Source organism: Mytilus trossulus, chromosome 2, assembly GCF_036588685.1.
Source record: "Mytilus trossulus isolate FHL-02 chromosome 2, PNRI_Mtr1.1.1.hap1, whole genome shotgun sequence".
Classification (NCBI taxonomy): domain Eukaryota; kingdom Metazoa; phylum Mollusca; class Bivalvia; order Mytilida; family Mytilidae; genus Mytilus; species Mytilus trossulus.
Genome location: NC_086374.1, coordinates 9,021,220 through 9,165,398, shown reverse-complemented (window position 1 = coordinate 9,165,398; position 144,179 = coordinate 9,021,220). Strand labels below are relative to the sequence as shown.

The 144,179-nt window shown below is 31.4% G+C and overlaps 4 protein-coding genes across 27 annotated transcripts in view; 2 read left to right on the top strand and 2 right to left on the bottom strand.

The window, feature by feature from the left end:
* Window positions 1-63: 63 nt before the first annotated feature.
* Window positions 64-17,620, bottom strand: LOC134706441 (polyribonucleotide 5'-hydroxyl-kinase Clp1-like). The gene is made up of 13 exons (XM_063565379.1): window positions 17,487-17,620; window positions 12,014-12,085; window positions 10,597-10,710; window positions 9,783-9,908; window positions 8,951-9,064; window positions 8,221-8,248; window positions 6,949-7,119; window positions 6,119-6,208; window positions 3,713-3,813; window positions 2,759-2,909; window positions 2,107-2,187; window positions 1,355-1,448; window positions 64-1,044 (listed from the first exon to the last, which is right to left on the bottom strand). Exons 1-13 carry the CDS (start codon window positions 17,505-17,507, stop codon window positions 930-932), a joined length of 1,278 nt encoding a protein of 425 aa, XP_063421449.1. The 5' UTR covers window positions 17,508-17,620; the 3' UTR covers window positions 64-929.
* Window positions 17,621-17,751: 131 nt separating this feature from the next.
* Window positions 17,752-46,130, top strand: LOC134706442 (dnaJ homolog subfamily B member 6-like). 12 transcript variants are annotated; one of them, XR_010105618.1, is made up of 9 exons: window positions 17,753-17,892; window positions 32,572-32,689; window positions 34,644-34,753; window positions 35,484-35,657; window positions 36,542-36,635; window positions 38,654-38,833; window positions 42,457-42,570; window positions 43,604-44,905; window positions 44,966-46,130. XR_010105618.1 is itself a non-coding variant. In XM_063565387.1 (8 exons), the coding sequence occupies exons 2-8, from the start codon at window positions 32,625-32,627 to the stop codon at window positions 43,698-43,700; spliced, it is 795 nt and encodes a 264-aa protein (XP_063421457.1). In that variant the 5' UTR covers window positions 17,752-17,892; window positions 32,572-32,624; the 3' UTR covers window positions 43,701-46,130. The 12 variants fall into 12 exon arrangements, 9 of the variants coding, with proteins under 9 accessions (XP_063421457.1, XP_063421450.1, XP_063421459.1 ...); XR_010105617.1 differs by having other exon boundaries at window positions 44,936-46,130; XR_010105616.1 differs by having other exon boundaries at window positions 43,604-44,965; window positions 44,996-46,130.
* Window positions 46,131-58,300: 12,170 nt separating this feature from the next.
* LOC134706440 (ATP-dependent translocase ABCB1-like) lies at window positions 58,301-108,525 on the top strand. 11 transcript variants are annotated; one of them, XM_063565367.1, is made up of 31 exons: window positions 58,301-58,605; window positions 59,532-59,603; window positions 62,814-62,861; window positions 64,024-64,065; window positions 65,189-65,212; window positions 67,386-67,549; window positions 67,908-68,131; window positions 69,601-69,713; window positions 70,323-70,494; window positions 71,416-71,587; window positions 71,989-72,113; window positions 75,592-75,769; window positions 76,525-76,638; window positions 77,029-77,139; window positions 77,557-77,682; window positions 78,566-78,769; window positions 79,699-79,869; window positions 80,467-80,628; window positions 81,474-81,495; window positions 83,697-83,708; window positions 86,892-87,046; window positions 87,864-88,025; window positions 89,485-89,589; window positions 90,826-90,903; window positions 100,368-100,451; window positions 101,165-101,610; window positions 102,030-102,192; window positions 102,673-102,870; window positions 103,396-103,602; window positions 104,272-104,418; window positions 105,567-108,525. In XM_063565367.1, exons 2-31 carry the CDS (start codon window positions 59,558-59,560, stop codon window positions 105,765-105,767), a joined length of 4,176 nt encoding a protein of 1,391 aa, XP_063421437.1. In that variant the 5' UTR covers window positions 58,301-58,605; window positions 59,532-59,557; the 3' UTR covers window positions 105,768-108,525. The 11 variants fall into 11 exon arrangements, with proteins under 11 accessions (XP_063421437.1, XP_063421436.1, XP_063421443.1 ...); XM_063565366.1 differs by lacking the exons at window positions 100,368-100,451; window positions 101,165-101,610; window positions 102,030-102,192; ... (2 more) ...; window positions 104,272-104,418; window positions 105,567-108,525 and adding exons at window positions 92,483-92,566; window positions 92,983-93,428; window positions 93,822-93,984; ... (2 more) ...; window positions 95,703-95,849; window positions 96,048-99,312 and having other exon boundaries at window positions 58,303-58,605; XM_063565368.1 differs by lacking the exons at window positions 58,301-58,605; window positions 100,368-100,451; window positions 101,165-101,610; ... (3 more) ...; window positions 104,272-104,418; window positions 105,567-108,525 and adding exons at window positions 58,740-58,754; window positions 92,483-92,566; window positions 92,983-93,428; ... (3 more) ...; window positions 95,703-95,849; window positions 96,048-99,312.
* A 30,728-nt stretch (window positions 108,526-139,253) lies between these two features.
* LOC134706438 (solute carrier family 28 member 3-like) overlaps window positions 139,254-144,179 on the bottom strand; it is a 61,442-nt gene continuing 56,516 nt past the window's right edge. For all 3 annotated transcript variants that reach the window (XM_063565365.1, XM_063565363.1, XM_063565364.1), the window contains 2 exons: window positions 140,190-140,370; window positions 139,254-139,774 (listed from right to left, as the gene is read on the bottom strand). In XM_063565365.1, the coding sequence (XP_063421435.1) occupies window positions 139,752-139,774; window positions 140,190-140,370 (204 nt within the window). In that variant the 3' untranslated portion in view covers window positions 139,254-139,751. The remainder of the gene's footprint in view (window positions 139,775-140,189; window positions 140,371-144,179) is intronic.

Below are 144,179 nucleotides of genomic sequence, written 5' to 3'. Positions count from 1 at the left end.
AGTACCTTGTGTTATATTAAGGTATATAGGATTTTTTTTTTTGAGACAAGTGCCTGTGCCTTGAAGGAGGATATGAGAGCACTTGCACCAAAATTTGCCAATTAATTCATATTTCAAAGGGACATAACTCCAGTAAAAATAGTAGAAACAGGATTGGGAGGATACAATACAATTTTCAACAAAAAAAACAAAACAAGGGCATAACTCCATAAATTATTTTATCAGCACTGAATTTTGTTATACTCCAAGATATCAACATTGTCCATGCATTTCATAAAATTCTTTAAAAAGCAAGTGCTCACATGGACAGACTGATGCATGTCAGAACAAATGCCAAGTATTTTTATGTCCACAATAAAAAAGCATAATTTAAATGATTTTTAGACCTCAAACTAACTTTGCATGGAAAGCAGGTATGAGGTGGGATTTAAATCCCTTTTCATGTACAACTTATCCCAGAATAGCCCTAATCATGAAAATGTATTATTTACTCAGATGCCACTCAGACCCATTTATACATGTAACAACTTTGTTTTCACTTATGTAAATCAGACAGAAATATGATATTACACAATTATAACACATATATACAAAATGAATGGATGATAATTATGAAAATATTAAAAAAACTAACAATAACATTAATAATTAAGTTACTCTTATCTCTTTTATCCAGTCCTTATTTTCTGGGCTTGGTGGCAATATAAGCTAGCTGTCCACACCAGTTGGTTCAGTGGCCAGATCATAATCCACTGAGGAGGACAAAACAAAAGGTCAATCCATTAACAACATATTGCTGTTAATGTTTTAATCACAGACCAGATATCTGTACATAGAATCTCTCCCACTAGGTGCTAATTGTTGGAACACAGTAATATTAGATATTCCTGTCCATAAACTATTCTGCATGTCTTTTTTGTAAGTTGATATTAGATATCTATATCCATAAACTGCATGTCCATTAGAAGTAAAATAGATGACGGAAGTTTCTCTGGTGAAGGTGATAACACTGTTGCAGTCTGTTTATCTGGATCTATCCCTGATCTGTTGACAAAAATAAATACATAGTTATATCAGATTTCTAAGAGATACCTTTTTTAAAACACAAAAATTACTCAGTTTATGTACTTTTAATTCATTGCTTTATTGTGAAGTATCCAAAGGTTACTTTAAACAAAATTTAAAAAATATCTTAATAGATTTAATATGTCTTCCTATTTCTAAGTTAACTGAAGTCTTAATTTTGTAAATAAACAGCTGCGCCATGAGCTGATTTTGCAAAAATTGAGTGAAAAGGGACAGGTATTGTATTCACATATCCATAGACTGTGTAGTTTTATATCACACTACTTACATAACAACATGGCCGTAGACATTACACTCTAACACAGCATCTTCTATTGATTTAGCAGTACTGACACTAAATACATGATGTAAAATATTGGTTCCTGAAAATATATAATAAAGCTTTATCTGATACATATATTGTTTAACACACAGGTAAGACTGACTTAGTATGTTTGTAAATTTTAAAATGCTGACCACTTTGATTCATGTGCAAGATACCAGTTTTGAAAATACATATTTAATAGTAAATTCAGGCTTTTTGGGTATACTGTTATGTTGTTTGTATTACAAAGTTCCTTTCTAGGGGGTGGTTTAACATCACAAACATTTTATAACCCAGCCACATTCTATGTCTGACTGTCCCAAGTCAGAAGCCTTTGATTCAGAGGTTGTCGTTGGTCACTATCTTAGCAGTTTAATTCTATGTCTGACTGTCCGAAGTCAGAAACCTTTGATTTAGAGGTTGTCATTGGTCACTATTTAACATATTTGTTTTAATCTTATTTTTTGGACAGAAATCAGGCCATTGTTTTTTTCTGGTTAAAACTGTTTTACATTTTATAATTTCAGAGACTTTTATGGGTAACTTTAGGGTATGGCTTTTGTTTATTGTTGAAGGCCCTATGATTTCTTAGAGATACTTCAATCTACTTTATTTGGTCTCTGGTGAATAACTGTCTCATTGTCAATCATACCATATCTGTTCTAATTTCATATAAATGAGGTTGGCTAAGAATGAGCTATTATAAGAATATTTACCTGGTTGTAAAGGCACTAGCTTGGTCTTATTATCTTCTTTCTTCATTCCTAGAGGTAACATGGAGTCCGGCAAGGCTGGTGCTGAAATATTGTCACAAAAGATTTAAACTGCTCTTTTAAAGAACATTTTACATTCACTGTTTGAAGGGGATGGATGGATTATTAACTCCTTAAAAGAACAAAATTAATAAATCTTATATTTTTTAAAAATTTTAGGTAAATTAACCAGGTACTCCTATAAATTAAAAGAAACCTCCAGTACTCTGGTGTAAGACTTAAACCGCTGTGATATTTATGATTTCTATGTGTTTTAATGAATTGTTCAATAGAATCTTTAGAATTGCATTTGTGCATTTTATGCATAAGCAAATTTGAAATAATACTTTCTTTTTTCCATGGCACAAATTTGTCAATAAAAAAAAATGCTCCTGTGGAAATCTAAGTTTAATCTGATTTTTTTACCTGCACTTATAACACTGATTACAAGTCTGGTGTTCTCATAAAGCAGTTAAGTAAAAACATCTGACCAGTTGTATAGTTTGAATTAATAAAACAAATTACAGATTTTTAGAGGGAAATACTAAAAGTCAATCAGCAGTAATTGTATGGAATCGTAAAAGGATTTTATCTTGCAGACAAAGTAACATATTACCTCCTATTTTGTATAATTTAATATCATTATAGCTGACTTCTGTTGGATGAGGAAAGAAAGAATCATCCCCATTTTTCTTTGGTCCATAAAAATATTCCCGTACTTTTTGATCTCTGAAATCACTTCTTTGGTGCTGATTTCTTTCCACAACCTATAAAAAGTGTACAAATAATGATAGCGTTTTTAAAACACAAAACAAATGATGATAGATATTTTAAAACACAAAACAAATGATGATAGCGTTTTTAAAAGGAAAACAAATGATGATAGCGTTATTAAAACAGAAAACAATGCGTTCAAATTCTTCTGCAATTTGCAAAATATACTTTATTCAAAATGTGCCTTATTGTCTTATTATTTCTTTGTAATGACATTCTACTATCTATATAATCTGTTTATTTTGTTCAAGCTTTTGGTTTTTACTGTTTTATGTAAAAGATTCAAACCATACATCTATTACTGTATTTATTATCAGATGATATCGGATGTGTTCCTTATGTTTTAACTACAATCCACTTCCCTTTCATGAATTTGACCTACCGAAATAGACTATTTACCGGATTCGTTATAACATGAGCAACGCGATGGGTGCCAAATGTGGATAGGATCTGCTAACCCTTTCAGAGCACCCCCAGTTTTTGGTGGGGTTCCTGGTGCTTATTCTTTAGTTTTATTATATGTTGTGTCATGTGTACTATTGTTTGTCTGTTTGTATTTTTCATTTTTAGCCATGGCGTAGTCAGTTTATTTTTGATATATGAGTTTGACTGTCCCTCTGGTATCTTTCGTCCCTCTTTTACTTATTACTGTTGTGAAAAAGAAAGCAAATGCTGCAAACTTCATCTTAATGCAACTAGTGCAAAACTGAACATGTAAATATAATATTTGATTTTTTTATTAAATTATTGCACATAATAGAATATTTACAACACTTTTATCTTTTTAATAACTTACACCACCAGATTTGGGTAAAAGAATAACATTAACAAAATCAGGCATATCTCTTTTCAGTTCACTATATAACCTCTCTTGTCCCAACACCAGTATGACATCCACTGTAAAGAGAATAATATCAATTAAATGGTGTGTAAAATTAAAAGATTTAGATGTGTGTTGATAATACTGAAGAAAGTTAAAAATGTCATATGTATACCAGTACCACATTGTTAAACAACAAAACTAATCATGGGGTCTAAAGGAGTATGTTTGGTAAGGTCCTAAAATGGCCGCCTTTTTTTTGCGAAATTTGAAATTCTGATTTATTGACCAATATCACAATAAATTAAAGCTAATACAGTGACTAGATAGGAAATAAGCCATTTTGTTGAAAATTTTACGTTTCTGTGTTTTTTGACTTCATAAGTTGTACTCATACTCATTTTTCATGAAAAAATCAATGAAAATTGGTAAATTTCCATAGATTATTGTACAGGAAACATAGAGCGCATAAGTCGACAACAAAGATCTTTTAAAATAATGTTTGTTAAGATGTTTCACATGTCTCGTTTGAATATTAAGTTTGTCCAGGCCTGTGCTCTGTGTTTCCTGGTCCTTAATTTGGTTGAAATCAAGCTGAGTTTGTCAAAGAAGTAGGTTCAGTAAGACCCCTTTTTGGCCCAAAAATAAAGCAGTTTTACAAAATTGTGAAAATGTAATCTTTTAGCCATTAAAATCCGATTTTGGCCTCAAATTTAAGGTTCATCTAATGAAAGTTTTTGGACACTTTTTTAACATTTATGTGTCTATTTCAATTGATTCAATTAGTGTATGTGAAAGATTTTAACTGATTTAGTCCTTAAAAAGGCTCTGATTCTAGCTTAAATATGAAAAATCTATCAAATATGCCAAAAAACATCTCTTTTCAGATTGTTTTTGTCAAAAATGAAAGTGGCCGCATCTGTGTTCATCCTCAACCTTTATATATGTTTTGTATTTCCATCAAATAAAACTTAGATTTCAATATTATGAATGAACACAAATGCAGCCACTTTCATTTAAGACAAAAACCATCTAAATATTAACCAAAATGCTAAACTTTTGAAGATATCAGTAATTTAGCATGACTTAATGATGCTAGAACGCGATATTTGTGCATTGTATTGTCAAAAACAGCTCATATTTATGTAGAAGCATTTTACCTTCCAAAAGATTAACGATTACATTTTCACAATTTTCTAAAACTGCTATATTTTGGGGCCAAAAAGGAGTCTTACTGAATTTACTCCTTTTTTTATTTAATATAGGATTTCTTTATATTTTTCAATAATTGAACTTTATCTTATACTTAATAGAAAAATGAAATTCAAAAATTGGGTCACCGTTCATTTAGGCTCACAATCAGCCTTTGAAAGAAGCATATATTTTTGTTAATGTCCTTTTTTTCTGTTGAACTAATAGGAGAAATAGCGGTAATATCCAAATAAAAAAGAAGTAAATTACAGAAATCACTTAAATTTCACAATTAGTTAGTTTATGTACAGCTTATTCGAAAACAACAATAAAAATGTAGGTCACCGATGAGTTAATAAAGTTCAATTTTAATGCCAAAATATGTCATTTTTGCACCAAAGGGAGATAATTTGGAGCTTTTTAAATGGTATCTACATTTTAAAAGTCACCTGGGGCCAACACAAATCGATTTTTTGGAATGGTTTTTGTACCACACGAAAAAGTAACCACTACTAAAGGTAATAAATAAAATTTGTAATGGAAAATTAATGTTTTGTTTTTTTCAGAAAAATCTTAAACCCGCAAGCCTCCTGAATCGGAGCGTTTTTTATGACTAAATCAGTTAAAATCTTTCACATAGATTTCAAATGATCCAGCCATGGGTTTATATAATTTATGTGTATTTACCTACCTTCAAATGATCCAGCAATGTGCTTTAATGATTTATGTGTATTAACCTACCATCAAATGATCCAGCCATGTGTTTATATGATTTATGTGTATTTACCTACCTTCAAATTATCCAGCCATGTGTTTATATAATTTATGTGTATTTACCTACCTTCAAATGATCCAGCCATGTGTTTATATGATTTATGTGTATTTACCTACCTTCAAATGATCCAGCCATGTGTTTATATAATTTATGTGTATTTACCTACCTTCAAATGATCCAGCCATGTGTTTATATAATTTATGTGTATTTACCTACCTTCAAATGATCCAGCTATGTGTTTATATGATTTATGTGTATTTACCTACCTTCAAATGATCCAGCTATGTGTTTATATGATTTATGTGTATTTACCTACCTTCAAATGATCCAGCCATGTGTTTATATGATTTATGTGTATTTACCTACCTTCAAATGATCCAGCCATGTGTTTATATGATTTATGTGTAATTACCTACCTTCAAATGATCCAGCTATGTGTTTCAGAGAATCATATCCGGCTCCCTTTATCCAACCTCCTGTGTTAATTATACAACCACTAACATTACCTACAAATAAATAAACTTAGTGTTTAATTTTGTCAGTTATGTGTAAAAATAATTATCAATATATGTCATACTTTGTTATTTTACATAGTAAATTGTCACAATTCACCAATATAATTAAAATCAAAGTAAAATATAACCAATGGCAGATCCAGGACTTTTCATAAAGGGGGGGGGGGCTGACTGCCCTAAAGGGGGGTTCACCCAGGCCCCCCAGATCCGCCTATGAAAACTAAAGAGGCTTTTCATAATTATTTACCAGAGTGCCTGTGAGCACATATGACTTAAGATTGCTTTCATTTGGCAACATTTAAAACATTATAAAAAATTATTTTTGGTGAAGGCAAATTACATTATGAGTTTAGAGTTATCTCCCCTTGTTCATAATTGTTTATATTTTTGTAACAGATTTATAAACCATGCTTTTGATTAAATAAGTTATGGAAATTCAAATATAAACATTTCAATTTTCCATGAGATACGAAGTGGTCAAGGTACTAAGTGGTCAATGTATGAAATGGTTAGGGTACATATAGTTTGTGCCAGGGTAGGAAATGGGGGATACAAAATGGTTAGGGTACATATAGTTTGTGCCAGGGTAGGAAATGGGGGATACAAAATGGTTAGGGTACATATAGTTTGTGCCAGGGTAGGAAATTGGAGATACAAAATGGTTAGGGTACAAATGATGATAATTCACAATAAATTCACACAATAATTTCTGAATTTACAGAATCACTTACACTTTTTTGATTTTTCTGTTTTTTTATTAACACATTCTGCCATTCTTGATACCAGCATTTTAAACAAAGGATAATTGGATGATGGACTTGTATGACCATAATGGAATACTAATGGAGCATTCAGACTGTAGCCTTCTTCGATCTCTGCAGGTCTTTCTACCACTGCTGCACCTATAATTACAGAAAAATAATCAAGAATTGATACTATGCATAACACAGATAACAAGGATTGATATTTATACTCATAAAAAGGCCTACATGTAGTCTTATGTTGTACTATTACACCACTGTCACAGGTTAAGGGTTGACCCCTTTGAGTTTAACCCTGTCACGTTCTATATGTGCCTGTCACAAGTCAGGAGTCTGTAAAATCAGTGGTTATCATTTGTTGCTGTGTTATATATTTGTTTTTTGTTCATTATTTTATACATGAATTAGACTGTTAGTTTTCTCGTTTGGTTGGTTTTACATTTGTCAGTTTGGGGCCTTTTATAGCTGAATATACAGTGTGGTCCTATAGTGAGTAATGTTTAAATTAGAAAAAACTATACTGACGATTGAAAAAAACAAATAAACATAGATTCTATGACTGCATTGGTTTGTGGTACAATATTTCTCCACTCAACACTGTTTGTTTTTTTACACAATCAAATTATCTCAATGTTATCTGTGCAATAAGCTGTAAAATAATGTTCCTATCTTTAAATACAGCGTTAGGCTAAACATTCTTAATGTTAACTTTATAAAATAACAAGAATGTGTCCCCAGTACACGGATGCCCCATTGGCACTATCATTTTCTATGTTCAGTGGACTGTGGAAATGGGGGGAAATCTCTACTTTGGTATTAAAATTAGAGAGATCATATCACAGGAAACATGTGTACTTAGTTTGAAGTTGATTGGAATTTATCAAAAACTACCTCAACCACAAACTTTAACCTGGACCAGACAGACGAACGAACAAACAGACCTATGAACGGACAAACAAATGGACGAACAGACGGACGGACGAAGAAACGGATCCACAGACAGAAAACATAATGCCCATCAATGGGGCATAAAAACAAGTAGCTTGCTGAGCATTATATATAATAACCTAAACTTAAATGTTAGGAGTGGAGAAATAATATATCACATGAAAATTGATGAAATATGTTTACACAATCTGTTATTAAAATGAACTTTAGGCAATATTTCATTCTCTTGTATAACAAACATAGCAAGGTTTTAATTTGGTACCTGTGTCTACTGTTTTATTATCATTGACATACCTATTGTTCCTGGAATGGATACTTCTCCCTACAAAACAGAACACATCAAAGAAATACTTAATTTGTTACAAAATGGTCCTTTATAAATGTCTGTATGAGAAAAACATTTCTCTTTTTATCAAATGCACTTGTGCTGACTATGCAGTATGGGCTTTTCTCATTGTTGAAGGTTGTATAATGACCTAAAGTTGTTAATTTCTGTGTCACTTGGTCTCTTGTGGAGAGTTGTCTCATTGTCAATTATACCACACCTTCTTTTTTATATTTCATGTTAATTAATGGTTTCAATTATAAATTCGACCAATCTAACTGTATTTGGTTTGAAAATGTCTAGCAAAGGCACTTTTTATACAGAAGTTCTTTTGTTATTATTAAAAGAATGCCTCATTTCTATGATAAACTTTTAAACAGATACACTAATAGTCAGAAGTTAAAGAGCAAAAGAAAATGGAAAATGGTGACCTAAAGTAGTTAAAACATTGGAGAGGAGTAAAAAACCTTGCTAAGGTTAAAAACTTGCAAAATTTTCTATCAAAACTTTTAAAAATTTATATATATCTATCCGGTACAGGTAGTTAAGTTATTTTACTTTTCTATATAAACATATTATAGTTGATGTCATGCAATTATATATGGTCTAACAAATAAACTTAATTAGTGGTGAGCATGATAACCTTTTTTCTTTCCAAACAGAGGTTTAAGCTAAAAATTCTTTTAAAATAATGCTTACCTGTCCAACATCTAAATCAACATAAACAGATGCCCTATCTAGTCGTGCTGCATAATTCAACAACAGGCGACATAATGTACTCTTCCCAACATCTGTAGGACCTACAACCATTACCTACAAATATAAAAATATTGATAAAATGAGACAAGATCTGATTGATGATGATATTGCATGGTCGATTTGTGAAAGTTCATCATAGAAACGATTTATCCTTAATACTTGAAATAAGACATGCCATCACTTTTAAAACTCTTTTAAGAGTTATATTTGTTCCCTGTTTATAATTTATGTGGTGTTATTTTTTTTAATTTTGCATATTATTTTGCACAGGGTTTTCGATATGGAGAGTCCATGAGTCCTGTGCTTATCAAAATCTGTCTGAACTCACCATTTTCAAAACTGGCTAGTCCACAGATGCATCAAGATTGAAATATTTTGTATAAAATGAACACAGTCAAACACAAATATCATCATTTTATAGCAAAAGTTTAAAAGTAATCTGAATTTAATGTCATTTAACTGTTCTGTTAGGCCATGGAGACTAAAATATTACTTTATATTGCAATAAAATATATTCTTCTTGCTGTTCGACTCACTATGGCCAAAAATGACAAGTCCCTGGACTCAACTTTAAAAATCCTTAGCGAGAACCCTGCACATATGTGTGCCTTATTTTGACATTTTTTTAATGTCAGTTATCATATAGTTTTTGGTTATATGAAATAACAATTCAAAATATAAATTATAAAAATTTCAATGGAGAATATTGAAAGTTTTATTTGTTTTTTAACTCTATTCTAACCTCAATTTTTGTATGATATAAAATACGTACTCTTGGTCCTCTTGATCTTTCTTCATCTGCCTTCTGTCTCATTTGTTCAAGTGCTGCATGGACATTGACATAAACTGTCATGGGAGTGCCATCAGCAATGTACGCCACTTCTGTTCTACCTTCTAAATACACAGCTGTTAAGGTCAAATTATGTTTTTATACATGTTTGAGATTTTAGTTGGGATTCATTGAAGATTTTCTAAATAAGCTACATTTTTGTAATCTTTACTTGTAACATTTTAATAAATTTTATCTAGAATTTCTACTTAGGGTTAAATTTTCCGTCAGAAATATTGACTTTTCATGGGAGTGAATACATGACACTGGAAATCCATTTTTATAAAAGTTATCAACGACACTTCATTGTAAATAAACTGCTGCAAACACGTTGTTATGAATTCAAAGTATCTAATCAGTCACATATCATTTTTCAGAAGGTATCATTTCAAAAACCATTTGAAAACAAAATAAATGATGTATCTAAACAGAAATAGGAAATAGATTGAACCATCTTCAGTATAGATTGTAAGTTTTGTTATATAAGCGGAGAAATTTTACCAAAGCTAAATTTTCAGGTTGTCTGAAAAAATATAAACAACGAAAAATATAACTACATATAAGTCCCAGTATTATCAACATTTCATGGTTCTGTTTACATATAAAAGTTGTGGTATGATACTTTTTACAAATTCTGCCTATATGTCATTGTTGAATGTCCGTTTACATTCTTTACATATTATGTTCTGGTATTATATTTTAATTTACATATAAAACACATGTATATATTTCATGTGTAGTTTTACACAAAGGATATTTTAACAACACATGAATGCCATGTATAAACAGCTACTTTGGAACAAGATTCAAATAAATATTTCTTTCCTTTTGTCAGTTCTGTACCAAATATTTCTGCCATTCCATCAAGAAGCTAGAAAATAAAAGTGCAATCAACATTAAAACAAAGCATATAGCTATTTTATTAAACATTTTTCTAGTTTACCCCTGTAAAAGAAGTTTTATTTCTAACACTGAAGCTCTCTGCTGTTTTTTTAAAAAAATGCAAATTTAACACTAAAGCTCTCCAATGTTGTTTAACAATGCAAATTTAACACTAAAGCTCTCTGATGTTGTTTAACAATGCAAATTTAACACTAAAGCTCTCTGATGTTGTTTAACAATACAAATTTAACACTAAAGCTCTCTGATGTTGTTTTAACAATGCAAATTTAACACTAAAGCTCTCTGATGTTGTTTAACAATGCAAATTTAACACTAAAGCTCTCCAATGTTGTTTAACAATGCAAATTTAACACTAAAGCTCTCTGATGTTGTTTAACAATGCAAATTTAACACTAAAGCTCTCTAATGTTGTTTAACAATACAAATTTAACACTAAAGCTCTCTGATGTTGTTTAACAATGCAAATTTAACACTAAAGCATTCCATTGTTGTTTAACAATACAAATTTAACACTAAAGCTCTCTAATGTTGTTTAACAATACAAATTTAACACTAAAGCTCTCTGATGTTGTTTAACAATACAAATTTAACACTAAAGCTCTCTGATGTTGTTTCAACAATGCAAATTTAACACTAAAGCTCTCTGATGTTGTTTAATACAAATTTAACACTAAAGCTCTCTGATGTTGTTTAATACAAATTTAACACTAAAGCTCTCTGATGTTGTTTTAACAATATTCTGAAGTCTTTAGTTTGATGTGTGTGTTGTCATAATACATTTATCTTTTAAGCTATCCACTCTTATTACTACAAATTTACCTCTGTGGCTGCAAAGCCTATTACTATGTTCTACCCAGGACACATTTTCAAATTTCACACATTAGTTTTTAGTATATATATCAATCATGAAAATAAGTAACTTGTGTTATAATTCTCAAGCAAGCACTCTGTTATCAAAATAACCATAACATTAATAGCTATGGCTTTTCCATAGAATTTTAATTCTCTGTGTTATTAGCGAGCCATACATGTTCATCTAAAGCCTATGGAATTTGTTGTAATGAATCACCTATACACTTTTGTTTGTTTTATGCAATATAAATACTTTAAACTGAAGCTAAACTGTTGTTATTTCAGTATGTCAATCTTTCAAGTTTTGTTATTTTGGTGTTTTTTTTTAATTCATAATATTCATGTCCCTCAATCTTTGTATATACATATAGAGGTAAATATTGTAGTTATTGCAGGATATTTCCTGACCGTTAAAATACCTCTAAAGAAGCTGTAGCTCTGGCTTCTACTTCAAATCTAAGCTCCTGATCTTTCTCTAACCTATATTCCTCCTGTAATAAATCAAATTGTCACCTTAAAAACTATGATTGACCTTACATGTAAAAACGTAACAATAAAAAAAGTTCTGTACTGATTAATAACAGATGTAACAAGTTAACAACAGTTTGAACACTATTTGTGTCTACCGTATTATATAGGGGAAAACATGCCTAGGAACTCGAAGAGGGTGTACCCACACAATCCCATCAATATATCTAGCTACTTTGATAAATGAATTAGGAAACAATGAGATCAAAATATATCTCTGGTTTGGACATGCTCTAAATGTCAGGAGTACTTCTTGTAAAAGTAATCTTTGTTTACTTGAAGAAATTAATAATAATATACTTATGAAGTTATGAGTAAATGCTTTGTTAATTTTTTCTTATAATGTTTGAATAATCTTCCCTTTATTATTACTTGTATAAGTTTGTTTTTTTACAATCGATGTAAAAACATGCCTTTTACAATTTTTATCAGGTTAGCTCATAATTTTTCATTGGAGTTTGATGTTTTATCTGATTAATTCCACAGAGAAACTAATAGACCACTTTAGAGTTCATCCTTCACCGGAAAAAACTTGTCAATTTTGCACGTCTTTATGACATCATTTACCAGATAGAGGGGATTGCACTTTGAACATTCATCAAGCATCTTAGGGATCTTCATTGTGCAGATAAAACTAGAAATAATGTATGTTTTGTAAGTATGTAGTCACGATTCCCTAATGACAGCAGTGCTTATTGTCAATTGTGAGAATTTAATTTGCCGAATAATTTGTTCAATATAGTATTATAATTTTCCAACCACTCCACAACATTGGAGCGGAAGTGACGATGCCCCTAAACGCACAAATGATGTTCACTAATACCAGAGTCTCTGACGGAAATGCATCAAACTAAAAAGGAGTCTATTGCGCCAAGATCTTCAGTAATTGTGCAAGGCCTTTTAAAAAAAAGCTGCCTTTTGGGCTTGTGAATGAGATCTGTTCTGAAGATAAAAGACAAGTGAGATTTTCATTGTCCATGAAATAACACTTAAATGGTGAGTAAAAATAATGGTCACATCTGGAAAGGACAAACAACTAAAAATTCTATTAGCACATAGAAGTCCTGAGAAATTCCAGAAATGAAGATAGTATTACTTTTTTACTTGTATATATATATCCATCGCCCCGTAAGATTTACTCCATCCCCCCTTAAGATTTATCGTTGACTATTTATTCAGTCATTTAATATATATATACAAGATACAATAGGCTAAATAAATACCGTCATCAGATAGGCGGATCTGTCACGCCATACTGTGATTATGGCAAAGAAGAAAGCACTAAACACTTTATAAGGGGACTTTGTCCCTTATAACAGTAGAAAAACCAATAATTTTTTTTTTATTTGCCCAATAATCTACTTCCTTCTTTAGGTATCGTTTGTCATGAGACTTTGAGTGAAATTATATATTATATCAGTACAGTAAAATATAGGAAGGAACACAATAACAATTTCATTTTTAACTAGATATCATTGAGATGGAAGCCATCTCTGTGGGCCCCGCTGTCAATAACGTTGGGTAAATAAATATAGTGTGAATCAAAATTGTAAGCGATGGACAGACCAACAGACAGACAGACCTTTGACCTAGGAAATTGTACACACATCATGACACACCCTCTGGTGTTGGTTAAAATGGATGTCAAGTATAATATTTGAAATCAAAACGGTTCCCAAGATATAGAGCGGACACAATCTTACTCAGGACACAGGGTTGTCAACTAAAACCAAAGTTTTTTTTACCTTGACCTTTGACCTAGGTACATACATCATGACACGCCCTCTGATGGTGGTTAAAATGGATGTCAAGTATAAACTTTGAAATCATAAAGGTTATCTAGATATGGAGTGGACACGATCTTTACCACAGGACACAGGGTTGTCAACTGAAACCAAAGTTTTTGACCATTACCTTTGACCTAGGCAGTTGTACATACATCATGACACACCCTCTGGTGTTGGTTAATAAACATGTTAAGTATTAAGTATAAAATCAGAACGGTTATCTAGATATGTAGCGGACACGATCTTCATCACAGGACACAGGGTTGTCAACTGAAACCAAAGTTTTTGACCTTGACCTTTGACCTAGGAAGTTGTACATACATCATGACACACCCTCTGGTGTTGGTTAAAATGGATGTCAAGTATAAACTTTGAAATCATAAGGGTTCACAAGATATAGAGCGGACACGATCATCACCACAGGACACAGGGTTGTCAACTGAAACCAAAGTTTTTTTACCTTGACCTTTGACCTAGAAAGTTGTACATACATCATGACACGCCCTCTGGTGGTGGTTAATAAACATGTAAAGTATAAAGTATGAAATCATAATGGTTTTCTAGATATGGAGCGGACACAAAGTTAAAGTGTTACGGACGGACAGACGGACGGACAGACTGATCACTATAGGGTGACCCGACTTTTAGTCGGGGCCCTAATTATTCTTTGATCTGGAATAACGTTACCTAATGATAGGGTCTCTTTATTTACCTTAAATATGACGTCATAACTAAAATAACGTCACAACTAAAATCCCTAACAACAGAACTAAAATTGAAAACGTTACAGTATTTCCGTTTCTTTTTTAACAGATTTGAAAACACTAAGCCTTGAAGAATTCTGATCCAGCGCCTAAACAATTTAACTAAAGTAAACAATGTGACATTACCCAGAGAAACTACAAGTAAGCACAAAGATACCAGATGTGGTGTCAAACTAAATATTGATCTGAAGATCAGGATCAACTGCCAAACTGTGACAGTCAATAGTCAGTTTGTCAACCCTTGATGGGTTCAAACAGGCACCGGCTATTTTCACCATTTTCTAAATTGTTATTATTGGATTTTTAATAACTGAAAATACTTATTTTTAAACTATATATAGAGGAGAGCTGAAATGCTATGGTATTTATGTGTCAGTGTGAATATACTCAATATGAGTCATACACTTATATGGGGACCCCATATTACAGTAATAGTGCACTATTACAGTAAAAATCAATGAAAAAAAAAAAATCCGAAATTTTCATTGTACTAATGAACGCAAAATTGTTCATATTTTTTTGGGTCACTTTTTTTAATTCCTGCATTTGCGCAGAATGCATAAATCTACTTCCTTTTTCCAGTCTTGTTGTCGTGAGACTTTGAGTACTCTAGCAGTCTTCACGCTGAACTGCTAAATCTACAGGCCCACAGCTCAAGTTTTGAAAACTTTTAGTTAGATTCTGTTGGCCTGGAGAATTGATTTTTACAGGCCCGAGAGCAATTTTACCAGCCTGGGCTGCCAGGGCTGCCACTCGGCGTGAAGACTGCTCTAGTAAAATATAGGAACTCAAGGAACACAAAACCTATATTTCATTTTTAATAATTCTTTGTCTTTGATATGAATTAACGCTACCGGATGCATTGCGTTTCTTTGTTTATATTTAACATGATGTAATAACTTAAATAATGTCACAAGTAAAATCCAATTAAGAATTGAATGCTTCTTTTTGTAACTTTATTGGGGTGTAAAAGCGTTGACCGAAGTACATCTTGTATGAAGCCCGGAAATGAACGTACGGTCAACGCTTTTACAACCCTATAAAGTTACAAAAAGAAGCATTCAATACTTTTAATTACATTTTTTAGCTAGGAACATGAAAAGACGAATTTAATCAATTTTTTATTTAATTCACCTGTGCACTTTATTTTTTCACCTCGTGCTATCATAATCAAAAAGTTTTATTGTGTAATGCAATTGTAGAAGAAATAACATGTGATGTGCAGTTAGCCAATCAGAATAACATATATTCTAATGAAACAAACATCTTATGTAATTATTAAAATCCTAACAACAGAACCAAAATCGGAAACGTTACGATATTATCTGTTTCTTTTTAATCAAATATGTAAGTTACAAAAAAAACAATTCATACAGACTTCGTCCTTATTCACAGGTACATGTAATGCCTGCCTCAAATGAATTAATCAGAAGAAAACAATTCAACTTATTACCCAAAATATAACATATGTCGATCATATAAGTAATTTAATTAAAAAATACATCAATTTCAAAACAGCTTGACATGTTGACATACAAATTCTCAATTTTATTTTATCGTTCTCTTTCATATGTAAGATTCGTTTCAAAAATACTAAGCTATACAGAAAATATAACGAACAGAGAAAAATGTTCTTGTTCTAACTTCTAATCTAAGTACTACTGATGTAGTTCTAACTACGATATAATTTCATCTGTTACTGTACAAATTCTTGTTCAAAAGATATAGGAAGATGTGGTGTGAGTGCCAATGAGACAACTCTCCATCCAAATAACAATTTAAAAATTAAACCATTATAGGTTAAAGTATAGTCCTATAATATAAGACTCTGGAGGTTCATATCATTTACATTCAACGTTTTTTATAATATCCGATAAAAAACGTTGAATGTAAATGATATGAACCTCCAGAGTCTTATATTATAGGACTAGGTTAAAGTACGGCCTTCAACACGGAGCCTTGGCTCACACCGAACAACAAGCTATAAAGGGCTCCAAAATTACTAGTGTAAAACCATTCAAACGGGAAAACCAACGGTCTAATCTATATAAACAAAACGAGAAACGAGAAACACGTAACGTAAGGGTACCCAAATTGCACAGAGTACCCAAATTGCACCTATTTAGAAAAAATAGCAACAGAAATCTTACAAGATTTCCTAGAGACTAAACAATTTGTATTTTTATTATTTGATACTATGTACGTCTTTCAACATATGTAAATATATTTAGATATACACAAAACGTTCACAGTATTTATCAACAGATGGACTGTTTACTGAAATAGCAAAATGTACGAAAACGTCATCATGCGACGTCATCAAAACGTCATCTTTTTAAAATTAGCAAATACAATATTTTAAAAGTATCCATTTCGTAAAATATGAAGAGTAAGCATGGACTAATATCCAATTGCTCAAAATATTTGAAGAAATTAAACAAAAGCTCGGTTATAAGCCGTTTGACGATATGAATTTAAGCATGGATGCAATTTGGGTACTCCTCATTACAGAATCATGGATAGTTCGGAGGTTGGTTCAAACCCATTTTTTGTATGAATCAATATGGATTAAAAATTAAGTTGGTGTACCTTTACATTAAAGAAGGATAGGGCTACAAAATAAACACATTAAGAACATTTATTTCTTGATCATAAAAAAACGTAGGTGAAAAAACTGTCAAAATAGGTGCAATTTGGGTACCGTCACCTTATATATTACATAAACAAACGACAACTACTGTACATCAGATTCCTTAAAATCAGCTTTGTGTTCTAAAGCAATAAAATGTGAAATAAATGTGTATATTTAATACCTCTTTCTTTTCTTCAGACATGTTTTATTCCTGTGCCAATGAGCAGCAAAACTTCTGCTAAAAATATGTTTCAACAAAATTTATTTCTCATGGGGGCTGCCATTTTGAAAACTACTCTTTAAACATTTGAATTGTTTTATGTTAAGCATCTTTGATTCAAGTTCTTTGTAATGGTTTTATACTTTATTTTAAATAAAATTAAATTGATACTTAATTTTTTCATTAATCATCAATTTTTAACCTTTCAATTCATTATATACTCTCTAAATATAGTCAAAATCATTCATGCGTTTTATACGGGATACACTTTACAGAGACGGATAAGCTTCTTGTTTGGGAAATAATCTTGGCCTACTTTCTGTTCTATTCTTTTCTATTCTGTTCCTAAAGAACAAAACAAAGATTGGTAAGTTGATTAGTATTTAGTAGAATTAACTAGAGAAAAAGGCAAGCATGAAGATTTACCAAAAGCTATTAACGGAAAATAAAATCAAATAGGAAAGATAATTTTAAGTTTCTCATCTTTTAGTATTAAAAATGTTAGCATTGTGTTTTGTTGCACAGAAATTATTTATGGAATTCTGAATGATTATAGACAGACTAAAGAATTTTGTGTGTATATAGTGGCTAAAGTATTCTACCTGCTAAATATTGAATATTGTACAATGTTGTATTCTTTATCCCAAAAGACAGGTGCTATATTTAGGAGATAACTGTATTGTATTTCAAGCTCCGACGGCATTAATTGGGGATTTGATGGTCGCAAATTAAGTTTACTGGCGACGCGTTAGCGGAGACAGTAAACGGGTATTTGCGACCATCAAATCCCAAATTGATGCCGTCGGAGCTTAAAATACAATATTGTTATCTCCATTCTAATGAAACTGACAGAAAACAACGTTAAAACATGTATTTAAAATCTGTCATATGCCGTCTGCGCTTGCGCGTACGTCCCATAGCATCAATTGTCAATTGATGCCATGTAAGAAAGTGACGTTATCCAATCAAAATGAACGTTACAAACGTTGTTGCATTAGAATGTACATTATAAGTGTAACTCATGTAGAAGGGTAGTATTGCGCTTTACTGTTAGTCGTCAAAGGTCATTTTCTGCTACCGTTAGCGTCAATTTGGTTAAAATTTTACTGTGATTTGTCAAAAAATCCTTATCTTAATTTGTCAGATTATCAAACAATTACCATTATTTTTGGATAAAAAATTGCAGCTGATTTTTTAATGTCTTAAAGAAAGTGTACATTTTATCATCATGCACTAAAAATTACCCTTAACATCATTTGGCAAGAATTTTAACCGTTATATGTCATGAAGGTATTCCCATTACTACCCTCATGTACCTGCTGAGCTCACAACTGTATTAAAAAAAAATGGTTTATGTTTGTTGTAAACTACAAATGTAATAGTCCATTCGCCAATTACCGATTTGATTCTTTTATTACACACTTTTTAAACAAATTACTTGCCTTTGTCAATCGTAGACTGGTTCCATACTGGACAAGATTCCCTTTTGCCAATGCAAAGCACGATGAATAGAAAGTGATGTATCGGTGGTATATTTGCTCTGTCTGCTACAATGTAGCTCTCCATTGTAAATAAAAAAAAAGTCCGTCTGACATAAGGGAGACAACCAAATTAGGGATCTCTAATTACAGGGTCAATTACGGGAATTGGCAAATAGCCTATTTAGGAAGGCTTTTGAAGATACACTATTCTTTTTTCATCTGTTGCTAAACATTCTTATGTAGTCCGATACTGACGAAGTCAAAGCGGACTTTAGGTTTGTACTCTGTCTGTCTGTCTTGTCTAGTCTATCCGTCAATCCAGGAAATCAGTTTTCCAGACTTGTTTTCTTCATACTTAAAGATAATATTGATTTGATAATTGTTTTATTGTCTTATCATGACAAGTCATAGGTCAAGACTTGAAGTTCGATACCATTTCCCACAGAAATAATTTGTGATGAAATTCTAATTAATTATAAGATTTTTGTTCAAGGGAAATAACTCATTTTTTTTTTAAATTTGTAAAAAATAAATGCCATTTTGGGTTTTTCCCTTTTCATTAGTAAATTGTTTGAAGAATTTAATGGTAGGTTTGTTTGATATTTTATGTAGTTTACACATTGACAAGTAATAGATCAAGTTAGAATTTCGTTCCATTACAATGAATTTTTAACCCTGATGGGAACTATTTATTGCCGTGCAATACTCAAGGAATGCTTGTTTTTTCTGAAATGCTGCCCTAAAATATATTTATATTTTAATTTGCAATTATTTCCTGAATCATGTGTGTTGCAGAATTTTCAGTTTCAAATCTCACATCCTTGAGCAAAATAAGCAAATTTTCAAATTACATCTTTCACTGGCATTGACTGGAGAAGATCATCAATTACTTTCGCCTTTTTGATGTCATTTACCAGATACATGTAGTAGATATAATTGCCTGCATTATTAATGGTTTGAAGACTACAGAATTGTTGTTCTGCAGAGATGTCTAGAAATAATTTATGTTCATTAAGAATGTAATCTCAATTTCCAATGAGTGAACCAATTGCAACTTAACTAGATTGCACTTGTTTACTCAACATGGTTGGAAGTGACCACATGTATGCCTACCTTTTAGTCACATGGTTATAGAAGTGATATGACAGATTCAACCAACTACAGTATCTCAGGAATAGGGGTACTATTATTTTCATATCTTACCAGGCCAGGATATTCATGTTAAACATTTGCCTGGACAAGCAACTTGATTTCTGCTTGTTTGTTTTACATGTCACATAATTCTTAAGGGGTTAAACTGCTGGTTGCAGCCCTATTTTTTATGTCGATATAGCTACATGTTATTGTATATAGGTACATGTATGTGTTATCCAATTTAAGTACAGTAATTCAATGAAGATTACATGTGACAGAGGACAAAGAACATATTAGTAGTTATTTAAAATCAGGGTTTTTTTTGCTGAGAAAAAAAAATTATGAAATAGATATGGATGTTTAATTTTACTGATAAGGCCTCATTTATATATAATGTTTTAGTCTGAAGAATCATTAAAAAAGATACTATCACCAACTGTTATGGTCTAGGCCTTTAGCCAAACCCTTATGCCCAAGTCTAGTAAAAATTTAATAAAATTTGTTTTATCATGTAGGAAAAATCTTAAAATTACAGATTTAGCAAGTACCTGATATTTTTTCTTGCATAGACTGATCAACATACATTTTTTAAAACAAATCCCCCTGTACTAATTAAGTGACCTTACAATAAAACAAGCTAACTTCATGAAAGTTTTTATTTTTTTGTAATCTAAGAATAGTACAAAATGTATCACCCTGACCTTTATTTTATGCTTCAACTATGAATCATTGAGTTCAACATCTCATTCTGATTTCATTCCTTAAATTTCCTATTTAATAAAGCTACGGAATTTGTTTCATCAGCAAACTGGAAGATGATTTGCTTAATTCGGGTCAAATTCTCTATGTCAGTTAAGTTAATAGACTCTTCGGTGATATGTTCAGTCAAAGTTATTAAGACCAGGGGCGGATCCAGGATTTTCGATTAGGGGGGGGGGGGGCAAATTTAATTCTCGAAGTATAATTATCAAAATTATTGAAATATTCTTCTAGAGAGAATGCAATGAAGATATATCGTGACAAGCAAAACGTGGCAAGAAATAACAGTTTCAAGCTAGAACCGCATAGATTCACCCCTGTCAATCTACAATAACAATAATTAACACTAAATCTTTGAGCTTCTATTCATTGACTCAACAATAGCTCACCTGACCATTACAACAAAAAGTTCTACTTTTGCCAGCGATTTGTAATTGTCTTTTCATAAAAAAAAATATTATTATTTTTTGTTGTTTTCGGAGGTCGTGCCAAACTTTTTATATACATTTTTTTTTTACCGCAAACTGCTTAAAGTCATAAGAAACCTCAAATTAAAAAAAAAATATGCATATGTTTTATTATAATTAAATGGATAGTTTTCATTATACAACTTATGTACAATTTACTTTTTTCTGAGGCAAATTCTTTAATTTGTTCACATTAAGAAGAAGTTTATTTATTTTTAATTGCTTGCTTCCAGGAAGCAATTCGCCGACATATTTTCCGTATGCATAGTGACCCGAGAGTTACCCTCCTCGTAAAAATCTGGTGACCACAATACCCATGGATCTGTCAGTGAAATAAACAAATATCTGATTATACATGTTAAACACGTGCTCAATACCTATGCTTTTTGTGATTTGTTTACTATAAGGTGACAATCGGTAAAACTCTTCTTCAAAACACGGCATTTAATGAGCAGCCATATTTGTTAAATTATTACAAACAAAGAGAGAAAATATTGACGATTATATGATATATTTGCGAAAAATTATGATAAAATTGTGCACAGAGGACTAAGTTTATGATGTATACATGCATTGGTTCAAGAATTGGACAAACATTATTTTTCACCACTCACTCGTTTCATATGACTTTAAATCAGAATGAGATCATTACGAAGTTATGTTTATTTTCATAGGATGCTATGTAATACAGAAGTACTGGTTGGGGCCTTGCTCGTTTATGCTTGCTTCGTCAAACTTTACAGGTTGCAAGTGAGAAACATATACATTGTATTGATAGCCGGGATATTAAGTATTGTTACAAATTAATAAACTAACCTTTTGGTTGAATCAGTATTTCTATCTATCTAAGAAAGAATCTAACCTGAACTTGTTTCTTGGCCGTGTATTGATAAAACCAACTGTGCCATGGGTAGGGCACTTTTACCTTCTTCGTGGGAAAGTGAGGTAGGGATGTTTTTGAACTTCGAGTATCAAAGAAAATGTTTATAAAATCCGCAACTACACTGTCACAATTGTTTTACTTTAACTGCTAAAAGCCTATGAGATTTGTCATCGAATGCAGTTCCACGTTTGACTACTTTCTTTGAGGTATATGATATTTATAGAACTTATAAATAAATAAACCGTAGATCAGTTTATTAGTCATCGCATTGATTCTGTTAAACTTACTGTTTTATATACTTCTTTGAATGTAAAAACAGATGCAAAGATGCAAGGACATTAATTTTCGTCGTCTATTCAGATACTATATTGAGCTGAGGACAACCCATGCTTTGCAAATTTTAGAAGGGTGCACGCCCGCCACGCCCCCGCCTAAATCTGCCCCTGAAGACCTGTTCAACATATTTTAGGTCACAAAGCCACAACATAATGCAATACAGCGGGAGGTGAGACAGTCGGTTAATATGGAATTGTTTGAGGAGGGTTTTTTTCTCATTTTCCAGACTTAGGAACTTTTTTTTTAAATCTAGTCACAAATATTGCAAAAATTGTTAAGTGGAAAAGCAATTAAAAGTAAAACAGAATGAAAGGTTCATGTATTTGTTCTGATATGGTTTAACAAAAATAGGAACATGAATTTAATAATATCTAAGCATTGTTTTAATTCTGATTCTTTATACTATGTACCCCAATTAATGTAACCACCAACCAATCAAAATCTGTCGATCACTCGAATACATTTGTACCTATTGTAAGAAGACAATATGGTTCTGGTCCCAGTGATGTATATCAACACTTCATTGTGTTCATAAACATAATGCCATGATAAAATCAAAAGGAATTTCAAATTAAAGATGTTATTTTTTAAATACATTTAAGTTATGAATAGAAAATTCCAGGCAACTTGCCTATCTTTAAAAATGGAATTTTATTTTTAGATGATAATGACAACTATCTGTTTTTGTTATTCCTCTACCTGTATGAAAGGTACGTGATGTAACAGAAACAGACATCTAAAAACAGCATCAGGAAAACAACATAACATAACTATCAATAAAACAAATTTATGATCCTATCAATCTTATAACTAGATGCATGCAATTTTGTGAAATAGAAACTATGCAGGTTAATCTGTTGCCATGGTAACCTCCCCCACCTTTACCTCTGTGCCTGTAGCAAGTTTGTGATGTGAGTCAGAGCTTGCTAAATTAGGAGTTTGTTTTTCTGTCTTTAACCTCAGTACAGGTGATATTTTTAAAACAAAATGTAAGTATTTTTTTAATTATATTTTTTTTTAATATGAAACATAAATTTAAAAGATTAAGGGGTCACTTCATGTTTGTTTTTGTTTTAAAACAAATTGGATTATCATCCCTCAAATATAAATTGATTTTTTCATTATTTATTGTTTTAATTTAATAATAAGGATAAAACAATTGATCACAAATTACCTATGTGTTTTTTCTGATCACCTTTGGATGTACTTTGGTTTTCCTAATCATACGACCAATGTTTTGTTTGTATATAATATATAGCTTTAGGAAACTGTGTGGTGAGATAACAATATCCTTCTGTGTGTATTATCGTGTTTATCTTATTGTAAAGGTTTTGGAAGGAAAAAAACAAAACAAATGACACAATTATATTTCTGTTCTTTCAATTCCTCTTTACAATATGTTTATGTGTTGACATCTTTAGCATTTTTACTGTAAAATCAAATGCAAATTACTGTTCAAATGGGTTTAATATGTGTGCACTGTCACCAACTCACTAGCAGTATGATACTTATTGATATAGACAAAAATAAACAATAATTGTTGAGGACAATACATATATGACTTAATTAAAGTTAATCTTTCAAGGTTTGACTGTAAAAAGTACTAGTCCAGATTTAAAAAATAGTTCATGCATAGAATTGATAAGATCTGGTATTCAGTGAGACAACTGCAGTTGATTCAATATTATTTGTGGGACACCAATTTTCCTGGATTTTTATGCCCATTTATGGGTATTAGGTTTTTTGATCTGTAATCGATTTGTTTGTCAGTTCGTTCGTCTGTCCCTGTGCAGGTTAAAGTTTTTGGTCAAAGTAGTTTTTGATGAAGTTGAAGTTCAATCAACTTGAAACTTAATACCCATGTTCCCTATGATATGATCTTTCTTTACGTTTTTGCTTACATGTTCTTTAAGAACGATCCATTAAAGACCAGAATAAAATAAATATTAGGCCATCATTATTATAGCCTTCCAAAAATAGTAACATCTGCACTATAAAGTTATGTTTTGACCCATCTGTTTGTCAGTCTTTCCCATCAGTCATTTTGTTATCTGGATTCTTTATCTGATACTTTATATGGGATTGCAACTGTGTAAATTTATAATGCCAGGAAGATCCCTATTGATTTGAGGTTATTACATCCATGGTCAAGGTTATACTTTCTATAAACAGCTGATATATAAAAACAAATGCAAGAAAGTTATTTGCTAAATCAAAGATCTGTTTTGATTTTGAAGTTATTAGCCAGTCTTTTAATTCAAGTTCAAATTTACTAAATATTTGTTTTTGCTGAACAATGTTACTGTCTGATCTGAAATCATATTGGAGAAGAATCATACCTAAAGTAAACAGGTCACTTTATAAAACTCCTTCCCTTGACATGGTTTAGATGCAATATGCTAGCTTGATAATAAAGGTTATTTAATTTGAGATTCACGAATAATTTCAAGAATAAGAAAAATGATGAGATATCTTGGTTATTTACATACATTTTTAGTAGTACATGTATAGCTAGTAGTGTTAAAACTGAATGAAAGTAGTGAAAAAGTGTTCTTAGTTACAAATATCTCCGATTACAATAATAGTTTTTCATATTTTTCTGAAGCTAAAAATATTTGTTTTACTTCAGTAATCATGCTTTAACTTTTCTATATGACATTTTTGAGGTGTAAGTTTTATTGTACAATGATGACACCTGTAGATACATATAATTAACATTTACATATCCTGCACTGTATCTGTGTTAACTGCATTATTGAAGTGAATCTGTTTTGTATAGTGACAATCCTTTACACTTAAAGGATTCAAAGTAAGTCCAAGGTGTAGGAGATCGCTATGCTTTTCATATTATATCAGTGATTAATCATAAAATGTTCCTTACAATTGACAACTTGTTACAAGCGACATAAACTGGCTGGGTCTACTGAAAAACTTAAGGTACTATATATATTAATGTATTTGTAAGACAAGCAATATTTATTTATCATGATATGAAGACTATTATGACCGTTTTACTAGTTAGGACAATGTGGTGTAGAAAAATTAAAAAATAACTATATAATGCCAAAAATGTTTTGTTTTTTTATTTCACTTATGATTTATTATGAGGTATTCTCTAAAAAGTTTCTCAATATTAATTGTCCAGAGTCCTGGCTGGACATGTTTTCCTCAATATCAGTTACGCCATTATATTATCTGATAGCAAAAGCTGGATAGAAACTCTAAGAACAGTCAAGTCACATGAAACAAAGTCTAACCAAAGTACATCATGGCATTAATGCTTTTAAAGTTTTTCATAAGGTCAGAATAAAAAAATACTTTTGGTCAGATATTTCCTACAAATTTCAAGTTATAATTTTGTAAAGGTTATTGTCATATATATATATATATGTGTAAACAGTTAATATATAAAATATAAATGCAAGAATTGCTGTCATTTTGCCTAATAGTAAATGTCAGCATTGTATAACATACTTCATCTCATTCTATTATTATATAAAGTCCAATCTAAGTGTTTATAGGATTGATGTACAGTACATCCATTTGACTTCTTAATGTAAGTACTTAGTCAGTTGCTGTCAAGTAAGTTCAGTGACTTGATCTGTTGAAAATGGACAAAAGTCCTTGGTGATAAGTTGGTACCATCATGACCATCAAAATGTTTTGGTCAAATCAAAATCACGCAGACAGTTTTGGTCCCATCGAAATGTGTTATGTCTTTGTTGATACTTAATGGGTCAAAAGGCTCATCTAGAGTGCTATTTCTAGAATTTAAGACAAAATACAGTTCCATGTTTCTGCAACTTTCTTGGATGCTATATAAATATCCCAGTAGTATATATATATAATACAATTTTATTAAATTTATATTAAGATCCATTTTGTTACATCTTGTGATCAATTTTATTTGGCAATCGCCAATGGCAGTCAGCAGGGTTAAAGAACATCAGTTGTTCGACCTGTTAGTCAAATGCATTTTGTTTAAATATATACTTTTTCACTTTTTTGGTCTTTTTGAAAATGTTGTTTGTGCTGTTTTTAGACCCTTCTACAAAGAAATTTGTTTTACATGCACACATATAAAAATTTTGGTTTTTATCCAACGCAATCATACGGTTTGAACGTAGTTTTCAATTTAGACTCATTTATATAATACAATTTACAGATACAACATTGTTGGGTTGATGTTTAGACGAGTTGTATATAAATTTACATATACTACAAATTTTCTTATTTATTTTTAGTTTTAAATGGTTTTAAGGGCATACCTGTACATGACATGCATGATGTACATCTATATTGAACATTATTTGTGGTTTACAGCTTTTTTTTTTGGTTTTAAGAGAAGTTATAGAGTATGTAATTATATTCTTTAATACAAAGGATTTATTTTATTTTTGTTTTAAACCTATGCAGTCTTTTATTTAAACCACAGACAATGCTGGAAATTAAGTGGATAGTATTTTGTAGTAAAGTTGATCTATTAGGAAAATAAAGTCTTTTTAAATACGCAGTATTAATGTATGTTAATCATAAGGTGTGAAAGAAGATGTATATATATGGAGATGGGATAATTAATTACAATGACGTAACTCATTTGAAGGTGTTTATTTCCTGGCAAGATTGACTTTATTCGGACACGTTTTCTTAGTGTCATGATTAAATATAGGGGAACACTGTGCCAAGTTTTAGTCGACAAGAGATTTAATTTTAAGTACAATTTTATATGAGGCCATACAAAATTTAGTAAGACACAGTAAGGTAGTGAGGCTAAACTTTTAGACGATTTTATGCAAATATTTTTGTTTTTTCTATTAAAAGGGAGGGATTGCTCGCGCCAGGCATATATCCCGACTTCAATCCACCACTGGTATTTGTTTTATCATAGATCTTTGACTTTTAGTTTCTTCACATATAAGAGTACAGTAGCTGCTGATACATCATATAATGATAAGGGTAAACATGTTAAGGTGTTAGGAGTAACCTTGAAAGTAGTATATCCACAAAACATTAACCATTTATTTTCCTGTATTAGTCCTATGATATAAGACTCTGCAGTCTTATATTATAGGACTAGTCTTGAATATGCTTGGCATTGAAAGCTTCCATTAAACCATCTTTAAAAGCCATTAAGCAAATGTCCATGCAATAATTAAAAGAAGACTGGGGAATATGTCAATGAGACAGCAACCCAGGAGCAAAAATAACCAACAACATTGAGAGGTCAATATGTAGGCTTCAACAATGGACAAACAAAAGACAGTTGACTTATAATGTATATAAGAAATGCTTTTAGTGGTGTATCATTTTGATATGATATTAAACACCTACATCTGACAAACAGGGACTAGTCAATGTTATGATCAAAATAAAGACATTTTATTGGCCTAATAGACATATTAAAATTGTAATTGTCCTTGCTTGTCAACACCATTAACTATACAGTTACATACTCCCCCAACTGTCTGATGTAATCTTCATCAGTGTGTATCAAGCAAGGTGACACAGTTACAGGTAAGAATTTGTTTGATCTAATTGCTTACCCAGGTAGATAAAAACATCAGATAGAATCGATATACATGGGTAATTAACCTTAATTATTATTGCCTGTACATCTGATATAATTATATTTGTATGATACCTTTACTTTCATGTCAACCTTCTCATGAAATGACAGATCGGGTATTAAAAGAGCATTCTTCAGCTAAAAGCTTTTATAACTTCCATCTATATCGCATGCTCACAAATATAGTGTTTATTTAACGTACTGTAAAGTATGCCCTTTAAGAAAAACTACTTTCTAGATGTACATTGATAAATCTATATTGGTAGTAAACATTGAATAATCGAAATTTATAAAAAATAACTTGAATTTGCTGAAAAGACATTTAAATTAAATGTGAATTTTAAAAAGATGGACTAAATTGATTTTATTATAATTGTTAAAATTCCGAGCTTCTAAGTATTTCAAATATTCATAAAAAGTTAATCAAGCATGGCACTCACACCACATCTTCCTATATCTATGATGAAAGATTTGTGGAATAAAAGATCAATTCTGATGTTCTTTTATTATGTTTGAGGAGGATACTGGCATTAATTGAGATGTTTAATGAAACTGACAACATCACTTGATAGGGGTACCATAACAGATCAAAATGTAGGAAATAGTTGTAAGGAATGCATCTCTCTCCTGGAACTGACTTTACTGTAGCCAAGTATTAACATTTTAATGTTTGATTTTTCTTTGATTATCTCCACAACAAAAGATTTTAGTTAGAACCAGCTGTGAACATAATTGCTCATAAAGTTGAAACATTTCAATTTTCATAACATCTGTCTAAAGATTTGTAATCGAAGATTATTCATAGCCCTAGCTTCCTGAATCACCCAATAAGCCTGTAACCTAAGCTGAAAGGATTATAAAGTTGTTGAATATTGGAAACAAAGTAACGCATAAAGGCAAATATAGACATATATTATATTTTAATTCTCCAATGAAGTATATTGAAACTTGTGTGTAAATGTTTTTCTTATATGTTAAGCCACTCTTCTGTAATGCTCCTGATTATTTTGTTCCTGTACTAGGCCCCTCTGAGGTAATGCTCCTGATTGATTTTTTTCCTATACTAGGCCCCTCTGAGGTAATGCTCCTGATTGATTTTTTTCCTGTACTAGGCCCCTCTGAGGTAATGCTCCTGATTAATGTTTAGAGAATTTTGATTGATTTTAGACATTAAAAGAAAAGTTAATAAGATTAATCATATATCTATATATCTTGTTAGTTTTTAAAGATGATTGGTTTCATCAGTGAATCATAAGAGCAAATGTTAAACTGGTTCCTGCTATTATAATGACACTACATATTAAGGGATGGATTCATGTTACTACCAGTACATAACTTCATTTTGAATTTGGGATCCGGAAACAATGGTGTTGAATGTATATAACAATGAGACTAACCCTTCCCTCCTCTGAAAACAATTATCAGCGAACCAATTTCTTTCATCAATCAACATTGAACACAATAGTTATTACCACAAAACACAGATCAAATTGAATTTTGGGGGCATTACTTTTACCATTCTAGAGTTAATCCCCTTTACAAATGGAAAAATTGCAGAATTTAATGCTTATGTCCTCTTATCCAAGTTTGCCTCAACAAAATATTGTAACACTTTTGCACAATGCTTATTACCACAAAACACATATCAAGTTTGATTTTGAAGTTGGATAAATAAAACAAGGAGTTAGAACACAAAGTTCCTAAACCTGACTTAAGTACATCCTTAAAGCCATAACTTGCAAAGTGTAAACTGCAAAAACAATAGTCAAAAGCATGATTATATCTACAAATTTATTTACTGAAATTAGTAAAATGACTGAAATTTATAAAGGAGTTATATATCTCTTGAATTATAAGCTCTGATAATTGTTGCATTTTGGTTAATTTCTTAAAAAACTATTGTTGATATATTGTCCAATATCTATATGTATGTTTACTCCTCCAGTTCTTACATAACTGTAGACTATTAATAGAACATTTCCTGTATATTAACCCTCAGTGTATAAACCTGTTTGTCCTATAGAGTGTTGTATGTCTTGTTTGTTCTTCTTCCTTCAATCCTTGTCTTCTTCTTTGTCAGATGTTTGGCAGTAATCTGTTGTTATTATGGGAGGATGGGTGTGTAATTAATTATTTAAAAATAAAAGATGTAGAGTGCTTATTTCATGAATTTAGAAATGTGGTGTGTAAAAGGGTTATAAAAGAGTAGATGAGGTATGATTGCCAATAAGACAACTCTCCACAAGAGACACAATGACACAGGAATTAACAGCTATAGGTGACCATACAGCCTTCAACAATAGACAAAGCCCATACTGCATAGTGCCATAGTCAGCTCTTGTTAAAAGTTGTTGAATCTACACCTTGACCACAGGCACTTGTAGGATTACTTTTTTCAGAGACAAGTGCCTGTGCCCTTGACCTTTGTAAGCTTCTGAGTTGCTGAATCAGTCACCTAACCTAAATGAGGTTATGTTGTCAAATTAGTCCTTTAACCATGATGAGCATTTATTTTTCTGAATCTGACCTTTGAAGGTGAGTTTGACCTTGATAAGTTTCAAAATTTGTCACTTGGTTATATAATTAGTTGCTGAAATAGCCCTTGACCTTTATTAATTGCCACCTCATCACAACTCTTTCTCAACATTTTATATTTGAGTTAAATACTACCATTATGGTAATGTTGAATAGATTACAATAGAGTTAGCATTCCAAACCCCCAACCTCAGCACTTTTCCTCATGACATTTCTGTATTTCTTAAATCTTTATCAACCCTTACATAAGGCTAAGATCTGTTACTGAAGAATGTAAGAGATAATGTTATTATTATGATTTAAGGTAATATTGTTTGTATGCCTCATATATTCCAATATAATAGACCTCTTTAGCTAATTTCCACATTCATTGTGTAGGTTCTATAAATAACTAAAAATTTCCATGTAAAGACCTATAAAAATTCTGTGAATTTGGTTTCAGTTTGAGTTAAATGTTCATTATTACACTTGACCAGGAAGGACATTATTGGATTTGATCCCTCTATTTACAACTTTCATTTCCCGCTTGTAAGTTACAGTATTTATTGTGGGATTTTATTGTATTTTGATTCATGATGTTTTTGTAGTGTTATGAATAATATTTGATTATAAAAACAGTTTAAATATGTCGCAATTCATTGATTATTTCTGTGTCATATAGTGAAATGTGAAGGATGGTTTTTGAAGCTTAAAGTAGTAGTTTGAAGTTGGAATTCATTTTAATTGTTTATTTTGAAAGTAGAGTTATCCATAATTCAACAGATTGACAGGTTAGTTGGGATATTTGATATAACTATAACAGGTGTTAAGTTGATGTGTCCTAAATCTGTGTCATTTACATTTACTGAGATATTTAACTTTCTATGGATCTAAAAATTAAAAAGATATTGTAGTTATTGAAGTATATAAATATACCCTATTAACTAATATACCCTATAGTATATATAAATATATACATAAACATGTACAGGCCGGCCCAGCGCTTTTACCTTAAGAATTTATATCAACACAACTGTTTTCCTTGTCAAATAAGTTTACAGATGAACTTAAGAAAATAGCAGGAGAGTTAAGAAATAATTCTATACATGGTGAGCTTTTCTGTTCCTTTTTCCTGCTAGTCAAAAAAGTAATGTCTGTGTAATTTATCCACAACTTTAGAGCTTGACCTAAGATCTATGCACCTTTCTCTTAATTTAGACACTTAGAGCTTTTAAGAATAGTCTGTGCACATGTCTCTTGTTGAGGACTGTAAGAGAGATGTTAAGTGTGTGTCTAAGATATATGGTTTTGTTAGACACAAGTGCACATATAAGATTTGAATCAACAACATGCTATTGTTCTCTGGTGGATAGTTTTTTCATTGGCAATTTATAATACCACATCTTCTTTATTTTATACTGTTCATAATTGCTATAAATATTCTCAAGGATTTCAGAAATCAATGCATGTTAACTCTGATATTGCCACTGTACTGTAAATATTCCTTGGCAATATTACAAACAGTGCAGAAAAGCATGATTTACAATTATAACCAGTCATCAATGGTAAAACTCATCATCACACTTTCCCTATGTCAGATTACAAGGGGTAACTTTATTATCAGACATACTGGGGGAGGTGTGGACATTTAGTGTTGTAAAAGAGGGTCAAGTGAAGCATGTTGAAATACACTAATGTACAAACGGATGCTTATTATTATCATTTCCATCTGAAATAGACATAGGACTATACATATATGTTTAATTGATGCTTAGTAAGTCACTACAACAGAAAAACAGTTACATTCTCTATTTGTGAGTCCTTTCGATGGAAAGAACATTACAATATATATAGGAGAATTGGATGTTATAGCCATTATAAAGAAAGTTATTATTTCCATTTGCAGGCTTTGACCTACCCTATAACCCCCCTTTGTAAATAGTGTACAGATATATCACAATGGTGGATTACTACAAAGTGTTAGGAATTTCTAAAAATTCTTCAGAAACTGATGTTAAAAAGGCGTAAGTATTATGATAAGTATTCTTAGTTACCACCTACAATACACGATTATTATAGTGTACTATTGTTGTAAATAACAGCTAATTAGAAAATAGAGTTAATTAGTGCATCTTTATGTCTGTTCATTATATACTTATTTATTGTTGGATGTTTAAAGCAAATGTTAGTATGAAAGAGAGTGCCATGTAGCCAAAAGTTAATGTGGTTATAAATGCATAACAGTAGAGAAGCTGTATGACTTATGTTGGTTTTGCAAAATTAGTTGGGAAAAGTAATTGTTGACTTAAAAAAGCATCCATATCATTAAAGTATTGGATGGTTTCATATTAGCCTGCTCATCTTCTTAGTTCAATCCCAAGCAGAGTCAATCCAAAAATGGTATATGTTTTTCTCTACTAAGAACATGGTGCAGAGATTGGGTAGGGAAACATGTCTTCTTGTCAACTTTCATCGTGTAAACTAGCAAGTTACAGTAAATTCCATCTCAGCTCAGTTTTTTCTTGTATAATTTAGACTGATGCATATTCATATTACACAAACATATTCTCATCATAGTATTCCTGTCATATTATCCACTGGACATCAAACATAATGAATTTATAGAAATTTGTTTGAGATTTGGTAAAAGCTAAACAGCAATCTTATCAGAATTATTTTTTTCTCCATTTAATAGCCTTATTTGAGTCTTTAAAGGAATCCTCTTTAAGCTTTTCTTTGTATAAAATTTAACTGGATGGAAATGTTTAATCAACTAGTATAATGATAATAATACTCTTTATTTCGAGAGGTTAAGGTCAATTGAGCCTCCTAATGAAACAATAAACAAAAACAATCAAAGTTAGATTCTTGACATAGAGTTACATTCATGTGCATGTATGCAGAAAATTATAATGGCCTGAAACCAATCAAATAAGATTGTACTGACCAAGATGTATAAATCAATGTCACCTCAAAGCTTGTAATTATGATTATTGCTGTGAGGTGATGTGACAAGTAATGATGAGCAGACAAATAGTATTACATAACTTTTGGCTGATTTCCTGTGAGTGGTTGTGTATGGTTTTACAGGAATCTACATTATTGGTAGGCTTGTTGCTGATAAAAGCAAACTTTTCTCCCTAAAACTCTTTTTGAGTTACAATGTTGGTATCTTTAAGTATAAAGTGTATGTACCCAGTTTGTTTCGTAATATATACTTTGAATATATGCACATTTCCTTTGCTGGTACATTTGGGATGACAATAAACTGTAATGTACATGTACATGTATTGCTCTTGATTTAATTTAGATTAATGATAACTATGGATTATAGTATATATATTTCACCTTCTGGTAGCCTTGATATATAAGGATACCAATCTTGAAATGAAGCAGTGGATTTAACCTAGTGTTACGAGGCACCCAACATCTTACATGGTTGACCTAAGTTCAAGTTCCAAATAACTATATGCTGTTTTCAGTTGTCCCTTCAGTTGACTTTGACATAACTTCGTTTTCATACATGTACACTCAACCTAGTTTAATATTAAATGTCTTCTTAGCAAGCGTTATGAAAGTCCCTCTGGTTTCTCTCACCCCTCTTTTGAGCAAATACAGATTTAGTTTATTATTTTAAATCCGACAAACTGCTGCATGCCCAAAGTTGCAGCACATCTTAGAAAAAGTAATCATGGTATTAATGTTAAAATATATCATACACAATAGAGAAGAAGTGCCTAAAATTTATAAAAGAATTTGTATTTAAATGTGACCTGCTTGTGAATTTTGGACTGTTATTTCCCTAGCTGACGACCATTGCTGAAAACATTTGTGAATTTATATGTCATGTAAAGATTGTTATAAAAATAGAAAAATTTACAAGGACTGTATCTAAAGTATATCCATTTCTTATGCTGACATAGACAACAATTTTGGATACACCATAAAATGATTACATAAACATTTGTTTTTTTACAGATACAGAAAACTAGCACTTAAATGGCACCCTGACAAAAACCCCGACAAAAAAGAGGAGGCAGAAAAAAAATTCAAAGAAATATCTGAGGCTTATGAAGTACTATCAGACAGTAAGTACTTATATGACTTAAAACATGTCATGGTAAGTTAAGTGTTTATTGTTGTCCAGCTGATGTCTGAAGTACAACATTAAAACAGATTAATATTCTTGCAGTGAAGAGTTCACAAACAGTCGTATCTCTCATATGATCAATGTGTGAAATGACAATGATATAAATGACTAGTCAGTGACAAATATCTGATGATAATACTGCTCTCAAACTTTTCAATGTTCTCCTATGGTCTACCTTTATGGGGTTTCATTATTTATTTGGAACTCAATATTTTAATCTACCAGTTTTGTTATAAAGAGCTAGCTTGTGACAATAAACTAATGCAGCATTTTTTCATTGAAATAACTGAATGCACTGTTTCATTAAAAGTGGTTTGTAAGACATTAAAAAGCTTTTATCCTTGCATCAGAATGATAAGTAACACCTGTCAGTAAATGGAATGTTTATATGATGTAATTCATCAGATAATTATAGTAATCAAAATCTATACACAAAATTCCAGATGTACCATATCAGAAAGCATTTGGAGTTATTTCCCTTTGAACAGAAAACAGTAATATTCCTAATAAACTTGAAAGATATATATGATTCTTCAAACTTTCAGAATTTAAGTAATTTATAGCTTTATTTTAATCATGTAGTTTCTTAAAGAAAAGCAGATATTTTGTTTAGTCTGATATGTTCCTGGAAATATAGTACAGTCTATTTTGATGATTGTATATTTCAGAAAAGAAGCGGGAACTTTATGACAAATATGGAAAAGAAGGATTAATTAATGGTGGTTCTGATTACGATTTCCAAGACAATTATGATCACTTCCGTGGTTTCCATTTCCACAATCCAAGAGATGTATTTAAAGAATTTTTTGGCGGAAGAGATCCCTTTGAAGATTTTTTCGGAGGTATTTACAGAACAGGAAATTTTAATCAATAGGAAATAGTACTAATACATAATATGTAAATAATTTGATCACACAACATGTTGTATTACAGTTTGAAAAATTAATAATCTATATAAGAAAATATACTGGAAACATAGTATACTTCAGTAAAATAAAGGGAGACAATTTTGATAATAAACAATTGAACATCAGAGGAAAATCAATAGGAATGAGCCAATCTCAACATTCTGAGAACAAAGTATACCATACTACAGAAATCTTCATAAGAAATACTGCTTATGAAGTTGTTGTTTATATTTAACTATAAATACTCATGTGGTAAGAAACAGAAATCACCATGAAACAGATAACAGTAACACAAGAGTCCAAAGTAAACATAATTGAGAAACAAAATATAACCAGTAATGGTCAACAGCCACTGTTATAGTCAGGGACTTGTCATTCCTAAATCAATCAACACCAGACTTGTGAAGAACAAGAAACATTTAGGGATGACCAGGTTCCTTTCTTGAAACATATTAAAATATACACTTTTAGGAAAAGATGTTTTGCAAAATAACAGCTGTATATTTCATGTTAGGGGAATGCTTTTCACAAATTAACTTATGCCAAAAAACAGCAACCCAACTGGTTCACAAAGAAAGAAAAACAGTGCAAACATGCTTAAGTACTAATTTTATTCATTTAGAGATGGTTGGTACTTCTATGAATATTGTGTTTGATGTTAAGGACACCATCCCCATTATATGAGCCTACATGACCAACTAAGTAGACAGTGTTGACCAGCAAGGCAGAATTATCACAGATGTCAAAAACACATGTATTAACTTGTGTACAGATCCTGTATTCACGAGCACTTAATCAGAAAGTTTTTGTGATTTTAGGTGAAAACAGTGGTTCCTTCTTCACAAATTCTTTTCCAGGATTTCCGTCAATGGGCGGAGGTTTATTTGGTAACACTTTTGGAGGGGAAACAGGGTAAGTAGGGGACATAATCCAAACATTTGGCTGCTTATTTTCCCCCTATTTTTAGTTTAGTTTTTAGTTACATTATACCATAGTTATTGTTAAAAATTGAAATAATTTTGATAGTATACACTCACACACAAAAATTTTAATCTTTTATAATATGATATTTATTTTTTTCTGTTTTAAAGAACTTTTGAGGCAAAATCCATGACAAAATTATCAGCAAAAGGGGGATAACCCTGTTGATTTATTTGATTTTCTATAAGTACTATCAAAATTATTTTGCTCTTAATGAGTACTTTTAGTTTTAGTTATAATTTTATCACTTAGATTTAATATTGTGCAAATTTAAAAGCATGGTAAGATGTTATTACTTATACATTCTGATAATCAATGAATATTCTCTAACGAAAATATGTAAAATTTAAAAATAATGAACAGAAGTGGAATACTGAAATAACATTTTTTTATTGTACAAGGGTTAATAGTTCAATATTGTTGTAAAAAAATATCTCAGTCACTGTCATATGGTATACATGATAGTTTAAAATTGGTATACTTTGAATGGGATAAAAATCATACTTTCATAATTTTTGAAAAAAAGCATTAGATTTCTTTGATGTAACATATATAGTCTGGAGAATATTGATTGAATGTGTTTTACTTTTACCATTGTATGTTTTGATTTTTTAATCAGCTTTGCACATATTACACTTATTTATTCAAAACATGTTAAGGAAATTACCAGATGGAACAGAAAATTTGACAAAGATTATAAATGATATACATTTTGTATCAGCATAAGTTGGTGAAAATAAAAAAAAGAATATCTGAAGGGAAAAAGACTGACTTTGTTAAATGTATTACATGTAAATATGTCTATGTCAACAGTTTATTTTTCGACACCTCACGATACATGTACATGAGAATTATTTAAACCTGTTAAGTCTCAATTTATTAATTAATATAAAGCACAAAGAATTCTACTTATATAAATGAGTTTCCATACACTTTAAAACTAGCTTCAAAATGAAACTACATTTCACATTGATGCTAGGAATTTTAAACCATCATTGAAGATCATTAAAATCATATAGGATATTTGTAATGAAGAACTTGAATATCATATGTTGCTTGTACATGTATTTTTGGTGAGGTGAGAACTGTTTGGAATTTTGTGTTTCAATAAGTTATTTATGGCTTTAAACACGCACATATATGCATATACATATAACCTCAATTTCAATTCCTTTTACCATTTTCACTCATAAACATAAATAAATAAAGAGATGTGGAAGGATTGCCAACTATCTTTTAAGCAATAGACGAAGATATGAACTTCTAATTTGATATCACACTCTGTATAGACCCTAGACCTGTATTGCCTTTAAGGGTTTTCTCTTCTGTCATGTATGAGGAATTGAGATGTACTATAAGAACTGATATAAGAATTGCCATATATTATTCTCTAATTGATAACCCATGTTTTGTGAAAAATATCTCTAACAACAAAATTGTTCAGGATTCAGCCTACCTAAATATCTTTTCTCATATGTAAGTTATATACATGTGTGTTAGTTCTGTGCATGCATCTTTATCGTTCATGGTGTTTGTTTCATTCTTTCAATTTTCTGAATTTATACTTATGTTAGTTATCTTAAAACAATATATTCAATGAGATAAAAGTTTAGTGACAATTGCATATTAATTGGGTTTTTTCTCATGAGTGGAAATTATTATACGCCTGTGAAATACTTAATCATTTTTCCTTCAAATGAAGTTCTTAAAAAGTAACTTTGCATAGATAATCAAATTGTAATAAATAAGCTGACTTTAGGAATAAATTTCAAGTTGAAGTTCCAGTTAGAAAGACAAGTTACCCAATCTTGCCTCTTATAATTTTGCCATTGATTGTTTTGATACTTTATGCATGTGATACTCTATTATGGATGTTAGCCCGCATGGCTTGTTTTTTTGGGGGGTCCTAATTTACCAACATCATCACCAACCTCCAGTGCTGTTTTCAGTCGAAGAAGAAGTAGTAGGAGTAGGCGGGGTGACGCTCAACAGTCAAGACGACCCAGGATTGGTGCATTTCATTCATTTGGTCACCCAGCAGAACATGTTGGGATGCTGGGATTTCCTGTACACTTTGGACTTTCATCATCTATATTTGACCATCATCCTTCTATAGGGATGTCACCTGGGTAATACATTTCTGCCAGCTCTATAAAGCATGCCTTACCTGGGTCTCTAGTAATCAATTATGTATATACATATTTATATATAGTGTGTATTGCATGGGAAGTATATAGAAGTGTTTCCCAAAATGTATAATTAACGTTATTAGTCAGTTTTATCATTATCTACATAAAAAAACATGATAAATGTGTTTCAATCAAAGCGTTCACAGAAATACTGTAAAATTCAAAAATTATTGAGTTCATTTATTAATGTCCTAATCAAAATTCAATATTAATTTGATTTTGTGATTTCAGGAAAATTTTGATACATATTAGATATTAGAATTCAAGTTCTTTTAATTGTGATACTCACCCAATCACATTTATATTCACATCAATATAAACCTCTAAATAGTTTCTGAATTTACAGTACTTGAACTTCATTGAAAAAGATTTTAAATTAAAAAAAATCTGATTATCTGAGAGCTTTTATCATCACTTAATACCTTACATCAATTAGTAGTTATTTTTTTCTCAAATTTAAACTTACACATAGTTGCCACTATATAATGAATTGTATGCGCCTGTCCCAAGTCGGGAGCCTCTGGCCTTTGTTAGTCTTGTATTATTTTAATTTTAGTTTCTTGTGTACAATTTGGAAATTAGTATGGCGTTCATTATCACTGAACTAGTATATATTTGTTTAGGGGACAGCTGAAGGACGCCTACGGGTACGTGAATTTCTCGCTACATTGAAAACCTGTTGGTGACCTTCTGCTGTTGTTTTTTTCTACGGTTTGGTTGTTGTCTCTTTGACACATTCCCCATTTCCATTCTCAATTTTATTAGATAGTTAATTGTTCCAGAACTTCAAGAAAATATTCAGCTTGTCATCCAATACATAAAATACATGTAGTACTTGTAGATGAACCCATTTAAGTATTGATTTTACAAAAATAAACATAGGAAATACACATTTCCATTTGTCAAATGAAGACTCATTTTATATATTTAACATATTCAACGAGAGACTCATATGCTCTGCTAAAATATTTAAATACCATAGTTTTTGAGGGCCTCTGTGGCCAAGTGGTTCTAGCCTGTTAACAATGGGTATGTGGGTTTAAATCGTGCACTTAGTCTCAACTTCAATTTTAGGAGTTTTTCTGCCAAAGGTTTTGTTCCCACTGGGTGCATGCCAACAACTTTTACCAATGAAAACTGACCGCCACAAATAGCACAATAGTGTTGAAAGTGGCCTTAAACACCAACCAATCTGTCAAACCAATGTTTTTTATTTGCCTAAGCTGTTGGTTTATTCTAAAATCTTTCAGTAATGGAGTAAAATTCCTTATAATTATTTTCCAGGTTCTTATAAGCAATGCAAACAGATAGTATAATATTCTGAGATTTGAAAAAATATTTCATAAAAGAGTTTTCGACAAATCATTTTCCAAGATTTATTTATGATTTAAGAATGATTGATATGGTTTGCAGCATAATTTTAATAACATCAAATCTTTTGACAAACATAAAACAAAACCCTCTTTTAAAACCACAAATCTCTAAATAAATGATAGCAAGTTTTGCTTGGTCATATAGTTGGAGAATTTTAAGAATATTTAACTTTCACTTCAACTACAGGAATCAGCAGTATTTTACACACAAGTATTTTTAGATTAGCTGTAAAACATGTACATACCATGATTCACACCAACATGATTATAGAGAATGGACGAAATGATCAACTATTAAATACATATATAATAAAATTACTAATTAATATTAATTATCCTGGAAAGAAATATATATTAATCTATAACACTCTTACACAGAAGTAAATGTATCATACCTAGATTGTTCTTTATATAGAGATTAATACATGTCCTTTTCCATATCAGCCTGGGTATCATCCCGAGACCCCCATATCAGCCCGATAGTTGATCATTTCGTCCATTCTCTATAATCATGTTGGTGTGAATCATGGTATGTACATGTTTTACAGCTAATCTAAAAATACAAAAGTTCACGTAAATTTTGATGTCGTCATATAAAATATCTGACGTCACAATGGAAAAGTAAACAACCAATACCGGAAACACCAGAAGTAACTTGCACGAGAAGCACTGTTATGGATTTTTGCACGAGACACCCCTGACATGGGTTATCAGACCGGGCTGATATGGGTTATCAGCCTGGGTGGGAAATTATGGCTTGTGAACTTTCGTTCGTTACACATATGCAAAAGCTATCATATAAATGCTAAGTATATGATAAATAATGATTAACCCCACAAAAAACACTGACTGATGCTATATATGTTTGGTGAACTTTCCTGTCATGTACTGTAGTGCGAAAACTTATCTTCATTAGTTACTTTAAACCAACATATTTTCATGGATACTTTATTTCGCTTTTAGTCCTTTCTATCCTAAATTGTGGCGATTTAATTTTGCAATGCTAAAATTTACTTGATGTTGTTAAATAAGGAAAAATGAAAGTTTTACATATATTTTCAATAATTTTCTACCAGCGAAAGTTGTAAAAATTAGTTGGTTCTTCTGTAAAGTGTGGTTCCATTATAAATTCATACTTAAAGATAGAAAAAAGATGTCATAATAATCTCCTTGTTGCTGAAAATTGTATTTCTTTGATAAATATAAGTAGTTTTTTTTGCAGTAAAGGTTTTATATACAGTTTAGATAGTCTGCGGTCAGGTGTTTTTAAACATCAGTAACTGTCAAACCTTCATTATTTTTAGCTCACCGGGCCCGAAACTACTGAAACTACTGGGCCAAATTTAACCAAACTTGGCCACAATCATCATTGATGTATCTAGTTTAAAATTTGTGTTTTTTGACCCGGCCAACCAACCAAGATGGCCGCCATGGCTAAAAATAGATCATAGGGGTAAAATGCAGTTTTTGGCTTATAAACTCAAAAACCAAAGCATTTAGAGCAAATCTGACATGGGGTAAAATTGTTTATCAGGTTAAGATCTATCTGCCCTGAAATTTTCAGATGAATCAGACAACCCATTGTTAGGTTGCTGCCCCTAAATTGGTAATTTTAAGGAAATTTTACTGTTTTTGGTTATTATCTTGAATATTATTATAGATGGAGATAAACTGTAAACAGCAATAATGTTCAGCAAAGTAAGATTTACAAATTAGTCAACATGACCAAAATGGTCAGTTGACCCCTTTAGGAGTTATTGTCCTTTATAGTCAATTTTTAACCATTTTTCGTAAATCTCCATGATCTTTTACAAAAATCTTCTCCTCTGAAACTACCAGGCCAAATTAATCCAAACTTGGCCACAATCACTATTGATGTATCTAGTTTAAAATTTGTGTTTTTTGACCCGGCCAACCAACCAAGATGGCCGCAAATGACATTCAAAACATTACTGTAGAGGACAATTTTTACATAGACAGTGTCTTATGGTGAATTTGTTGTTTTAAAATGCAGGAGACAATTTCACCAAAAGACTTATAATTAAGATTGATTGTAAGTCATGAACAATTCAGTATACTTACAATCAAATGTCAACGAAGTTTTTTTGTGAAATTGACTCTAGGACTTAAAAAAGATTTAAAATTATATAAAAATGAGAAGATTATAAAATATGTGCCATTTATTTCCAGAATGTCATCGTTTACAAGTACATCATTTGGTGGACCCTCAAATGCAGGAGGAAACTTCCGCTCAACTTCTACGTCAACAAAAATTGTCAATGGCAAAAGAATTGTAACAAAAAAGTAAGAATATACCACTAATTAACCTTGTTAAGATGAACAAAAACAAATGTTTGATCTTGTTCTTATTTTATCATCTTTGTAAAAAGAACAGATAGATCTTCCAGATATAACAGCAGAATTTGCATCATGGATACATACTAAGGAGTTGCATTAAATCTTTTGACAAATGTAATGCTAAGCAGGGTAAACATCTGGTCAGTATTAATATATCAGAGGTACAGGGCCTACAAAAATCAGATAAAATTACAATGTATATTTTCTTGATGAAAATTGAAGTGTATAATTTTATGTCTGTTGACTATCCAAACTGAAACATTCACTTAGTTATTCAAAGGTATGTTATTTTTAGGTAAAGATTGCATATAATGCAGTCAAATCTATGGGACTGACTTGATTTATAAGAGTTCCAAGGTGATCACTACCTTTTTGATACTATACATTCTATCCATGAACATTTCCAGAAATTTATGGATGTAACATATGCTCAGATATTAAAGGCACAAAATGATGTTACACTTTGTCAAAATAATAACATAACTTTTGCAAGGTGCAGGAATCTAATATATGTTCTAAAAATATAAATTATGTCATTGTTTACCCCATGGCCAAGTTCAGATGGAACTCGAATTCTGACTAGAGTTCCATGTGAACGGTAAATAATTTTGAATAGTAAGGTCTCTAGATTACCGGAAGTACAAGGCCCCTACTCTGAATATGTTTACATTCAAATTTGATTGGATTGATGTCATAACATCTAGAATATCGAGTCGATCTCTACGAGCCCTGCCGCAACCCAGGGCTCCTTGAGTGTAAAAGGCAGGAAAGCTATATCCAATCGTAACAGGTGTTATATATGACCATGTAAATCCAATCTACTTTAGATATCCATCTGAACTTGGCCCATGTTATAAAATTTGAGTTATCTTCCTTTGTCTAGAATAGCTGTAAAAATCAACTACAACCAATGCAATATGTAATTTTACTTCCCACTGATGAATTGAATCAATCTTGACCATTCAGTGTTTTATTTCAGAGTTGTAGAGAATGGTAAAGAAACAGTAACAGTAGAAGAAGATGGTGTAGTTAAATCACATCTTGTGGACGGCAAGTCTCCAGCAATATGTAACTAATGGGACCACTCTTATTCAAAGCGATTCTGTGTTAAATTGTATATAACTCATGTATTTTAAAACACATCATTGACTAAGATTCATTTGTTATGTTGATGGCTCAGAATCTTTACACTTAGAATAATTGGATTCTAGATTGTTTCTGTAGCATGTTGGGTTATTTAACTGCAATTCACAGAAACTGATGGTATGAAAAGTAGTTTTCCATTGGACAATTAATGAGTTTATTTCACCAGTGAGATCATTCCATTAGAAGGAAAGTTAATTATGATTAGAGAGTTTTCATATGCATAAGATCTTAAAAAGAAGGCAACCACAAAAAATAAGGTCTAGTAACAACTGTTTAACATAAGTTCTATGAAGAACACAGAAATAATGAAGAGTAAATCAGCTATATAAGTGGAAGGTATTGTAATCCACTGGTATATGGGATAGATTTCCATGTAATTTTACTGACCTTATTCTGATACAGACAAGAATAATAAATCTAACAGTTATTTTTTTCTGTAGATTTAACATATCAGAAAGGTTACATTAAAAAATGACTAAAAACAAATGTAGCATGCCTTGACTTAAGAAGCTATTTTTTTTTAGATTATTATTTTATAGAATCATGTGTGTGATAATACTTCACATGAAAGAAGTTTTTTTTTTTTTAATTATAGAAATGTAATCTTACGAAAAAAAGATTTGCTAAATTCAAAACTCAGGGAATGTGTTGTAATATTTGGAAATATTTGTTAAGAAATTACTTTGTGGAACTTTTCTATTGAAACATTACTTCATTTTCTAGGAAAGTCACAAATACACATAAAAGTGGCATTTAAAATTTTAGACTTTCATGAGTGAAAATTTCAAAATAACAATTATTTGAGCTGATCTCAATTTCATTTGCTGAAGTAATGTTTTAAAGGTCTAGTCCGAAGCAAGGATAAGTCTTTAATCAGGCATGATGTTTTTAAGAGGCACATACACACGTTTAAGCAAAAGAACCTTGGAAATAAAAGTCCTTTTTAGCTTAGAAAAAAAAAAATGATTTTTAACAATGAGCCATCAATGATGCTTTAAATGTTTATATTATATCTATTTACCATTTTATAATTTAACTGAACTTTCTTGAAAGTGCAGTAAATAAAAATGTCTCTGTTGTTTATCATAAATCTGCATAATCATACATAGATTAGATGACAACACTTGCTACATGTGTGAAACATAAACACATGTTCTAAGTCAAGGTCAAACATAAACACATGTTCTAAGTCAAGGTCAAACATAAACACATGTTCTAAGTCAAGGTCAAACATAAACACATGTTCTACATCATTGCTGCAAGATTTGTAGAGTGAGAGAGTGGTGTTTAGTTTTATAAATGTCTTGTCTAAAAACAAAATTGAATACTGATATTTTGACAATGTTAGGACTTATCTTGCAAAGACAACTGTGTATTGTTATAGATTGTTCATTAACCTCTGGATATCCTTTGTTCTCTTTGTGATATTGGCTGGGTTGCTGTCTCATTAAACTTTTCCCTAAATCTCATTTTATTCATAGATGTAAAATAATATTTTTCATTAAAAATTGCTGGAAATATAATACACTATGACAGGCATTGGTGTATATTCTTACCCGAATCATTTTAAATGGGTATTAGAGAACATGAATAGTTCATGTAGAAATATAGTAAATATACTGTAAGCCTTTTATTGAATACATTTTTGTTTAGTTGTTTGTTGTCCCCCCTAACTAAGATGATTCAATTATTGTTTACCCTTCTTTTCATTTGTCCCATATTTAAGTCTTGCATTAAATATGTATGATGCTAAGTTTGTTAAATTGCTTATACGTCTGAAGAAGACTTGGTTTTGTTTTGTATTTTAACCTTTGTTACTTACTAATTTTGTTTGTATGAATACATCCAAGTGTTTTATTTTATCATTTTAAAAGATATATGCAGTTTTGAAATTAAAATTGTTATTCTTGACATTTTGTCAGATTCAGAACTAGAAAACTGAAGTAAAGTAAGTTTTTCAGTGATTAATTCCCCCTTTGAACAAGAAACATCTGAATACACTACAAGACCATCATGTGAGCTATGGTGAGAAGTGTGCTTCGTATTTTCATGATGCAAGTTTTTTTTCATCATATTAGAAAAGCAAGAAACAAACCAAAGTCCAGTCTAAAAATCAGCATTGTGTTTATGTAAACAAATTTGGTGAATTTGAATATTCCAAATGGTTTAAACTATTTTTTGCATTGTGTATGAATGAGAGAAAAAAAGGATATTGTTTGTAAATGTTATTTGTATGAAGATGTTGTCTGTTTGTATGTATATTTTGGATCATTATATGTTTGCCGCTAATGCTGGCATTATTCTTATATCTTATTGCTGGAGTTACTATGGAAACTTCATGTAATAAAAATTTTCTCAGAGATCTTTTCATTTTGTTTTTGACAGAATCTACAATGCATACTGTGGATTCATTAATATTTGAATTACACATTTTCTAAAGGAATAAATGCAGACTTTGCCATAACCACGAAATTAAATATCTACTAATATGCAAGTTTTCCTCAAACCACAAAAGTTGGTATCCGTGAACATAAATGACATTTAAAAAACAGAAAGGAATACCAGATACAAAAGCACACACACACTTGAAGACAGCTATAGGTATTAAAAGAGACCATGATGGAATCACTGATTTTTTACAGAATATTTTATATACATGTGCTGTTTCACATCTAATTTCTTTTTGATCCAACTTTCATACAATAAAATATTGTTGTTTGACATACCCTCAAAATATGGTTTCCAGATAATAACCGGGTTAAGAGAAGATTGAAGGCTCATATACATGTTTTAGATGGACACATTCTGAATGAGCCTGTCCCAAGTCAGGAGCCTGTAATTCAGTGATAGTTGTTGATTGCTATTGGTCACATCATTGTTCCTTAATTGTTTTTTATCAGATCATTCGTTTTCAACTTGAGCTTTATATTTTGTCCTGCTGTTGCCATTAATATCTTTCTACATAGTATCATTTATGCTCGTTGTTGAAGGCCATTAGACAACATATAGTTGCTTACACAAAGAAAGATGTATTGATATTTGTATTTATTTTCTCTGCCTTTTTGACTTACCTCGGCATGTGAGGTTTCTGTGTGAAGATATCAGTCATGTAGTCAATACCTGTATATAAGTTATCAATTTTCAAAAATTGTATCACTTCTTTTGAGATAAACAAAACATACTGCATTGGTCACATTATTCATGAACTCTAGGGGAATACTTTTAGTTTTCGCACTCTAACTTTAGTAAAAGTGAATAGAAATCTATGAAATTTAACACAAGGTTTATGACCACAAAAGGAAGGTTGGTATTGATTTTGGGAGTTTTGGTCCCAACATTTTAGGAATAAGGGGCCAAAAAGGGCCCAAATAAGCATTTCTTGGTTTTCGCGATATAACTTTAGTTTAAGTTAATAGAAATCTATGAAATTTTGACACAAGGTTTATGACCACAAAAGAAAGGTTGGGATTGATTTTGGGAGTTTTGGTTTCCACAGTTTAGGAATTAGGGGCCAAAAAAGGGCCCAAATAAGCATTATTCTTGGTTTTCGCACAATAACTTTAGTTTAAGTTAATAGAAATCAATGAAATTTTAACACAATGTTTATGACCACAAAAGGAAGGTTGGTATTGATTTTGGGAGTTAAGGTCCCAACAGTTTAGGAATTAGGGTCCAAAAAGGGACCCAAATAAGCATTTTTCTTGGTTTTCGCACCATAACATTAGTATAAGTAAATAGAAATCTATGAAATTTAAACACAAGGTTTATGACCATAAAAGGAAGGTTGGTATTGATTTTGGGAGTTTTGGTCCTAACATTTTAGGGAAAAGGGGCCCAAAGGGTCCAAAATTAAACTTTGTTTGATTTCATCAAGAATTGAATAATTTGGGTTCTTTGATATACGGAATCTAACTGTGTATGTAGATTCTTAATTTTTGGTCCCATTTTCAAATTGGTCTACATTAAGGTCCAAAGGGTCCAAAATTAAACTTAGTTTGATTTTGTCAAAAAATTAATCGGTTGGGTTCTTTGATATGCTGAATCTAAAAATGTATTTAGATTCTTGATTATTGGCCCAGTTTTCAAGTTGGTCCAAATCGGGGTCCAAAATTAAACTTTGTTTGATTTCATTAAAAATTGAATAAATGGGGTTCTTTGATATGCCAAATCTAACTGTGTATGTAGATTCTTCATTTTTGGTCCTGTTTTCAAATTGGTCTACATTAAAGTCCAAAGGGTCCAAAATTAAACTTAGTTTGATTTTAACAAAAATTGAAATCTTGGGGTTCTTTGATATGCTGAATCCAAACATGTACTTAGATTTTTGATTATTGGCCCAGTTTTCAAGTTGGTCCAAATCAGGATCTAAAATATTATATTAAGTATTGTGCAATAGCAAGTCTTTTCAATTGCACAGTATTGCACAATGGCAAGAAATATCTAATTGCACAATATTGTGAAATAGCAATATTTTTTTTTAATTAGAGTTATCTTTCTTTGTCCAGAATAGTAAGCAAGAAATATCTAATTGCACAATATTGTGAAATAGCAATATTTTTTTTTAATTAGAGTTATCTTTCTTTGTCCAGAATCAACTCAAATATTTGTTATATACAATGTATATTCACTTTTTACTACCAACTGATAAATTAAAATAATCTTTACCATTCAGTGATAACAAGCAGTTTTTTTACATCTTAATATCTTATGATGTATTTAAATGAGTAGTTATTGTTGCAAACTCCATTAGAAATTTAATTGAGATTAATTTGGAATAAGGGAAAGGGGGATGTGATTAAAAAAATTGGGTTCAATTTTCTCATTTGAAATGAAATTTCATAAATAAAATGAAAATTTCTTCAAACATTTTTTTGAGAGGATTAAAATTCAACAGCATAGTGAATTACTCTAAGAGAAAACAAACATTTTAAGTTCATTAGAACACATTCATTCTGTGTCAGAAACCTATGCTGTGTCAACTATTTAATCACAATCCAAATTTAGAGCTGAATCCAGCTTGAATGTTGTGTCCATACTTGCCCCAAATGTTCAGGGTTCAACCTCTGCGGTCGTATAAAGCTACGCCCTGCGGAGCATCTGGTTCAAATTTGTCTACATTAAGGTCCAAAGGGTCCAAAATTAAACTTAGTTGGATTTTAACAAAAATTGAATCTTTGGGGTTCTTTAATATGCTGAATCTAAAAATGTACTTAGATTTTTGATTATTGGCCCAGTTTTCAAGTTGGTCCAGATAGGGGTCCAAAATTAAACTTTGTTTGATTTCATCAAAAATTGAATAATTGGGGTTCTTTGATATGCCAAATCTAACTGTGTTAGTAGATTCTTAATATTTGGTCCCGTTTTCAAATTGGTCTTCATTAAGGTCCAAAGGGTCCAAAATTAAACTAAGTTTGATTTAAACAACAATTGAATTCTTGGGCTTCTTTGATATGCTGTATCTAAACATGTACTTAGTTTTTGTCGAGCCTTCGACTTTAGTCGAAAAAGCGAGACAAAGCGATCCTAATTTCCGTCGTCGTCGTTGAAATTTTAATAACTTTCTTAAACTAGACTAGATTTCTACCAAACTTGGACAGAAGCTTGTTTATAATCATAAGATAGTATCCAGAAGTAAATTTTGTAAAAATAAAATTTCATTTTTTTCGTATTTAACTTTTAAATGGACTTAGTTTTTTCTGCGGGGAAACATTACATTCACTCTGTGGTTAAAGTTTTAGAATTTTAATAACTTTCTTAAACTATCCTGGGTTTGTACCAAACTTGGACAGAAGCTTGTTTATGATCATAAGATAGTATCCAGAAGTAAATTTTGTAAAAATAAAATTCCATTTTTTCCGTCTTTATCTTTTTAATGGACTTAGTTTTTTCTGCGGGGAAACATTACATTCACTCTGTGAATAAAGTTTTTAGAATTTTAATAACTTTCTTAAACTATCCTTGTTTTGTACCAAACTATGACAGAAGCTTGTTTATGATCATAAGATAGTATCCCGAAGCAAATTTTACAAAAAAATAAATCAATTTTTTCCGTATTTTACTTTTGAATGAACTTAGTTTTTCTGCAGTGAAACATTACATTCACTCTGTGGTAAAAGTTTTTAAAATTTAAATAACTTTCTTAAACTATCCTGTGTTGTACCAAACTTGAACAGAAGCTTATTTATAATCATAAGATAGTATCCAGAAGTAAATTTGAAAGAAAAAAAAATCCACTTTTTCCGTATTTTACTTTTAAATGGACTTAGATTTTCTTCCAGTTAACATTACATACCTGTAAAGTCTGCAGTTAAAGTTTTTAAAGCATTTATTAGATTCATAAACAATGCTGGATTTTTACCAAACTTGGACAGTACATGGAAGCTTCTTACAATCAAAAGATTGTATCAAGAGGAATATTTTTTGTGATTTTTTTCCTCATTTTTGTGGAGCCTGCGATTTACTGTATAATTACAGCAAAAGTAGGCGAGACACTGGGTTCCGTGAAACCCTTACAAATTTTTGATTATGGGCCCAGTTTTCAAGTTGGTCCAAATCAGGATTCAAAATTATTATATTTAGTATTGTGCAATAGCAATAAATTTTCAATTGTACAGTATTGGGCAATAGCAAGAAATCTTCAATTGCACAGTATTGCGCAATAGCAAGAAATATCTAATTGCACAATATTGTGCAATAGCAATCAATTTTCAATTGGAGTTATCTTTCTTTGTCCAGAATAGATATTTGTGCAATAGCAAGATATTTTCAATATTCTTTGAAAATTTTAGTTATCGTTCTTTGTCCAGAATAGTAGTTGAATCAACTTAAATTATTGTTTTATACAATATACATTTTATTTTCACTTTTACTACCAACTAATAAATTAAAACAATATTTACCATTTAGTGATAACAAGCACTTTTTTTACATTTTAATATTTTATGATGTATATAAATGAGCAGTTATTGTTGCAAACTCCCTTAGAAATTTGAATTGAGATCAGTTTTGGAATAAGGGAAAGGGGGATGTGAAAACAAAATGAAGGGGGGGGGGGGGTCAATTTTTCTCATTTCAGATTTCATAAGTAAAAAGAAAATTTCTTCAAACATTTTTTTGAGAGGATATATATTCAACAGCATAGTGAATTGCTCAAAGGCAATTTTTTTTTTAATTTCATTAGACCACATTCATTCTGTGTCAGAAACCTATGCTGTGTCAACTATTTAATCACAATCCAAATTTAGAGCTGAATTCAGCTTGAATGTTGTGTCCATACTTTCCCCAACCATTCAGGGTTCAACCTTTGCGGTCGTATAAAGCTGCGCCTTGCAGAGCATCTGGTTAATAAATTTCATAAATTTTTTAATGTTGGTAAATATTTACAAAACGTTTTTCTTTGTAACTACTGGGAAAAGTGCATTATAGATAGATATAATGTTAACAGCAAGAGTGTTCAGTAAAGTAATATCTACAAACAAATCACTGTCACCAAAACACAATTTTGTCATGAATCCATCTGTGTCCTTTGTTTGATAGGCAATAGACCAAGGTGAGCGGCACATGCTCTTTAGAGCCTCTAGTTTTATAATACCCTCAAATATTGTGATCCCTTAATTTGATCCTCAATGCTCTTCACACTTTATTTGGCCTTTTTAACTTTTTGGGATTCGAGCGTCACTGATGGGTCTTTTGTAGACGAAATGCGCATCTTGCTTATATACAAAATTAAGTCCTGGTATCTATGATGAGTTTATTTAATTGATCAGTTTAAACGAATGCAACCTTCAAAATTAAGCTACTTACCGGGTTTTGTAATAACAGGAGCTTCACAACAGGTGCCACATGTGGAACAGGATCTTCTTTCCCTTCCAGAGCACTTGAGATCACCTCCAGTGTTTGATAGGATTTGTGTTGCTTAGTCTTTAGTTTTCTATGCTGTACTTTCCTTTTTCATTTTTTTACCATGGCGTTTTCAGTTTATTTTTGATCTACGAGTTCTGGTAATCTCCTCTTAGTGTATTCACATCAAATTATTCCAAAGTTAAAATGATGAAAAATCCTCACCAGAAAAATTGCACATGCACAAAAAATTATTGCAAAGTTAAAATGATCAAAAAATCCTCACCAGAAAAGTTGCACATGTACAAAAACTACCTACAGAAATGAAATAAACAGTCAGAACTCATAAGTGTGACAATATGTAGATTATATATTAATCTACTAGTAATTTGAGCTGTCTGCAATGATTTAACTGTTCTAGCATTGTACTGTTACACCACTGTCCCAAGTTAAGGGAGTGTCGGGGTCCTGCTAACATATTTAATCCTACCACATTTCTTGTTTGAATAGTTTGATATACTTGATGTGCAGAAATTGTCACTACATGATTTATCTTCCTTAACACACATGATATACTGGATGTTCAGAAGTTGTCACTAGACAATATATCACCCAAAAACACATATTTGAATGAGAAGAACTTGTCACTACACAACGTATCACCACTAAAACACAGCAGAAGTTGTTACAATTAATGTATCACCCCAAAACACATACTGGATGTGATGAAGTTGTAACTATACAATATATCACCCCAGACACATTTAAACTATTAAATTTACTACAAGCTTCTAGTAAGTCTCTTACGATCAAATTATGTAATTATGTAAAAGCTGCATGGAATATTCGATCTTCTATAGACTCATAACTTAATTTATATGTCATTGTATCCTACTATAATTGTTCTCTTTTGTCTTCATGTTTTATATTATGTAATATATGTTGTTAATTTTGCCATAGCATGTCTATGTTTTGCAATAAAGATTCATTCATTCATTCAATGCATAATCCCTAAACACATATATACTTGATGTGCAGAAGTTGTTACAATTAATTTATCACCCCAATACACATACTGAATGTGATGAAGCTGTCACTACACAATGTATCACTCCAAACACATATACTTGATGTACAGAAGTTGGCATTACACAATGTATCACCCAACTACATATACATGATGTGCAAAAGTTGTTACAATTACTGTATCACCTCAACACACATACTGGATGTGCTGAAGCTGTCACTACACAATGTATCACCCCAGACCCATATACTTGATGTGCAGAAGTTGTTACAATTAATGTATCACCCCAATACACATACTGGATGTGATGAAGTTGTCACTACACAATATATCACCCCAAACCCATATACTTGATGTGCAGAAGTTGTTACAATTAATGTATCACCCCAATACACACACTGGATGTGCTGACGTTGTCATTACACAATGTATCACTCCAAACACACATACTTATATACTGGATGTGCTGAAGTTGTAACTATACAATGCATAATCCCTAAACACATATACTTGATGTGCAGAAGTTGTTACACATGCACAATTACTGTATCACCTCAACACACATACTGGATGTGCTGAAGTTGTCACTACACAATGTATCACCCAAAACACATATACTTAATGTGCAAAAGTTGTTACAATTAATGTATCAGCCAATACTTATATACTGAATGTGCTGAAGTTGTCACTACACAATGTATCACCCCAAACACACATACTTGATGTGCAGATGTTGTCATTATTTTATATTTCTACCCTAAAACATATTACCGTGATGTGCTGAAGTTGTTTCAATTAAAGTATCACCCCAATACACATACTGGATGTGCTGAAGTTGTCACTACACAATGTATCACTCCAAACACATATACTTGATGTGCAGAAGTTGTTACAATTAATGTATCACCCCAATACACATACTGGATGTGCTGAAGTTGTCACTACACAATGTATCACCCCAAACACATATACTTGATGTGCAGAAGTTGTCTCAATTTATGTATCACCCAAAACACACATATTTGATGAGCAGAAGTTGTAACAGTTAATGTATCACCCAAAACACACATATTTGATGAGCAGAAGTTGTAACAATTAATGTATCACCCAAAACACATACTGGATGTGCTGAAGTTGTCACTATATACTATATCTCCCCAAACACATATACTTGATGTGCAGAAGTTCTTACAATTAATGTACAAATGTATCACCCCAATGACACATACTGAATGTGCTGACGTTGTCACTATATACTATATCTCCCCAAACACACATACTTGATGTGCAGAAGTTCTTACAATTAATGTACAAATGTATCACCCCAATGACACATACTGAATGTGCTGACGTTGTCACTACACAATAAATCACTACAAACACACATACATGATGTGCAGATGTTTTCATTACTTTATATTTCTACCCTAAAACATATTAACGTGATGTGCTGAAGTTGTTTCAATTAATTTATCACCCCAATACACATACTGGATGTGCTGAAGTTGTCACTACACAATGTATCACCCCAAACACATTTACTCGATGTGCAGAAGTTGTTACAATTTATGTATCACCCCAATACACATACTGGATGTGCTGAAGTTGTCACTACACAATGTATCACCCCAAACACATATACTTGATGTGCAGAAGTTGTTACAATTTATGTATCACTCAAAACACATACTGGATGAGCAGAAGTTGTAACAATTAATATATCACCCAAAACACATACTGGATGTGCTGAAGTTGTCACTTCACACTATATCACCCCAAACACATATACCTGATGTGCAGTATAAAAGTATACTGTTGTTATAGTGTTACGCAACTCATTTGGTAGCTCATTCATCCGTTAAGCACCTGCATACCTTTAATAAAATTGAGAATGGAAATCGTATATATGTCGTATATATGTTTTATTCAAAACTTTGATAATTGTGAATCTGTATATATCTATGTTGAGGAGATCCACCTGTAGCCTCTGGCTGTTGGCAATCCTCTTTAAATAAATAAAGAATTAAATTAAACCCGAACAAAGTGCAGACAACAGCTGAAGACCACCAATGGGTATTGAACGCATCGGGGAAATCCCGCATCCGGAGGTAGTCCTCCATCAGGTGGCCCCCATTTTGAATTTTGTACTAGTTCAGTGAAAATGGACGTCACACATAACCCTAACACATATAAATGAACTAAAATAAAACGATGATACAAAACTAACAAAGGCTAGAGGCTCCTGGCTTGGTTCCCGAAAGGCCAGGGGCGGATCCAGCCATTTAAAAAAAAAGGGGGGGGGGGGGTCCTCAAACCCAGGACAAAGCGGGGGTTCCAATTACATGTCCCCATTCAAATGCATTGATCGTCCAACAAAAAGGGGGGAGGGTTTCCAACCCCCGGACCCCCCCTTCCCCCTATGGATCCGCGCCTGAAGGCGCAAACATGCGACGGAGTTAATCATGTTTTATCATCAGATCCCAACACTCACCCTATCCCGCTAGCCAATGTAGAATAAAGAAACATAAAGCAACACGCAAGTAGTAAAACTCTGTTTAAAAGAAGTCCTAGTCCGATGTCAGAATAGGTAACAAAAGAAGCCCCTTTTTTGGACGATCAATGCATTTGAATGGGGACATGTAGTTGGAACCCGCTTTTTAAATTGGCTGGATCAGCCCCTGTTTATATCACAATATATAAAAAATGTTCTTCTGTCTCAACTTCAGTGCCACATATGGAGCAGGATCTGCTTGCCCTTCCGGAGCACCTGCGATCACCCCTAGTTTTTGGTGGGGTCCGTGTTGTTTATTCCTTTGTTTTCTATGTTGTGTCATGCATACTACATTGTTTGTCTTTTTCATTTTTAGCCATGACGTTGTCAGTTTAGTTTTCGATTTATGAGTTTGACTGTCCCTTTTGGTATCTTTCGTCCTTTTAAACTTCAGTTATTTGCAAAAACCGGTTGTTCTCATGTAATTTTGGGTTTAGCACATGTATTCCGTTCTATGTTTAAATAATGAGCACTGATACGTTGCCAGTGTATCATTTTACTCTTTATATATATTAATATTTTTTGGTAAGATTGGTTTGAAGCGGATAGAAGACTCAAACAGTGGCGGATCCAGCCATTTGAAAACGGGGATCTCAACCCAGGACAACTTGGAACGGGGGGGGGGGGGGGTCCAACTATATGTCCTCATTCACATGCATTGATCGTTCAAAAAAGGGGGTCCAACCCCGGAAACTTCCCCCTGAATCCGCCACTGTCATAGAAGGGAACAAAATTTTGAATAATGCGGTACATAGGCTAGATCTAGATCTACTCAAATGTAAAGAATTTGTGTGTTTTTACGAAAAATTGTAAGATTTTCGATGTTAATTTATCTTAATTCTGCTAAAGGTACAGAGGATCAGTGCAATTTGGGTACTCCAAGGATTTGTATAGTAAGACCTTCTTACTATACAAATCCTTGGGTACTCGGTGCAATTTTTATAACGTGACGGTACCCAAATTGCACCTATTTTGACAGTTTTTTCACCTACGTTTTTTTATGATCAGGAAAAAAATGTCCATAAGTGTAGTTGTGTTTATTTTGTAGCCCTATCCTTCTTTGTCATATAGGTACACCAATTTAATTTTTAGTCCATATTGAGTCATTAAAAAATGGGTTTGAATCAACCTCCAAACTATCCATGATTCTGTAAGGAGGAGTACCTAAATTGCATCCATGCTTAAATTTACATCATCAAAAGTCTAATAACCGAGCTTTTGTTTTATTTCTTCAAATATTTTGAACAATTGGATATTTGTCCATGCTTACTATTCATATTTTACGAAATGGATACTTATAATATATTGTATTTGCCAATTTCAAAAAGATGACGTTTTGATGACGTCGCATGGTGACGTTTTCGTACATTTTGTTTTTTTCAATAAACTATGGTGGCCGGTTAAGGCCATTTCGCGTTTTCGCGTTTTCGCGTTTTCGCCCATCATATTATATAGGGCGAAAACGCGAAATCGCGAAGTCGAAAACGCGAAAACGCGAAGTCGAAAACGCGAAAACGCGAAATATTTTTTCTTTCCGATTTCGCGTTTTCGACTTCGCGTTTTCGCGTTTTCGCGTTTCGACTTCGCGATTTCGCGTTTTCGCCTTTTCGCGTTTTCGCGTTTTCGCGATTTCGCGTTTTCGCGATTTCGCCTTTTCGCCTTTTCGCGATTTCGCCTTTTCGCGTTTTGAAAATTAACATTTTTTCCATGATGTTAAATGCATACAAACTACTTATTGAAGTATTATTTCTAAGTTAAGGAGTTAGAATAGCTAGAATTTTTGAATATTAAGGTCTATGGTAGGGGGTTCAATATACCCCAGTGGGGTCAAAATTCCATGGAAATTAATTTTTTTTCTTACATCTTTTCCAGCGTTTTAAATACATACTAACTACTTATTGGATTATTATTACTATGTTCAGGAGTAAGAATTGCAAGAATTTTTGAAATTGAAATTCTATGGTAGAGGGTTCAATATACAGCAGGGGGTCAAAATACCATGGCAAAGTCAAAATTTTAAAATATCTTTTCCAGTATGTTAAATACATACACACTACTTGTAGGAGTATTATAACTAGGTTAAGGAGTTTGAATAGCTAGAATTTTTGAAATTTAAGGTCTATAGCAGGGGTTCAATATACCGCAGGGGGGTCAAAATACCATGGAATTTTTTTTTTTTCAAAACATTTTTTCCATGATGTTAAATGCATACAAACTACTTATTGAAGTATTATTACTAAGTTAAGGAGTTAGAATAGTTAGAATTTTTGAATATTAAGGTCTATGATAGGGGGTTAAATATACCACAGGGGGGTCAAAATACCTTGGAAATTATTTTTTTTCCTAATATCTTTTCCAGCATTTCAAATACATACAAACTACTTATTGGAGTAGTATTACTATGTTAAGGAGTTAGGATAGCAAGAATTTTTGAAATTTAAAGTCTATGGTAGGGGGTTCAATATACCGAAGGGGGTCAAAATACCATGGCTTAGTAAAATTTTCAAAATATCTTTTCCAGCATGTTTTCGCGTTTTCGACTTCGCGATTTCGCGTTTTCGCGTTTTCGCCCTATATAATATGATGGGCGAAAACGCGAAAACGCGAAAACGCGAAATGGCCTTAACCGGCCACCATAATAAACAGTCCATCTGTTGATAAATACTGTGAACATTTTGTGTATAACTAGATATGTTTACATATGTTGAAAGACGGGCATAGTATCAAATCATGAAAATACAACTTGTTTAGTCTCTTGGAAATCTTGTAAGATTTTTATTGCTATTTTTTTCTAAATAGGTGCAATTTGGGTACTCGGTGCAATTTGGGTACCCTTACGTTATATGTCTTACTATACAAATCCTTGGTCCGAGTAAAAAATAAATAAAAAGAAGACCGACGGCACTGACTAGATCTGACTAAGTTTGATGGTAAGTTAGTAAATAACCTCAGTATCTTGTGTTCGCTTCGTTTGAGTCCCTATCCCGTATCATACAAACAAATATGCGCATGTGGTGATTATTCACTATTGAGACATTTTTATTTTATGATTGGTAAATAATAATAGATCCCCTAGATTTTCAAGATCTCTTTATTTTAGATGACCTTGACCTTTCTTGTGTCATTTACTGGGACGATCTGAAAAAAGTCAGTCATTGTCATGTGAGAATGCTTTTTTAATTTTTATTTATTGTGTGAATTGCAGTAGACTCGTATGATATTTTTATTGCTTCAACAAGTTCAGGTACACGTGGATATAGAAATTATTCATTTGAAATTTCGCGTGGTATTTCTCTGCTTAATTTTTTTTCACCTGACCCGGATGTGACGTACGTCAACAACTGGAGGGAGATATAAAGGTCGGATTCCACGGATAGCTAATTTGGATTTAGCCAAACATATCAAAACCATATATGCTGTAAGTATTTAACGTACACATAGCACCATATAGATATTGAGAACCTACAATACAAATAAAAAACGGGTTCGAAATGTTCTGACTTATGTGCCCATGTTCCAGTTAGTCGGTCATCAGTGTCAGTGAAGTTGGTTATAGTCTAAACGCCGGTAACGGGGTCTCATAGAACTTATGGCTATATGGAAATCTGTGAATCTGTGTCGCTTAAATTATTATTTTTCAATTGTGGCTTCAGATATTTCTATTGTGTCAGATGTCCAGCAATGGCAAACAAATTAAATGGTTTTGTCTTGTACATCATTTGTACATCTATGATCCATGAAATGAGACAGCAACCCTGGGCTGTGCAAAAATCTTTTGGTTTTTTTCTGAATATAAGGCACATGTACTTGTTTCTATCCATAGGAAGGTCGACTATCCATATATATATCTATTTATATGGATAGTCGACCTTCCTATGGATAGAAACAAGTGCCTGTGATATAAGGCCTATGTTAGAAAGTCATGCATAGCATTTTTATCTGCTATAAGTACATGTTTAAGCTGTTTATTGTTGGATCTTCTGATCACCAGAATATTATATATTACATGTATTACAACACTATGTTATCATGGTCAAATGATGGTGTCAGATATATTTTTTTTAAAATCTTAAACAAGACGCTATTTGAAATGTCTAGGGTAAATCCTTAAATCCTGAGCTTAAAAAAAAACAATCCCGGAGTCCTGATAAAGGTCCTAACCCCCCTTAAATGTAGATGAATTTTTATTGATCCTAGCTGGTTGCATGCTTATTTTACAACTGAAAATGTATGTGTAATATAAATGACTCTGAAAATAATATAGGTCCAATATGCACATAATATAAAATAAATTACAATTTATATCACCTCATGTACAATTGTATTAGTTTTTATGATTTTCAGTTTGTTGAAAACTAGAGTGAAGAGTTATGCCTGAACCAGAATTATTAGGATATAAGCCTACAGCTACAGAAGGTATGTCAGATAGAGAAATATTTCAAATGTCAGAATTATTTTGTTGTAGGATTTATATTTTTAATGAAGTTATTGGTGTTCTTTGTTTGCAATAACCGAATAAGTGCTTAGAATCTACATGTACCGGGTACCCTCAAAAGTTTGTATTTGTTTTTGATTGTTGTAAAAATGAAATGATTACAAATTTTTATGGAGTTAAAACTACTGAAAAAGAATTGTTAAATACTGCCACTCAATCTGACACTTTCAATAAACTATCATGACTATGTAAAATGCTTCATTTACCCCAGAGAAAAAATGAATTTTTTATTCTTCATTGACCTGTTTAAGTTGTATTTTTAACCATAGTAGATTTTTAATTAATTAGGGTAATGTCAATTAAACAGAAATCATGAGTCCTAAACTGATCACAAGAGGTCCTAAAATAGTTTCAAACTGATCAATAAAGTTTTATTCATAGGAACCTATAACACAATTAGAGTGCACACATTTTTTTCTTTCAAAACTAGATTAAATCTGAAATGTCTGTGAAAATGAGAACAATATATTTATGACTGATATCTGTAGAAGTATGTTGTCTGTTTGTTTACCACTTGTGCATGAACCAGTTTAAATGTTTTACACATGTAATATGTATATTCAATGTCAGGTAAATTGTTAAAAAAGACCTTCCTTCATATATGTTATCAAAATTTATTTCCTATCCATTCTATTGTAACTTGATCAGTTGTTTTATAGATGAAAACTATAACACCAAATATTTTATTTAAACAAGTATGAGATTTTGTTTGTAACTTCATCTTCAATTTGCACTAAATGTTGAATAGGGTTTTTTTCATCAAATTTCACAGGTATTTGTCAACATAGCCAGCTTCTTGTCATTATTTAAATTTGTTTTAGTCTTGAGGACTTTAAACAAACAGAAATCCATTGTTATATGACCACTAGTACACACAAAAATCAATTGGTATTTAAGCATATATGTATAAATGCCAGAAACTGGGACGGTTCACCTCTAAGGATTTTTAAATGTGATCAAATGTCAATACTAGTATTCTTGTACCTGTATTAAAACTCTATATTCAAGGTGCCAAATCAAGATGTACTTAGTTACTTCGTTGAACTTGTACAAAACAGGGAAAATACCCTTTCATTTGTGTCTTTTTGAACATAAGTACTGAAAAATTACATAAGACCAACAGTTTCTGGAATATTGATACAAATTAAAACATGAAGATTTTTTTTTAATTTAAAATTTTTATTTTTCCTTCCTTAAATGTTATTTATGTTTTAAACAATTGACATATTATTTGTATATTTGCTTTTTTATTGAATAAAATGACAAGCTTTAGTAAGAGACTCACAATTACAAGCTTGATGTAAAATAAAGTAAGCACTTTAAGTATTCACAGAATGCAGGATATGTACAGATTTAATGGAAAAGGAGGACTTCACACTGAAAGCTTGTTAGCCCATTTTAAAATAGACCATTCTGAAGAACTGTTATTGTAGCATTGAAGGATTGCAGTCTGTTTAAATAGACTCCCCTAATTCTGTTTAAACATTTATTATTTGGAGCTTGTGAATTAAAATAATACTTTAATAATACAAAGATGAATGTAAAGATTACTAATGTCTACTGACCAATAGATAAATATATTTTTTCTCAATTATTAGTTTGGTCAAACATCTGCTGATAAAGATATCATTATAAGTTTAATACTGTTTATACTCATGTACATGTACATGAATAAAAAATGACCACTTCAAGAGATTAGTGTCAAACCTGTATTTAAAAGTACTGTATTATAAGTAAAACTTCCATGTTCAGCAGTTTAATGGATAGTTTGCAAATCATTATATCAGTAAATTAAATATTTCAAACCATAAAAACTTTTTGGCAAAATGTTTAAATTTATAGGTATAATTTCTGTGCGGCTTTTAATATTTTGTTAGGTTTACATCTGCACGATGACAGAATTTATAACAGGAAATATTCAGACACTCAATACTGAACATTATCGTAATTTATAAACCTAATAAAGTACATATTTGATATTATTGATTTTCTCCATATTCTCTGCAACCATTCCTTAATGTCTCTATTTCCAGCAATATATATTTTACTCCTATCAGAGGATTTCCCATTATTTTTACCTTATTAGTTCTGTTGGAATTGATTTTATTCTATAGGTAAAAATGATTTTGGGTCAGATCTCACAGGTGTTTTATGATAATGTACTTTAAAGGAAATTTAACTTCAGAATGTCATCAGAATTTTTTTTTATTCAGATTAAATAAAAATCATCGCTGGATGACAATAATATTCCTTTGCCAATCCTCAGATTTTTGTTATATCATTCCTAAATTTAGTTTTGTAAATCACCTCTAAGGAAGAATAAATTAAGTCAGAAATATAGTGCATACACATGTTATATTGAATTCATGTTCTATAAATAGATGTGATATAATGTTTACGTTTCCTTATAAGGCCAGAGGTATTAACTAGACCTGTCTTATAAATGGAACACAAATTAAAAAGGCGGGATGAATTCTTTAAATGAAAAATATTTTAAACAATTTACATATAAATTGAAAAAAAGAATTTGTAGCAAGAAAATAGCATGGCTGATCATCTGTAGCTTATTCTGTTGTGTTTAATTATTTTTTTTTAATGCCATAAATATACAAAACGTCTTTACTATACATGTCATTTGAATAATTTTGTTTTTGTTATTTTATAATTTTTACTTGAAATTCATTTATTTTTATGATTTCATTCTTCCAGCTGTTTTTAGTTCAGTTGTCATATACACCAAATATCCCCACTAGGTTATAGTAATATATACAGCTGAATATAAGATTTTGAAACATTTTTTCACCAGATTTTAGTTTAACTTCATACCCATTCCAAAATATTGTTTGTGAATTTTATTTTTTTAAAGTTTTGCTTGATCACTTGTACATTTATTTGTGATTGAAAAATCTTCCCCACACACGTCATGCATGTGTTGCAGTAACATGCAAAGTTGCATGTACATGTGTCAGTCCTTATATGTCACAGTTATATTGTGAAGCCTTTGTTCTTTTCCTGCATTGTGTAGTACATGTTTATTAATGTTGTCATTGTAATGCATCTTAACTCCCACATTAATGTGTTAGTGTATGTTTATGTTACCATGGTAATGCATGATATTTTTTGCATGATAGCTGGACAAGGTCAACTGCTCAATGGAGCAGACTGGCATCCACCAGGAGGTAAATATACTACACCAAGTAGCTCTCTGTTCACTTCTACAAGTTATACCTTCTTCCATGAACCAGAGGGTAGACGTAGCTCTGACCTATATTTATTTCTCTAGTACAGATAGTTACAACATCCGTCACACAGTTATCATTATACTAACCAACAATTTTCATTTTCATTATAGTTGCACTATTAACTGACCAGTATAAAGTAGTTCTTCAGTTTCTTAATTATATCATTTCATGTACCCTTACTTTTATGTAGCTATTAATAGATTTTATTCTACAAAGGTGGTTTTGCTAAAATTCATTTCATGTACCTTACTTATAAGTAGCTATTTTACCTAGTATTCAATTGAGTAACAGACTGCTGATATATTACAAGATAATATTTTTTTACATTTATCCCTCTGTATTTATACTTCTTGTTCAGTTGTTCTAGTTCAGAGATTTTTCTATTTTATACCAATGTCAACTAGATTGACTGGTCAGATAAAGGACTACCTTTAAGCAGTAAGAATTCTCACAGAATATATGTTTTTATAGATCAGTTGAGCAGAATGGATAACAGTTTCAAACATTAGAATCCATTAGTTCCTTTCTAAAAAAAATAATAAATGTGATTTTTTCCAATGTGTAATATAATGATTAAATTTCTCCCACTTTACTATAAATTGTAAAAACAAACTAGCAGACAAAGCTTAATTGTTTGCAAACATAAGTTGGCTTTCTCAAATATCAAACATGTAGTTGAAATTTCTTTTTTTTTCAATAATTCAAACACTGATTTGTGAAATAATCTAACACAAAGGATAGGCCACCCGATTAACTTTTCCGACATCGATTCTGATAAAACTTACAAAGGGAGACAAATCCTCCACTATTTATTTTAAAAAGGATTATAAATTGATCTGTAGATACATTATTTTCTTATTCACATAATGAGTTATTATTTCATTTATTATTGATAAAATGACTTGCATATATTAATGTCCAAATCATTATTATTAATATATTTTGTTATCTGTACAGGCATACATTATTTCATAGATTTTCTGGGCCAAAAAAAATCATTTATTAACCATAATTTTTCATCACTTTTTCTAAATTAGCTATGCTTATATGTTTTGTTGATGTTGCCTTGGTAATAGTGCATGATATTTTTGCATGACAGGAAATGGTCAGTTACAACAGAATGGTGCTAATGGGATACCAGGTAAATATCAGTTAGTTTCTGACACTTCGCTGTAGTTGTAGGTAATCATTGGACTGTCATTCCTTTAGACAGAAAGGATATGAATAAACAATCCCACAAAATAATATAATTCACTGTTTAAGAATCTAATGCATTCTGGGTAATGTTTCCAAAGGCAAACATAGAAATGCATTGATTAGCTTAAAAGGTCCTAAACAATTCAAATTTGACCAATGACTTGACATGAAAGTATGAAAAGTGAAATTTTTAAGAGTCCTTAAGATTCTGAAATAGTGAACAATTTTATCTCGAAGTTCAGCTATTATGGTAACGATTTATTAAAAAGAAATGCTCAAACTCACATCTGGCATTCAGTCTCTATTCAACTACAGTGAAAGTCGAGGAAGAGAATGTTAAAATACTAATCTGATACATTATACTAACATTTTAACAATTTTATTAATGACACACCATCATTGTTTAATTGTAACATGCATATATTTTCCATGTACAAGGATGTTCACTGAAACAAAAAAGAAAAAAATTAGCTCAATTTTAAATGCAAAACATATAACTCATGGTGGTTATTGTATATTGTTTGTATTGTGTAAGATTTGTTATTAATCATAGAATTAATCTTGATCCCCCAGAAAACCAGTCACTGACCATTTAAACCCATTTCTTCAATATCATGAATATTGACCTTTCATACTTGTGTTTCATTCATATTTTGAACTTTACAACCTAGCTTGTTACATACCATACAAGTCTATATCTTTTGCTTGCATTACACATGTTATTATTTTATTGTCTATAATAAATTATTGCTTGAGTGGATCATTAATGTTTGCTTAGACATTCAAGGGTCAATAATGCTTATGTAGTCGATCCTACTTTCTATGCACATGATCAGACAATAAGATGACATGCACATTTTATAACATTTTATTAAATTTAAAGAAACATGTTTGAAAAATGTCATGCAACAATGTGATGCTTTTAGTTATAAACTATAGTCAGCTGTCTGAAATATATTAATTTGTATTTATTCATGATATGAATAATATAATTTTAATTTCTATTGCACTACCCAGTCCTGCTCACCTGCTTTCAATGTTAGGTCTATATATTCTTCCTATTTCAGTGAAGAAAAAAGAGTTTCTCTCAGGTAATACTAACCTAAGCCAGAGACTGTAGTTTGCCTTGCAGTGAACTCTTTGCACTGATTGGATAAACATAATCCAAAGACTATAGTTTGTCTTTTTGTATTTAACCTGCTTTTAATGCTTGCAGTAAACTCTTTGCACTTTGATAGGATAACCATAGTCCAAACGTTCTTCCACTTGTAACTTTTCTTACCTTTAGACGAACAAGCTGTTTAGTTTAGCATCTTGCACTTGTCTTCAGTTAGTTTTAATTGAGTAGCAAGAATTTTCACAACTGAGAATTATGTGAAGCTATTAACAAATAATATTTGACTTTTGCTTTGCTTTTTCATTGTAAATAGCCTCTTCTGCTGTTAAGACACCTTTGCTGTATTGGAGTTGATCTAGTAGCTAGTCATTTCAAATAAGTGTTCCTTGGAGAATATGTTTGTAATAATTTATGGCTAAATGGGTGTACTTTCTAATGTAATAATTTATGGCTAAATGGGTGTACTTTCTAATGTAATAATTTATGGCTAAATGGGTGTACTTTCTAATGTAATAATTTATGGCTAAATGGGTGTACTTTCTAATGTAATAATTTATGGCTAAATGGGTGTACTTTCTAATGTAATACAAACATCTCTACAACTTTTGTTTTTATGTCAATGGGTAACTGTTTCATTGGCTATACCCTACATGATTGTGACAACATTGCAATATTCTGGTTTAAGCAGAAAGAATATAATTTAATAAAAAGCAAAAGGCTAAATTTTCCTTACAAAGTAGTATGAAAATTTTAATGCAGAAAGTAGGAATGTTATTTTCATATTATGGTTGTATGTGAAGAAAACTCATATAGAATATATATATATAGTCAATGAATTTAATTTTAAGTTTATGAGCTCAGCATGCATGTTAACATGTTTTATCTCATGTCTAATCACATACACTCCTAAGAGAAGATAGCAATCATTGATCTGCCATTTCTTAGTTACAGGGAATAGAAGAAACTAAAATCCTTTAAAGTCTTGTGCTTTGATCATGTTGATAAAGAAAAAGATTAAAACAAAAAAAAACAAAATCTAGCAAATTATAATAAATTTTTTAAAAATCCAATTGGAGGAATAACTTGACTTTTGAGGATCATTTATAGACCTTTCTAAATCCTCAGGAAACACAGGACAGATATATATTCTTTTATATGTGGAAGATATCATATCTCCAGCATTTAGTTCAGCAACTTAAAAAAATAAAGGAAATAACTTGATGTTAACCATGTTCCTACACTTCCTCTCTATACTACCTTGGTATTTAAAGTATTTATAAACAAATAGTAACATTGATTGGTGTGTTTGCTGTGTTTACACTAGTTGTATAGATTGGTGTGTTTGCTGTGTTTACACTAGTTATATAGAGTTTGATTTAGCATCTGGTAAAATGTTTTACATCAGCACTAATCAGATCAATTTTGTAGACATATAATACAACACTTATGTTAGCATATAAACGTAGACAATACAAATTTTTAAATTGAGCTTTATTAAAAATCTAAAATTTGTGGAAAAGCAACAAAAACTTAATTACAACTTGAATTTTATGCCATTTCACTCAATTCCATATATCAGTGGTGAGCAGAGGGAAAATACAGTGATCCTAACATTTGATATAGCCAAAACTTCATAAAGTATTTCTCTTTGGGAATGATTACATGTATGGAACATCTGTGCCACTGAGGACCACTATTATGTTCCACTTGTCGTTGCCACCATTATTTTCTCTTTGTCCATTGTGATTTCACCCAATGAGACTTATCTTCAAATTTTCATTTGACATAAGCAACACACCATGAGCAGAATCTGGTGCCAGTTTGGATCACCTAAGATTACCCCCCATTTTTGGTGACATACAATATGCACAGATTGTTTTCCTTCTGAGCCTTGGTTTGCTGACTGTTGATTATCTTTCCTTTGTTTTTGTGATGTTGTTGTTTGTTTCTGACTTGAATCTTCTGTCTCTTCTGTTATTAAATAGCAGACAGATTGTTAATTAAAATTTTTTTATTTTGGTTTATTAATATTGTGACTGAATTTGCACATTTTGATTATTTTATGAGTTTTAGAGAAACTTTATCGCTGTTTTGTATTTTACTCTTTATTGAGTGTATACTAAGGTTTATATTGACTTGATATATAGATCCAGATATTGATACAAGACCAGTATCCACTGCAGATCCAGACAAAGTGAACTTTAAGAATGGACGAGTGTCTCCTACAGATAAAAGTGACAAAGATGAAAAAGATAAAGACAAAGATAAAGAGAAGAAAGAACCAGAAAAAATGGTCGGCTTCTTTGAAGTGGTAAGTGAAACGCAATATGACATGCATTGGGTTACAGTTGTCATGGTTATAGTGTTTGGTGTAATTTTTGCTTTAGCAGATTTACTATGCTTATAACTTGATGTCAGTTAAGGTAAAAACATATTGAAAGAAAATTAAAGCTGTAAACAGTAATGGTTGGATTCACATTTCAACAAAGCATCATTTGGGAGGTATGATCTGACAGTTTTACCAAGAATCCTTAAGATTGGAAAATTTGATTTATTAAACTGATTAAAAATCTTACCAATAACAATGAAAAGGTTTTGAATCTGAATTTTCATTGATAAGCAAACTTAAACTGTTTCAGAAAGGAAAATGTTGTATTTGTATTTTGTAGTTTAAATTCTCCACATGTGTAGACAAGCTACTTATGATTTTTGGTTCCATCTTTGCCTTGGCCCACGGAGCAGCCTTACCAGCTATGATTATTGTGTTTGGAGACATGACAGATCTGTTTGTAGAATCAGGGATGTTTGAACAATTAATGAACGATATTAGAAGTTATTTACCTACACTTGGATATACATACGACCAAGTCTACGACAATCCTTTATTACTGGAGTAAGTAACTGTGGATTTATTATGGATACCAATTCTTGTGGATTTCGAGGGGTGAAGGGAAACCACAAATTTAAAAGTTCAACGAATTACGAATTTGCTGTATGATGATATGCAGATTTTTGAAAAACCATGAAATCAAATATCCATAAAAGTTCAAGTTTTCCACAAGCTTCAAAAATTGGTACACACGAAAATAAATTAATCCACAGAATAGAATATACATTCAGAAAAGGTCTTGGGTCCTTATTCCTACCTGCCAATCCTCTAGCAATGAGAAACCATGTCATTATACAAATAAGAAGAAGTGATATGATAGCCAATGAGACAACTCTCCGCCAATGACCTAATAATGTTGAAGGTTAGCTTCAATAGGTTAGGGAATCACCTACTTCAATGAGCAAAATCCATACCGCTATCAAATGATTAAGAGGCCCAAAAAGATAAAGAATGTAAAACTTTTCAAATGAGACAACTGACAGCCTGATAATTTTAGACAACAAATAAATCAAAAAACAAATTTAATAAACAGCAACAAACGACAACCGCTGAATTGTAAGCTCATGATTTGGAAAAGGCACATACATAATGTGAATGTGTTAAACTTATTTGTGGACAGGTTAGCATTCTCTCTCAGCTGGGACTGGTGTTATAGCACATTATAAAAACCCCAATAATAATCAGTTGAAACAGACTTAACAAACCTCAAAAAGCAGAAAAAGCAACTAATACAAAAGACACAAGTAAAGATCTGAGAGTGCACTCACAGTTACTGAAATCTAATAATAATAATGATTTGGTTAGTGATCACTTTCTCTCAAACCTATAAAATAAAGTTGAGAATGGGAATGGGGAATGTGACAAAGAGCAAAATGAAGAGAGAACAACCCAACGAAAGAGCAGAAAGTCCACCAATTAACTGGCAATTGGTCTTCCGTACAGCTTCAGGTGGCACAGTCACTGACAAAAGCATGCTCCAGACCTCAATTAAACGGATTGAAAAATTATATCATTTCACATGCATATCAAGCATTATGGATTTACTATATGTCATACCATCATGAAATATATATCATACCATCATAAAATATATATGAACATAACCTGTGTCATGACAACAACTGATTTTAAAATAAATGTGTTTATTTCTGATGCAAAGACCCTATAAGTGAATCAATATTTTGAAGAAATGGTAGTTACAAAAACCAAAGATTGTAGACACAAAAACTAAAGATATTATCAGCCAACTACCTTTATCTTATGGACACAAGATAATTGTTTTGACAGCCTATCACAATGACTGAAACTAAGCTTAAATTGTTAAAATGTACAGGTCATGTTAGATATGTTTTTTATTAGAGATTTATTTTTTTATGGTAATAATTATTCCTTAATATGGTGCAATACCTCTTTATAATAACAAGGTTGTAATATTGAATACATGATTTAATAAATTACTTATTATTTTGCAGTAATAACCGCACAGCAATTCAAGCACAAGTGAACTATACTATTGACTGGAATTGGCTTAAAGTCCAAGATGAACTCCTGGATCAAATGAAAACATTTGCATTATATTACATAGGTAAAAATTGTACTGATAAAACATAATTGTTCTAATCTTTTTGCTACTCTGAGATTTAATAACTAAGTTGGACTGTTGGTTTAATGTCCAGAGGTATTATCAAAAATGAGTTAAGAACGACCTTTATGGTTCATATTGGTATTCATGCATGTTGAGAAGATTGTTAGCAGCTACTTGGTGCTATTTTTATATTTCAGTTTTCTGTATCTGAAATAAAATATATATCTCACACTTCATTGCTTTTAACATTTCTTAATTACACAACAAAGATCATATTTAAGGTACTGTTTGATTTAGATTTTTCTTGATTTAAAATGTAATTATTACAATAATTATGATGTCAGCATCCAAGTGAAAGGAGGTTTATTTGACAACCTCTTCAATTTGTAAAAGCTGGAGTTTTTGACATCAAGATATATATCAAAAGTGCCTATTTTTCACATTATTTGACTTAGGTTCATGTTAACATCCATATCCTATCCCAAATATCACAAGCTTTAGTAGAACTCCTGTATCAGACAAGTTTCTTGTCTACCAATGTATGAAACAACCTTGTTCAGAAATGAGTTTAATACTTAAATTGACCTTTTATATGATTGATGTTTTTAGCCATAGCTGGTGGTGTAATGGTATGTGGGTATGTCCAGGTCAGTTTTTGGGCCGTTGCATCAGAGAGACAAGCACACAGAATAAGGGACATGTTTCTACGGAATGTACTGAGACAAGAGATTGGATGGTTTGATACCCATGAGACAGGAGAACTTAACACTCGTTTATCAGAGTAAGAAATTTCAATTAGACTTTTATATTACTGCAGAAAAATGTGGAATAAATATATCATAAATGGTGGATCCATATATTTCTCTAATTCTTGTGCTATTTTCACATTTCCTGAACCGTGTGAGAAAAATATTTCTCCTCAATAGAGAAAAATCTGTTCTTCGCATATGATTGGTTAAAATTTAATTGTGATGTTAAGTTTTCTTGTTTTCTTCTGAATTTTCTTATTGTGACGTCATGAAAAAATTGCAACCATGCCTGATGACATCACATCCAAAAAACACAACTTTCATCAAATCTTTGAAAAGGAAGGATAATGAAAAGGAAGGATAAAAATCATAAGAGAAACAGATTCCACAACTGTAACTTGTGTATTATGATATTTCTCTGCTCTCAAGAGTTAAATTTTAATTATTTAAAAGCTCGGCAAGCCTCACGTTTTAAATAATAAAATTTATCTTTTAAATATTAAAATTTAACTGTCTCTAGTGGAGATATATTGTAATACACTTGTTGCAGTTGTGGGATCTATATTTCTTTCACATCAATTATTGTCGTTGGAAAAACAAATCAACTAAAATCACTTTCCAAGGACATAAATGCAAAAGTAGTTTGGGTAATTAAGGTAAAGGTATTGGGCATTCAGTGACATCATATAAACAAATTTTGGTAATTGGTCATGTTTAAGGGGAAAGATGAGTTTCGGAGGTTAAACATACAAACTGTAGATAATCCTGGAATTTTGCTACAAAAAAATGGTAAGTTCAGAATAGAAAAAAATAAATTATATTCATATTTCAAGAACACATTTTCTATTTTTATTTTTTTGTGATTCATCTAAGATTTATGCACATTTGTCATAAATAATAGATTAAGACAATAATTTTATATTTTTCATTACATTATATTATATATTTTTCAGTGACATCAATAAGATTCACGAAGGTATTGGTGACAAGATGGGTTCCTGCCTACAGTGGACCTCTGGTTTCCTGACTGGATTTATCATTGGATTTATATATGGGTGGAAACTTACCTTGGTTATACTGGCCATCAGTCCTTTATTAGCTGTTACAGGATTTGTAATGAATAAGGTAAAATATTCTGTAATAAATAAGGTAGCAGAAACCAGTTATTTTACAATAAATCTTTAGAATTTCATTTATTTTCAAGAAGATAAGCTTATATGCAAATAAAAGCAGTTTTGCTTCTGTTTCAAGCTAAATAATGATAAAAAAAAAATGAAATAAATAGGTATTTATCTTTAAATTCATTCCCTTGGTATAATTTGGTCTTTGATTTATCTATAGTTTACTTATATCTGTACACAGTCATAGTTTTTGATTTTTTCTATAAGTTTTTTACTGACATCTGATAATAGTCTTATAAAAAGATACTCTTGCCTCAGCTTTCATTGTCAGCTCTGTATTGGTGTTAAATAAGCTCTATAAATCATTCAATTCTTAATAGTTTCATGACTTTTTTATTTTAACAGCTTGTAGCAGACATGTCTTCTAAAGAATCTGAAGCTTATGCTAAAGCAGGGGCGGTAGCAGAGGAAGTATTTAGTTCTATTAGAACAGTGGTCAGTTTTGGTGGACAGCAAAAGGAATGCCAAAGGTATTAATTGATAAATAGCTCACTTCAAAAAGGCTATGCAAACTTTTCTCATCAATTGGCTTCCTGCATCTTCATTCTTCCCTTGTCCCTTGTCCATTATTTTTTTACAAAAATATTCTCCTCTGAAAGTAATGGTCAAAATGAAAGCAAACTTGACTTTGATGGTCTTCAGGGGTTTTAGCTGTGAAAATATGTCTTATTTATGTGATTCTTTTGGCTGGAGGCAAAGTCTTCTGATTTTTAAGATCTGTTTAAAATTCAAAATCATTTGCATTTTGATATTTCAACATAGAAAACTCATCAGTCTTCATACTGTTGATGTCATTCCATGATATTTATTGCTGATGAAGGTAATTTGGTACAAACTGAACAAAGATCATGAAATTAAGACAGTTAAGTGGCTTTACTTGACAGCTTGGGTATCAAACATACATGTCTGTTACCTCAGGTTATAAATAGTCTGTGAATTGCAAATATTGTGTATTTCTAACACATTTGGCAGTATAAAATTTAAGTTACTCCCCTTGTTTTACCTTGTTTCTACCTCTTAAAAGACTATTCATTGGTTATATTTAAAAGCAAATGAAATGCCAAGTTACAAACAAGGATTTTAACTCCCTGATGATAAACCAAAACAGATAGTGAAAATTATATTATACATTTTCATTAAATTCTTAACTTATATCTTTATAAGACATTTATTTGCTGTTTTGTCAAAACTTACCAGAAAAATTCTAATGATGCATTGTATCAATTTAATGCATTATTGCCAGGTATTATCTATGCCCCACCTAGGGGCATTACATTTTCCTGTCTGTGAGTCTGTTCCTTCATTCGTTTGTCTGTTCATTTGTTTGTCTGTTTGTCCCACTTCAGGTTAAACTTTTTGGTCAAGGTAGTTTTAGATGAAGTTGATTTCCATCAACTTAAAAACTAGTACACATGTTTTCTATAATATGATCAAGTTTGTACCCCAATTCCACAGGTCAATTCCAACTTTAATACCAATATGACCATTATAACTATTTATAGGTCCAATTCAAAATTATACACCAAGTCATGTATGACCATTATAACTTTTTATAGGTCCAATTCAAAATTATACACCAAGTCATGTATGACCATTAAATTTATTTCTAGGTACAATTCCCACCTATACACCAAGTCGTATATGACCATTAAATATATTTCTAGGTACAATTCCCACCTGTACACCAAGTTGTATATGACCATTAAATCTATTTACAGGTACAATTCCCACCTATACACCAAGTCGTATATGACCATTAAATCTATTTCTAGGTACAATTCCCACCTGTACACCAAGTCGTATATGACCATTAAATCTATTTCTAGGTACAATTCCCACCTGTACACCAAGTCATGTATGACTATTAAATATATTTCTAGGTACAATCCCACCTATACACCAAGTCATGTATGACCATTAAATCTATTTATAGGTACAATTCCCACCTGTACACCAAGTCATGTATGACTATTAAATATATTTCTAGGTACAATTCCCACCTATACACCAAGTCATGTATGACCATTAAATCTATTTATAGGTAGAATTCCAACCTATACACCAAGTCATATTTGACCATTAAATCTATTTCTAGGTACAATTCCCACCTATACACCAAGTCATGTATGGCTATTAAATATATTTCTAGGTACAATTCCCACCTGTACACCAAGTCATGTAAGACCATTATGGTGAGTTGAATAACACCGATATCACTCAGATTACAATTCTACCTTGACAGGTAAGTTTGTATCTAGCCTATAAAATACTTATTTAGCCTTGAGAATTGAAAGGTCAGTTTCCCATTCATACAATAGAAGTTGAAAAATTTGGCTTCATGCCATTTATCTTGTCCAAAATTAAGGTCACTTTATTGTTATGTGATATTGTTAGAGTACAAAAAATCCCTATATTTTGACCAATACTTAAAACTTTGTGCATCTTGATTTAATTGTTAAAAATCTGTAAATGTTGAGTTTTAGGGGTTATTTAAGGCCTTTAAATTGCATATTTCTTTACATGGTAGTTTTTTTTTTCAGATATAAAAAAAACCTATTTGCTCGACTTTTATAGAAATAGACTATGCTTGCAGGTTATCTATTACACTGTCTTGTTTTTAGTTTACACCAAATCTGACAAACTATTATTTAGTTGCAAAGTATTTTAAATGAGACCTGAAATTTTAAATGTGCATTGAACAATGTTGAAGGTTAAAATAATCATATAAACTAGAATGAAGAAAACATCTTGGTCCCAAAAAAACATCAACCAGGATATAAAATTCCAAATATTAATTTATCATTGTTTATTATACTAATATCAGTTGAAATCTCAAGCCACTGTTTTTATGTTAACAATGTGGGTCATGTCCCAACAGAAAATGAATAAGTATGACATTACAATGTACTCTTAGCACTAACACATATTAAGGTCACTGTGAAATATACAACTAGGGCAAGAAACTATCAGTTATACCAAACCAGTTTGACCAGATGTTTAGTTTAAAACCAGTTTGACTAGATGTGTCCTATATATTGACAATCTGATTGACATGAGGACCTGCATGGGTTTTTTTAATATCTGTATTCTTTACATTTTTATGGCATTTTCCTTTTAACATGTTTAATAGCCTTAAAAATAACTCTCATTCTGTAAAATTCTCACAAAAATGATTTTAATATATTGTCTTTTTGTTACAAGATTATTTATCAATTATGTGCATTGATCATTATATTATCAGTACTGCATAACAGTTACTAAAGTTACTTTTTAAAGTTATTTTGGCCATTTATTATTTATACTTTTGCACCGCAGTATTCTCTATATTTTATTTTATTGTTCATTTCCTCTTTTCTCTATTTTTTTGTTGCTATTACATCTATTCTCTATTCTGTAAACCCCATTCTGACCCCTATAGGTAAACTTCTATTGTATGAATGGAATAAACTGACCTTTCAATTCTCAAGGCTAAATAAGTATTTCATAGGCTAAATACAAACTTACCTGTCAAGGTAGAAATGTAATCTTAGTGATACCGGTGTTTTTCAAGTGACCATAAATATATTTCTAGGTACAATTCCCACCTATACACCAATTCATATATGACCACTAAATCTATTTATAGGTACAATTCCCACCTGTACACCAAGTCATGTATGACTATTAAATATATTTCTAGGTACAATTCCCACCTATACACCAAGTCATATATGACCACTAAATCTATTTCTAGGTACAATTCCCACCTATACACCAAGTCATATATGACCACTAAATCTATTTCTAGGTACAATTCCCACCTATACACCAAGTCATATATGACCACTAAATCTATTTATAGGTACAATTCCCACCTGTACACCAAGTCATATATGACCATTAAATCTATTTCTTGGTACAATCCCACCCATACACCAAGTCATATATGACCATTAAATCTATTTCTAGGTACAATTCCCACCTACAGAATGCCAAAGATGTTGGTATTAAGAAGGGTTATACTAATGGCTTTTCTGTGGGATTAGTATATGTTGTTATGTTTGGAGCCTATGCTCTTGGGTTTTGGTATGGAGCCAAACTAGTTAGAGAGGAATCTGATACCTACACTATTGGAAAAGTTTTGATTGTAAGTATTCAAAATATGATAAAATAACATGGACAATATGCAAAACACAAAAAAGAAAAAAACCACGAAATTAAATGAACTCACAGTAACTGTACAACATTCCTTCAGAATTTTTCAATGTTCCTTTCCAGACTATAAAGGATGTTGTTTAACATTTTCAGTTTTAAGTTCCACAAGGACGAGACCATATATTTGGGTGTTTTCAGTATTTTTGATGTATTTCTTACCATTCCTAAAATATAAGATGCTTAATAGGAAGCCAAACTAAAAATTTGGATTTTGTATTTAAAGTAAAATTTTATATATTTTCTTAATATTGTATGTTTGTAATTAAAGTGATACTACCCCACATTTAAAGAGATGCCAGGGTTATAAGAGATGACAGGGTTAAAAAAGAAAACTTCTCATGTTATATTGTGCCTGACATTTCAGACAGTTTTCTTTTTTGATTGGTGCATTGTCCATTGGTATCAGTCTTCACCATTTTACTTTTTATTTCAGATATTTTTCTCTGTTTTGATTGGTGCATTGGTATCAGTCTCCACCATTTTACTTTTTATTTCAGATATTTTTCTCTGTTTTGATTGGTCCATTGGTATCAGTCTTCACCTTTTACTTTTTATTTCAGATATTTTTCTCTGTTTTGATTGGTGCATTGGTATCAGTCTCCACCATTTTACTTTTTATTTCAGATATTTTTCTCTGTTTTGATTGGTCCATTGGTATCAGTCTTCACCTTTTACTTTTTATTTCAGATCTTTTTCTCTGTTTTGATTGGTGCATGGTCCATTGGTAATGTTGCTCCACCACTTCAATCATTGGCATCAGCCAGGGGAGCAGCTTTTGTTGTCTTTGACATCATTAAATTGGTAAGGCTTGGTCTATTGATAGCCAAAAAAAACCTTAGATTATGATGGATAATGCCAAATTAACATATTATATATGATAATGTAAGTTAAGCTCAAAAAGGCTCTTTACAGATCAATTTATTATTCATTAAACTTTTATATTTCTTTAAAATGAATTTTATGAATATTGAAGCTCATATAAAAACAAGTTTTGTTACAGTAAACCAAAACATAAAGCTATATGAAAGCTATAAATAGAATGCCACAAATTCCTTCCAAACACCGATTCTTTCTACAGTTTGATTTAACTTAAAGGTGAATATGTATCTTTTCAAAGAATTATGCCTTTTTAAAAAGAGTTCTATTAATTTTGTAATAGACTATTTATATGATATGTGTATATATGTTTAGGTTCCAGAGATTGACAGCTATTCTGAAGTAGGATCAAAGCCTGACAAGGTGACAGGAAATATACAGTTCAGGAATGTTAAATTTACCTATCCTGCCAGGAAGGAAGTACAGGTATGTATAAAAACCACTTATATCATAGCTCTATTTTTTTAGATGTTAAATTCTACATCTTCATGCATTCATAGCTGCATTGGCTTTAGTGCAAATAAAATTCAGGATTTACCTTGTACAAATTACAACTTGGAGACAGCATATATATAGGAATTAAAATTGACGATAATTTGTCAGAAAAGATATGCACATGTCCTTTAGTAGAAATTATGAACAAAAGACATTTTCTTTTTTCTTTTTAATATTGTATTTTTCAAGAAATACTTAAGTTGTGAAGTTAATCAAATATTAATAGTAAGTTATACTGGGATTCTTATAGTCATATTTATAGAAATAAGAAGTTTATTGTGTAAAACTTTCTGAGCTTCTCTGGGAATTACAAAATGTTGTTTCATGTTTAACATATATATCACACAGGTTTTGAAGGGTGTGGACCTTACTGTACAACCTGGTCAGACAGTGGCCCTGGTAGGATCAAGTGGGTGTGGTAAAAGCACCTGTGTACAGTTAATGACCAGATTTTACGACCCAGAAGGAGGAACTGTAAGTTTAATTCAATAAGTTTAAAAGGGAATACATGAAGTTGAAATCACAAAAGAGTGTCAAAAAGCTGGAAAATCTTTGATAAATAAGGACAATATAGGAAGAACGAAGACAAAACCAATATGCATATGTAACAATATGATTTCAGTTTTCTGTCCATCTGTCCTTTATCATTCCACCCATAAATATTTTTCATCACATCATTCTCAGGAACATAATCATAAGGGTTTTTGAAATTTAGATTCAGGGTTTATATAAGTCAACTTTACCATGTGATGCGTTTTCAGATTCATCACTTAACAACTTCCTGTTATCCAAACACTAACATACTTATATTAAAATAAGTCAGTCGTGGCCTGGTTATCATCAGTGATCAGTAGCTCACAGTTTCACTTTTTTTTTTTTAAACTTGAATGGTGAGAATAAAGTATTTAGACAAGTAAGGTATGACAGACATCATTTTTGTACAAGGACACATATAAACAACAGTAAAATATAAATGATTTATACTCTCATGAATAATGTCAAGGACATATAAACAACAGTAAAACATAAATGATTTATACTCTCATGAATAATGTCAAGGACATATAAACAACAGTAAAACATAAATGATTTATACTCTCATGAATAATGTCAAGGACACATATAAACAACAGTAAAACATAAATGATTTATACTCTCATGAATAATGTCAAGGACATATAAACAACAGTAAAACATAAATGATTTATACTCTCATGAATAATGTCAAGGACACATATAAACAACAGTAAAACATAAATGATTTATACTCTCATGAATAATGTGATAAAACAAGAGATGATACAGGAAGTTTTGTGTGTATTTTTGTGTTAATTAGTCTTTATATATCCCTGTATAGATTACTCTGGATGGAAAGAATCTAAAGGACTTGAACGTGAAATGGTTGAGAGAACATATTGGTATTGTCAGCCAGGAACCAATCTTGTTTGCCATGTCAATCAAAGATAATATAAAAATGGGACGGAATAATGTTACTGATGATGAAGTCATTGCAGCCACTAAAATGGCTAATGCTTACAACTTTATAATGGATCTCCCTGAAGTAAGTAAATGGTATAAAGTAGTAGATGTATTATTAAAGAGAAAATAGACTAAAAAACAAACAGCTTAATACGTACCGATTATCAGGTTATCCGCATGTTGATATCGTAAAATATCAGCTGCGAGACATGATATGAAGCTTTTTGTCGAGTGAGCGTAGCGAACGAGATCAAAAAGCCTTCATATAATGCCAAGCAGCTGATATTTTACTATATCAATATGCAGATAATCTGATAATTGAGTTATCGGGCTATATTTGCGTGTTTCGGAAGTGTTTGCTTTGTTTCGCCAGCACACAAAAGATGACTTGATAAGTTCAGGTCAAAGTTATTAACGTCGGTTCAAACATTATGACGTCGCTGATAAGTCCGGGTCAAAGTTATTAAGGCCGGGTCAACGTATTTGACGTCACAAAGACATGATACGGAATAATATTAAGAGCTGAACAGAGTGATATAGACAGAGGGACGACCGATAAATAATTATCTGAGACTGAAAACAAAGATATTTATAGATAATTACTGGAAAATGTTGCATGGGAACCAAGCCTACATTTAAAGTCACATGTAATCAGAAGTTTTCTGTAGATTCTGTTGTCGATACTTCAAGGACAGAGTAACAAAAAATAAACACAAACATCTGCTGAGAATGGTGTTTTCCATAATAACTTAAAGACACTACATCAGTCTGTAACCACACTTGGATTTGTAGAGTGATGTCCTAATGATTTTAGTCCTCAAATATTCTATACGGAGTATTGTGATATAGCTCTTGAAGGTTTTTCTTTGTTTACAAGTTGCTAGTTACACGACAATATTCCCTCACTGAATACACAAAATTAGGTTTATTGACATACCGATAACATGAATCAAGAATTTACTTATGATAGTTAACATTTCAAGTTTTAACAAAGTTTTGCAATATTTGTAGAAATTTGACACATTAGTTGGAGAGAGAGGAGCCCAGCTTAGTGGAGGACAGAAACAAAGAGTGGCCATTGCTAGAGCACTTGTACGGGATCCAAAAATACTTCTTCTTGATGAAGCTACTTCAGCCCTAGACACAGAAAGTGAGTCCATAGTACAGGAAGCTTTAGACAAAGTAAGTCAAACATATAAAAGTTAAGTGTAGGCATGATAAACTGATATAGGAAACAAAGTAGGCAAGAGTGTATCTAGCTTAGATTTATATAGGAAACAAAGTAGGCAAGAGTTTATCTAGATATAGGAAGATGTGGTGTGAGTGCCAATGAGACAACTCTTCATCCAAATAACAATTTAAGCTTAGATTTTCTAGATCACATCTTCAATATTAAATAGTTTCAGTTATAGCATGACTTGCAAATTTTTAAACTTATACTAAAATTCTGTACTACCCCTCCATTCACTTTGAGTCTTCCTCAGAATTCAATTTCACCAATACCATGTGTATTCATTTGTTAACATTCCCAAGTTATGTTGCTATGTGGTGAATATCTATAAATAATGTATATTTCCTTAAAAGAGGTGTGGTTTGTGAAACAGTTGTATTTACAAAGTGCAACCTAGGTCTTCTTACAGCTTGCCAGAAATTTGCAAAACCCATACTGCATAGTAAGCTAAACGAGACCTCAAAGTCCATAAAGAGAAAACTAATGGCCTAATTAATGATGGATTTGTTAAAACAAATTAACTTATTAACAATATCTCAAATTTCCAGGCTAGAGCAGGTAGAACAACATTAGTTATTGCTCATAGACTTTCCACCATCAAGAATGCTGATATTATTGCTGGCTTTAAGGAGGGTGTGATTGTAGAACAAGGAACTCACGATCAACTGATGGCTAGGAGTGGAGTTTATAACTCACTGGTGACACTACAGGTAAATAAAGGAAAACTTTATTGCAAAAAGCATATATATGCTATAGCAAAGAAAGGATATTTTCATCATGACAAAATGATAAACAGCAGAGAACAAAACATTGGTTGCAATAAATTACATTGATTTCCCAGTTAAATCAAAAATCCAATTTCACATGTGAAATAAACGTGGTTATTTCACTCTCTGACGTCATACAACAATAGGCTTTGTCAAGACGTCAAAAATGTCGGATCAAAACAAATTGTAAATGCGTAGGAAAAACTTATAGTTCCTTACATTTTCTACGTTAATTTCATAAAAAAAAAGCCATTTGACAATGTAATAAAAAGTATAACTAATTGCCGTATTTGAATATAAAAAATAAGACAACTTGTGACCATACGCCGCTATGGATTAAACTCGTGCTGCACTTTCGTTTAATCCATGCGTCGTTCAGTCACGCATTGTCTTTTTTTTTATATTCAAATACGGCGATTAGTTATACTATCAATACAAAGCATTATAAGAAAACAAATAACAATATGGCTACAATATGTGATTTGATTGGCCATGTAGATTTTATGTAATTACACAATTTCTTAATGTGTAAAACAGAAGTTAATTTTACCATGGTATTCACGTCAAACCTTTGGTTGAAAGTATTACAGTGAAAACATTACATTACAGTATGTACAATTTACTGTTTACACTTAAGGTAAACATTGAATATATAACTCAAGACTAATTTATAGCTTGGTAGAAACTTAACTTTGGACAGAATTCATGATATTTCATATTGATGTTGACTGATACTATGATTTAGGTGGAAAAAAAGACAAAATGTAGATTTTATTTGTCTATTTCAGACAAAGAAAGTAGATGTGGAAGGTATGTTACCATTTATTTCTGTATTCATATTTTTAATGCTATAATGTATTTGCAACGAGGTACTGGAAATTCTTTTATATGGCCTGTGAACAAATTTTCCTGGATTGAGAACTAATGTGTTTGTATGGATAAAAAAATCAATTTGTGCTATGTTGAACACTTAAATTCATGGTTCAACTTAACTCACATAATCCATGAAAACTAGCACTCTGAATACCTGAATCTTAATCCTGGAAAATGAGTATATCACAGTACATCAGGAGAGTACATCAATAGCACAAGTTAGATAATTATTATGGCAATAGTTTTCACTTATATTTATTATAGAACTGCTTCACAAAAAATCTAACATTATATTATAGAACTGCTTCACAAAAAATCTAACAGTATACAATTGAACTGCTTCATAAAAAATCTAACAGTATATTATTTATAGAACTGCTTCACAAAAAATCTAACAGTCTCATGATTAGCAATTCACTGTTTTAATTTGGTAGGCTGTTTTGATAGAAAAGGAACAATATCCACCTAAAAAAATTGCAACATTTTAAAATCATTTATTGATTTAACAATTTCTGATCATATAGTTCTGTATAAAGCTGAAAATTATTAGGACTGCTAAACTGTTCTCAAATGTTGTTAAATAATTTGTGAGGCTTCTTGTAACTACAAATGCTTATGTTAAATATTTGTAGCCAGACACAGCAGCAGTATATACATATATACAATCATTTTCACATTTCATTAAGATTAATCGAAAACAAAATCTTTTACATAACATTGATGAAAATAAAAAGTGAAATAAACAGACTTTACCTAAATTATTTAATAACATTTAACATGTAATTACCAAGGTAACTGGAAGTATAATAACAAAATATATGGTTAATAAATTAATGTGCAGATTAATTAATAATATGATAAAAAAACACACATTAATATTTATTATAAAATATAAACAGGAGATGTATGTTCCTTTTAATAAATTTTCTGAATCTGAATTTAGTTTTTAAAATGCAAAGAATACAAATTTAATTAATGGATCAAATAAAAATGAAAGGGAGAACTACTGTTATAAATGTTGATGTTATTGGGAAAGTATTTTCTTTTTGACCCAAGTTAAGCCTAAAATGTGTTAGTTTCTCTAAAGTAGGTAATTCATTTCATAATTACACATTCATCATTTCATGCATTAGTTTGAAGGCTAATAAATGTGTGCATTATGGGTCCGTCATGTAAACAGTCTTGAGTTTGTGTCCTTGCAATAAATGGTCGTAATATTCCTACTGTGGATCTCCCAGAGAGACATCTGAATGTTCAGATATTTTAACAGATATCAGTTCTTATTTAGATATCCAGAAACATTTGGCAATGTATTAAAGATAAAAATCTGTATAACTTATTGAATTCCAAGTATGTATGAAGCTGTTTTTCAAATTCATTCTACAGTAGGTAATTTGACTATGGAGAAATTATACAAAGAGGCTGATACTAATTTTCTGAAGTTATGATGTGATTTAGAAGTTGTCACATTGGTTAATTTGCCTTTTATTTTTGATTGCCATTTGACTTAATGTTTGTCTGGTAAACATGTCTTTGTCAGTTTCTGTCGTGTTTACATATTTAAGGTTATATGAGAGTAGAAATGCCCTTTAGTGTCAGATGTCCAACAAACATTTTCAGCTACTGCTCTGAATGAATTGGCTAAAATTTTGTTAAGATTCAGTGGCGGATCCAGGGGGGGGGTTCAGGGGGTTCGCACCCCCCCTTTATTTTGGCCGATCAATGCATTTGTATCGGGACATATGTTTTGCACCCCCCCTTTGCCCTGGGATAGCACCCCCTCTTTGGAAAATTCCTGCATCCGCCCCTGAGATTTGTTAGAGGTTGTCAAATAGTTATCCCTTACCATAAGTTTTGGAAAGAATTTTAACATGATTTGTAAAAATTAGTCAATATTTTTATAATTGGTATAAAGAAAATGTAAATTTTTATTGTCATGAACCAAAATAGACTGTTGACGTCATTTGGCAAGACTTTTTATTATTATTGTTCTTGAACGTACCCCCATTGCGACCCTATTATATATGTTACATTTAAGATGGATCCATAATGCACACAACAGAGGTCATAGATTGTAGTGTGCACACTTAATAATCACTGAATTTGTTTTATTTTCATACATCTCTGGATTTTACTAGTTGAGGCAGAAGGTATAGTATTAGCTTTTTTTTAACATTGTTATAAAAATAACTCTTTGAATGATATATATTGATTGTGAGATTTACATCAGGATGATTGTACCTTGATCCATAGATCATTCAGGGATAACCACAGCCCCTTTATGGGACGAGCTACTCCAACTTTAAATTTTAAGCCCTACCCTCTGGATAATCAACACCACTCGTGACCTCATCATTTTTTCAATGCCAACATTAAATTTTGAGATTATCTGTGGAGATTTTTGCCATTTAATACAAATTGATTTAATTGATCTAAGAAAGAGTTATTAATTGAATTCCACTAAGGTAAATTTAGTTGAACCATTTTAAATCATTTTTTTTTAATATCTAGGAATGAATTTGGAGGGGGTTGGGGTGAATTATCACTATCATTTTGACAAATTTTTCTATTTCTAATTGTTTAAAATTTGTAAGAGGAAAGATGGGACAATGATTTATTTTTCATCCTGTAGAATTGATTGGTAAAGTACATTTGATATTATATATATGTTGTACAGTTTGGCATGCTAATTATTTTGATGTTCTTTATTTTCAATGTTACAATGATTTTTTACTGTTGTTTTAAATTTTTGTTTCTGCTGACTTCTTAATTGATGAAAATTATCTTAGTATTTCTTTTCTTTATGCTGACTGACACATCAAATTCAGTGATGCCAGTTGATGATCTTCTAATCGTAACTTTTGTTGAAAATGTCAAGTATTTCATGCATGTTTTTTTTTATTAGTTGATAAATTCTGTTAAAAACAAATTGGAAAATATTTGAAATCAGGATTATGTATGCATCTAATTTAATTAAATTGATGCATTGCTTCTGCTTGAGGAAAGATAACTAATACCTAGGTCAGGAGTAAAAAGTCAATGGAATATGATGACATAAGTTGATAAAAAGAAAATGCTTATATGCACATACATTTCAGCTTCTTGTTTCTATTATTCGTAAGACTTCAGAATTAGAAGAGATAAACAAGTTTGTTTAATAATATCTTAATATTGATTGTATGTATTTTTTGGTAAAAGGCAATGTTCTATCTTCAACAAAGTTAAGATTATTATACAATATTCATTACTAATTTCATGTATACTAACATCTCAAAAGAAAGATTATAATACTCAGAACTGTAAACAATATTTCAGAAAGTTGTTTTTAATGAAATAAAACACTTTGGTTTTTAATGTTTTGAATGGATAAAATATTTATGCTGTTGTGTAAAGAAATGCTAATTTTAAAAATATTTAAATTTCATGCAATCTGTGATTTTGTTGTAGAACCAGAAGGTAATGCTATATTTATTTATCCGAAAATATAAGAGCCTGAAAAAAAGAACACTAGTCCCAACAAATATGATGATGGCAAACCCCTATTTCCTGCCTCATCAAAGTTATGAAGGACAGATAAAGATAATTTGTCGTTCCCATTTTTTTTCACATGCATGAAACTATTTGATATATCACCATATGAATAATGGGCATTTGAATCTTTGATAGTCTGATGAAATTTAAGAAGTAACCGTCACTTGTCAAATTCATGGATAGTCTGATGATATTTAAGAAGTAACAGTCACTTGTCATATTCATGTTTCACTTATTTATTCTTCCTCCAAATCTGACATTGAAAACTAAAAGTTAATTATAAATTCACAGCCACAGGTGCATGAAAATTAACTTATGATAAGGATTGATCTACAATATTCATCACTGTTCTATATTTAAACTTCTTTGACTCAGATTAAGTTTTCGTTTATACCTTACAATCATATATCTTGGTGATAGGATGTTTATAAGGTTTCTAAAAGCCAGTTATGTTAAGTAGGTCACTGCAACCTACAATCAGTCCTAAATATTTGAATGAAGACTACAATAGTAAGGCATGGTAATATAGCCGCATGATAAACAACTTTTTGGGGTAAATTTCTGTAAACATTATTATGTCTATCTTAGATTTAAAGTGCTTTCATAAAGATCAAGGCAAATTTTAATTATAAACTAAGTGGGCTGTGTATAACATATGCTTAACCCTTGTCAATGTCATTGTCAGATGCCCAACCTTTATCTATTGTCCAGTCTCATGCTTTATTCCCACAACATGCTTGACCCTAAACCTGTACAGAATCATTAGCTTGCATCCAGGATAGTCCTATTCAAACCTTTTTCAAAGGTGGTGTCACATGTTTGACCTATATACAGGGCATGGTTAAATGTTTGACCAATGTTGAGGGCAGTGTCTCTTACTTTACCTTTATCAAAGATAGGGTCACTTGGTAGTGTCAAATACTTTTTGTTAAACCAGAGTATTGTCACATATTTGATCTTCATCAAAAGCAGTGTGATAATTGTATGAAATTTGTCCAGATCAGTATCTTATCTACTCTATTCATAAATATAATCATTTTTATGCCCTACCTACTACAGTAGAGGGGCATTATGTTTTCTGGTCTGTGTGTCTGTTCATTCATTCGTCCGTCTGGTCGGCATAAGGTTAAAGTTTTGGTCAAGGTAGTTTTTGATAAAGTTGAAGTTCAATTAACTTGAAAAATGGTACTCATGTTCCCTATGATATGATCTTTCTAATTTTAATGCCAAATTAGATGGGTTTTTTTACTCTGTTTTCATTTTTCATTGCTTGTTCGTCTGCTTTTGGAAATAAGCTGATTCATTTATGCCTACAAATTGTCTTGGTTAAAGAGAATTTTATAATCCACAAAGACTGCAAAAAAATTGTATCTAATAAATAAAAGCACTTTCTCAGCATATATTTCACGTATTGACCATGAATATGCATTTTCACATGTAAATGTATCATATTTTTAAATTCATTATTTTTTTACTGATATCTTAGTTTGGAATTTTACCTTTTTTAAAAGTTGAAAATTAACATTTAGATATAAATGTTAGCTGTCCTTTACATCTATCTTGTAGAAAATACATTTTCTGTCTTAAAAAAATCCTGTTTGAAAGTTATGCTCAACAGATGCAGTTTCCTTATTAATTCTAAAAGATAAGATATAGTATCATATAAAATCTGGACCACATGCCATGTGGCTTGTGTTTTGTTTATGAATATCATGTTATGATGTTCAAACCTAACAGCTTGTATGTCGATAATATTCTTACAGATACTAGATTTATAAGAAAAAGAATATTTTGATTTTCAGAGGAAGAATTAATAAAGGAATACACTGAAGGAATTAAAGATACAGACAAGAAGAAATTACACCGTGGAATGTCTACTTTATCAGATGGCAAATCTGCAGCTCTAGAGAAACAAGAATCTGTGACTGATAAAAAGAAAAAGAAGAAAGGAAAGAAGGTTTGTGATGTACTCATGGTCATGGTTAAGTACATGTGGTATGTTTGCCAATGAGACAACTCTCCACAAGAAACCAAATGACACAGAAATTAACAACTATAGGTCACTGCATGGCCATCAAGGAGTAAAACCCATATGGTATAGTCAGCTAAAAAAGGTCCTGAAATGACAAAGAGGCGGGGGGGTTCCTGATCCAAAGCTTCCAAGCTTATAAACATTGAATCCGAGGTCCAAAATTTAAAATATCTTGACATCCTGAAATTAGAAAAAAGAAATCCCAGATCCAGAGAGAGTCCTGAAATCCCGGGCTTAAAAACACACCATCCCAACATCCTGAAAAAGGTCCTGCCCCCTCTAAAATCAATGACATTTGCTTTGGAACACACTATGGAATTGTTGCCCTGATATTGTGGCATGATACAATTATAATGAACATTGGAGTCAGTTTTTGTTTCGTTTAGAACTATGACTTTAGGATGTAAAATAGCGAGTAAAGTGCCATTCCTTTGTTTGTGATTTTTGCTGTGCATGTACAGATTTTGTTTCATGATCTTTTCTTTTCTATAACAAACAAGGATTCAATTGAATTATGTTTTTTATACAACAAGTACTAGTATTGGAAGACGAAAGAACATCTATATATAAAAAAAAGAAGACATTGTATTATTGCCAATGAGACAACTCTCCATAAGAGACCAAAATGACACAGAGATTACAACTATACCGTTACTATGGTTTCAAGATATTACTGTGAAAGGAAAAATTATATGTTTTTATTCAGTCTTCTGACATAATATGTTTTATTTTTATTTTAAAGGGAGAAGAGGAAGAAAAGGAAAAGAAACCTGATGTAGGATTTGGTCGAATTATTCGTTATAACGCTCCTGAATGGCCATATATTTTGATTGGCTGTATTGCTGCATGTATAAATGGTGGAGTCCAGCCAGCATTTGCTGTCATCTTTGCTGAATTGATCGGAGTAAGCATTGTTAAAATACTTTTTACCATCAATTATGATATGATGATGTTTCTTCATTGTTTTTTGTCTTTAGGGCAAAAGATTTAGGAACATCATAAGATTTGTTATTCCACAAAATTATGATATCTGTATTAACTGTTTACCCAACAAAATATTTAGACTCACTGTAATTAACTTCTAGCACTGATATACAGATTCCAGACTTTGTTTAGGCACATGCAGAATGTGGCAGAGTTAAAGAATCATTCAGAAGATAATGGGAACAGTGATGTGACAGCAAAAACAAGAATAAACCTTAAAATTCAGTTGGAAATGTCTTGACAAATCAGATTAGTATGAAGCAAAACATTTTGTGTGCATTTTGTCAAAACTGACTGCATGACCAATAACTATAATTTTAGGTCTGCTTTTTAGCTCACATGGCCCAAAGGTATTATCTTTTACAAAAATCTTCTCTTCTGAAACTGCTTGGCAAAATTTAACCAAACTTGGCCACAATTATCATTGGGGTATCTTGTTTAAAAAATGTGTGCAGTGAACTGGCCAACTAACCAAGATGGCCACCATGGTTAAAAATAGAACATAGGGGTAAAATGTAGATTTTGGCTTTTAACTCTGAAACCAATGCATTTAGTGCGAATCTGACAGGGAAAATTGTTTATCAAGTCAAGATCTATCTGCCCTGACAAATTTTGCTGATTATGGTTATTATCTTGAATGATATTATAGATAAAGATAAACTTTAAACAGCAAAATTGTTCAACAAAGTAAGATCTACAAATAAGTCCATATGACCAAAATGGTCAGTTGACCCTTTAAGGAGTTATTGTCCTTTAAAGTCATTTTTTTTACAATTTTTTTTACAATTTTTATAAATTTTTACATAATATTTTTCTCTGTAACTTATGGGCCAAGCTCATTATAGATTGAGATTATTGTAAGTAGGAAAAATGTTCAATTATGTCCAGTAAAGTAAGATCTACAAACACATCCCCATCACCAAAACACAATTTTGTCATGAAACCATCTGTATCCATTGTTTAATATCCACATAGACCAAGGTGAGTGACAAAGGCTCTTCAGAGCCTCTAGTTCTTTGTCCCAAAAAACAATTTCTGAAAGTATCTTACCAATTTGAACTAAACCTGTCCTGTTTCGTTATCATTGTGGAGAAGTGTTGTATACCAGAAGAGATAAGTTAAAAGTTTAAAAGAAGGCATTATCTCTTTGCTGCATGATATGACCAGTGACACGCTACATTATTTCTACATTATTTCTTACAAAGCAGAATTATTTCTTACAAAGCAGAATGATCTGTTTATCAAAGTATGTTGTGAAAACATTCACCAATAACAATTAGCTATTTCATATGATGATAGAAATCATAATGTCATTCAAAGTTTGGGTAGTATCACATATTGATGAGATAATGTTAACATATCTTATTATTTATTTTCAGGTTTTTGCAGAACAAGATGCAGACAAACAGGAAAAAGAAGTTCTGATGTATTGTTTGATATTACTTGGTATTGGTGTAGCAGGTTTCATAGGATTCTTTTTACAGGTAATTATACATCAAATCGAGGCGTAGGGGGGCAGGAGGGCTATATTACATTCACCTTTTCCATCCATCTATCTATCTCTTTGTCCATTAGTCCAACTTTACTCACTTACCAAATAAGAAAATGACTACAAATTAAGCCAGCAGCTTAGTAGTGATGAGTTGTAAAGTGTGAAGCCTTCTGTCAGATAGCTAATTATTGGTTTAAAGTGTGAAGCCTTCTGTCAGAGAGCTAATTATTGGTTTTCTCAATATGCTGAATGCTTGAAGAGAAGTAGGATTATGACTAGCAAGAAAATGCATGCAATCTTGTTCATCTAATCCCAGTAAATTTATGCCCTGCAGTAGTTGAGGGGCTATGGTTGGGGCATTATCATCATTTATCCTTGTTTAACAGTATCACTCAAAATTGGTTTGGGTTGTCAATCTTTAGTTTTACTTCAACCAAATGAAACTTATACAAAACTTATCACCACAAAAAATTCACTCTTACACAGGAAAAACGACAATAAACATACTTTTTAACCTACAATATGAAATCAAACAGACCTAGAGAAATCCAATTGCATGGGGAGGCAATATTTTATATTTATATGTGGATCAAATCAGTCAACCAAATGATTTATCCTTGTTTCACTTTCAGTGTTGACATTTCCCTCCTTTTAATAGCAGAATACATGCATTTAAGCTAAGGGGTTAAAATAAAGGTCACATGAAACAGTTTCAATTATGTTGAATTATTCACTTGCAAGAGAATAATTCATCATCGATGTTTCTTATCTCATTTTGACAAAATTTAACCAAAGTGGCTGCTAAAAGTGAATTATTTTTTTCTCTTTATCACTTTCACCAATGATTGGACCAAAAAAAATATCATATTTTCGTTATATCTTATAGCTAATGCCTGTTAAAAATCACCTACTGACAGATTTTAATTGATCTTTGAACCATTTCAAAAATTCAACTTCTGTCCATCTTAAAATATTGCTTATTATCAAATTTGTGATTAATGATTTCTTTTCTGCTAATTATATATAATGACATCAAAATGAATTCATACAATACTGTGTATAATCTGAAAATAAAAATCTTTTCAGACACAATCTTTTATAATTATGGAAGAGTCAGAATCCATTTAACAAAAAACTCATCTGTTAGGGTTGATAGAATGTAGATACTTATTTTTAGAAATTTCTATTTGTTTTAATATCATTAAAAATGTAAGACTATGTTTTACAGGGTGCCATGTTTGGTAGATCTGGAGAAAACTTAACCATGAGGATCAGACAGAATACATTCAGGGCAATGATTAGACAGGTATGTGTATTACTGTGGTATCTTTTTATATAGTTTATGCTTTTACTAACTGGTTGGGTATTCTTAACATACAAAAGTATGCTTACACATGATTATAATATAAATATACAAATGAATGCATGCATCCCTTCTTGGAATGATACTTTAAGTAACAATCCCAATACCTTTAGTAACAAGGCATGTCTATTTCTATGTTAGGTATTGGTATTGGTGTTACAAAGCATGTCTAGTACAATATCAGTTCAGAAAAAAAACCTGATAGTAAACTAAAATCTTAACTTAAGTTAATTGATTTGTTTTGAAAACAAAAACACCAAATTTATAGTTATGTTCAAATAATATATGTTGACTTCAAGATTATAACTTAGTGACTTATGCTTAGACTAAGGAGTACATGTAGCTAGTTAGATAAAGCTTATGTTTTGCTTTTAAATATTCCTACCCATTGTTTTGCTATTGTCATGGAGAGCATGTACATTGATTGAATTTATGTTCTATTGGGACATAAAACATCACTTTAAGTTTGCCAAACTGTATGATGGAATCCTTAGCTACGTTTACACAAACTAAAGGGAGCACTTACATTTAAAATTGTTTGAATGTAAATCAGACAAGATTTTGTTAGTCACCAAAAGTATAACAATAACCAAGATGGTTATTGTTGGAATCGGTATTGTACGTGAATATTTGATCATCAGAATCGTAGTTAAGTTTTAATTTGATGTGGAACCGAACGACATTACTCAAGTTATGGCATGTTTCTTATAAATGGATACATTTTAGAGGTAAGGTTGGTTTGCATATTTAGACATGGCAATCTTTGTAGCTTTCAATCCTTGCATGTACAAAACAATCTTTGTTTGTTTATAAATAAGTGACTTCCATAATGATGATGCTTCTAAAATTGAAGTATATTCACACCTTTACATTCTATCAATCTCTATAAACTTATCACTTCCTTGACATGCAGGATTCTCTATAACATAGATAATAAAACACTGCCTTTTCTATATTAATCACAAATTTTGTCTTGTTTGCATGTTTTTATACTTACTAATGAATATTATCTTGATGAATTTAGATGTTGATTGCGGTCATTTAGTGTAGCAAGATTTGATTCTGTTCACTTCAATTGAAACTTTTTTGTTTATTATCTATAATGCAGAATACATAGGTATGAGTTGTGTCTAGTACAAATTTCAAAGATCCCATCGATATTTATTGGCTATAATAATTCCCAATATTTTTCATTATAGACATTCTGTGAACCAGATAAATCCAGGCTAGAGTAACAAAATGTTGATTTTTTTTTCTGAAAATGATATTTGAAAAGCCCCTTTAAATTGGCTAGATAGGAAGGTCTATATTTCTACTGTCCAATAATTTCTTCTGTCATTTCTTGCTTTGCTAAAATATACATATTCAAATCATCTGTTTTCATTAATCTTACTGCTAGTTAAAGTTTGAGATATATGGGGAGGAAAACCTTGATATTTTTTTTAATTTGTGAAATCATCCAAAATTAAGTAGTTGTTTATGAAGTAATCTTGACACATGTTTTATGCATTGTTTATTTCAGGATATATCCTGGTATGATGATCATAAGAATGCTACTGGAGCTCTTACTACAAGACTGGCAGTCGATGCTTCTCAAGTACAAGGGGTAGGTATAGGAAGATAGGGCTTATACAGGAGATATGCTTTGATTTTTTTTTACTGTAAATTCAGAATTAAGTTTTTATTATTGTGAATAATGCCACTATGTGAGTATTGCATTAATAAAAATTTTGAATTCTGATATCTTGATGCATATATCTGTTTGCAGCTTTTCCTGAAATTAAAAGAATTAATCTTGCATTTATGTCCATTTATCAAAAATCACAATTATGAATGCATGTTAAAAATTTTGAATTTATAGTGTTATTATTATTTTTTCATTATTCAACAAGATTGACTTCAAACTCATTTGCAAGTTTATTGCATGATTTGTAAAAAGAAAAAAAAAAATTAAAACTAGTTATTGAAAAGTTAATTAGAAAACAAATGTAGAATGCTTCAATAGTTTTCTTTATTTTCTAGGCTGCTGGTGCCAGACTCGGTAGCTTGGTACAAAACATTGCCAATATGGGAACAGCTCTGGTTATTTCCTTTATTTATGGATGGCAACTTACTCTTGTTATCATTGCATTCTTGCCTGCCATTGCTGTGGGTGGAGCTTTACAGATGAAAATATTAAATGGCGTTGCTGGGCAAAATAAAGAAGCATTGGAGGAAGCAGGCAAAGTTGCTACAGAAGGTGTAGAAAATATACGAACCGTTGCATCATTGACAAGGGAAGACAGGATACATGATATGTATCTAGAAAGTCTGAGGGGACCATATAAAGCTGCTCTAAAGAAAGCACATGTGGCGGGATTTGCTTTCTCCTTCTCACAATCTGTTATATTCTTTGCCTATGCTGGAGCTTTCTTTTTTGGAGCGTACATGATCAAAGAAAGGGAAATGGACTTTGTTGATGTTTTTAAGTAAGTTCAATGTTAAAGTACCGGTATCTCTTCAGCTATTAAAGTGTGTTTCAGCTAAAACAGGAACTATAAAAGTAAGAAGATATGGTATGATTGCCAATGAGACAACTCTTCACAAGAGACCAAATGACACAGGATTTTAAAACAGTTATATGTCACCATATGGCCTTCAACAATGAACAAACCCCAACCCCATTACTCAGCTTTAAAAGGCCTGGAAATTACAAAAGTAAAACAATTCAATCAAGAAAACTATTGACCTAATGTATGTTCAAAATAATGGGAAATACAAATATTATTAGAATAGTTATTAATTCAGTGTTTCAATCAGTAGTGTTTATTAATAATTATTCAATTATTCAATTGAGTTTAATCATCTTATCTTCATTTTAGGGTATTTTCTGCTATTGTGTTTGGAGCTATGGCTTTAGGCCAGGCCAGTGCATTTGCACCAGATGCAGCTAAAGCCCAGGCCTCATCAGAAGTTATCTTCCCTTTGTTGGATACCACACCAACCATTGATGCTGAGTCTGAAAAAGGAGAAAAACCACATGCTGTATGTATATAGATATACATTATACTTGTATTGTTAGATTATATAAAATTTGATATTATACCTCAAATCATATGGAGTGGGGGCTATACTGTATTCTGTCTTTTTAGCAACAAAGTTGCTGATTTCCTAGTTAGACAACAAAGTGAAAGCTACCCTAAATAAATGTGCTGTGACAAAGGGCAGCACTGTTTCCAACGTTTAAATAAATGTGCTGTGACCAAGGGCAGCACTGTTGCCAACATTTAAATAAATGTGCTGTGACCAAGCGCAGCACTGTTGCCAACATTTAAATAAATGTGCTGTGACCAAGGGCAGCACTGTTGCCAACATTTAAATAAATGTGCTGTGACCAAGGGCAGCACTGTTGCTAACAGTTTGTAAAAGTTTGTGTTTAGATCAATCTTAAGGGCAATTCTTTTTTCTTTACCAGATAGGGCTTAATTTAAACTTAGTCTTTATCTTCCTCCTCTAGCAGGAGTATATCATTCAATCATTCATGTTAAATGCTAAATTTCAGGAAACAGTAACCAGTACTGTCACATTTAGAGATTGCAAGTTCAGATACCCTACTCGTCCAGATGTTGAGGTTCTCCAGGGGCTCACTTTAACGGTAGATCCAGGACAGACATTGGCACTAGTTGGGACCAGTGGATGTGGAAAGTCAACCACAGTTGCCCTGATTGAAAGATTTTATGACGTAGAGGCAGGATCTGTGGTAAGTAAGATTTTATGAAATAGATGCATGATGGGCAATATTTTATGATCAAGTGGCAACTTCCTGTTTTCTAAAATCTTATATTGTCCAACACCTGATATACATGGAAGTTTTCATCTCATTTTCTAGGGTACATAAAGCTTCATAAAATTGTTGTCAGTCTTCATGTTATAATGTTTTGGCAACTTCCTGTTTGCTGAGTACTTCTATTTTCTAGCACATAATTACCAATCATAAAATTTTCGTAGTGTTTTCTCATTTTCTAGGGCTAGCTATTAAGAGGTTCCTTAAATATGTTGAATATTCATTTTCAGATTTTATTTTTTTTTTACTATTTTTTAGGTGTCTTCATAGCATAACATGTAAGTGAAAGCTATGACCATATTTTTTTTTTACAGTTTAGAAACCTTCTTGGATGAAATAAAGATTTGACTAGTGACTAAGAAAATTAAATTACATGTGTAAAGACATATCATTTGTTTTGTTTTTATTTTCAGTTGCTTGATAAGTATAACGTTAAAGATCTGAATGTTCCATGGTTACGATCCCAGATAGGAATTGTATCCCAGGAACCCATATTGTTTGACTGTAGTATCAGAGACAATATTGCTTATGGTGACAACAGCCGAACACCAAGTATGGACGAGATAATCAAAGCTGCTAGGAACGCTAACATCCATGAATTTATATCATCTTTACCAGATGTAAGTAATAGACACTTTAGAATACTAACTAATTTATTTCTTTACTGTCCTTTGTTACCTACATAATGGAGGGGATGAGCAAATAGGGTATATAGGTAAATGAAACAGAAGCAATGCAACAACATTAGGTTATCAACCTTATTTTATATTGTAAAGGAAGGGGAAGACTAAGGCTGTAAGCTTTATAAACATATCTTCTTTACTAGACTTGAAACAAGAAAGGTTGAGAAGAAGATATTAACTAAAAAATAGAAACAATTATTGAAGAGGAAATTCAATTGATTTTATAATTTTTACAGGGCTATGACACTAATGTTGGTGACAAGGGGACACAACTGAGTGGTGGACAGAAACAGCGTGTAGCTATTGCCAGAGCCTTGTTACGTAATCCCAGGATCTTACTCTTAGATGAGGCTACATCTGCTCTAGATACAGAAAGTGAAAAGGTATAATAAATACAACAATTTTAAATATGAAAATGCTGCTGAGTGCTGGGCAAATAGAGACATGAAATGAGATTATTATTCCTAGGTACTTAATTCAAGTTGACTTCTAGAATCCAAACTATTTTAAATGATTAATAAATTTAAAGATACAGAGCCAGAGAATGTTGAAAATGTAATTATAATTTGTTTTATCTGCAGATTGTTCAAGAAGCATTAGACAAGGCCAGAGCTGGCAGAACATGTATTGTTATTGCCCATAGATTATCAACCATACAGAATGCTGACAAGATTTGTGTGATCAGACATGGTACTGTCAGTGAAGAAGGAAAACACAATGATCTTATGGCCAAACAGGGAATTTATTACAAGTTGAACATGGCACAGAAACGACAGAAATAAACCATCTTACTTTATCACTTATTTATGAAAATTTGTGATTATTTTTAACTAACAAGGAAATATTTTCCTTATCTGTACATTGTAATGATTGTAATGCAATATAGTGATCAAACCAGGAGCTGTGAAGTAGAAAATGAAAAACTAAGTTGAAGGTTTTTATTGTATTTTATCATGTCATGCATGTGAAAGAGAAGTAAATAGATAGTTTTGAAATGTACTGTGTATTGTAAGTGCTAAACAAGGTTTATATTTCTTCAATCAAATCTTTCAAAAGACCAAAAAAACATTAAATATAATGTTCTGAAAGCACTAGTTGTGTTTCAGCATTTCTACCTCAGAGAAACAATGTTTGTTTCTTATATAAATTTGTGTTTACTTATACCCATTTCAATAAAAACTAACTGAATTCATAATGAAGACACTTAGATATCCACCTATGGGATTAAACTGTTATCCTCAGAGTGGACACAATAACAAATACCCACCTATGGGATTAAACTGTTACCCTCAGAGTAGACACAATAACAGGTACCCAGTAGATGTACACCATTTAGACACTTTTATTGTGAGAAAACATAGTAAACATTTGTTGGATTTAGTGCTTGTTGTAATGGAACAAACTGTGTATATTTTGTTGAATTAATATTTATGTTATAATCAAAAGAAATCCTCATTGTTTTTGTATATTAACTGTGTTTGTTAAATTTCATATAAAACCGGTAAAAGTCTTGTGATATTTATCTTGTGTATTAGTTTTCAACTTATGTTTTAGCAACCTGAATTTTCTGGAATCTCAAAAAATCTTAAACAACTCACTACTATTTTTACAAGTTTATTTATTTCATACTTATGGTAGAGAAATTTTAGAAGTCTTTATGCTGAAGTCAAAAACTAGGTGCAGTAGTAATTGGAACATAGACTAGGTGCAGTAGTAATTGGAACATAAACACTAGTTGTGATTATCATTCTGACAAGGCTTACACAATAGTGAAGAGTTCAGTATGATGAGTGTTTCTTTCTGATCTGCCTTCTGCATATTAATCATCTGTTGCTCACTACAGTTTTACATTCAGCACTTGCCTTCTTTTCAAAATCGTATAGACATTGTAAAGGTCGTTGAAGCTAGAGACATTCATTATATTCATTATTTGTTGTTTTCATAAGGACTTTATATACTTATATATTTATTCCAGAAAACTTTGATTGCTAGGTTTTATTGAGGGCTATGGAATCTCAATCTTATTTGACTTTCTATATTTGGTATTATTAACATTTTAGTATATATACCTATATCATGACATACATATATCTACATTATCTAACGGGTTTAGTTTTACACATTTATGTTTTTTGTTAGTGTAGATTGTATATTCCTTTTTCTTTATGTATACAGTACCTGATTCAAGGTAGTACTAGAGTATATTTTTTAGTTGGTAACCTTCAATAGACTGAGTTTTATTTACCTAAATTTTTAAATCTAAATAATAGCATTTTTATTGCTTCATTTGGTTTGTTCAAAATTGTTTTATAAAAATATTTGTATAATTATAGATTATCGTTGATTATAGTAAGGCAAAAGCGAAAAAACAATTGAGTTGAGATGACCAATGATAATTTATTTATCACAATTTTACCTATGACGACATTTTAAATTTCATGTCAATTTCATTAGAAATGCCACATGCCTTAGTTTCTAGCGATCATTTTCCATCTCAAGCTGAAAATTAACACCAAAAAAAATCAAAGGAAAAATGAACAAAACAGCGATAATGGGAGACAATTTTTTTAACTTGTATAAAAAGATCTTTTATAAAATTCCATCTTTCTTGTTAACAAAAAGAGCATTTACATCATCGGTTTTGTTTTCTGAGAAAACTTTTCTGCCTCATTTAATGAAACATCTTTATTGTTATGATTATTTGGTTCTTATTTGTAGAATTACTATGATTTTTTCCCATGCTATTACTTTAAAACATTACAGAATTTATATTGACCATATCATAGATCATATCAAGGTTTTTTAACTGTTGACTTTTAAATGAGAAAATGTGTTAATCTTTTCAGAGCTTTCAGTTTATGGTTTATTATATCTACCCAAAAAGTAACAAGACATAAAATACATATCAGTTTGGACAGATACATTTTTAATCAAATGGAGGTTACACGAGATGAAATGTGTCTGAAAATAGGAAACATTGTTAATATCTGGGAACAGCTCATCCTAATGTCATAATGTATAATTTTCTATTGTACTTTTAAAATCATTGTTTTATTGTCATCATATTGTGATGTGTTTAACCAACATTTTGTTTAGAGATGTTATCAATGAAATTCTATGCTTGTCTAACTCAAGGTTGGAAAAGTAAACTATTGATTCCATCTTATGGAACAAGATTGAACGTGAAAGTTATTATGTTCAAAAGACCATTGAATTATGAGGGCCCTCATTGGGTTTTTGATTATGTGATTACTTGGCCGTTTTTTTAATGATTATTTGATTATTAAGCCAAATATTTCCTGATTATTTGATTACCTAGGACTGTATTTTTAGTTTATGATTATTTGATTACTAAAGATAAGCAAATATTTAATGATTATGTGATTATATTGGCAAAAAAATGGTGATTATGTGATTACTAGGACCCCCATGAGGGGCCTCAATTATTAGTTTTAGGACATCACTAGGATATACATAATTTGAATGAATCTGTCAGAACAGGCTTTTTTCATGTTTGAAGCTGGTTTATATTTTAATTTCAAAGATAATTTATTTAAAAAATTTGGTCTTTAATTTTATTTAGTGTTGTTTGTGTGCAGTAATTTGAAAAAACCCAGCTTTTATCAAACAATCTGAGACAATTAACATCTCTATTGTGTTCTATTGATTTTATTGTACACAGAAGTATTTTATAAGATTAACAGGGTATATTTTTGACAGACAATCATTTGACCAGTGTCTGACCAGCCCAGGGACAGTGACTGTGTGCTATAATGACCAGTTTGTATATTATATAATGAGAGCATGTTTTAAATGTTGCTTTTTTAAATAAATGTATTAATTGTTTGATGTGTATTTTATTTTATTCAAAAGGCTTATTATCTGTCATTAAGTTACATGTTAGTGATCCATTCCATAATTGAGTAAGAAGTACTTGGAGGTACTACTGGTTTGTTGATTTAATTATTATTTGAACTTTGTGTCAGGAGGTGCTGTGTGAAAAGTAAGAGCCAGTCAAATATGGATAAGCTAAATCCAGATGAAAAAAAAACAACGGTTACAATATTAACCATTAAGGTTGGATATTAATTTAAAGCTACTGTGAATTCATCATTATTTGTGGAAAACTAACATTTTCAAAGATATGGTGGGAACAGGTGAATCACAAATTTAAATGTTTAGTAAAAAACAAGTTTTTCGCAGGCTTGCATGCAGGATTTTGTAAAATTACGAAATCAAATATCAATGGAAAACCAACTTTTCCTTAATCCAGACTGAAATCAAGAACCCACAGGATTAAAAAATGAGAAAAAAGATAAAACTAAATTGATACAATCTAGTGTTTTATTCTTTCTTAATCAACATTGTGTGTGATTTTTCTTAAGCCAAAGATGTTCTGGAAGACTTATTTTATCAAAGTTTTTATTATTTCTCATCCTGATCTTCCTCAGAGGTCTGATTATGCCAAAATAAAACCTTCATGCCCTTCTAACTAGAGGGTAGACAAAATGTCTCTGTGATAATCCAAACATTATTAAGATTATTAGTTATTTCTGTTGAAAAGACTATCTAACTATATTTAATGCTAATACAATCCTCTTATACACATTTACCATTTTCTAAAAAGGTTTGGGAAGCTAAAAGGTATGTAGTAAAGATTTCATTAACTAAGGAATAACCTGGACATTCCAGTGTAGCAGTTGATAAAGGATTTGATTCAAACCTATTTTTTGCTGAATAGAGTTTTCACATCTCTTAAAATATGGGATGCGATTAATTCCATACAAACTTTTGAGTTTATATACATTTACCTTGATTCAAAGTTTTTGTCACCATCACTCAGAGAATATCAAGTGTTTGTGATGTGAGGTCAGTATTAATATATAAACAATATATTTCAGGATATATCTTGGTTTGATGATCATAAGAATGGAACAGGTGCTCTGACTACTCGCTTGGCAACAGATGCTTCACAAGTACAAGGGGTATGTATTCTAATTATTAATATGAAGGGGGAGGTAGGTCTGTTTTGGCATAAGTATAGAAGTACATGTATTAGGACATGGCTAAAAATAGAACATAGGTAAAGTGCAAGTTTGTTAATTATTTTGGAAACCATTGTAATAGACCTGGAAAAGATGTTCATAATATTTAACTCCACTAATTCTCCTTTTAAGATAACTGTCATAAAACTGGGGAATAAATAGATATTTTAAATCACTAAAATTAACAGCAATGCAAGATCTACTAGTCAAAGTTTGCTGACATAGGAAGTAAAATGTCACTCGGAGTGATTGCATTTAAATGAGGATTTTCTTTACCTTATTTTGTGTTTTGATTGAAAACTAAAGAAGATGGACGGAAACTAAACGGACTAAAAGATCAGCAATACAAGATCAACAGAACACAGATTTTTGTCATGAATTCAATGTTGTGGAGTGTTCTTTGTTTAGTATACACACAGACCAAGGTTTATAGAGGCTCTTTAGAACCTTTAGTTTATATTTCATGAAAAATGGCTCATCAAAATTTATACACAGAAATTAACATTGGTTAACAATTGCCTTAATTTATATAATAATATTGTTTCTAGGAAATGGAAATTAGTTATTACCTCTGTATATCTTGCTATGTGACTAATATATTGGTTTAAAGGAAATATTAAAAATGATTTTTAACTTGCTTGTTCATGTTTCAGGCTGCTGGTGCTAGGCTTGGTAGTTTGGTACAGAATGTTGCCAACATGGGAACAGCTATTGTTATTGCCTTTATCTATGGATGGCAACTTACTCTTGTTATCTTTGCTTTCTTGCCTTTTATTGCCATTGGGGGAGCATTGGAAATGAAAATTCTTCAAGGAGTTGCTGGTCAAAACAAAGAAGCTTTAGAAAGTGCAGGAAAAGTTGCAAATGAAGGAGTTGAAAATATTCGCACTGTGGCTTCTTTAACTAAGGAAGATAAGATCCACCAGTTATACCTAGATAACTTGAGACCTCCTTATGTAGCAGCATTAAGAAAGGCACATACAGCTGGGTTGGCATTCTCTTTCTCTCAGTCAGTTATATTCTTTGCCTATGCTGCAGCTTTCTACTTTGGAGCGTACATGATCAAAGAGAGAGAGATGGACTTTACAGCTGTTTTCAAGTAAGTTGTAAGATTGAATTAACTATATAAAGGGAGATCTGTTTTTTTCAATTAACAAGTAAAATAACACAAATATGGATCATGGAGGAAAATTTCTAACATAAATTCCCTAATTAAATGGTAAGGTTAAAACTCAAACACATTAACATACACACTGATTATTGAAGATAAAAAAAGACAACTAAGGGCAAGGTATTGATTTGTAATCCAATGGTTAACTCTATCAAAGAAGACATTACACGATCCACTTCATGTACAAAGATTGATGATCAAATAAAATAAGGAGATAAGATATGATTGCCATTAATACAAAATGCAGCAGAAATAGTCATTCATGAGATAAATTCACTAAGGGAACCATATAACTTATAATATGTATAAGTGTATTGTAAAATTAAAGTCATTGTGTTTCATTTTAGGGTATTTTCTGCCATTGTGTTTGGAGCTATGGCTTTAGGAGAGGCCAGTGCATTTGCACCAGATGCAGCTAAAGCCCAGGCCTCATCAGAAGTTATCTTCCCTTTGTTGGATTCAACACCTGTCATTGATGCTGAGTCTGAAAATGGAGAGAAACTAAATGAGGTAGGTAATTTAGAATTAGGAAAGTTCTGCAATAAGGAAATCATTTTGTTATCTTGTTACTAAAAAGTAACGTAATTTTTTTTTTCTAAAACTAAGCATTTATCATCCGTGGAATGACATGAGAAAGGGTCATCGTACCAATATTGTAATTAGATCTCTGAATATAGTTTACATTGTCACTAATGTCAGTTTTGTCATTAGCAAATTAAAACATAACTAAATTGTATCTTCTTTTGAGGCGGGATATATAGAGACGCAGACACATTAGTTTGTATCTCTATAGAAGTCGCTCCTCACTATCCTACTACCTGTCAATACATTTATTTTTGGCATTTCACATTGTAGACTGTAAACTTTAAGTTTGTGAGTTAGTATGTTTTAAATCTAATTTAGTGTGTCTTACTGTGTTTGTCTAGTATTTAACAATATATGATACTTGTACTTGCAACCCTTGGTAATATATTTCTACATTGATTTCAGTCTACATATACCAGTAAAGTGACATTCACTGACTGTAAGTTCCGTTACCCTACTCGTCCAGATATTGAGGTTCTCCAGGGGCTCACTTTAACAGTAGATCCAGGACAGACATTAGCATTAGTGGGGACCAGTGGATGTGGAAAGTCTACCACAGTGGCCCTGATTGAAAGATTTTATGACGTAGAGGCAGGATCTGTGGTGAGTAAGATTTTATGACGTAGAGGCAGAATCTGTGGTGAGTAAGATTTTATGACGTAGAGGCAGGATCTGTGGTGAGTAAGATTTTATGACGTAGAGGCAGGATCTGTGGTGAGTAAGATTTTATGACGTAGAGGCAGGATCTGTGGTGAGTAAGATTTTATGACGTAGAGGCAGGATCTGTGGTGAGTAAACAATTAAACAATGTAAACTGTTGTTGTACCCATTATTGAATTAAATTTACACTAGGACATTATTTTCTCTGAACTAATACAGATTTTCACTTAGGGTCCATCTGAGGCCCATCTCCGGGTTCAGATTTTCTTGCTGCATATAAGATCTATTGGTTGGCCTTGCGCTGTTATCTATGGCCAGATGGTTGTCTCTTTGACATATTCCCCATTTCCATTCTCAATTTTAATTTTACTATTCATTTAAGGCACATATATATAACATCCAAAATTCTCATTGAATTCCATTTGAATAGTGTTTCTCTTTATTATAACTTAACCATTTCTTTGACAGCAACTAGACAGGTATAACATTAAAGATCTGAATGTACCATGGTTACGATCCCAGATAGGAATTGTATCCCAGGAACCAATCTTATTTGACTGTAGTATCAGAGACAATATTGCTTATGGTGACAACAGCCGAACACCAAGTATGGACGAGATAATCAAAGCTGCTAGGAACGCTAACATCCATGAATTTATATCATCTTTACCAGATGTAAGTGTGTCTTATAGTTTGGTGTAAACTTAGATTCTTAATACTACTTAGAAGGCTAAAATTGATGAACTATGAGACATGTAGAGCTGCTTAGAACAATAACATCCATGAACACATTGTTGATCAGACATAAGTAATTGTCACTCTTGGTAAGAAAGGGTGTATAGACATACACAAAATGCTGCTAGTATCAATGAATTTACATCTTCGTTCTTACTGATATAAGTAAGTGTCTCATTGGGTTGGGAGAAGTGTAGGTACAGTTAAATGACACAGTTGGGAATACTAGCATCCATAAATTTATTTCTTGTATACAACAGACATATTTAAAGTAAAATAGGGCAAAATTATAAAACAGCTAGAGACTATTAAAATAAAGAAATACAGTTTTTTTTATAAGACAAAATCTGATCACTCTTTATATTATCCTTACATATAAGGTTTGGTCTGAATGGGAGGGTGGTTCAGTTAATTAGCCAGTTGAAGAACTTACATGTTAGAGTTGCTATAAAAGTGAATTCAGAAAAAATTATGTTACCATGACCAAAGATCTTGTTCAAAGCAATGCATAGTATTTTAAAAGTTATGATTACTAGTATACACAACAAATATCAGTCACAATGAATCACAATTCTAAGTAAGTCACTTAATGTTTTATTATTCTTACAGGGCTATGACACTAATGTTGGTGACAAGGGGACACAACTGAGTGGTGGACAGAAACAGCGTGTAGCTATTGCCAGAGCCTTGTTACGTAATCCCAGGATCTTACTCTTAGATGAGGCTACATCTGCTCTAGATACAGAAAGTGAAAAGGTATTTTAATTTGACTTCCGGGTAAACCAAACACTAATAAAATACAAATACTGTGAATTCATTAATTTTCTTTGGATACCAATTTTCGTGGTTTTCATTGGACCACGAATTTAAATGTTCAACCAACTATACTAATTTTCTAAAGGAATGAATGCAGAGTTTGCCAAAACCATGCAATAAAATATCCAAGCATATGCAAGTTTTCCCTCAAACTATAAGAATTGGTACACACGAAAATAAAAGAATCCACGGTACATACATTTTGTAACTGTTTACTTGAGTGTCTGAAAGAATACTAATATTTTTATAAATTTAAAATGACCCCCCATTTACTAAATTTGTTTTAATGATGCATCTTGGGAAATCTAATGGCTTAGCAGCAAATTCAATTCATACCTTTCTTCTGTATGAAAACATGTATACAGTAAGTGTCTGGCTATAACTTAAAAAAGCTCTAACAAAATCTTTTCAATTTTAGCTTTTTTCCTTGTTGAGTTGTAGATCTTTAAGGATTGAAAAGTGTTCAATTGATTTTGGCCTTTCCATTTCTGAATTTTTCAAACATTTATTATTGTCTTTTTTCCCCCTCCTGTTTGGGGCACCAGATTTGGAAAACATTCCAAAGATTTTTTTTTATTTAGTAAGCTACAATTGTGGATGACCATGGTATTGTTCAAAGGGTTTTTCAGTTGATTTTCTGATTTATGAAAATATGTTGCTTTGATTATTTCTTAACACTTATTAAAATGAATTATTAGTCCTGCTTAGTCAGAAATTGATAAGATTCTTTTTATATGGATTAGTACTTCTATTTCTTCCATTGAATTTAAGGTAAACAAAGCAGACACTGCAATGGGTTAAATCTTTTTCAGTGAATCCTCACTTTGTTTGATGCCAAATCACCAACAAAGTCTTGTCAGCACCTATTGTTGTATAAAGTTGTAGAAGTGAATTTATCAGTTTATATTTGACTTTCTTATCACAGTATTTAATGTAACAAACTTATTGAATTATGAATACTTGCAATGTTTGATACAAAAGTGCTTTTGTGGACATGTCTATTGACAACATTATTTTGAAGAGCACATTCATAGTTAGATGTTTTTTAAAGTTGTATTCCCTCATGTATTGTAATTATTTTTCTGCAGATTGTACAAGAAGCATTAGACAAGGCCAGAGCTGGCAGGACATGTATTGTTATTGCCCATAGATTATCAACCATACAGAATGCTGACAAGATTTGTGTGGTCAGACATGGTACTGTCAGTGAAGAAGGAAAACACAACGATCTTATGGCCAAACAGGGAATTTATTATAAGTTGAACATGGCACAGAAACGACAGAAATAGATCTTGATCAGTGTTGTATAACTCTGTGATAATGTGATTTTATCTTGCTTTTGTTTAGTGATATTTATATTTCTTTATGTTTTGAATAATTGTTGTATTATGGGAACATATCAAAAACCTTTTTAAAAATCCATTTGTGATCACACAATGTTGTCTGTTGACCACTGTCAATGTATATTTGTTCCGCCTTTCAGAAGTTCCAATGGAAACTTTGTTATAAACAATGTAATAATATCAAGTCCTGTTGGAACAAATATTCTATACCATTTATTCCATTAGGAACATATACTGTAATATTGATTCCTGTGGAAGTAATATTCCGTAATATTTTTTCCTTTTAGAACTTATATTATGAAGGAACTTCTATTCCGATATACCATTTTATCATATTTTATGTTCTCAATTCCAACCTGTATCCTCATTTATCACATCACTAAAGATAGACTGTATTATTCTGGCATTGATCAACACTACCTCTGTACATTTTGTAGAACATGATCTACATACCCCTTTTAGGCCTCCTCACCTTTATTGTGGTCTATATTGCACAATCTGTAGTTTCTTGGAGTGTTTTTGTAGACTACTAATTTACTTTTTGTTTTAAAAAATGCCTAGGTGTTTTCTGTTTTTCTTCAAATTTGGTTCTTGATTGAAATATTCTCCATTCCTTTTGAGTGAAATCTTCATAAACATTTGTTTTGCATCAGAACAAAGATGGTTTGCAATTACTACAATTATTAAAGTCCTTTAAACCAAGAGTTTTGATTAGCTTATGCAAACTTAAAACAAATAACAAAACTAATGAATTAGTGGGACCTACTGATTTCTGTGAACTTCCATATAAGCAAGGGACTTTTAGGGCTTTAAAGAATATGACAATCTAAAAAAAACAGGAATTGATAGGGCTTTAATGGAAATTTGACAATCTATAAAATCAGGGGATTGAAAGCACTTCTAAATAAACTGTTGCTTTTAAAAACAACCTAAAAAAGTTAGATTGTAATTTTGTTTTGCCTCATCTGACTTAAATGCAGCTTAGAAGTCTTGTCAGAGTTTTTAAAAACAAGTTTTGTTATGGTTAGAGATGAAATAAAACTTTTTCATTGTTTTTTTTACACAAAATTTGCTATCAAAGAACATAAGCTGCAAGCCTTTAATTACACAATATATAACACTATTTTATATTTAACTTATTATGTTTATCTATAGACTTTCAATGATTTTTGATTGGCATTAGAAATAGATATATATATATATATTAGAATACTCTTCCATAAAAACAATAGTAGGATGATATTATAACATGGGAACATTTCTATTCTCTCATAATACATGTAGCATTTAGGGAGGCCAATATCTGTTTGTTTCTTTCATTAGCATTTATTCATTTTTATGAACTGACAATCTGAATGATTTTCTTATGAATACAATTAAAACATTTAATTTTATTTGTAAGAAATATTTTTTTGTACTGTGTGCTTTTAGAATATAAGTGTGTAAAAGAGTTTGCCAAAGTGACAACTGTTACTTTGATACTTATCTGCAGCCCCGAATGAGCACAAGGGAATGAGTTTTATACTTGAACTGCTGTTAAGTATGAAAAACCAAATAAATGTGTTTTTTTATAGTTCTGCTGGAAACTGGTCTGTTTAATGGACTTATTTCACATTTAATGTAATTGCAAATTAACAAATGGCTCATCAGAAACATAACCAATAAAATATGTGAGGACGTTCTTTGCCAGTTCTAACAAAGTCTTGTTATCTAATTTGAAATCCAAGAATGTATAAAGACCAAAAATATGTGAAGAGCTATGTAAGGCAAATATTAAAAAAAATACCTAAAAACCAAATTCATCTTAGGTTAATGTTGTCTGAGAGAGATTGAACATTGTTTTCTTTATAAATTATTGGGTTTTTTTTAAATGAAAATTGAAACCTGATCTGGATAGAAGAATGAAAAACATGAAAAAACAAATTTAAAAAAAAAAGTTTTTTTTCTTCAGTAAACTTCTAAGAATCATCACATGTTTATCAGCAATTATTTTTCTAGTAATAATAATCAAAGAATCTCAAATACATATATTGATAATATGGTGTACATATAAATAATCATTTAAGAATGTCATTGATTACTTTAATAATCTGTTATCATAAAAGTGGCCTTGGTGGTGAAGTGGTCTAAGAAATCCAACTACTGTATCACTTGTCTGTCAACACTGAGGAGATTGAATCATGCACGTGGCTTGTGTACCAGACTCCAAACTTAATTGACTAGGCTTCTACCAGATATCTGTGGCTCTTTTCAGGCAGTTTTAATTTTACCAAGAAAAATCTGACATATACAAAACAGCTAGTTTTGCTGAAAGAGGGGTTAATTATCAATCAATCAATCAATTGTTATATCGATATTTACATTAAAATGTTGTAACATATGTCTTTACATACTCAGTATTTTTTGTGACTATTTCTCTCAAGTTATTTCTGTGTTGAATGACTTGTAGCAATACTTGTTTTACTGAAACATTTTACAGTCAAGTTTGTACTTATGTCTACTACTTAATATAAAAAAATATATTCGTTAATGATTAAAGTTAATTTACTGTATGACATTTATTGATTTTTTTTTCTGTATTCTTTGTGAAAAGTTGTGAAATATATTTGATAAAATACCAAAGATATTACATTACTATTTATTCAATTGTATTATTGTTGTGTGTCATACCAATGATTATATTAAATGAATTCTCTTTTCCAGATTTGTTATTTTCCTACCAAGTTATGATAGCATGCTGCCTGTTCACTTGTTCATATTCGAAGCAAAGGCCAGAAGAAAATTATTGATAATTTCTTTCTTGGCTTCGAAGTTTGACCTAGTTTTCTGCAACTGAGGATCCTCTACGATCAGTACTTTGTGTATTTGGATTGATTTTTGTTTTGGTACTTCGTGCTGATGTGATTCAACCCATTTCCTACTTCTCTTTTATAGTTTTTTTTTTTTTTGTTCTGTGATACAATTTTCCCAGGTTATGGACACAGTTGATTGCTCATAAGCATGTTTAATCCTGCCAGATTATTTATGTGCTTTTCTCAAATCAGCAACCAGTAATTCAGTGGTTCTCGTTGATTTCTGTGTTAGATCTCTTCTAAGGTTTTCCGAAAAAAGCAAATGTGAGCATTTGCCATCACTTGGCATTCGTCAACAACCTTTGTCATCCGTGTTCGTGTCCGTCCAGTGTAAACTATTTCAAACATCTTCTCTGAAAATACTAAACCAATTGCAGCCATACTTAAACTAAATGATCCTTAGTTTGTATTTTATTAACATTTTCTTAAAAATATATATGGCCGCCATCATGGCCATAGGAAAAATAGAACGTATATTTGGCTTATATCTTAAACACTATAGATAATTAAGAGCAGATCTGACTGGCCTGAAAGCATTCGTAGGGTCAAGATCTACCTGCAGTTAGATTGTCAGACAAATTGGACAACCGTTTTTTTTTTATTATTGCCCATGATTTGATAAATTTGACAACATTTTTCAGTTTTTATGCCCATCTTGGGGCATTATGTTTTTAGGTCTGTGCGTATTTCGTTTATCTGTCGCTATTCAGATTAAAGTTTTTTGTCAAGGTAGATTTTGATGAAGTTGAAGACCAATCAAATTGACAATAAGTGCCAGAGATATTGTTGGCCTTAAATTACCGCAGAATAAAGGCTTTTTCACCTGGAGAAGAATCCCAATTTAAAAAAACTAAGAATGTGTCCTAAGTACACGGATGCCCCACTCACACTGTCATTTTCCATGTTCAATGGACTGTGAACTTATGTAAAAAATCAAATTTGGCATTACCAACTTTAACCTGAAACTCCCACTTTCATTTTATATGTTCAGTGGAACGTGAATTTGGGGCCAAAAGTCTAATTTGGCTTTAAAACTAGAAAGATCATATAAGCCATAAGTGTAATAAGTTTCAAGTTGATCGGACTTCAGCTTCATCAAATACTACCTTGACCAAAAACTTTAACCTGAAGTGGGACGAACGGAGGCACAGACCAGAAATCATAATGCCCCTCTCTTAGCATAGGTGGGGCATAAATATGGCTTAAAATTATTCCCAAAAACACAACTTTTTCCCCAAACAGTGCAGTCTCAGTAGTAATTGTGGATGAAAAACACTCATTTTAACATTTTTAACTGGATTTTTGTGAAAAAAATGTCGGTTATTAGATTGGGGATGCTCAGCGGGCGGGCGGTCGGTCGTTCGGGCGGGCGGCAATCAAATGTTGTCCGTGCATTTACTCAAGAACCGTTCAACTAAAGCTTTTAAAATTTTAATATGTTGTTACTGACAACTAAATGAAGGTCTAGTTCAATATTGGCCATTTTGACTTTTACCATTCAGGAGTTATGGTTCTTGAAAGATTGAAAAATGGCGTTTCCAGTAGTGTCCGTGCATTTACGCATGAACAGTTCTACCAAAGCTTCCCAAATTTTAATATGTTGTTACTGGTGACAAAATGGAGGTCAAGTTCAATAATGACGATTTTGACTTTTACCGTTCAGGAGTTATGGTTCTTGAAAGATTGAAAAATGGCGTTTCCAGTCGTGTCCGTGCATTTACGCATGAACTGTTCTAACAAAGCTTCCCAAATTTTAATATGTTGTTACTGGTGACAAAATGGAGGTCAAGTTCAATAATGACGATTTTGACTTTTACCGTTAAGGAGTTATGGTTCTTGAAAGATTGAAAAATGGTGTTTCCAGTCGTGTCCGCGCATTTTCTCATGAACCATTCAACCAAAGCTTTTCAAATTTTAATATGTTGTTACTGATGACAAAATAGAGGTCAAGTTCAATAATGACGATTTCGGCTTTTACCGTTCAGGAGTTATGGTTCTTGAAAGATCGTAAAATGGTGTTTCCATTCACGTTGTTGCATTTACTCACAAACCATTCAAACTAAGCTTTTCAAATTTTAATATGTTGATACTGATGACAAAATAGAGGTCAAATTTGATATTGACAATTTTCACTTTCACCAATCATCAGTAATGGTTCTTGTGATATTGCCAGGATACAAATAAATGCAATACATCCGGTTTGCTGTCGTTGTTACAGCCTCTTGTTCATGCCTTAAATGACTATAACAAATGGAAGTTTTTAACGACCTTGACTGGCTATACAGCCCTTGCACGGTCGGCTTAAAAAATGACTATAAGAAGATTTAAGGGTCTATTTATGTATCATCACTGACAAAATGGGGTCTTATTCCAAATGAGGGTTTATCTTTTGAAAAGGGTTTTGCAAATTGAAGTTCCAGTCGAGTTTATGGTTTATTATAAATTTTCCAATTTGATAAAAATGACGAATATTTTCCCAATAAAAAGGGAAGAGGTAGTGTTGAAAAAAAACCAATATCACTGAGTGCACTTTTTCCATTTGATACGATATTTCTAATTGTAAAGCCAACATAGAGTTTTGATCCCTATTTCACGGTCCACTGAACATAGACAATGATAGTGGATGTGGGGCATCCGTGCACTATAGACATATTCTTGTTTGGATCTGCTTTGCAGGTTGTTATGTAAGGGAAGTAAATTCTGTTTTGATTTGCCTTCAGGGTTCGTGTATGGTGGTTGTATATTTTGGATTTGTATTCGGGGTTTTGGTGGGTGGTTGTTTATTCTGTATTTGGATAACCACTAAAGACTTCTTTGATCCCGCTAAAATGTTTAACCCCAGCACATTATCTATGCACGTGCCTCTCCCAAGTCAGGAGCCCGTAGTTCAGTGGTTGTTTGTTGATGTGCTACAAATTATTTTTTCGTTCATTTGTTTTTACACAAATAAGAACGTTAGTTTTCTCGTTTGAATTGTTTTACATTTGTCATTTCGGGGCTTTTTATAGCTGACTTTTTTTTATAGAATACTTGGACATCTACTCTACTGCTAGTTAAACCAGAGCCATTGCAATAAATTAATATTTTTATACGTCCGCAAAAATGTTTTGCGGTCGTATATTGGTATAATGTCGTCTTCCTCAGCGTCGTCCTAAGACGGATGGTTTCCGAATAATAACTTTTGTGTTAGTAAATAAAAATCTATGAAATTTAAACACAGAGTTTATAACAACAAAAGGAAGGTTGGGATTATTATATCATATGTACAAATAAATATCTTGGTCCTTTCAACAGTGAGTTTGAGGAAGTCTGACGCTAATAAACTACAATCTTAAACAATGTTTCAAATTAAGGTAGAGTTTTAGTACATAAAGTTGGCCTCTAAAAGTCGATAACCCATCGTAAAAAAGAGATGTGATATTCTGTTTTTGTTAGGACGAATCTTAAACATCTTACTTTTAAATTATTATGCTAGCGCTAACTATATCATTCAATACTCATGAAATGTAAAAAAAACCGATGGGACTAGTTTTACTGGAAATCATATTACCTTGACCGACGGAGTTATTTGATACACGTATCTCCATGTCCGTATTCAACAATAAAGACAACTACTGCTGCTTTTAAACACTTGGACATCTACTCTACTGCTAGTTAAACTAGAGCAATTGAAATAAATTACTATTTTTATATCATATGTATAAATAAATATTTTGGTCCTTTTAACAGTGAGGAAGTCTGGCGTTAATAAACGACAATCTTTAACAATGTTTCATATTGAGGTAGAGTTTTAGTACATAAAGTTGGCCTCTACAAGTCGATTACATGACGAATCTTGGATTGGACGGAAGTTTCCATATTTTGATATTATTTCTCCTTCCTTAGTCTTCAATGTCAGAAAAGCTCTGTATGCCTAAAAAAAGATAAAAACAGTTAATACTGTTCCTTCATTTCGCATTTATATATTTATATAGAGAAAAAAAAATGTTCAATCCTTTTGTAGTTTTTCTAGCTGTATAAAGTACTGGAATACTTTTAATGTTTCAAAACAGCAAAAACAAATATATTTTTTTACATGTTATAGTGAACATTGTGAATGATAAGTTAAATTAATGCTGAGTACTTCACTGCTGGGAAATCATTCTCTCTTTATGTCCTCTGTTCAGAGATAGCATTTACACCTGTCAACTGTTTTATAAACTGTACCTTGATCTCTAGAAGGAGTAGTTTTGCTATTAGTTAGTATGATTTGCTGTCTCATTTACAAACAAATAAAATATCCCTTTATTTCTACTCAGAAAACACCTAAACATAACTTAACATAGACATGAATATGGATTAAATTCATACATTTTTTTCAGAGATTATTTTAAGAAAACTTACAAGGAAAGAGATGTCGCGTGTTTCTTTCATGATTAGCCATCGTATATTATTCTTGCATGGCGGAACAGACACGGATCCACGGTACGTATAGAAGTCACGTTTAAAAGGCAATAACAAGGATGGATTCAGGTCAGCTTTGACAGGTTTACCTACAAAAAAACTATTTTGTATTTCTGTTCTACTTTGTGATACAATACACAAAAACATAGAAAAACTTATCCAGGAAATCCAGGTAAAATTCTAGTAATGTGGATGGTAATAAAGAGGAATAAAAGTTGTTCATGTAAACTAATGTCAGTTAAACTCTTGCAAGGTAAATCCTGATAAATACAATTAAAAACTAGAAAAAACTGATCACAGATAATCTAACAACGTTAAACTAAGACTAGGGTTGTGAAATTGTCAAACATTAAATGCTGATCTAATAAAAAGTATTCAATGTAGGGTCGAGGGCCAAAACAGCTTACCGAAAATCTATACCAGTGCCAATACAGAAACAGCCAGTTCATAACATTTTTATTAAATGATTATAAGAAAATTCAAAAACCGTGATCAATACAGGGCGAATACAGCTTTTTTCCTGCTTTTTTCTGTATTGGCCCTGTTTTTTTCTGTATTGGCCCTGTTTTTTTCCGTATTGGCCCTGTTCAAAGAGCAATATAAAATCGTGATTTATATTGACAGTGAAATGTTTTCAGTATTGCACATGCTGATTTATCCGTATTAGGGCTAATTCACTAATATCATTTAATAATAACAAATTTGAAATCAAGACCAAAATAATATGACAAATAAAGGTTCAACAAGGTTATAGATAATATTCAAATAAAGAGCTTTAATAAAATTGAGAATGGAAATGGGGAATGTGTCAAAGAGACAACAACCCGACCATAGAAAAAAAACAACAGCAGAAGGTCACCAACAGGTCTTCAATGTAGCGAGAAATTTCCGCATGTATCTAATACTATTATCAATGCAAAATGAATACTTTAAATCCAGGCCTCCTTTTGATAATTATTGTCATCTATTAACTTATTTTTTTTCTCCGAACAATTTTGTGCTGGACAAATTGTGTATACCTCTAGCTATTGGTGAAGACTGCGTTAAACATTTGATGTCTTTTTAAAATTTATCAACAATTACTGCACCAAAGTAAATATAACAACAAAGAGCAATGATACGCAAACACTAAATTGACAAAATTAGTAAGGTTATTATCAGCAAAAACAAATAATATATACTATAACACTGAATCGTCTAAATGTCCCATAAGATGAAACTTCAAAACTATCAAGTCATCATCGATAACTACTAACACAAATGTACCATAACGTAGAATTTCAGCACGATATTTACTTCTAAAAACTTAACATTTATTTCAACAACTTGAATTGGTTCAAAAATCCGCATGACAATTTTGATGTTGCAATGATTTTTAACCACTGAAATCGAGTTGAACTAAATCAAAACAAATAATATTGAAAACTAACAAATCACCATCATCAATTAACATTAGGTAAATATCCAGCCGACAAAGTCATTAAGGCAAATGTAGTATACCGCATCAACCATATGATATATGATAAATGTCTTTACAGAGTTCTTTGGTACAACTTTTTGAAATTTTGGGTCCTCTATGCTCTTTAAATTTGTATTTATTTGGCATTATAACTATTTTTGATCTGAGCGTCACTGATGAGTCTTATGAAGACAAAAAGTGCGTCTGACGTTTTCATCCTGGTACCTTTGATAACTAATCATACCTTTCGGATCCTTAACACGAGGTATGTTGGTCTTTATGAATGTATCAACATGGTTTGGAGGTCCTTTTCGTATCTAAAATTGATAAAGAAAAGATACCTTATATATCCAGTGAGATTGATTGTCTTTCATATAAGCAATAAATACATATGCAACTAAAGAAGAAACAAAAGATATCAAAGGAACATTCAAACTCATAAATGATGTGTAAACATTGAAAGATGGTTTCAGGAACTGCATTATGATATTGCTTTGAAATGTGTTTAAAAATCACAATTAAGTTTATGTTACAAAAAGGGTTTCAAATCAGCAACTGTGTGTACCTGTCCAAAGTCAGGTGCCAGTGCTTGTCGCGTGTTGCTGTGTAACATATTTGATTTTCGTTTATTATTTTGTACTTTAATTAGGCTCTTAGTTTTCTCGTTTGAATTATTACACATTTGTCATTTCAGAGCCTTTTATAGCTAACTATGCGGTATGTGATTTGCTCATTGTTTAAGACGGTACCGTGGTCTATAGTTGTTATTTTTTGTGTAATTTTGTCTCTTGTGAAGTTGTGTCATTGTTAATCATGCCATTTTTGTATTATAAGAGTGTCTTGTACGAATTTCTGATGCTTTCTTTTCAGAAGTTTGCGTACGAATTCTCTATATGCACAAATTATGTGTTAATTTCGTGTTTTCTTAACCTTTTCATTTTTTTCATACAACACGCTTCAATGTTTTAACTCATTCTAAATATTGATACACATACCCGAAGAAAGACAGAAACAGCTATAATCCCATCTGGCATCATGGAAGCTAGTCTAGGTTGTCTATATTTAGAATTGTAGTGAACCATATGTACCTGCAATATATTTTTTTGTTTTGTTTTTAGTTTACGTATTTTTTTCTGTTTTTTCTTCTCTGTTTTTCTGGCTTTAAAGTATACCTAGTTTGTAAGATAAATATAGATTCCACAAATGCAACATATAGATTCACAAATGCAACAAGTGTGTTACGATACGTCTCCACTTGAGACATTTATATTTTAATATTTCATTTTAAATAATTAAAATTTAACTGTTGAGAGTGAAAAAATATCGTATACACAAGTTATAGTGATGGCATTTGTTTTCCTAAGATTTTTATCCCTTTTTCAAAGATTTGAAGACAGTGGTGTACTTTTTATGTGCCGTCATCAGACATGGTCACCTTTTTTATGACTTTTTTTTTCAAACCCAAGAAAATTTAACGTCACAATCGAAATTCAACCAATCATTTGCCGAGAAATATTTTTCTCACACCGATCAAGAAATGTGAAAATAGTACAAACATGAGAGAATTTGTATTTTCTTTTCATTTCGGTTAATCTTAGTTATCTTAATATTGGAATATGTATGCTGTATACATTCTTGGGTTTAAAGTATTGTAATTATGTTTTGGAAATAATATTTTATGACATACTAGTAATCTTATAATAGTATGCTAAGTAAGATATTTATGTTTTACCATTTAAATATGTTTTCAAAAACTAGTATGGTAAGTGATTTATTTTATTTGAATCATTTGTTTTACCCGGCTTCCAAATAATCTAGTTTGTATTAATGATTTGATATCTGACACAAAATTATTTAAATTCCTATCTGTTTTGATATTATGTGATACGGACAAAACATAGTCAAGTTGGGTTATAACAGGTTATTTGGCAACCGATATTTGGTAAATGGATGATCGAAATAACATAGATGTACTGATAGCACTGCAGTTGTTTTCTATCTTTTAATAGGGGTTTCTAGCCTAGTCTAGTACAGTGATATGACTACTTGATATTTATTTGTTTCAATCAAAATAATCAAAGGATGAATGAATATATTTCGTTCGGAATGCCTGTAGATGAATATTTCAATTTGAAAAACTCTAATACAATTTGAATGTTCGAAAATTTATTCATGTTAAGTTCAGTAAATTTTCATTAAGTTGGAAGTACATTAACCTGTGGTAAAATTAATTTAATCAAGTACAAATTGAGACTCCACATTCTTCACTGAAAAACTATAAATGAACTATCTACGAAATATATTAAAAAAATCTGAAGTATGATGTTTTTGTTCAATCATTAATGAAAGTGAAATATTGAAATAATAATTTCTTTTTACCAGCCAGGATGATTCAATTTTGTCAAATTAAGCTGAGAATCATTCATGATGAATTATTTACTTGCAAGTGAATGTTTCGACCTCATTGAATCCGTATGCATGGGAATTTCAATTTAACCCCTTGGCTAGAGATGGATAATGCATGAATTGATAAAAGTTTTATAAAGGAAAAGAATGTTTTATAAAGGAAAAGAATGTAAAACAAAGGTAAATCGTTTGATTCACTGATTCGTTCAACAAAACATGACAATTAACACATATTTTTAATCTATTATATGAAATTAGACAGACCTGGTAAGATCCAATTACACGAGTTCACTTTCTATTTACATATATTTATGTTTATGTTTATATGACCAGCGGGAGGTATTCGGAGAGCACCTTGATAGTTAATACATCTTATTAACTATCAAGGTGACCTCCGAATACCTCCAAGAAGACTAAAATACAAACGAAACGAAGCTATATATTATCGAGTCCATGCCCGACAGATAGTATATTTTATACTTTTTATAATTAGGATAACTGTTTTACATGGTTTTAAATCAAATAATTTGCATCTAATCGGCGAACATTAATTTAACAGCTAGCGTCCCTTTAAATATATCCTGTAGTTCAGTGATTGTAGTTGGTTCTTGTCTTTTGTATAAAGAATAAGTTATGCAAACACTAGTTCTCGATATTAACTTACTCTAAATTGATTAAAAATATGAAGAGAACTGTTAACTGTGCATACCTCAATAGGGAAAAACTGTCCATTTATGGAATGTTCAGAACCGTGTATTCTGTCGTTCCCAAAGTGAAAGTGTAGTTCGTTCAGGAGGAATTTGTCGTTCGGGGACCCAGGTACTCCATATAAGTATCTCGCTTTCTCCTCAAAGTAAAAGGCTGTCGTATGGCCTGTTGGAAACATAAGCAAAGCGATTATACATTACATCAAGCAAACAAGTTCTATATGAATAGATTTGAAAACTCAATACTAAGCTGAACATTGTCAATAACATATAAGCAATCAATAAAACAAGTAAATGGATAAGAATGTAAACTGTTGATGATAGCCTCTTGCATAACGATAGTTTATACTTAATACTTATTCCTTCTTGTATGTATTCTATGCAATTTTATGGGGGGATTCTAACATGACGTCCTTCAAACGCTTTGAGTACACACCCGTGGTAAAATATGAATAAATTGCATTGGCTGTTCCGATCGTACTCCCACGTCATATGTATTTTTATGAATGAAGTACCCGACGTCACAGAATGATGACGTTATAATTTAAGCATTTTACGGGAAAATACACGCTTTTGATACCGAAAATCATCACAACAAGGAAACGTACATAAACGATGCTAAAAATGTGGTATAAGTTAATTTCTTTTTACATAGAAGACATATATTTAAAATATCATTAAAATTCATCCAAATTTGTCTGAATACGTTTTGTGAATAGTTTGAACATGTCACTTATTCTGTTTGCTCTGTTCTTTTACGTCAATTTAAAAGTGCGAAAATTTATGGGAACGGCAAATAATGGCCTCCACCTAGAGCGCTTCGATCAAAAATAATTGCCGTATTTGTCCTATTAGAATCGAAATAATTCATGGGGTCTTGAATATATCTAGATTTTACCACGGGTTGACCCTTTATGCCGATATTTTACCCCTCGCTATCGCTCAGGGTAAAATATTTGTCATAAAGGGCCAACCCGTGGTAAAATAACGATATATTCAAGCCCCCATAAATTATTTCTTAATTAACATACGATGTCTGCTTGAACCCTTTTTCTGTTATTGTAGATGTATAAATAAATGGATGAAATCAGGCTTGATCCCCAACCAGTACCCAAATCATTACCACAACATCCCTTTCGCATTCTCTTTTCAAATGCTAAATGGATGTCCTTGGTAGAAGTCATGTTTAAGACAATTGTTATCTATTAATTTGAGCCTTTGATTTTGAAATCTGTTTAGGGATTTTCAGTTTTAAATTTTTGAGTTCAGTATTTTATCGTTTCACAAATAGTAATAAGAGTAACATGCGATATATTATTTTTTCTGATTATTTTGGATTGCACAAATATTCAATTGTATATATTAATTTAGCATGCCATTATACATGATCTTTTCAGAATTATTTTTTTCTCTCATCATAAACAAAGATATGAGGAAACATACTTATATTAAGTACCATTCTTAATAAAATCTAAAGCAATATCGGGATTGTCCTGACAAAGACTACAAAATGATGTTAATAGATTACATAATGTTTAAACAGATAACCAATTGATATGTCGTACCGTTATTAATTAGACTTCAATGAGGACTTTGAGTTATCTTGTTCTGAACGATTACACAAGGTTTACCTGGTAATACCTACCGTTATTAATGAGATTTCCTGGAAGGTCTTGGTTTTCCTGATTATAACGGATTTCATAAGGTCTCCCATAGGTAACAAACGTTGTATTAATATCGATTGGAGATTGTCTTGAAAATCCACAAGAAGGCCATTTCATGTTCCAATACCCTGGACCTTAAAATAAAATGAGAATTACAATTATAGAGTTTGATTCAGGAAGAAATATTCAATTTTTGTTTAAATGGTGTCTTTGTTTTATCACTTTCAAAATTAAACAGATCGTCATAAATTCAAAACTGATGATTAAAATGAGAAACATCATATGACGAGTAACGAAAAAGTTTTGCTTCTTACAACATTTACTATACTTGTTATACTTCATTTGGTATCCCAATTATTTGCATCACGAATAGGTTGATCTATACGATGTGTCTGTGTCAAAACTTACTAATTAAATTTTTTACAAGTCTTAGATTGTGGTTTAACATATATTTCATCTGTCTGCTAAGTATCGAACTTGACCTACTGCCGAGAGTAAATTTACATTGTTATACGACGTGTCGTTGTATTTTGTACATCCAAGATTCATGTATTCATTTTTGATGTTTTTGTTATAATTTTGGTTGAAAAATGTATTATGACGTGTCGTTTCAAAATAATTATAAAATCGCCTTTCAATACCCTCATTTTTATACTCCCGTATACGAGAGTTATACTGAGTGTGAATATGCACTGCCACGCGGCGTGTCTGGGTGTTTTGTATCTCCAACACTCATGGATTTAATTTTGATGTTTCTGTTATGGTTTTGGTTGGATAATCTGTTATGTCGTATCGTTTGTAGTCCAAATAATCATATAAATTACTTTCATATCATCATTGTCATGAAAATAGTTTGGACGAATATTGTGAATATAGATATATATATATATAATTGTATAAAAGAGGGACGAAAGATACCAAAGGGACAGTCAAACTCGTAAATCTAAAACAAACAGACAACGCCATGGCTAAAAATGAAAAAAGACAAACAGAAAAACAATAGTACACATGACACAACATAGAAAACTAAAGAATAAAAAACACGAACCCAACCAAAAACTAGGGGTGATCTCAGGTGCTCCGGAAGGGTATGCAGATCCTGCTCCACATGCGGCACCCGTCGTGTGGCTTATGTGATTACAAATCCGGTAAATAGTCTAATTCAGTAGGTCAAATTCATGAAAGGGAAGGGGATTGTAGTTACGACGTAAGGGACATATCCGATATCATTTGTGAAACGGTTATTCCATAACGGTCAACCAACTCGTGATGGCGTCCGTAAAATTTACGAAGGGATGATTTCAACTTCACCATTTGGAACTCTAGGTTTAATAGCTTCCTTGTGAGCAGTAACCCTCTATCAAGAAAATCATGATAGGAAATGCAAGCACGGGAATATCGTATCAATTGGGAGATATATACCCCGTATGCAGGTGCTGCTGGAATGTTGCTACTTAAAAATGGAAAGTTCACAATTGGAAAGCTGAAATCATCTCTTTTGTCGTAAAGTTTTGTCTTCAACCGACCCTCATTGTCAATTTCTAGATGTAAGTCAAGATATGAAGCCGAATTAACTGTATCTGTAGTATCCTTTATCTCCAATTCGATGGGATAGATGCGATCCACATAGTCACCAAATTTTGAATTATTTAGTGTAAGAACGTCATCTATATAGCAGAAAGTAGAGTTAAAGGATATTGCTAACTTCTTATCTTTCTTCCTTAGAAGTTCCTGCATGAAGTCAGCCTCATAATAATAAAGAAACAAGTCAGCGAGTAGAGGGGCACAGTTTGTTCCTCATTGGGATGCCGACAGTCTGTTGAAAAACACGTCCTCCGAACGTTACAAATATGTTGTCAATCAAGAAATCAAGCATCTTGAAAATATCGGTTTCAGAGAATTTTTCGTTTGAATCAGAATGATTCTTTACAAAGTAGGATTTATCCCTCCCTAAGACAAGATACTTGTATCTACGTTGTATAACATTCCAAATTGTATGTTAATTACACAAGCGTGTCACTTTTGATATTCTGTGGGTTTTGTCGTTGATTGAATATGTTGTTGTTGTTCTGTGGCTTCAAGTTGTGACGACCATTATATTATGTGTTGTGAAAGAATATGGCAGTTGTCATCAAATAGTTCGTTTCTATATTGTGTTGGCGTTTGTTTTTGTTGCACTTCGATGTTTCTGTAGTTCCTTTGTTTTTCTCTTATAGTTAAGGTGAATCCCTAGGATATGGTTTGTAACCCGGATTTGTTTTGTCTTAATCGATTTATGACTTTTGAACACCGGTATACAACGGTATTTAACAATTATATCATTTTGTTTTGCTCACACATTGTTGTCAAACTACTAGTAATTGAACTCTATGCGACTGTCATACAAGTGAGAGGTTAAGCTGGCTATAAAACAGGTTAAATCCACCATTTTCTACATTAGATATGCCGGTTTCAAATCAGAAATATGACAGTCGAATTTCTGTTTGTTGTACGTGTTTGAGTTTCAAGTTTTGTGTTTTGATAAATTACTATTGTAGATTTCGTTATTTTGTTTTTGACGCCAACGACAGCTTGAAAATGCTATTTGACGAATTGCGATAACCTGTTAAGGCTAAGTTGATATTTACTGTAGGGTTGTTTGACGTTTGACCCACTTAGAAAGGCTGAAATATCCAACAGTAAAATATACCATTCATCAACCTGACACGCAACATAAAAAAGTTAAAAAATCTAGTTTGTTAACAAGAAGAAGTCATTCATCATAACCCTGGTCATTTACACTTCAACAGTTATTAAATATTGGGGAACGACCGTGATTCCTCTAATAAAACATATGTTCAATTATAAAGCATGAATTATTTACAGTTATTGTTGTTGAATTAGTAGAAGTATCATTTCAAAACGTGCCCAGTTATAAGTATATAATGTAATTGTATGAAATAAATCACAAGTGGCAATGTTCGTTGTAAAAATCCTCAACATTAAGCAGATAGTTGTTCATGGTTTTCTCCGTAATGATATATACACACCTAAAGGTCATACACTATATGAATGATATTCAACTATGAACAAACGACGACATCGTGCATTTATGTTTATGTAATCGAAACACGAGGCACAATTACTTTAATTATCGTTAGAAAAAAGAAACCCTTACAGGAGATCTAGATCAACAAATACTTTGCATTACGAACAGATATGTCTTTTCAAGTAATACCTCGTTGAAAGGAATTCAAACAAACAGGAATAATTGTTTATATTTGTCTTCAATGCTCTTCAACTTCGTACTTTATTTGGCCTGTTTAACTTTTTTGGATTCGAGCGTCACTGATGAGTCTTTGGTAGACGAAACGCGCGTCTAGCGTATATATAAAATTTAGTCCTTGTATCTATGAGTTTATTTACTGATATGATTGATTATAAAAATTTCTAGAATAAACAATTCAATTTTTGCCTCATAGCACTTTAAATTATTGTTTCGTTGACTGCGCTGTACCCCTATCTTGTCAACAAAAAAACTTATTATGTCTGTTTCGTTCACGCATTGTTGACAATTTAATGAAATGTTATGATACTGGCATAAAAGGGAGAGGTTTAGCTTAAAAAACGCAATTATAAAATGAGGTTTAATCCACCATTTTCTACATAAGTAAATACTTGTATTGAGTCAGGAATATGATTTTTATTATTATGATATGATAGAAATGATATGATATTTTCTTTTTCTTAATTAGAATGCAGTTGTATATATGCCGTAATAGATGATTTTACGATCATCAAGAGAGTGACAGAGAACACTACATTAAGATTTTACTTCTCAGGTCATTATATGAAGTTGATATTTTCCATTTTAGTTTACTTTACAAAATTCTTAGAATGTAATGATCATGAACATGTAGTTACACGGTATTTCATAACATTGCGATACTTGACTTTCCTGCAGAATTTTTCTATTCTCAAAATTTAAGATTATATCATACAGCCTTTCTGTCATCTTCGTCTAATATTGTACAACCGTTATTGTCTCAGCTTTTCTTTTCCCTACACCATTGTAAGATGTGATTTTTTCACGAAATGATTTAAACGGGAAAGTTTTTTTCTGATTTTTTTTTAATTTAAACTAATAATGATAATTAAACAATGATAATTTCAAACCAACTACAAATATACTGAAACAACTATTGCAGATAATCATGTTTAGTTTTAACAAAAGTTATTCAACAAGGGGATCCGATTAAAATTGCTTTATATTTGAAGATATGTTGGCAACTACATTAAAAAGAAAATAAATAGAAATAAGTCTTAAAAAGACAAACCATCATTTTTTTTTAATTTTCAATTTAAGAGAAAAAAAATGGTTAAACTAAGGGCGTTGTTCCGTGAAATATCATACGATTTGACAACTGTAATTTAAAGAAACTTCAAATACTATTAAGTTGTATTGTAACTTTTGTATTAAACATTAAAACATCTGTAATTTAAAGAACACATGTAAAAGATATTTAGGAATCAATATATGTATGTTTCAACGATTAAAAGAGCAAATTATGATGACTTTTTACTATAAAAATTATATATATGATGATTCACTCAACTAATATATAGTGCCCTAGGTGACCTTCTGGTTTCTTTTCAAATATCGACTGAAATATATCAAAGACATTTTCTCCATTAAATTTCGAAATGGCTTTTAATACATTGCTCAGCACATGTTTAAGCCCAAGCGTGACACTGTTGTTGACTTTGTCACTCTATGACAGAGGTCGAACGGGTTTCAAGCTAACCCGAACTTTCCTCTATTGACATAATTTGAACGTTCAATCAATCAAATAGTACACACAATATATCACGAGAAGCAGCAGAACACTTCAATAAATTTTCATACAGTGCTATACAACTGTTTACTGTATGTAGATTAAACAAAAATAAAAAGGTTCTTAACTATTTAACTCAAGCGTTAACTTTCATCTCTATATTATTTGGAAGAAACATCCGATAATAAAATTAAATTAGCTTTGGAAGAGGGAAATGTCATACCGCGATGGAATCACAATGTTACCCAGATTTTCAGATAAAACAAAAGTATGAAAATGATTGCATTTTGATCCTTGGCTAAATAAGAAGCCTTTACAAATACATATGCATTATTTTTTTAATTTTTCAAGTAAATAAACCAAACAGACAGCAAACAATATAGAAATATAAAGCAGCTAAAATTCATTAGACACAAAAGAACTAATACGACACATATTTTAATTCATGTTTTAACGCTAGTCCTTTGTGACTTATTTAAATTATAAATTGTTTTAGTTATAAGTACTACGATCTACTGAAAGTTATCAACGTCTAAAATTACAAAAATACCAAAGAAAATTCAAATCTAAACGTCCTTTATCAAATGACAAAATCAAAAGCTAAAACACACCAAACAAATGGAAAACAGCAGTCCCACTCCGAAATTTCTTGTGTAAAAATTGGTGGATTAAATTTAAATGATCTTATAACTAACTAAACCCTCTAACTTGTAAAACAGTTGCATAACTATAGTTCCATGTCTGATGATATTGACCAAATTTGTGAGAAAAAAAATTAAAACATACTAGTTAAAATGTCAAAGATTTGGGGTACAGCAGTCACTAGAAAAACAAATAACTATTTCAACAAAAAAATGTATTTAGATACTCCATAGACAAAGAAAATAAGCAAAAATGAAGGTAAAAAATACAAAAGTCCATAGCACAATTACACAATAGTGGGATGCATACATACTGCAAAATAAAATAAAAATTGCAACTGAAATATATGGTAGTTAAAATTTTAAAGTTATTACTTGGTTGGATTTGGCGTTATTGTTTTTGCTCGTCAGATTTGGTTTTGTGGAATTAAAACAATACCGCGTAACACACCACTTTCAGGAAATAAATTGTGCCAGCAGTATCATATTTATTGCGAAATATTGTTAAATGAACTTGAACGCACACTAACATGCACATGTACAGTGTTATAACGGACTTTTAAACAGTGAAAGTTCTATTTTTCATAATAAAAATTAATTTGTAGATATCAAACCACAATCCGATCTAGAAACTATAGAGTGAGACAAATGTTCAAGTTACAAACTTAATTTGATGTTACAATCTAATTTGATATTACAATCAAACCTTTAAGTTTTATGTCCTATAAACCTAGAACAATTTACCAGTTTGCATAAAATTTTGTAGAATTCAAAATGTGGGATATTTTCGACGTCATAAAATGAAACTGATTCGTGGTTTTTAAGCGAACAAACGTGTTTCTGATCTTTTCATTGTTTGAGTATTAAAGGGTCGACAAATTTTCATTTTTGAATGTTTGGGATCGTACTCGGACATAATCGAATATTCTTCTTCCTTTTCTGTATAATAGACAATTTCCTATCTACGAGTTTTGAATCCGAATTTTAAAAAAAATAAATTTCGACAGGTTTCCTACTCCTAGGTACGACAGTCTAATACATTGTAAGTCAGAAGAACTAAAATAAGCAAAAACTAAACCTATAATCAGTGAAAGTTAAATCAAATTATAGCCTGGTAACATTGATAACTAATTGGGACGAGATGATTTCAAATTCACCATTAGAAACTATATGTTTAATACCTTCCTTGTGAGCAGCAACCTTTTTCAAGGAAATCATTAAAGGAAATACAAGCCCGGGAATGTCGATTATATTGGGAGATATATACTTCGTAAGCAGACGTTGCTGGAATGTGGCTACACAGAACTGTAAATTCACAATTGGGAAGCTGAAACCATCTCTTTTGTCGTAAAGTTTTGTTTTCAAACGACCCACATTGTCAATTTATAAATGTAAGTCACGATATGAGGAAGACTCAACTTCAACTGTATCTGTTCTATCGTTAATCTCAAGTTCGATGGGATAGATTCGTTGAATATAGTCACCAAATTTTAAATTATTTAATGAGAGAAATTCATCTATAAAGCGCAAAAAATTTAAGAGGATACTGCTTACTCCTTTGTTTTCTTAAATAGAAATAAGAATAAAAAAAATCATAAGAAGAGGAGGATAGCTTGTTACCATGGGAATGTCGATTGTTAAAAACACGTCGCGAAATTTCCCTTTAACATATTTGTTGTCAAACAAGAAATAAAGCATCTTGGTATTGTCAGTTTCTGATAATTTTTATTTGAATCAAGTGATTTTTTACAAATAAGGATTTATCCCTCCGTCAGACATGATACTTATAAGGATAGAACTCGAAGCATACGCGAGGAAAATAGAATTTAAACTCAACGCTAACTAAAGTTGTTCAGCGTTTTCAGAATGACACGGGACCTGTTGAAAGATGCTCTTGTTTCATGTTTTAAGACAGAAGCTGAATAAGAAAAAGATTTCGTGTATTTACAAGATAAACAGACGATCAACCTAAGCACACTAGAACGAAAATGTCGAAACGTTGGGGAAATAATTTGGAAATAAATGATGAAATCAGAAATCAAAGCCAGTTATATGAAAATGGGCTATTTTGCACCTACAAATAATATCTAATCATCACTCTTACATGAGTCAAAATCCAAAATGATTGAGATATAGCTATTTCCCATTTTGTTTATAAATAGGCGCACACAGTGGCTGTATATGCCTATTACATACATTACCTTTAATTGAATGAGGATCATATCCGAATTCCATTACTGACATCTCGGAACCCGGGGTATCTTCGCGTATTAATGTGCTGCCATGGATTAACACAAACCGCTGTAAAAATAATAGAAACACAGCTGGTAATCCACCACACACCATACTGATACAGACCCGAGCGACGACTGAACACTTTACTATGAACTTTCAACATTGATTGACTGTTATTTAACACTTTATCGTACTATTTTAAAATTTGACATATGTAATGTCACGCCAAGCATAAAACACATCATACAAACGATGTTATAAAGACGATGTAAAAACAATGAAATCATGTTGTACATAGTTAATATCCGCTAAAAAGACTTGTGTTGTCATATGCATTTATATTTACTGCAATGATTAGGCAGGTAACTAACCTTAGTAGAGAAATGAACCAAGTTCAAATATAGAAGACTTTCCAAACTTCATTTAAACAAATGCCAATTTTTAAATTTTAAAATTCAATCAAACAGGCTTTCAAGAAACTCACATTTATAGTGAATTACAATTAATTAACTACCAAATTATGTCTAACGAATTTATAGAGGCTCTAATGCCGCTCTACCGTATATTAACAATAACAACTTTTTAGAAAAATTTCTTATCCAAATTTTAGGCATATTTAAGTATTTTCTTATCTAACTGAGTGTTCCTTCTGAGTTTCTAGTTATCTAGTAGTAAAGTAGAAAATTATCATTTGAAGACAGTATTGACTATTACGACTTATTCGTAAATGTTGTTTAGTTTTTTGTCTTGGTGATCAATTTCGCAAATTACAGTTTCTATAATAATGTTTTCAGAATAATAGGCACAAATGCAGCAAAATCGGTTTGATATAATCAACCAACAAATGTTTTTTGTCTATTCCAAAATGACCAGTACTCTTTTATTTTTCTTGAAAATATCTTCAAACACTATTTTTTCGTGTATATAGAATATTGAGTGAAAGTGATAAGTAAATTTCGATTTAAGAGGGCGCCACACCTTACCGTTCATCCACTGGTCAATATGACCGCCATTATTGTGTTTCTTTTTGTCAGTACCAAATGTGTTTCAAAGACAAACATGAGTGGATGTGCATTAGTTTTAATCGTAGCTAGTCGTGATTTTACACTCCATAGAACAAATTGAAAGAAGGCTTAAAATTAAAAAAAAAAACACGTTAATATATATACAAATGGATTTGAGTTTTAACGGAAATGTATTCTTTCTGAATAGTGGATTTAATAAAACTGTGTGAATGGTCGGCCAAAGTCCGTTTTCAGAAAAAACGATGGCGAGAAATGTCTATCAAATTTTTCACGATACGATTGTTGTTTAAATTAATATTGATTGCATATGTATGTAAATCGTACTACTACGAGTGTCTTTCAAAAGAATATGGAATAACAGAGCATTCCGGTAATCCCACACAAATAACCTATCGTTTTAAAAAGAAAGTTTATAGGAAGATACCAAGACCTTGTTGATATATATACTTAATACTTTATGGGATTGAAGTAAATGTTATAGATACTGACGTTGTTAATCATCTTTACTATGTGTTAGAGTGTTCTTTTTATTTGTCTTTGTGTATTATTAACCTTTGCTCAATAGTCCAATTGAGTTATTGTGATATGGACATTTTTGTATTCTTGTCTTTATTTTTTTCCTTATAACCTTTTCTATAGAGTGTCAATATGCTTTCATGTTTTTCTTTGTTGAAACAGTTATTTGTTAAAATAGTGGTTACGATTATAACTCAGTGTTAGCTGGTCGATCCTATATTATGAAAATTTTACCTATCATGTCTGCTTGTTTTACTTGCACATTGTTGTCAATATAATGCAAGTTTGACAAATGATATCGGATATGTTCCTTACGTCGTAACTACAATCCATCCCCTTTCCTTTCATGAATGTGACCTTTCGAATTTATTAGACTATTTACCGGATTTATCACATAAGCAACACGACGGGTGCCACATGTGGAGCAGAATCTGTTTACCCTTCCGGAGCACCTGAGATCACCCCTAGTTTTTGGTGGGGTTCGTGTTGTTTATTCTTAAGTTTTCTATGTTGTGTCATGTGTTGTATTGTTTGTCTGTTTGTCTTTTTCATTTTTAGCCATGGCGTTGTCAGTTTGTTTTAGATTAATGAGTTTGACTGTCCCTTTGGTATCATTCTTTCCTCTTTTATGCGACTGTCATAAACGTGAGAGATCTAAATAGCTATAAAACCAGGTATAAACAACCATTTCTAAAAAAATGTTTTCCATTCGTTTGAGCGTTCGATTTTACCATTTTGAAAAGTAATTTCCGTTTGTAAGTTTGTTGGGAATAGTTATCAAAGGTAGCAGGATTATAATTTAGTACGCCAGACGCGCGTTTCTTCTACACAAGACTCATCAGTGACGCTCTGTTGAAGTTGAAGTTGGGAAGTCGTTTTTTTTGTATTTTATCTTTTGCTCTTAGAACTGATGAAGAATACAATTTGTAATTCCTTTGTTTAAAGCAATTTCTGATTTAATGTAGCTATTTTAATTATTGGTGGATTTTTTTTAAAGAAAAGGCTACGTTCTACTGAAACTAAGGTTGGGATTCCCTTTGCTTAAATTAACATTGTACTATTTTGTGCCTTTTCAAATTCAAATTGAGCAATTTATGCATTTCGCTACTTAAAACCTATGGTATCCAGTATACTGGTCAAGAACATGATGTCTGTTCAGCATCCGGTATCAGTCGTGTATGTTTTCAGAAATGACGCAACAGCTTACGCCGTACAAATTCTTAAAAAAATGTGTGTAATACCATAGAATTTTCTGTTTCTAAAATGTAAGGTGACTTAATTAGTTTTCACAGGTAATTACACGTTACATCATACTGTTGATTTGTAATCAAAGTAATTGTTCGATGTAAAAGTGTTACTAGCTGGATTAGATGCATGCTCTTATTTTCGCTCGTCAATTTTAGTTTCATCGAGAAAATAAATTTGTGTTAGACACCATGCATTCCACTATCAGGAAAATACATTGTGTATGTAGTATATCAAATTAATGTTGCTATTTTGTTATTCGATATTTTTGAAAATTCTGTTACATTTAATGCACTTACACACATTCATAACTATGGGAATTCTGAAACAGGAGTAATAACGAATATGTCCGGTCGGGGACATTTTAGCTACGAATATTAGGTCCATATGTCTAAGATCACAATTGTTTTAAATTGATTATTATACATGCAAGAAAGCGTGATTAAATCATTGTGTCGAGCTTTAAGTTTATTAAAGGTTACATTAACACCCCACAAAGACCAATGATAGACATTTTTGTCAGTCTAAAATTGAAAAACAAGTGTGTAAACTCCATGTCGGTCAGAAAACCTAGTGCACAGAGTTTGCAACACTAATTAATCAAGTCAGACATTGTAAATTGATGTACCAAAGACAATGTATTTATGTTTTGTCGACGTATGCGCTGTATGTTTCAGGTCCTAATTGTCTACAGAAATTACCTCTTTTCGTTAAATTTTGAGAAAAATCAATAGTTGTCCTTGTTATGAAGTCATACAATGAACGCTGGTTTATAAATTTAGAAAAAAGGAATTCTTTTATCTACAATTGGTCACTATAATGGTCAATACTTCTAAAGTTGGAATGCTAGCTATAATGAGGCTGTCATATGGGGTCTTCTTGAAGTAAGGCGCATAAAATTGAAGCAATGTCGGGGAAATTATATGGGTAAACAAAATATTTCCGGACTTTGTTCAGAAATATTTCGCAGCTTATCTGAAATTTTGAAGTAAAAGATTTGATTGCTAAACAATCACTACATGGCGTTTATAAGAGATCGTGTGATATTGCACGCCGCGACAAACATATCATAAGGAACAACGTGACCAGTGATTTTAAACACAATGCACTAAATGTGAAACTACATAATTTTATACATGATTAATGGACATATTTTCCTTGGTCTATTCCAAAATCATTAACATCCATATAATATTCATAATCTCTTCAAACGCTATAGACTTAGAGTGGTAAGTAAAAATAAGAAAAGAAGGTATAAATGGAGAAACTCTCCATAAGAGACCAATACTGCGCTGCTGCTATACTAGCTATATTCTAAGGGTTAAAAGGGGATTTGGCGAAACGTCCATTGGAACTGAAATCGACAAAGTGATTAAAAACAATCACCAACGATACCAGGATTTTAATTTGGTACATCAGAAATAAGTCTCAACTTCATAATTTTCAAGTTTAATTTAAAGAAGTTAGTTGTTTTTTTGTTTAATTGTTAAAGAAACTATTAAAACAATACATGCAAAAAAACCTAAACACAGTCACTATGAACGTTTGTTTTATTTTTCGCCTCCATGAAGCCTACTTAACAAAACAGCGGCGTTTGCGTCGGTTTAAATGTTGTATAAGTTTGAAATTGGGTTATAGTTTAAACAATATTTTTAAAATTACACAATTAAAGACAATAGAAGTACTGCTGTTCGGAAACAAGATGAATTATAAACGTAAATATGTTTTCCTTAAAATAAGGTTGTATATAATGTATATTATAAAGTTTTCTTGTTTTATAACATACTAGGGTGTCGGAATCAAATCAATAAAAGACTGGTTATATGGAGATTTTTTTTGACGATCCTGATACCCTAATGTTGGTTGTACGAAAAGAAAACCTCAAAATATACAATATCTGACTGATAGAACGTCGATATAGAATGATTTGCAGGATTTTTATCTTAGTTTATCGATAAAGTTGGATACTTTTTCTTGTGTGATCAAATTAAGACACGACCCAGTGATCATTGCGAATGGGAAATAAACTACACATAAACCATAAAAATCCCTGTACCGTTTCAAAAGAAATATTTCTGAATCTAGAAGATATAAATACAATTAAATATATATGGTATAAGATTAAAAATAAAATTCACATCAATTATATTGAAATGAGAAAAGGAGATGCTATACAGTTGTTTTTTTTATCTTGTTCAGGACATCTTTGATATCTTTTAACACTTTTTTATAGTTATTGTTTCTCTTTTGTCTGGCACTACATATAAAAAAATATATATACTATAATACCCTCTACCCCCATTATAAAGTATGATACTGTTCCCCTATGAATGTAAAAACTTAGAATATCTGGTTATTCGAAGGTATATATAAATGTTACTACAAACAAGAACTGTCACGAAGAGAGCAAAAAATCGTAATCTACATGTAACAGGAAAAACGTACATGTATAGGTCAATATACAGTGAATCAATACGGTTGCATACATTTGTTTTAAAAATGCTACAAACGAATGTGATAAAAGTTGATATTTTGTAAAAGTGTTATAAAATATTTGCATTATAAAATTTATCACACATATTGTTATCTTAGCTGGAGATGGACTACGCATATACTAAGCGTGCTCAGCCATTAAAAGAAAAGTGTCAACATTCACAATATGAATGTGAAATGATGATGAACTGATTCGATCCACTAAAATATCTCTCTAATGCATCTAAAACCGCTGATTGCTCTTCATCTTTGATGAGTCTTATGTAGACGTACCTTTAATAACTATTAGCATGTCGTTATGTTCTATACACTGTTTATTTCTGTATTTCTCTGTCCTGTAATGCGATGTTGTCATTTTAGTGTTATATTTCATGTTGCCATAAACGCGAGAGGTTTGGCTAGCCACAAAAACAAGTCCTGAAAATGGCACTTGTTATCTTATAGTTCGTTTCTGTGTGTGTTGCATTGTCTTTCGTTTTTTATTGTTGCACTTTAGTGTTTCTGTTGTTTCGTTGTTTCTCTCTTATATTTGATGTGTTTCCCTCAGTTTTAGCTTGTAACCCGTTTTTGTTTTTTCTCAATCGATTTATGACTTTCGAACAACGGTATACTAGTGTTGCCTTTATTAATTATTAATATATTTTTTAACCTATAACATGTGAATATGTACGTGCTTTTATTGGGGTACATGACCGTTGATAGTCTTCGGAGGTCATTTCGACAGGTTGAGTAAATAAGTTGGGATCTACCCTAGATTATACCATAAGTGCTGATACATATAATTGAGTTTATGCATTGTTATTTGTTTATTTTAGATTTGTTTTATAATTTAAAACATGTAAATCCAAACATGAAAATTTGAGTCAAATCATTGAACATGTATTGGTAGCTAATGCCTCTTTTGCAAGACTGCATTTACACTTTTGTAGTATGTTATTTAAAACAAATTCATCTATTCTTTTTGAATATGACTTTAATTACGAAGTTAAAGAGTGACGAAATACGAAAACTCCGAAAAAAATTAAGCAGTTTTTGCTTGGGGGTAGAAATACCTTTGTTTTTTCGAAAAGTCTGCAAACTATGAACAGTAAAATAAATTTATAGAAATTAGCATATTAATCATATTTACAAATGGTTTAAAGATAAATCAGTGTGTAGATAAACTCATCAAAATGACCAGGACTAAATGTAGAATATACGCCAGACGCGCGTTTCGTCTACAAAAAGACTCACCAGTGACGCTCAAATCTAAAAAAGGTAAAAAGGCAAAATAAAGTACAAAGTTGAAGAGCATTGAGGACCAAAATTCCTAAAAGTTTTGCGAAATACAGCTACGGCAATCTATGCCTGCGGTAGAAAAGGTAGAGGCAGCTGTGTTGGAAAGTGAAATAACAATAGTCATTTCTTTTTAACAACTTTCTGTGCAAGTAATTGATAGGAATCGGAAGTGACAATACTACAAAATCTTTTTATCACGAACGTTGTTGGGATCGAAGCTTTCCGGATGCGTCTTTTGTAGACGAAACGCGAAATTTAATCCTTTTATCTATGAGACTTTTTACACTTACAAAAAGTATACAACTTAACTAAGTTTTGCGAATTTTCTATCCTAACATATCTATAATTCACTTGTTTTACTCAACTGCTGGATTTAGGTTCAACTTTGCATCCAATTGATCATGCTAAGTGGAGCATAAAATTGGCATACAAGCTAAATGGGATAGCTGATACTGCTGAACAATCATTTGTTTCATCCACGCAAAATAGCTGCAAAACTTACTGCTTGCAAAACAGTCACTAAAAAAGAAGCAGTCTTAATGAAATGGGGAAACGACTTAATGATAAATATTATGATCATAAGATTTACTCATTATAAGAGACTTGATTTGGCTTTTTACAAGTTTTTAGTATTTTTTGTGAAGGATACTAAGGTAAAAAATATTCTATAAAATTTGACGATTTGAAAACTAAGGAATATGTTCTAGTTTTACATTGAAACAAAAAATGGGTGAACTTTCGGTTCATTTTTTAGCTGTGTTGCAGCTAGTAATTAAATACTAAACTGCCAGTTGGATGCAAATACGATAATATTTTAGTAATACGTTCTGACGTATTAACATACACACATATTTAAGGGGTGGATATTGCGCATTTGGCATCGAATGGCACAAGTTTCTAGAACATTTCAAATTGATTAAAGTTTTTTTTATCTTTTAAAGTTGTTCCTGGCCGGCACTGACCGTCTTTGAAAGCGTGTATTTTATCAAAGTGGTTTTGTTTTGTTTTGTTTGCTGCAGTTTAGATTAAATGGTTTAATTAAAGATTTAAATTATTTATTTAGCAAAACAGTGAAACTTATATTTTTTCATCACATTAATCACACTGGGTTAAACTAGAGTTTTGAAGTATAAACTCTTACCTTAAATTTACTCACTTATTTATTTCGCTCTTTTTATTGATTATACACATTTCCTTTGTTGTTAATTGTTTATTTATACTATTGCAAAGTGTTTTTTTGCTTTTTGAATTTGATATTACGTTAGAATTACCCACCCTTCCTCCCTCTTTCTATTTTTTTTCTTACATTTGTATAATTTTTAGCGGGTGTTTGCCAAAATATTTGGTAACATATATTTATGTTTATGTTTTTCATTTGTGTATTGAATTATTTATGATATATTGTGTTTTGTAATATTGAAAAAATATTTATAACAGGCAATACAAATAATACCTATAGACTTCTTTTTATTTCACCCTGTTGATAATACGACTTAATTGTGTATGCAATGCTATAACAACATTTGTGAATACTTATATATACAGCGTAATACAATTTGGTGTGCATCGAGCATGACGGGTTGTCGGTAACTGACATTATTATTGATGCGCAAATATCAGAAACACAATTTTAACAGTATTTGGCCACAGCTTTATTACAAACTAAAAAATTATAAACACATATAAATAGACAAACAGTTAAGATATATATATACATATATATATATAGCAAGTAGATAGATAATTAAACGAACGTAGTCCCCTTTCATATTGGCAGACTACAAAAGATAACTAGATATCTAACTAGATAGGTAACTAAATATTTACAATAAATGAAGCATCTAATAAAATAAAATGAATCCTGAGGTACAGAGATTCGTTATTTTTTGTGTGGTGGGTCCTGGGATACAGAGACCCAAATATCAAATGTTTTGGATGCTAATTGAAATCATATCTAAAGTAAACGCAGCGAAATGTGCCAAATTGACCAAGGCAGTCTTAAATGACTGACGGTTCAACCGCCATTCCAAGCGGATAGAGCTGCGTAAAAGCTGTGGGCCAAATACAATAATTAAATAAAATATAGAGGAACTATACATATCTAATAAAAACTGAATTCAAATTAATATCTTAAAAGTTCATGATTTATATTCGGGAAAAGTGTGTGGTGAGTAGACAAGGAAAGCATCTAAAGCGCATTGAATTGTGTTTAGAAAAATGTAATTACCAATATCAGTCAGATGTACACCATCTTGACATATAAATGTAGAATTAGGAGATATATCTGGGTATCGTATGTAATGCCCCCCTTGGCGAATGATATAACATGCTAGAGAGCTGTTTATTCTCTGCCAGGATCTATCCATTGCATCAGTATTAGAGGAGTAACGCCAAGTGAGTCTTGGCAAAATTTGTGACCATACCAATGTTGTGTTTAGTAAAAATTCTGTAATTTTCTTTAAATAATGTTTTAGTCTATTACTTAGCACTCCTGTCTTAATTCCTCCTAAGTCATTTCCCGCTATGTGTATAACTATATAGTTCGGGGGTTCTTCGTATCAAAGCGTCAGCTTGATCCTATTTAGTAGATCCTTAAGCCGCATTCCGCTTTTACCCAACCACCAATGTGATCTAGGCCAAGATTAATGCCACCTGGTCTTCTTCTAGCTTGAACAATTGCATTTTTCACTAAGAAGGAAACAACAATCCAAATTGTAATTGGTTAACCTGCAATTCTTAAATAGCGGTTAGTCCCACTAAAGTGATTGCAAGTTCATGAAACAAAATTAAAAATAAATCTAACAGTTATAGACATTGTTGTATTCGAATATATGAACGAAATGCAGCAGACTTCCACCTACCCATAGCCTGAATTTCAGAATCAGATAAGCCGTTCATGGCAGCGCTTGTGGCAGCACCTATCCTGAATGAATGAGAACTATACTTTCCTTGACTTAAACCAAAAACATTCAGTGACTTTTTATGGACCCCTGAAAATTGGTGTCTAGTGACAGGAGTTCCATCAAAATGACAAAACAATTGACCAGCGACATTTGGTCTTACTTTTAAGTAATTACGTAAAGCGAAAACGGCACAAACATCACCAGGCCTATCATCAATAAAAATTGTAATTCCAGTACAGCACTGGTCAGTCTTAAATGAACGTAAGCGGATTTCAATACTAGATAGATTTATTTTAATGTCGTTATATTCAATTGCATTGGATTGGGGTGAGGCGTCTTTGTGATCAGCGGTTAGTTCTCCAACACGTAGAAAATCAAAAAGGCCAAGGAAAACGAAGCTTGGAAGAGTTTAGTTTCAAAATCGTTATGACAAACAGCAGGTAGAACGTTATTTATTTTTGACAATAAATCACGTGTTATGGATAACCTTACGTCCTTTGGTCGATTTTGAGAATGCTTCATTCCCTGGAGGAGCTTTCTGACAACAAAAGTATCAAAACAATCTGTATAATTGTTAATCTTACTGAAAAAACTCAACCCAGAGATATAATATATGATTTGACATTTGAGGCCGCAGTTCCAGTGAATGACATATAGGCATGTAAAATTTTAATCACTATTTTTTGTTTTTGTTTTTAATTGATATTTAGCAGAAGTGCGTTGCATCTAAAAATCCTGTTTCAGATAAAAATAAAATTAAGAAAATACTTAACTCAGAGAAAAATAAAAACGGGAAGTCCATAATTGAATGACAAAATCAAAAGCCCAAACAAATCAAACGAATGGATAACAACTTTCATATACCGGACTTGGTACAGGCTGTTTGAAAATAGTGGATCAAACCTGGTTTCATAGCTAGCTAAACCTCGCACTTGTATGACAGTCGCATAAAATTCCATTATATTGACAACGATGTGTGGACAAAACAAACAGACATTATAGGTAAAAATGTCAAAAATAGGGGTAAAACAGTCAAAATTGTGCTATAACCTTAATCACTATAAAATCAAACAAATACCTAAAATTACTACATAACATGACGATAATACAGTACACATAAATGCAAGAACACCTAAGTATTCAGTAAGTTTAAATCCGAGTAACAAACAGAAACATACGTCTGCTCTGTGATTTGTTATATGTTTGGAGATAATTATTCAGTGGTTGTCGTTTGTTAACATATTTGTTCTTCGTTTATTTTTTGTACAAGAATTAGGCCGTTAGTTGTCTCGTTTGAATTGTTTTATATTTGTCACTTCAGGGCCTTTAATAGTTCACTATGCAGTATGGTTACCTATTTATTGGTAATTTTTATGTCATTTGGTATCTTGTGGACAGTTGTCTCATTGGCAATCTTACCACATCCTCTTTTTATAAATCATCTATTAGAAGAAAACAACGACAAGATAGAGTTATGAAGAGTAACTAAACAAAACCGCCAATGCAGCATACATAGAAACGAACTATTAGATATAAGCCATATTCCTGCCTTTGTACAGGACATTTAAAGGAAAACTGATTGTATGAAACGCGTTTTATGGAAGTGTTAAATTTACCTCTAAAATGACATCATTACATAACGGGAATACAATACAAATGGTGATAATTATTTTAATTTTATTAGTTTATTAAAAAAATACAGTTTTCAAGCAAATTATTGAGGACAAAACTAAATACATGTTATTATATATATTTAAGAATAAAATCTAAAATTTACAATAAAATAACTTCTCATAACAGTCTCATATGCTTTTGACAATACACCCTTTTGTCATCGATGCTTTAAAAAAAAAATACAGGGAAAAGAACAATAGGCAATAAGCCCAATGTATGATCCAACGTTAAATACGAAAGTATAATGCCAATTTGTATCTTTAATGTTTTTTTAATTGGTGGGTGTCATGGAAACCTATACAATTTATATGTGTTTATACTTGTATAAAAATATTACAGGCATCAATTACTTCACAGGTGAATCGTTCAACACGATTTCAATGTGAACATTAACTTCAAATTATTTTAGAGCTCTTCATTGAAATTGGAATTGCTAAATATAGTTTTCAAAGAGAATAAATACTACGTTTACCAACTAAAAAACTGTGTGTAAAAGTTTCTTTTTTTTGGTTTGACTCATTACGCTCTTTAAGCTAATAAACTTTGTCCAGAATAATCCTTATTACTATGATGAACCAGCCTTAAAAAAACAATAGGTTATTTTAGAAAATACTTCTTTATTTATTTTAACTGTAAACACAAGCCCAGCAATTGATAAATAAATTCTTTGAAATTTTCTTTTGTTTTGTCTTTTATTTGTATCATCGACGTTTCCTCTCCTTGGAATGTCTTATTGTAAACCGATAAAAGTCTTGTGTGTTGCGTTAAGGAACGAAATTAAGGAATGAATTAAAAATGTAGAAAAAATTAAAAAAAGTATTGCATGCTTTTGTTGATGCTTTTCAACTCCGGAGTCTTCATTTAACAAGTTAGAACGAAACCTACGGAAATCATTTGAAATTTTCTACATATAATGACGTAAATTTGTAAAATAGATTTTAATAGTTATAAAACTGTTTACAATTTAAAACGACATTAACTAAACTTTTATAAGCATCGGATCCTTTGTGAGTTTTGACCTATGTTCTTTGAAAAATAGTAAAGTCAAAATCCAGTAGAAAGATGACGGTGACAGTGTATTAAAAAAATTAGAAAACACAATATGAAATTAATGATACTTTTTTTACAGAACGTCTTCTTTTATAATATAGATGTAAAACAAAAAAACATTAATAACAATGATATGTCAAAATATATAAAAATCTCACAGTAAAATTTCCAATAAAATTATGCGTTTCAAGTTTGTAAGTAACTCAAATATATGCAAAAATGAATATTTCAAAATATTAAAAGATACAGAAGATATATAATACGTGATAAAAAAATTTATAAGATATAAAAAAGTAAAAACAAACAAATTTCAAATAAAAGTAATACAAAGAATCAATTCTCATTTAAAATTTTGCATCTCCTTTCATTGAAAAACAAGTTATGAACAAACTGTCTTTGACGGAATACTTGAATAGCATGAAGTTAACTCAGTCATATAAACTTCGTGACTTTATACTTTCCTCATTACTGGCTAGCTAAACTGTTATTGCACGGTCTTTAGTAACGATCTCACTCTTCTACACTTTATCTTGGTTCATACATTAAACCTTCAAATACAATATACAATTATTAAGAAACTGTTTATTTAGGAATTCAATAACTGTGTTCGTGTTTAAAAAGTCTATAACAAGGCAAGCAGTAGAAGATGCCAATGGTATAACCATTCTTCACGCATCACTGATCAACTTTTATGTTTAATTTTTTTTATTTACATCGGAAAATACGTAATTTTACTCGAATTCCAGTTTTAAGAAATCAATTGATTTGTCAACCGCCATCAATCACTTGTAATTGATGTAGTTGCAGTACTTGGTGTTCATCATTATTTACCCTAAGTATCCTTAATTAATATCCTCTTCTTTTAACCAAGTTAAATCATTATCTTTTGACATTCTTGACTCTTGCTCAATAGCAAAACAAGAATTGTTTTATAGTTACTAAAGTCAGTAAATGATAGTTTACCTGCTATGCATGCTGTCAGGAAGCAAGCTACGTTTCCACATATCATGGCTCTTACCACCACTTTGGTGAGATCGTGCTTTCGAGTAGGTGCCATGGCCCCTAGGGCTCCAAGCATAATTCCAATAGAACCGACATTTGAAAACCCACACAAGGCATAAGTCGCAATAACCATTGACCTATCCTAGAGAATAAAAAAGAGACATATTAATCAGTTACTTTATATAACTTTATGATTTTCTTCGGATTTCATGAATGTAGTTCATTCAAAGGAAGTTTTGTCAACAGTACCTGCTGCTGAAGATTCTAAATGTACATTTCATAGTTAATGAATATAATTTAGTCGGTAAAAAATTCCTCAAATTCGTTTATTCTTATAGTAGTTTAACTTATTAATTATGGTAATTTTTGTATTCATATAATCATAAAACACTCATAAGGTTAAGAGAAGAATAAATGTGAATTCAACAACAAAAAGGGAGATGTATTCTCATTACCTGAATAAAAGTCGAGCTTGAATTCGCGATTTTTCGTTAGTGAAAAAAAATCTTTGATTGAGATAAAATACTTGAAATCCCACAAGGACTATGTAGACAAGCATTGATATAATCCAAATTCAAAGAATTAATTCTAAGCTAGACTATATACATACGAAATAAATATCTAGAAAGGAATCTGTACTGATGTCGTGGTAACAAATTACAGGTAAAAAAAAAATGAAAATAAGAAAAAAAAAATACCTTAGTGAATGAAAGAGTTATAAAAGATAATGCAATCATAATTATTCAGGGCGCAAACAAATCCTCCTTAAAGTTGTAAGCCAAATTTTGTAATCGGCAACAGAGTTTGTATTTTCAGTAAATCAAAATTTTAATTTAACCATGTCTTAATCAGATCTTATAAATCATTTTATACATCCACTAGCCTTTGTTAGTCTTATATACTTCGTTTAATTTTTAATATTTAAGAAAATACGAAAAGGCATATATTTTAAACCAGATGATAAGAAGTGTTTATTTTCACCTCAATACACGTACATATCTATTTTCGCAAGCGTACGCTTAGAAGATTTCTAGCGTTTGAAAATTTGCAGTATATAATAAACGGGGTACAATAATGCACTTGTTAATGTGAATCGAACATTAAAAATACTTTCTTTGTTGGTGTGGATTTAAACAAATCTTAAAATGTGGGATTTTTGAAATGTGAATTAATATTTTTTTTAGTACAGTAGTCCGAGTCTTTTTGTGATCTAAAAGTTGATTTTATTGTTAAAAAGTCTTTCAAATCTAATATAGGATTTCAAAATGCATTTAACGAAAAACTTCTAAAATTAGCACCAAATTAAAAACTTGTCACTAACATCTAACCTAGAGTCATAACCTTCCTAAAAATATATTCTGTCACAGGAAGTATTATCATACATGTTAATTTAGTAATATTTTATTTATGGTTAAAACTGTGACTCATATCTAATAATATAAAAACACACGTGTGTCGTCTGGTTTAAAAGCGTGTTATATTTAATAAGTTTTTATTATGAAAACATACTGACATATGACATTCATCAATTTAAGTGTCAGATTTATATAATTTATTTAATTTTATACCAATAACAAATATTGAAAGGATGGACGAATTCACTATCTGGCACTTTAAAAGGGCAAACTAATTATTTTGTCATTTCTTTAACTATCATAAAGACGTGCAAGACGAGGAAAAAATGACGTCTCTTCGCGTATATTGTTTCGTAGGTTTATTGCGTAAAGGTGTAACACCACTAATTCAGGCCCGGCCAGAAAGCACATACCAGAAAGTAGTACATATTTAACACAAAATAGTTCCTACGCATGAGTGTAACTTTCAAAATATGTAGAATATTTAGGTATTTTTGGTATCAAATGAAAGCTGAAGGACTGGTGATCATTGTAGAACACTTTTGGACTTTTAATTTTGAATATTAAAAAAACTGCATCAAATTTTAAAAAGAGGGTACATTTTGTCTGTTTGTCAGATCTGAAGTACCTGTTTTGGTACATCTGAAGTTCCGGGAACCAGTTCTTTCTTATATGCCATGTAAGGTATGTTGATTTTTCCAGTACAAGACACCATAAAGTGTTGCTTTGAAATGCAATGATTGCCACTTTATTTGAACTTAAAATAAAAGAGGTGTGCCTGCTTGAAACGGAGGAATTTAACATAGAAAGCAATGGGACCATGAATTAGTGGTGTACTTCCTATTACAGAGAATCACCAGAAATCCAATTTTTAGAAGTTGTACCTATTCCAATGAAAATAAGTCAAATATGATGTAAGTAATCATGTCTAATCACCTTTTTTGGGTCAACCGTCCTGCTTATGGGAAATTAAAGCTCTTAAATTGGCATACTCAAGTATGTTAGCCTTTTATGGTCATGCAACATGCATGCAGTTAAGACTTGACTCCAAGTTCTCATTTTTGCTTTTTCCTGATTGAAATCAATAAAGCATGTATTTTATTACTTGTTTATGGAACAAAATAGCTCTTGGTCAAAATAATCTCATGATTTTTCAAGTTTTTTTGTTTTTCTTATGGTAGCCTTTTGCAATCTAGGCAAATGGTATATACTCATATAAGAATTCTAAAATCTCACTGTACATGCAATTTTGGACCAGTTTAGCAAGTTATCTAGCTGAGGGATATATGAATTGCTCTTATTAATCTATGTTTTAGCACAGAATTATAATTCATACAAAAAAAAAGCCTTTTTTTCAATTTCAAGAAAAAAGGGGGGATACTTTCTCATTTATGTCTTAAGTTTGGACTAATATATTTTTATTTAATGAAGAACCTCTGATAAAAATATGACTTTTAGTAAGCACATGGCTTTCCTAATAGAAATTAATAAATAAAACAATGATATTGAGAATAAAAAAAAAATATTGGCCAATGGTAATATACATATGCAGTTTTCTTTGAATAACCCATATGTTACTACCAGTCCAATTTGAGCTTTAAATTAATAAAATAGTATTTGGACTAAAGCTTTATATGTTTTTTATTGCTTGAAATAGATCATAGAATGAAATAAAGTAATGCTCAAGTCAATATAGCAAGTTTGGTTCTGTTATAGGTGTAACACCACTAATTCAGGCCCGGCCAGAAAGCACATACCAGAAAGTAGTACATATTTAACACAAAATAGTTCCTACGCATGAGTGTAACTTTCAAAATATGTAGAATATTTAGGTATTTTTGGTATCAAATGAAAGCTGAAGGACTGGTGATCATTGTAGAACACTTTTGGACTTTTAATTTTGAATATTAAAAAAACTGCATCAAATTTTAAAAAGAGGGTACATTTTGTCTGTTTGTCAGATCTGAAGTACCTGTTTTGGTACATCTGAAGTTCCGGGAACCAGTTCTTTCTTATATGCCATGTAAGGTATGTTGATTTTTCCAGTACAAGACACCATAAAGTGTTGCTTTGAAATGCAATGATTGCCACTTTATTTGAACTTAAAATAAAAGAGGTGTGCCTGCTTGAAACGGAGGAATTTAACATAGAAAGCAATGGGACCATGAATTAGTGGTGTACTTCCTATTACAGAGAATCACCAGAAATCCAATTTTTAGAAGTTGTACCTATTCCAATGAAAATAAGTCAAATATGATGTAAGTAATCATGTCTAATCACCTTTTTTGGGTCAACCGTCCTGCTTATGGGAAATTAAAGCTCTTAAATTGGCATACTCAAGTATGTTAGCCTTTTATGGTCATGCAACATGCATGCAGTTAAGACTTGACTCCAAGTTCTCATTTTTGCTTTTTCCTGATTGAAATCAATAAAGCATGTATTTTATTACTTGTTTATGGAACAAAATAGCTCTTGGTCAAAATAATCTCATGATTTTTCAAGTTTTTTTGTTTTTCTTATGGTAGCCTTTTGCAATCTAGGCAAATGGTATATACTCATATAAGAATTCTAAAATCTCACTGTACATGCAATTTTG

What these genes read in the sequence shown, in the direction of transcription:
- LOC134706440 (XM_063565367.1), top strand. Translation starts at nt 59,558, where the DNA reads ATGCCTGAACCAGAATTATTAGGATATAAGCCTACAGCTACAGAAG. An exon ending in GACAATCCTTTATTACTGGA is followed by an intron (nt 68,132 to 69,600) that starts GTAAGTAACTGT and finishes ATTATTTTGCAG; the next exon opens with TAATAACCGCACAGCAATTC. An exon ending in CTTAACACTCGTTTATCAGA is followed by an intron (nt 70,495 to 71,415) that starts GTAAGAAATTTC and finishes TATATTTTTCAG; the next exon opens with TGACATCAATAAGATTCACG.
- LOC134706442 (XM_063565380.1), top strand. Translation starts at nt 32,625, where the DNA reads ATGGTGGATTACTACAAAGTGTTAGGAATTTCTAAAAATTCTTCAGAA. An exon ending in TTATGAAGTACTATCAGACA is followed by an intron (nt 34,754 to 35,483) that starts GTAAGTACTTAT and finishes TGTATATTTCAG; the next exon opens with AAAAGAAGCGGGAACTTTAT. An exon ending in CTTTGAAGATTTTTTCGGAG is followed by an intron (nt 35,658 to 36,541) that starts GTATTTACAGAA and finishes TTGTGATTTTAG; the next exon opens with GTGAAAACAGTGGTTCCTTC.
- LOC134706441 (XM_063565379.1), bottom strand. Translation starts at nt 17,507, where the DNA reads ATGTCTGAAGAAAAGAAAGAG. An exon ending in GGCATTCATGTGTTGTTAAA is followed by an intron (nt 9,909 to 10,596) that starts ATATCCTTTGTG and finishes ACAGCTGTGTAT; the next exon opens with TTAGAAGGTAGAACAGAAGT. An exon ending in AACAGAAAAATCAAAAAAGT is followed by an intron (nt 6,209 to 6,948) that starts GTAAGTGATTCT and finishes ATTTATTTGTAG; the next exon opens with GTAATGTTAGTGGTTGTATA.